Source organism: Equus asinus, chromosome 2, assembly GCF_041296235.1.
Source record: "Equus asinus isolate D_3611 breed Donkey chromosome 2, EquAss-T2T_v2, whole genome shotgun sequence".
Classification (NCBI taxonomy): Eukaryota; Metazoa; Chordata; class Mammalia; order Perissodactyla; family Equidae; genus Equus; species Equus asinus.
Window position 1 is genome coordinate 115,120,659 of NC_091791.1, and position 121,896 is coordinate 115,242,554.

Genomic DNA, 121,896 nt, shown 5'->3' on the forward strand with positions numbered 1-121,896 from the left:
CAGAAGGTGCAAGCTCTGGGCTCTAGCCCAGAGGTAATAGTGCTTCTTCTTTACTATTATTTTTTAACATTTTTTGGGGAAAAAACACAATATGTTTTTTAATTCTAATTTCTATAAGAATAAATGCTTGCCATAGTTCTGCCTCTAGATCTAAGATCACAGCATCCATAAGTACAGTGTATTCTTGCAGCTTCCTTTTACAGAGCAATGTCAGTGTCATCTCTAGGCAAAAATTCTTCACTTGGGCAGTCTAGACTCTGCTCCGGTGCTGATATTCATTGCATATAATATTTAATTATCTGAAACCATGGATTATTTTATGAAAGGGGCTTCCTAATGCATGCCTTTTAGACATTTTCGTTCTTTTCTCTCATTCTTTTACCCCCTTATTCTCTCATTGTGAACCAAACTAGGCAAATAGTCACCCAAGTAAACCAGTGCCTGGGATGTGAGTCTGTAACCAGACAAATCCCAGAACACCAGGCGAGCTGACTCTTACTCTCACCGTCATCTGCTTAGACTGAGCAAGTTTGGCTCCTTTGCTATTCACAACTCTACTCCCTCACAATTGGACAACTACCCTGAACTACTTTTTGGGAGTAGTGTATGCCATCTGTCTCATGTGAGCCATGATTGCTGCTTCTTGCTGTCCTCTGGGGGATGCCAGAGGTGGGGGATGCTAAAAGTCTGGAAAAAGTTCAGTAGGAAAGTCTATCTTCACTTTGTTGTGAATGTGCTCACTGGTCAAAAATGCTTGTAATATGGAAAGAATTCCCAGAAGATTTTGGTAAAATTCCAGATATATAGGAATTAAAGAGATTCAGTGTAGGAGTCAAATATAGTTAGGAAACAAATATAGTGGATGCTGTGTTAGTGCTTCTTATCTCTGGACATCATGCCTTCTTCCTTTTGTTCTCTGGCCCTCTCTTTCTCCAGTTTGCTCTTTCATCCTCTCAGCAGCTTAGTAACCAGTTCTCTGTATTAATTCCCTCTGTGTGAAATACCTAGAGTGGTTTCTGTTTTTCCGACTGGACCCAGACTGATTCAGTCAGGCTGTCCATGTTGGATCTCTGCGATTGGGTTGGTCACCTGTCTGAGCATGAATGCAGAGATGAGCTCACTGCCACTGGAAAATGAGATACCGGTGGTCCGCAATACAGAGTGGCACCACAATCTCTCAACCATCACCATGGTGGCTGGGAGGGAGCACTACGTAATGTAAGACTTTGGAAGAAGAAGTTGCCACTGCACTTGACCCTTACAGTAAAATTGATGTCTTTGGGAATGGCTTTGACTTCCCTGAAGAGACTACAAAAAGGAAGATGAAAGACAAAAAAGAAGAAATAGAGGAAGAGGAAGATAAGAAGGAGGGGAAGAGAGAAAGAAGAAAATTGATAAAGTGGACTACAGGCATACTACCTTTTGTTGCACTTTCCTTTATTGCTCTCCACAGATCTTGCATTTTTTACACATTGGAGGTTTGTGGAACCCTGAACCAAGCAAGTCTATCAGCACCATTATTCCAAAACATCATTTGCTCACTTTGCGTCTCTGTGTTACTTTTTGGTAATTCTCACAATATTTTAAACTTTTTCATTATTATGATATTTGCTATGTTGATGTGTATTCAACAATCTTTAATGTTACTGTTGGAATTGTTTTGGGGTGCCATAAACCCTGCCTGTATGAGATGGCAAAATTAATTCATAAATGTTGTGTGTGTTCTGACTGCCCCACCAACGGGCAGTTCCCCCATTTCTTTCCCTCCCTATCCCCTGAGACACAACAATAGTGAAATTAGGCCAATGAAATACCCTAAAATTGCCTCTAAGTGTTTAAGTGAACGGAAGAGTCACACGTCTCTCACTTTAAATCAAAAGCTCGAAATGATAGAATGAGGAAGGCAGGTTGAAGGCCAAGATAGGCCGAAAGCTAGACCTCTTGTGCCAAACAGGTAGCCAAGCTGTGGATGCAAAGAAAAAGTTCTTGAAGGAAATGAAAAGTGCTACTCCAGTGAACACACAAATGATAAGAAAGTGAAACAGCCTTATTGCTGATATGGAGGAAGTTTTAGTGGTCTGGATGGAAAATCAAACCAGCACAACAGTCCCTTAAGCCAAATACAGAGAAAGGCCCTAACTTTCTTCAATTCTATGAAGGCTGAGAGAGGGGAGGAAGGTGCAGAAGAAAAGTTTGAAGCTACCAGAGGTGGTTCATGAGGTTTAAGGAAAGAAGCCATCTCTGTAAAATAAAAGTGCCGGGTGAAGCAGGAAGTGCTGATGTAGAAGCTGCAGCAAGTTCTCCAGAAGATCCAGCTCAGACAATTCATGAAGGTGGCTACACTGAACAATAGAGTTTCAATATAGATGAAACAGCCTTACATTCAATGTAGATGAAACAACCACCTAGGACTTTCATAGCTAGAGAAGAGAAGTCAGTGCCTGGCTTCAAAGTTTCAAAGGACAGGCTGACTCTCTTGTTAGGGGCTAATGCAGCTGGTGACTTTAAGTTGAAGCCAGTCCTCATTTATCATTCTGAAAATCCTAGGGTCCTTAAGAATTATGGTAAATCTACTCTTCCTGTGCTCTATAAACGGAACAACAAAGCCTGGATGACAGCACATCTATTTAAACATGGTTTACTGAACATGTTAAGCCCACTGTTGAGACCTACTGCTCAAAAATAATTCCTTTCAAAATATTACTGCTCATTGACAATGCACTTCATCACCTAAGAGCTCTGATGGAGATGTACAATGAGATTAATGTTATTTTCATGCCTGCTAACACAACATCCACTCTGCAGCCCATGGATCAAGGAGTAATTTTGACTTTCAATTCTTGTTATTTAAGAAATACATTTCATAAGGCTATAGCTGCCATAGATAATAATTCCTCTGATGGATCTGGGTAAAGTAAATTTAAAGCCTTCTGGAAAGGATTCACATTCTAGATGCTATTAAGAACATTCCTGATTCATGGGAAGAGGTCAAAATATCAACATTAACAAGAGTTTGGAAGAAGTTGATCCCAATGCTCATGGATGACTTTGAGGGGTTCAAGACTTCAGTGGAGGAAGCAACTGCACATGTGGAAATAGCCAGGGAATTAGAAGTGGGGCCTGAAGATGTGACTGAATTGCTGCCATCACATGATAAAACTTTAACAGAGGAGGAGTTGCTTCTTATGGACGAGCAAAGAAAGTGGTTTCTTGAGATGGAATCTACTCCTGAAGATGCTGTGAAGACTGTTGAAATGACAACAGAGGATTTAGAATATTCCATAAACTTAGTTGATAAAGCAGAGGCAGGGTTTAAGAGGATTGACTCCAATTTCAAAAGAAGTTCTACTGTGTAAAAAATGCTAGCAAACAGCATCACATGCTACAGAGAAATCGTTCATGAAAGAAAGAGTCAACAGATGTGGTGAACCTCACTATCGTCTTATTTTAAGAAATTACCATAGCCACCCCAGCCTTCAGCAACCACCACCCTGATCAGTCAGCAGCCATAAATATCGGGGCAAGACCCTCCACCAGCAAGAAGATTATGACTCAGTGAAGGTTTAGATGATGGTTAGCAATTTTTAGCAATAAAGTATTTGTTAATTAAGGTATATACATTGTTTTCTTAGACATAATGCTATTGCACACTTAATGGACTACAGTACAGTATAAATGTAACTTTTATATGCACTGGGAAACCAAAAAATCTGTGTGACTTGCTTTATTGCAATATTCACTTTATTGTGGTGGTCTGGAACCAAACCCACTGTATCTCCAGGGTATGCATGCATATTAAAATGAAGAACTCACAATCAAAAGATTTCATCAAGAGAGTGAAAAGGCAAGCCACAGCTGTGAGAAGGTATTTGCAACACACATATTTGACAAAGACTCAGATCCAGAATATATAAAGAACTCCTATAAATCAATAAGAAGATGGCAGATAACCCATGGTTAAAGATTTGAGTGGGCACTTCACAAAAGACTATGTCCTAGTGGCCAAAAAGCATATGAGAAGATGCTCAACCTCATTGGTCATCAAGGAAACACTAATTAAAACTACAATGCCTAAAATCCACAATGAAATGTCACTTCACACACATTAAGATGGTTATATCAAAAAGACAAGTAATAACAAATGATGGTGAGAATGCAGAGAAATCAGAGGTCATATACATTGCTGGTAGGAAAGTTAAATGGTACAGACACTTTGGAAAACAATCTGGAAGTTCTTCAAAAGTTACATGTAAGGTTACCATTTGACCCAGCAATTCCATTTCTAGGTATATGCCCAAGAGAAATGAAAATATATGTCCACATAACAACTTGCAGGTGATTGTTCACAGAGTATTATCCATAATAGTCAAAAAGTGGGCACAGCTCAAATGTTCTTCAACTCAAGAATGGATAAACAAATGTGGTATATCTATACAATGGAATATTGTTTAGCCACAAAAAGGAATGAAGTACCAATACATGCTACAACATGGATGGACCCTGGAAACATTGTGCTAATTGAAAGAAGTCAGTCACAAAAGACCACATATGATATAATTCCATTTATATGAAATGTCCAGAATAGGAAAGTCTGTAGAGACAAAATAGATTAGTGATTGCCAGGGATGGGGTGCGGGGGTGGGGGGTGATAGCCAAAGGGTTTCTTTTGGAGGGTTATGAAAATGCCCTAAATTTGTGGTGATGATTGTACAACTGTATGAATATACTAAAACTTGTTGAATGGTACACTTTAAATGGACAAATTATGCCTCAATAAAGCTGTGAAAGAAAGAGAAAATCCCAATGCAATACCACCACCCACCCTCTGGGAAGATTAAAATGAAAAGACAGACTCTTGAGTGTTGTTGAGGGTGTGGCGAAAGCAGAACTCACACACTGCTGGGGTGAGTGCAACTTGGCGTCATCACTTCGGAAAACAGGTGTATTACTCAAGCTGAACATACGCACACCTATGGCCCAGCGGTTCCACTCCTAGGAATGTACCCAACAGAAGTGCAGATATGTGTTCACCAGAAGACACACAAGCAGCACTTGACCATAACCAAACACTGGAAACTTCCCAAATATCCATCAACAGTAGAATAGATAAATAAATGCCCATGTCTTCACAAAAGGAAACTTCACAGCAATGAGTGTGCACCATCCACAACTACACACGCCACAGATGAAGCTTACACACACAGAGTTGAGTGAAAGAAGCCAGCCCCTACATGAGAGCATAGACTGTGTGAGTCCAGGCAGCTAAAGTTCAACACAGGCAAATTACTGTATGGTGTTAGGATCAGAGAGATGGTTACTCTTGGGGGCACAAGGGAAATGTCTGGGGTGCTGGCCATGCTCTATTTCTTGCTCTGGGTTGAGCTTTGGCACAGATGTGTTTGCCTGTCTGCACCTGGCTGTATACTTATGATTTGTGTACTTTTCTGTAGTTATATTATAGTTCAATAAAATTTTACCAAAACAAAATAGGGAAAAGAGGAGGATAAACAGTTAATCTATACACACCGAACAAGAACGAGTATGTGCCATAGTGTCTCATTCTCATTTCTGTAACAAGTCTTGAGACATGTTGGCAACTAGAACTTCTCTGCTCAGCAGTCATTCCAGGCCTTGTTTGCCCTCCGTCTGTACCTAGGCAGGTTCTTTACCTGGCCAGGTCAGTGAAAGCTTTGTTTGGGAAAGGTCTGTCTCCTGCCTGTTATTGCTGGGCCTTTGCATTGACTCTCCGACTGGATGGGGGTACTAAGAGGCACTGCAGAGACTCCCTTGGCTTCTAGACTAGTCATCCCTGCCCTTCAGGTGTAGCAGCACCCAGCTTCCCCTTGGTAATCAAGATGGATTCCACCCGAGACAATAAAGGGCACCTTTCTTTGCCTGTTGGCTCAGGCACATGAGGATTTCAAGATGGCCAGATGTTGGTCTCAACTTCTGATTCAGTGGAACTCTGGTTGTGTGTGCTGGGAGAGTGTTCCCTCCATGAGGACTGAGACCTTCAAACCAATGGTGCTCCAAGTTACAGGGATGGGAAGCCAAGACTGGGGAGAGATTATCAGATGTTACAATGTGAAGAGCCCCTCTGATGCCCACCCCTTGATTCCTGGGAAAAGCAGCACGTACTCTGGCTGCAGGGTCAGAGCCTGGAGTGCGTCCTAAGGACAGCGCCAGCCCCACAGACATGCTCACCTGCCGGTGCCAAAACTACAACTACGGCAGGCCATTCACCATTCTTCTCAACCAGCTGCTTCTGGGGTTTTCTGTGTGTTTGCCTGGGACTTTCTCAGAGGTAGCACTGAAGTCCTGAGCCCCAGGAACCCTCTCCGTCCCAGGCAAACCAGATCGATGGGTCACCCTAGATGCCTTCCAAACCAGAGTCCCTCCCGGGGGCAGGGCCAGACCTTGGTGCCTTTGCCTAGGTGCCCTTGTGTGTGCCCTGCATCTGGCCCAGCACGGCCCCCTGGGCATGCAGGTGGAGCAGCATGTCAGCCCTGCTGCTGGATCTGTAGGGCCAGGAGGGCCCCTGGCTGGTGTGACCCTGAGGAGTGGCAGCCATGACATATGTCATTGCAGGACTCACAGAGTAGGGCAGTGTCCATGCTGTGGGTTTCATTGTCATATTCTGTGTCAATGCGTTTTTCTAACTTGGGCAGCTGCTCTAATAGTGCACAGTAGAAATGAACATTGAAAGTTGATTCACAGTCTTTTTAAGGCTTTTCCCTTGTATCACCTTGCTGGATGTCACCCTAACTCTGTGAGATGGGCATAGTTGAGGCCAAGAGAGACGACATGATTTTCCCAAGGACCTCAAGCCCTTTGGTGTTGGAACAGGCTCCACTCCATTCTCCATGCCTTAGTCCCAAGTGCCCTCCCCACCCTGTGTACCCAGATGCCCTGGACACAGAGGCTGGTGGCTCTGGCCAGCCTTCCTGTTTCAACCAAGGGACCCAGCCAAGCCACTCCACTCCACTGAGCCTCTTGCTCTTCATCTGTGGGCTGCAGATGAGTCTGAAGGTCTTGGTGAGATTTTTGCCAACTGTGAACAATCATGGAGTCAGGTGTAAAAGCATCCTGGTTAGACAGATGATCTATTCATAGGACATTGAGTCATCTATGTGCTCGCCCAGTATCACCTGGGAGCTTGGTAGACATGCGGAGCCTCAGCTGGCCCAGCCCGAACAAGGGGGGCCCACGGCAGTGTGAGAAGTGCTGGTGAGCACCCTTCCACGGGTGTGCTTGGTCGCCTTTGCTTATGCTTAGTGAATGAACCACTGCCTTCTCTTCCCTGTTGGAACCTTCTAAACACTTTTTTGGGTATAGTTTGTGTATTAATTTGCTAGAGCTGCCATAACTTTAGAATCTAGGCTTTAGAATCTTGGGGATCTGGTTTAAACTTCCTGCTTGGCCCTCTATCAGCTGTGTGACCTTGGGAACTTGACCTAGTCCAGGCCCTGGTTTATTCCTTGATAAAGAGGTGGTTGTTGTAGGGGATTAACAAAATGGTATAAGTGACCTGACACACGGCATGTTGTAGGATTAATAAGGTGGTGTAGTGACTGACACATGGCATGTTGTAGGATTAAGAAGATGGTGTAGTGACTGACACACGGCACGTTGTAGGATTAATAAGATGGTGTAGTGACTGACACACGGCATGTTGTAGGATTAATAAGATGGTGTAGTGACTGACACATGGCACGTTGTAGGATTAATAAGGTGATGCAGTGACTGACACATAGCAGAAGCACTGATACCATTTGCCTTTTTTCCCGTTTGCTTCTCTGCATGTTGTTTCCTCTGTAAAACTGCTGGGGTGCAAGAGGACCTGCATGGGCCTGTCACAGCAGGAACCCACGGGACCCCTGACTGGTCTGTGTAGCACAGGGAGGGGGTAAGCGCTGGGTTCCTTGGCCTGCAGACGTCCAGGCAGAGACAGGCTTCTGGAAGGGGCAGGGGTGGAGGAACTGTGCGCCAGCGCTGGGGGCCCATCCTTGACCCAGTTCATCACCCAGCCTCTCCATGCACGGCCCAAAGCTGAGATTTCTGGTTGCAGAGCTCCTGCTCCCGGCGCCCAAGGTCCTTGCACGCAGTGGGGAGGCCGGGGTGTGCCCTGGGACTTGGGAGATACGTGCTGTTGAGAAGGAGGTGGCAGCAACCTGAGTAGGAGGAAAAGCTCAGTTTCAGTGATGGGAAGATCTGTTCGTTTTTCAAACTGGCTCTGAAGGTTTGTTCCAGATTCACCGAGGGAAGGAGAAGGTGAGCACGGAGGACACTGAGCTCCTCAGAGACATCTGCCTCCCGTTTCCAGGGACACCTCTGGAATATTCAGAGTTTCAGGTAGGATTTTGTTTGAGGGGAAGAAACAGACCGGCGTCTACAGTGTGGCTTTGCCCCACAGCAGCCACATTGGATTGGTCCAGGGGTGGGGCTGACCCAGAGCCACTCCTCAGGAGTATGGAGCTGGCCCCAGGAGATCCCAGCTCATTTTGCACAGATGTAAACTTGGGGGAGTTCTGGGGGTGGTCACTTCAAACGTGTGGTCTGGGCAGCATGGCCACCCGACTGCAGAGAAAGGAGCTCCACGTCAATGCAGAGCAAACTGGGAGGAGGCAGAGAGAAGACTAGGTCCTGCCGTGCCCAAGGCTGTGATTCTGGGCCCTGGTTCCAGAGGCTGCCACGCCCTGCCCTTGGGCTCTTGGAAACTGCACTGTGGCTTTCTTGTCCTAAGTTCCTCTTTTTGCCTAGAGCCAGCTAGGATTGGTTGTTTTCAAAAGACCTAAATTATGCATGGACTTTTTTGCAGAATTTCTCTTACTCTAAAAAACCTAGCCTAAGCATGAAGACCCTGGAGACTCTGAAAATGTTTTATCCCACAAACACATTCTATGGTCTATCATCTATCATCTACCCAAAGATCATGAAAACCTGGTGCTGTTTCCACCTGTAAGGTGACTGTCCTTTTTAGGTTTTAACTACGTCCTGGATCTCTTGACTTGAGCTAGAAATTCCCTGCGCCGCTTGAGGAGACTCACTGTACTGACTCCACGACTCTGAAAGGTCTGTATCAATGCCCCCTTGAAGGCCATGGCAATGGTGACTTCGAATGCTGCCACCACCACTGGCACCATCTTCTGAACCTCTGGCCTTAGCTTGTCACTCCTCCTGGGCTGCCTCAGGACCTGAAAGGCTTTCTTTGTGTGTAATGCCTAAGATCAGACTCTCGCCCTACTCCAGCCTGTGTATCTGTTCTGCCTCCAGCCCCATGCTGCAGCCACGCCTGCCACGCTCTCTGCACTGTACCCGCCACAGCAGCAGCCCTTCACCAGCCTTGAGAATCTCACTCTGCCCTCGCCACCCAGCTGGCATGCTAGGGATTGGTCACCTTGTGTCTGGCCCCTGTTCCTCTTGGCGCCGTGCCAGGGCTAAGAGCTCATCCCGGCACAAAGCCAGGTTCCCCAAATGCTGGCTGAACCGAAACTCAACTGTGGTTGCAGGTTCCTGAGCTGGGCTCTTTTCTGGTTCCCACTCCCAGCTACCAGTCACAGGCCAGGGGTGGGGGGTGGGCCCGTGTCCAGGTTCCCTCAGTTGTGGCGCAGACAGTCTTCCCAGGAAAGCCATGCCCCAGCACCCATGGGCTCCATCTAAGCAGCTCCTAGTGCCCCCGTGGCCCATCTCTCAGCCCTCCTTTGATGGCTGCCTTCAGGAAACGTGTATTTAGCAGGCTGAGACTTAAATTTAGTTATGGGCTTACGATGCAGAGGAAGAAACCCCAGGAGTAGGACCTGGAACCTTTTGTCTTTGAGTAGGGAGAAGGTGGCTATGAGGTCCCAAGCTTGGAGCCACCTAGGGGAGGAGTGGTGACAGTTTTAGGGAGCCCTCAGGAAGGTCCCCAGCTTCCAGTGGAGTGCCCCATCCTAGACTGAGCATTGGGGTGGGGACCCCTGAGTGCTGCAAGGAGGAGAAGCCTGTGAGTGTCCCATGTGACCCTGGGGGAGGGAGGCTGTCAAAGGAGCAGGGAGAGAATGCACATTCAGGAAGTGCCCTTCACCCTGGCTGGTTACAGAGTAACTGGTCCTGAAGACTCCAGCTGAGCTACTGCTGGAGATTTTCACCTGGAGAGCCCTCAGTTTGTCCCCTACCTTCTCTCTTCCCCTTTGCAGACTCTGGGCCAGAGAGGATGACAGGGAGAAAGTGACAAAGGGGCTTCTGGAGGCCTGCACAGGCACGGAGGGCAAACACTACTCAGAGAGCGTGTAGTGGGCACAGCCCCCTCAGGGAGGGGAATTGCACTCTCCAGGCCATGGGTTTGAGAGAGCGGGGAGCCAGAGGACGCTGCCCCCAACTCTGTCCTCCAGGGCCCCGATGGCCTGTCCTACAGGACCCTCTGGGGCAGCAGTCAGGGTGCATCCAGCTGCAAGGGACAGACAACCATGAGAGAGGCTCAGGGGAGTGGCCTGTTTTTCTCACAAAATGAGAGGCCGGAGCAGACATCATTCTCCTGGCCTTCCTCTCCCTGTGAGAGCCCCAGACAGGGCCCAAGGGCAATCTATCAGGGAGTAAGAAAGAGGAAGGAGCTGGCCAGCTGTGTTATTCTGCTGGTATCAGGAAAGCAAAAGATTCCCCAGAGACTGTGGTTAGGGTCACAAAGCCGCCCGCACTGTAAGGGAGGCTGGGAAAGTGGAGAACAGGGCTGTCAGAATTGATGTACAGCACACACGGCCACCCCAAACAGCACCTGGGCGGTGGCTGGGATGTTGAGGAAAAATGCAGTGTGGCCCTGCGGGGGCTGCAGCCAGGCAGGTAGGGTCTGGCTGAGGAGCAGAAGGATCAGGGATCTGGAGACCCCTATGGGGTGGCCTATCGGGGTGCAAACTTCAGGGAGCCCATGTGAAGGCCCAGGCCCTGGGGTCAGGAACTTGCTTCCCAGGTTAAGAGGGGCAGCCCCCTGATGTGGAAGTCTCCCTGGGGCCAGCTCAGGGTACAGAAGTGTAGCACAGCCCTTTGATGGTGCAAGGAAAGAGCCACCAGTCCTGGGCTCTGGTCCCACTCCACAGTTTACTGTCATCCTACAGTGCCCTCCTGGGTCTCAGAAATAAGTCAACAGGTGGTGAACACCTGGCACCAGGAGGGACTCCCTGGTGGCCCTCAGAGGAGGCAACGGGGTCAGCTGGGGATACAGTGAGGGGGAGTGAGAGAAACAGGAAGAGGAATTGGGGCGGGGCTGACTTCCAGGAAGCTGGGACGTGGGGGTGCCAGCCCGGCCCAGCCCAGCCTGACCTTAGGAGAGGGGTCACTGGCCCAGAGCCAGGTGCCTTCTCTGGTGGAGACACCCATGCCCTGCAGTTGATGATAAACGTCTATCCCAGGAGCCGTGCCTACTGTGCCTGGCATTCACTGCCTCCTAATCTTTCTAGAACACTCCTTGGCAACCTCTCCCTCCACCCAGGTGCCTTGGGGGAACACTGGGGCTTCTCATTCCTTCAGTATTAACAGGCTCAGAAGGAGCCAGCGCCCCAAAGGCTCTTGCAGAGCCCCCTCCCAACACCCCCTCCCCCATCAGAATATGTTGACACTGCGGAGAGAGGCCCTCTCAGTCGGTCGTTGTGCCGAGAAATGAAACATTGCTTCACCCCAAGGAGAAACCACAAGGAGAGACAAACACGCGACACGAGTGCAGCTGGGCCGCGGGTGCAGCCTCCTGCCCACACAGCGCTATTGGTGTGAAAGGCGAGAAAGAGAAGGCCTGCCTGGGTGGGCCATTCTCAAGTCCCCAAAGACCCCTTGACACAGGGAGAGTGTCATTTGTTTAGAGACAATAGGGCTTGGGCTCTTGGTGCCTTGTCATTGGCTCTCCGGGCTAGCCACAGGCAGCCGGGCTGATGACACCTGCAGGAGGAGGTCCTGCCCCAGGCTGGGGAAGGAGCAGAGGAGCCCTGGGGCGTGGGACTCCCAGTTCACCACAGGGCCCTGGGCGCACTGGGACCTGAGTCTGCGGCTCTCTCGAGAGCAGAGCTAGGCCACCAAGGAGACAGAACACAAGGCAGGCAGTGGTGGGGAGGCAGCTGCAAAGGGGGCGTCCAGAAGTCAGAAGGTCTAGAAAGGAGCTGCTTTCATTTCAGCAGGGGAGTGTGTTTTGCATCTGCAGTTTGGGGTGGGGCCTGCCGTCTTTCATCCTGGGTTCTGTAGGTCTTCACTGTCCAGGTCCAAGGGCCAGGCTGCTGGACAAAAGGCCTAGCTCTGGTTCCCCTCCTCCCAGAAGGTGCTCTGGTCAGCCCCCCACCCTGTCCCACTCCCACCCCCGGCTTCAACCCGCTCTGTTCTCAGAAGGCAACATTTCAGGAACCTGGGACCACTGGTATGGTGGCTGACAGGGGTGTGCTTAGGGCCCAGCCTTCATCTCAGGGTCCTGAGGTTGACAGCAGGCTTCCCAGGGAGGAACCAGTTGCAACAGAAGGCCCCAGTGCCAAGGGCTCCTGATGTCCCCTCCTGACTTCTTAGGTGCTGCCCCCCAAGCTGTCCCCACTCTCATGGCTGCTGCCACCTGCACATCTCCTCTCTTGACCCTGCCCAGACTCCTGAGTCTCAGTGCCCACCTGCCGTGCAGAAGTGGCACCTCATGCACACACAGACACCCACACACACCCACACCAATACGAATACTCATCTACAAGCACGCATCCACCCCCACAACCCCACACACGTGTACCCTCCAACAAAGCACATACAGCCCCCCCAACATGTATACACACATGCATGCACACACACACCTGCCCACTCCGGGGGCTTTCCCTCCTCTGGAGCTCTGTCTGTGCCCCCTTCACATGAGCTCGGCCCAGTGGTGCTGGCATCCGTGTTACCATACGTACATCTCGTGTCCACAGTCATTCAAGCTCACAGTCTCTGTGTCCATGAGGGTGGTAGCCCCATGGTTCCCACCCAAGTGTGCTCTGATTGACTCTCTGCCGTCTGCCCTTGGGTCCCCTTCTCCGCTCAGCACCTTAAGGTTGAAGCCTCTGGTGCAGGGGAGCGGGGATCTGTCCACCACGCTTGTACTCAGGTTTGTCTTGAGTCTGACCGCCGTGCCTGTGAAGGCAGCCTGAATCCAACACAGGCCCCTCGTTACCAACGCCATTTAGACCAATTCAGAAGGACCATCTTACCGACGACCCGCTTCACAACAGATTCCGTCCTGGAGGGGTGGAGACTGGCTCTCTCTGCAGAAAAAGATGTCAAAAGGAAAATTGCCCCGTCTTCTTTTTTTAAAATTAATTAATTAATTAATTTTTCTTATTGCAGTAACATTGGAGAAAATTGCTTCCTAATCCTGGAGGGATTTTGCAAAAGCAAGAGCATCCTGCGGTCTGTGCCATGCTGCGCTTCCCTGGGCCGTGCTCAAGGAGGCCTCAGGAAAGTGCGCGTCCCTGAGCAGGCCCACCGCGACAGCTTCAGTTCTGTGACCACCTCCAAGGACAAACAGCGTTATTTTACGAGTCACTTATCCTTGGAGAGGCTCCTTGCAAATGGAGACGGGAGCATCCAAACACAGCCTGGATTGCCTGACCTCATGGGGCACAGGCAGGTAGCAATGAGGGTGAGGCTCAGTCATGGCCTCCTGCCTCTGGCAAAGATAAACAAAGACGGTCACTACTTAAAGGGCAGGATGGAGTTTATTCTGTAATAACTACTGCAATAGGCAGGAGGGCCCAGTGTGAACTAAACTCAACTTGGCCAAAACAGAAGGCTGGAGATTTTTTAAAGGCTGGAGTGTGCAGGGGAAGGGCCTGGGCCACATGGGTTTGTTAATTGGCACTTATCCAAGGAGAAAGGACCTTCTCATATCTTCATAGCAGGCAGTGGTCCAAGTTAGAGCAAGGCGCCTGCCTGCCCACTCACCCACCGAAGTTGAGCCCCCAACCTCTGAGGAGAGTGGGCGTTAGCTCCCTGGATGTTTCCATTTCAAAAGGCTCCCAGGTCCTTGAGAAGACAGCTCTGGGTGGTAGAAGATTTGCATCTCAAACAGCAGAGAAAGGACTTGCAACTACAAGCTTTCCCAAGTACCTGCTGTAAGATGGGGTTCAGGGCCCATCTCCCATCACCAAGTTTTGGCTCGAGCAAACAGTCAATTCTCCTGACAGTGTTGCGCTTTCTCAGGCAGGAAGCTGAGGGGACTGGACTTGTCATCCTCGGGATGCAGCTGTGAGCTGTTGGAAATTATGCTCGTGTTTGTTCAAGTCTCTTAGTGTGAGGGGAGAGGATGGGAGGGAGAATGGACAAAATCGTTTGTGCTGAGAGTCAGCAGTTTCTTTAGGTCAAGGTTGAGGCCCAGTCAAGAAGAGCCAGAGAAGCCTGGCTAGAGTTTGTTCAAGGCGAAAGTCTTTGTCACCTCCTGCTGCTGCCATACCTGTGGGCTTCTACCCTCTGGGGATGCTGTCCCTGCTTCCTGGTGGTCTTCTGGGCGCCGTGATTCCTGTCAAACCTTGTTACAACACAAAGGAGCCTATGGGGTGAAGGGAGAGCTCAGAGACTGCTCTCATGGGCACAGGCATTAGATGGGCCCCTGAGAGTGTAGCCTGGGCCCCGAGGCTGGGTCACGAGTTGAAGAAACAGCACTTTCACCCTTTATCTGCCCACCTCCTCAGCTTCCCAGGGCACACATATGCCTTTCCATACGACATAAGGAGTCTGACTGCCCTGAGGCTGCCATGCCGTGAGGAAGCCCAAGTGAAGCATGTAGACAGGCAATGTGGAAGACCACCAAGGTGCTAGATAGGTGAGGGAAGCCTTCTAGAACCTTCTGGCCCAGCCTGGCTGCCAACTGAATACGGTCAAAAAAGTGACCCCAGTCAGTGCTACATGATTACTGCAGCTCACAGAATTGTGAGAAATAACAGATCATTGTTTGGGGTCATGGATTGTGCAGCAATATGCAACAGAAGCATTTGGGATCTGGCAGGTAGTGTCCTTTGAGCCCCTGGGAATGTGGAAAAGGTGACACATCTCCATGTCACTTTCCAGAGAATGATGTGATCAATGAAGATGAAGTGGCACTTCTCAAGGCCACACTCTGATCTCGATACTTCATCAGCAACAAGCTATTGAGGGAGAAGGATGAGTGGGGGAAGAGGAGATCGAGCAGGGGAATGGATGAGGGTTCCCTAGAGACTAGGGCTTTGGTCCTAGGGAAAGGACTGGAAGAATAGCAGCGCATTCCGTGTTGAAGTCGAGAGAACTCCGAGATTCCCAGGAAGCTAGAGAGGTGTAAACACTGGAGCCTCAAGCCCAGAATGACTCAGGGAAGACTGTCCCAGAATGTCCCTGAGCATCATGTATTCCTCCCTACTGACCCAGGGATCCCCATGCTGGGTGAGTCTGTGCTTCTAGAGGGGCTAAGGGTGGGCCAAAGGAAAATGGTTCCAACTAGGGTGAGGAGAGATAGCTTGGCGTCCAGGTCCAGGAGGGAGAAATAGGAAAGTCACGACATGGTGACCACAGGGAGAGCCAGGAGAGAGCTAGTTTAATACCTAGACCGGGAAAAACCTAATTGGCAAACAGCTCTATTGGCAGTTAATTTCCAGCCAGGAAAACAGAAAGCATTTCAGCTGTTTTAAGCAGATGAGATTTAGTGCTAGGAACAGTTGATAAAGGTGTTGGAAAGGCCGGAGGAGCAAATAGGCAAAGAGAGCGTTACTCAGAAATCTGGAAGCTGCTCCTCCTCTGCACCTGTATTTGAGCTTCTGAAGGTGCCACCTCAGCCCCTGAGCAGCAGCCACCCTGCTGTCCATCACCTCTGTTGCTTATGCTGCTGGGACCTCTGTCATTATCACCGAAAGAGGTATCATCCACCCCCACCATCAGAGCAGCAAAGTGGCTTCTTCCCGTCTCCCACCTTGTCACTTCCTTCTGGGTCTTCCCACTGGCAGCACTTAACTAGAACCTGGCTGCAAGGGAGTCTGGGAAATGTAGTTCTCAGGCTCCTAGCCCCTTGAAATACCGAAAAGAGCACGAAGGGCAGGGATAAGCTGAGCACCAACAGACCACTTCTGACACTAAGGCCACCAGTTTAACTCAATGGCCCTGTTTTTACATTGAAATTCTCTCATCCAGTGGTATAGATGATTTGTACGCTTATATTCCCTGTGCACGGGGACTTCACATAGTCAAAATAGGACAGGGGCACCCTTGAACTCACTGTGTGCATCTGAGTGCTGGGACCTTGGCAGAAACTGCCCCCTCCATCTGGGTGCCCACATGACAGTACTGTAAAGCTCCCAGGGTAGATATTAATGGACTCCTCAAGGGGTAGGGGTCTCATGTTGGGACACGAACTTGATAGGGGTGCTTCACCCTCTGTGGCCACTTGGGGCTGAGAGTTAGGCATGCTCCTCCTGGTGATGATCTGTTCCATGGATATTCAAGTACCTACTGTGTGCCTGGCACAGCAAGAGGTGAAGGAGCCCTCTCTGGAATCCCTTGCCCTGCCTTCCTCCTGGTTCCCTTTGCCCTTTGCCATGTTGAGGCCACCAGCGCCGATACAGGGTGGAGGGCTGCAGCCTGCCCATCTCTGCTCCCCCAGCCCAGGGTCTGGCGGGGAGCCACAAAGGCGGGCATGCTGACTTCTGTCTGTGTCGTAAACCTGGGTCAGGAGGCCCAAACATGGCCTGGCTGGCCTGAGAGCAAGTGGCATGACAGGCCACTCACCTGCTCCAGGCCACCAGGAAGGTCCTGGGTTGCCCAGGTTTCAATCGCAGCTCCAGACTTACCAGCTCTTTGGCTTTGGCTTCAGAAACCCCAGCTGCAGAATGGAGCTAATAATAATGCCAAGCCCAGTTTGGAGGACGAGATGGTGTTCAAGTCCTGGCGGGGACTCCACAAGTGCCGGGCTTGGCTTGATAGGCTTGGGCTGTATCAGCCTTTTCTCTTTGAAGGAGCCTTGTATTTACTGAAGTTCTGGAACCACTGGGCCTGGAGGTGTGGAAGCAAGTGCACTTCCCGGTGCAGAGACCAGCCAGCACGAAGGGAAGGCGAGGGGAGGCAGAGGAGCTGCAGGGGCTCGGTTTCACAGAGCCAGGCAGGCCCAGGTGGTAAGGGACCTGGCTGCCAGGCCAAGGAGTTTGGACTTTGGCCTTGGAGATGTAAAGGTGGGCTTCAGGAAGCCTCTGCAGAAGGCTGCCCTGTTATTGGTGATTCAAAGAAAAAAATAAACCACACTGCTAGGGAAGGGCTGGCCTTTGGTAGAGTCTGGGCAGCAGCCAGGCACGAGGGCCGCCTGCCTGGGTGTGGCTGGGCACCAGGAGTCCCGTGCTTCCTGCCCAGAGGCCTCCTCCCTCCTTAGCCCTTGACACCCAGCTCACTCTGGTAGTTTCCAGAGAAGCCCCAAGGCCTCTCCTACCCCCATGGGCGGAGACGCTGGGAGCTGCATGCATAGGAGGAGCCCTGCCTTGGTCTAGGAGTCTGCGTCATGTAGAGGGGCCGCCATGCTCCTCCTGTCCCAAGGGAGGGAGACTGTTTTGGGTTCAGAACCAGGCTGGATGGATTCCGTTTCCAGAGGAGCTTCTGTCGGCCGCCCTGCGGCTCCTCTGCTCCGGGGAGGCCACGCGGGCCCTAACCTGCCTCCTCACCACAAGCTACAAGCCTCATCAGATGGTCCCTTCAAGGCCAAGTGCTCTGTTGCTCTGCGCAGGCCTGCCTGGGCCTGCACACTCTGACCACCGCCTCCAGCTGGGCTTGGAGACCCTGCCTCTTACGGGCTGGCAGCTCCACTGAAGCCAGCCTCTGGTGCAGCAGCTGGCTTTACCTTCATTCTCCTCCTTCCTCCTCACAAAACCCTTTGGGAGGTATGTGCAATTTTAATCCTGTTTTCTAAATCCGGAAGCTTCGGTTTACAGAAGTTACCCAACCTTCTCACGTGATGAGGCCAGCAAGCCAAGGAACAGAGATTTGAATCCAGGCCATCCCTCCACAGACCCCACTCAGTTGACTAGGCTGCCATCCTGAGTTTCCACAGGGCCAGAACTGCCTTCCAGGCCTGATTGGATCCAAAATACCTCAGAGAAGTGAGTGAGGTGGTCCCACAACCCCGAAAATATGCTCTCAGAGCGAGAAGAGGACCCTCCACTGACACCCCAATCACGGGGCTGAGGGGCCTGTGCAGGTCACCCCCCTCTACTGCGAGTCCTGCCCTACTCTCACAGCTATGGACGACAGTTCTGTCCTTTGTGCAGACTCTAGGGCCTTGCAACTCGCCCCAAAGACCCTGATTCTGTCCCCAGCGTCGCTGGGGCCAAGGGAGCTGCTCCCTCGAAAACCTTGGATGGGTGACTCTTCCTCCATCCCTCCAGCTGCTGGTTCCAGGGCTGCTCAGGCCTTGTGGTTCATCCACCCTGGGGATCTGGGATGTTCTCTCCAGGATACTGCCACTCTGAGCCTTAAGAGTCCAGGACACTGCTGGGAAAATACTCGGCATAGCTTCTTGAATCTTTTGGACAAATGAACTTTATACTAAGGTGTAAAAGCAAAAGCTGATATTAAGGAAACATGCCTCTATTCATTCTCTTAATCTTCACACAAAGTTTCAAAAGACGTCCTTCTAAAACAATAACCAACAGAAAGGTGTGCTGGATGAGGGCATGTTGAAGGCCTGGAGCCCTGCACTTACAGAGCAGCTAGCTGTTAAGGGTTTGCAGAACCGCCCTTGATCAGCCCCTGCCAGTCTCTCCAGGCCCCTCCAGTGCCTCCAGGGCCAGCTGTGCGAGGGCTGGATGCTTTCTGCCCCTGATACTCACTGCTCTTTACAAGGTGGGCCTCCAGCCAGAGGCCTGGCAGGAAGCAGGTGGGCATACTCGGGAGGGGTGCCTCAAGAGCGGGTGAGATGCAGGGGACCAAAGGACATGTCGCTCCAGGGGCTGCCACTGCTAGCAAGTGATGTGAGCAGGCTGCACCCTCCTCTTCCCTCGGCGCCTCCCGTCAGTGAAAGGCCCTTTGGGGAGGTCCCAGAGCTGGTGCAGAAGGGGCAGGTAGAGGAGCTCCTCCATAGTGGGCCTCATCACTCCCACTTAGAATCATGGGGCCTGGAGGATGGGGACTGGCCTGTTGATGCAGAGAGGGCAGGCTCCACACACGGCCGGCCACCTCACAGCACCACACCTTACTCCCACCTCCTGATCGGTTCCCAGAGGAACAGGGGGAAGCATTTGTTATCCTAATATCTGGCTCTGGAATTCCCCTTTGGAAGGTGTGATGGCTGGATGAGCCCAGGGATGCAAGGAGGGTCCCAAGGGCCTGGGTGGGGACAGACTGCTCTCTTCCCTGAGCCAGCTGCACAGTGGGAATAAAGGAGGGGCTGTTCCCCACCCCTGAGGACCACACTGCCTGTCTTGTGGGTGCAGGGAGGCCTGGGGTGGGAATGGGACAGGAGTGCTCAGCATGGGTATCTGTGGGTGTGTGAACCTCAGCCCATTTGTAAGGTCCACTCCATTTGGGGACATCATGGGAAGGTTTGTGGAGGAGAGGAGCTGCGGTCAACCACTGGACCTTTATAGGCAGCAGAGACAAAGCTGGGCTGACAGCAGAGGGGCCCATCAGAACACGAGCCCCAGGGCCTCAAAAACGTCTCAGGGTCAATTGCAGGCTCCAGGCCATGTGTTCTCGGGGAGCCTGGCATGGGCCCTAGGTGTCACTAGGCTGGTTGGGCTCTGGGGCCTACAGAGGCAGGGCCCCATGACTGACTGGCACAAAATTACCACGTGGTCTAGTGGGGCTCTGTCCAGGTATCACGTTCAACATGTCCTAACACAAATTTGTCCCTAAGACACTCTAGGGTTTGCCCATCTGATCTGCAAAGTGATCCCATCTCCACTAGGCCTGGGACAGTCCCTGCCCTGCTCCCATGCGAGGCCAAGGACGCTGCCCCCAACTGCTGGTGTCCCATCCTCAGACATGCATATGGCAACCCTCTCCAGCACCGCTTCCTCTCGCCCAGCCACAGAGCTGGTTTCCTGTAGCTGCTCCAGTGAGCAGAACCCCTGGACCCCTTTACCCCAGCTGCAGCCCCAGCACCTCTCTCCCCTCTGCCAGCTCCTACCATCACCTTGGCATGAGTAATTTTTATCCCATTTTTTTAGACTAACCAAAAACTGCTGTCTCCGTTTGTGGCAAGTCTGGAAGACAAGCCATTTGTAGGAGGAACTCAATGTACATGAATTGTCCATTCATCAAATGACCAGATGGCCCAATCCCCTTTGGATAAATGTGTACACTTGTCCGCTCACCACAAATGCAAACTGCTTCTGATCCTTCTTCTCCTGAGGATGGAAAAGACAACATTCCTGGATGGGTGGCCAATGCCACGCCCTGAACTGCGTTAATCTGCTCTTCCCAAGATACCGCATCTGACACAACCACTGCAATTGGGGCTCTACTTGATAAAGACTTCGTAAAGTCACTGTATGAGTCTGCTCGGGCTACCGTAACAGGATGGCACAGACCCCTCGACTTAAACAACAGGAATGTATTTTCTCACATTCTGAACACCGGAAGTCCAAGATCAAGGTGTAGTCAGGGTCGGTTCCTGGAGAGATCTCTTCGGGTTGCTGACAGCTGCCTTCTTGCTGCCCTCACATGGACTTTCCTCTGTGCATAAGCAGAGAGAGAGAAATCTCTGGAGTCTCTTCCTTTTCTAAGAAGGACACCAGTCCTATAGGACCAGAGCCTCCCCCTTATGACCTCATTTGACCTTAAATACCTCCTTAAAGATCCCATCTCCAAATTCAGTCACATTGAGGTTAGGGTTTCAATTTATGAAGTTGTGGGGGGTGCAATTCAGTCCATAACATCCATATAACCTGCCATCATATATCTAGTTTTCATGGGATCCAGACTTGTGAATTAAATGGAGATATGATAGGGACCACCACCCTTGAATTACTGGATTTTTGAGGGTGGCACTAATCTTTGCCATCCCCATTGGGATGGGGTACTATTTTTGATCTACTATTCTGGCCAGGGGAGGGGAGATTTTCAGAGGCTTCCACTTGGCTCTCCTCACTCTGATAGATGTTACCCCACAGGTTAAAGAACTCATGTGGGGGTTCTGCTGACTGCCAAGAAGCTCCATCCCGATGATCCATTCAAGAAGTGGAAAATGACCAAGGGGGCCACAGTGAGCCAGACCTGAGACCTGAGCCCATCTTCTCCTTCCCAACAGCGGGCTGTGGTGACCCCATGTTCTCCAGTATCAATTTAGACCCTGCGTCCAGTCCTAGAAAGTTATGAATTGTCACTCAAGTAAAAGGCTGAGATTTCCTTTGGGGAGGCCAAAAGGAGTCACTAGTGCATGCACCTGCCATGGGGTTGCGGGTCCTTCTACACAGAACTGACATTTCCCTCTGTCTGGGTTCTGGGTCTGATGACTGGCTCAGGGCAGGAAGCCAACCAAGGCCTCATGATTTGGCTGCTCTCAGCCTCCTGATCATCCATCCTCAGTATTATTTATCACACAAATGAAGAAGTGCCCTTCTTGACTGCCCATCCAGCCCACCTCTGTGGATGCTGTGTTCTAGGCAACCACCTCCTTGATGTCTGCATGCAGGGCCCCCAGCAGCAGCTCTGATCTTGTCACACACTGAGATAATTGCCTTCACCTTGCTTCTGATGATTGAACGTCACCATGTGTCCTTTATTCCATCAAGACCCTGTCGTCCCCCACTGTCAACCTCCACTGTCAGCCCAGAACCCAGAGGACAGCACCACTGAGCTTCTTAGCAATTTGCCACCCCAACCCAGCCCTTTCTTCGTCATGTTGGTCAATGGGGAGGTCCTTCAGCCCCTTCTGGGTTGTCTTGCCTCACTTTGAGCCTTTGGTCCCTTCCACACAGTTCTGGCATTTCTCTTCACACAGTGTGGGCCATCTTCCCTCCCAGCCTTCTGTGAGCCATCCTGCGGCACAGGAGCACCGTCTCCTGGGGTCCTTGCCAAGATGTGAAGCTCTGCATCACAGGGAGTGTGCCCACAGTGATGGACTCTCCCTTATCCTGTATTCTTCCCTCCTTGCTCAGCACCCTCAGGACCCAGTCCAGGCACACCCCACTGGCCTGCCGGGTCCAGCCTAGGCCTGCAGCTCCTTTGTAATAACACCCCTCCCCTCCCATTCTGACACACGCTACAACATGTATGAACCCTGAGGACATTATGCTGAAGGAAGTAAGCCAGACACAAAAAGACAAACATGGTATGACTCCACTTATATGAGATACCAGGAGTCATCAAATTCATAGAGACAGAAAGTAGAATGGTGCTTACTAGGGGCTGGGAGGAGGAGGGAATAGGGAGTTATTGTTTAATGGGTGCAGAGTTTCAGTTTTGTAAGGTGGAAAGGGTTCTGGAGATGACGGCAATGATGGTTGCACAACAAGGTGCATTTACTTAACGCTACTGAATGTAAAAACAGTTAAGATGGCAACTTTTATGTTGTGTGTATATCACCACAATAAAAAGCAAAAGCCCTCCCCTCCCTTAGCAGGTCCACATCTCCCTGTAGGCTGCACTGGGATCTGACCCTGTCAGTCAGGCTGCCAGAGGGCCGCCGAGGAAGGAGCGCGGAGGAGGGAGCGTGGAGGTAGGGCCTGAGGGAGCAAGCATTGTCTTGTTAGACACCTGCCATGCTTGAGGCCATTGTGTGACCTTCAAGAAGGACAGGGAGGGTGACCTTGCAGAGGACCTGACCCGGTGAGGCTGAGAGCTCCACCATTCCTAGGAGAAACTTCTGAGCCTTGTCCTCCTCTGCACTGTCGTTCCTCTCCTTTCTCTCTCAAATCCTGACAACTGCCAGAGATTAGGGTTGCCTGGAATGCTCCGGGGAGGCCCTCTGGCTTTCACATTTTGGGTTGAATTGGTCTGTCATCCTCTCTCCTCAACAACCAGTGGTGCTCCGAGCAGCCTGGCCCCCCTGTTCCCTTGTACCTCTCCCATGCCAGCTGGCAGGTCCTGCTCCCTGGAATGTCTCAGAGCTTGCCCTCCGTGAACGGGGTACGACCCCTCTGCGGCAGCATGCTCCACCTACTGGCTGTGCTGGGGCCTCGGTGCCAGCTGTTGGCAAGTGATCCCACTTAGAATCTTCCTCCTGGGAGACACACCAGGCAAGTGCAAGGAAGTGGGGAGGGCAGGACTGGGCAGATGGGGAGAAGGACCCAGGATGCCACTGTACCTGAGGCCTCAGCAGGTCCTGCAGGAGCGCTGGGGCCTCCAGAGCCATCTCAAGTGGAGAAAGGGGGCTGACCTCTGTATCGATGACATCAGCTGGTCATTGGCCCCTCGGTGGGCATCATCTTAGGTAAGGATGATCCCATGGAGGGACTCGGCTATAAACCATCAGCGGTCCTGTTCCCAGCAGGTGGGGTAGTCTCTGAAGAAGGAGTGTGGTCTGGGCGGAGCACTGCAGCATCCACTCTTGTTTCCAGGTCAGCCTGCTTTCCCTCTGCCTCTGAATCTGATTCTTTGCGCTGCTGTGGCTGCCTCAGGGTGAAGGCTTGACACAGACCCTCCTGTTCTGCAACAGCCCCTCAGGCAGGGCACCCTTCACTCCGTTTGTCTTAGAAAGGCAGGAGAAAGCCTTGGCAGATAGAGCCAGTTGGATGGGTGTACCACCCGCAAAGTTGCCAAAGTTGCACAAGGCCCAGCGCTCAGAAGGAGGCTGGGCTCGAAGTTCAATGCTCTGCAGTCACCATCTTGAAATTCTTAGTACTTTATCCTTGAATTTGTGTTTTGTAAGTGAAGTCAGTGGAGCAGTGGAGGGTGTGTGAGGGTCCCATCTCCACTGCTTCCACAGTAAGGGCGTTTGGCTGCCCACTCCCCTGCCCAGTGCTCAGTGACTTCAGCTGTTGGGTGGGGGCAGGGGGGCCGGGGCGTGGGCAGGTGGGTGCTGGAGGGTCAAGCACACACTCCCCACACACTGGTTTGCAGGACAGAGCCCTGGGCGCTTGGGAGGGTCTGTACTCTCCCCACAAGTATCCCTGAGCCCAAAGGAGAGCAATATTAAATAAAAAAGTTAAAGAATCATGACAGGTTGAGAGAGAGACGGTGAAAGAAAAGAAAACAATTTTTTTCACTGCTTTTTGAACAGAGGGCTCTGCACTTTCAGGTTGCCCTCGGCCCTCCAATCACGCAGCCTGCCCTGCTCTCAGATCTGCCCCATGGTCTGCATGCCCTTTCTCACCACCATAAACCCAAGGCCAGGGTCTGCAAATCTCACTCTGTTTCCAAAGTGAGAATTACCTTCATCAGAGAAAGATCCCACCCAAAAGAAAGGTCCTTTGTGCCCCAAGCTACAAATGACTCCAGGGCCCAGTCCTATTCACTTGAGGGGGCTGGGAGTTAACTTGAGCTGATCAGGGATTTCTGTGATTTTCCAAGATACTACACATGACTGATTTGGGAAGACTTGCAGGGAGCCCAGCCACATCCTGCCCCGCCACCCCTGTTCCTGCAGTTCCAACGGTGACCAGATTGGCACTGACATCCCATGCAGCTCCCACCGTGGCCTAGACATGCTGTCATGGCCTTGAGCGCCAGCTCAGAAGAGGTCTAATTGTTACCTGTTCTCCACTCATGGAGCTGTGTGTTTAAAGTTTATTTACTGTGTTTTTTCCCCCTCAGGGTGTGACAAATGTGTCCTGGCCCCTGAGCACCAGAAATCTAAACAGGGCTGGGCTCTCTCTCATGTGCCTGGAGCTCAGGGAGTCCCCAGGATGTCCCCCGACCCTTCCCCCTATAGTCCTCCCAACCAGCACATGGAGCTCGAAGGCCCCTGGGAACCCATCTGTCCTGTTTGTTTGGGTGAAGCCTCTGTATTTATAGCAGGCTCGCAGCAGCTTTCAGCAGAGAGAAGGCGATACCAAGAGGGTATCCAGCAACAGCTGGGCACACGCTCCAGATGACACACACCACAGTGGGGAGGGGCAGGAGGCAGCCCTCCCGCACCCTGGGGGAACCGCCTCCCCAGTAATCCCTCCCTCGGCTCCTGGGGGAGGGGTGGGAGAACACAGGACAATTGTCACTGATCATGTGCTGGGGAGAGAGCCACACAGACCTGAGGCCAGGGGAAAGGGGGCGATGAAAACAGCCCTTTGTCCAGGGCCTCGTTTGCTGCACACTGGGCTTGTGTTTCTTGCTTTATGACAATTGGGTGAAACATTAGACTGGGGCATCAATTATTCAGATTTCACTTGGAGGTCAGAACACAGCAGCCCCGTCCTGCCCCCACTCAGAGAGACAAGAATAGGAAAGCTGAAGCAGTCAGTTCCAGGAGGGAGGCAGTGGGAATTCAGACAGACTCGGACTGTGTGCCTGACCCCCCTGGACCCCCAGGTCTCAGCTGCCCAACTCCCATCAGATCTAACCTTCCTCTACCAGCACCAGCCAAACTGCTGTTCAGGCTTTTCTGGGCATTTGGGTGGCATTGAACAGAAAGCATTACTCCATTTTCAGGCAGAAAGTGCAGTCGAGAGAATTCTCTGGCACTCAAGGAGCTCAGACCCCCACCTCCCACCCTCCCACAAGGCACTGACTTATTTCTCTGGCTCTGTCTACTTGCTCAGGACCCCGTGCCGGACTCCTTGCTCTGGCACTCTGCCCCTCACAAGCTGTCCTCATGTCTCCCAAAGTGTGACTTGAACACTGCTATCACCCACCTTCCTCCTTTCTAATGTAAGTATTGAAAACCATAAGTTTCCCTCTAAACACTATTTAACTATATCCTGAAATTCTTGATAGGTTGTGTTTTCGCTATCATTCCATTCAAAAGACTTTCTAATTCTCCTTGTTATTTCTTCTTTGACCCATGGAATTTTGGGGAGTATTTTGTTTAACTTCCAAATATGTGGGGAATATCCAGACACATTTGCATCGTTGGTTTCTAGTTGAATTCCACCTATGGTCAGAGAACATTCCTTGTAGTATTTCCAGCCCTTTTAAATGTATTGAGATTTGTTTCATGATCCAGCATATGGTCTGTTTTGGTGAATGCCCCACATGTGCATGAATGTAATGTGCCTTCTGCAGTCGTGGGATTAAAGGTCAATTAGGTCAAGTTGGTTGATAGTGTTGTTCAAGTCTTCTGCATCCAAAATGATTTTCTGTGTATTCTGTGTTGAAATCTCCACTATGATAATGGATTTGTCTATTTCTCTTTTCAGTTCTATCAGTTTTTCCTCATGTATTCTGAAGCTCTGTTGTTATGTGCATATGCATGTAAGATGGTATCTTAGTCGGCTCAGGCTACCATAACAAATATTGGGTGGCTTAAACAACAGAAATTTATTCTGGAGGCTGGAAAGCCCAAGATCAAGGTCCAACAGGGTTTGGTTTCTGGAGAAGCCTCTCTCCTTGGCTTGCAGACGGCAGCCTTCTTACCGTGTTGTCTCAGTCTTCCCTTTGTGCACACGATGACAGAGACAAAGAGAGTTCTGCTGTCTCTTCCTCTTCTTGTAAGGTCCAATAGGATTAAGGTCCCACCTTTGTGACCTCATTTAAGCTTCATTGCCTCCTAAAGACCCTATCTCCAGATACAGCTACATTGGGGATTAGGGCTTCAACATATGTAGTTCAGGGGGAGACAATTCAGTCCATAGCAGATGATTATGTCTTTTTGATGAATGGATACTCTTAGTAATATGAAATGCTCCTCCTTATTTCTAGTAATATTCCTTTTCCTGAAGTATACTTTAGCAGATATTAATGAAGCAATTCATATCATCTATGATTAATGTTTGCATGATACATATTTTTCCATCCTTTTACTGTTTACCTTTCTGGGATTTATATTAAAAGTGTATCTCTTGTAGGTAACATACTATTTGGATGTTTTTAAAAATTCAGTACAATGTTCTCTGCCTTTAATTTAGTTCGTTTATTTTGTAAAAATTATTGATATGGTTGGCTTAAAACTTGCCATCTTGCTATTTATCTTCTTTTTGTCCATTTGTTCTTTTTTTCTTTTTTCCGATCTTTTTTTGCATTGCATTTTTTTTAAGATTGGCACCTGAGCTAACATCTACTGCCAATCTTCTTCTTTTTTTCTCTTTCTTCTTCTTCTCCCCAAAGCCCCCCAGTAGGTCCTTCTGGTTGTACCATATGGGATGCCACCTCAGCATGGCCTCATGAGCGATGCCATGTCTACACCCAGGATCTGAACCAGCAAAATCCTGGGCCACCAAAGCAGAGTGAGCAAACCTAACCACTTGGCCTCGGGGCTGTCCCAGAATTGCATATTTTCAAATATTCCACTTTTATCCCCTCTGTTGGCTTACTAGCTCTATCTATTATCTTTATCCTTTTACTAGTTGCTTTAGATTTACAGTACTCATCATTAACTCATCAAATAATAGTATACTTGCTCACATAGATGTAAACCTTAACATCGTGTACTTTCATTTCCCACTCTGTCTATTGTTACCTTTCCATCCAATTATTATCTGTTATATTTCTTCTATATAAGTTACAAATCCCATAAGACGTCGATATCACTGTTATTGTAAACAGTCAACTTTCTTCTGAAGAAATGTTTTGAATGCCAAGACATTAACAGCTCCCCCACACCTCCAGCACTTTAAAGACATCCTTTTGACCATCTTCTGCCCTGAACTGTTTCCGATGGTCATTGTTACCTTTGTTCTCCATATATAATATGTCTTTCATTGCTGACTGATTTTAAGATTTTTCTCAACACAGGTTTTTAGGCAGTTGAATAAAATAATCTTTGCTGTGATTTTCTTTGTGTGGATTCTTCTTAGGTTTCCTTGCAATCTTTAGATTTGGTTGTTTATATTTTTCATCAAATTGGGAATGTCTTCAGTCACTATTTCTTCATATCTTTTATCTGCCATCGCCTCTTTAAGGACTCCTGTTAGAGATATTTCACCCCTTGATGTTGTCCCACAGGTCAATGAGGCTGTGTTCATTTTCTTCAGTCATTTTCCTCTCTGTGCTCTTGCTTGGGTAGTTCTAGTACCTTATCTTCATGTTAACTGCCTTTTCTTCTGCTGTGACTCTTCTGTTAAGCACATCCAGTATTTGCTTTCCAAATTTATGTATGTATTTTAAATTAACATACAGTAAAACGGGCTTCTCTCTCTCTCTCTCTCTCTTTTTTGGTGTACAGTCCTATGAGTTTTAATACATGTATAGATTCACATAAATGCCACCTCAATCAGGATACAGAACAGTTCCATCTCCCCCAAAACTGCCTTGTGCCGCCTTTTGTAGTGAAACTCTTCACGCCACAGCTAACCTAGGGAAACCCCTGATCTGTTCTCTTTCCCCATAGTTTTGTCATTTCTAGGATGTCATATAAATAGAATCACACAGTATGTAACTTTTTGACACTGGCTTCTTTCACCCAGCATAATGCCTTTGAGCATTATATTCATCAGTGCTGCTGCATGTGTCAGTAATTCAACCTTTTCATTGCTGAGAAGTATTCCCTCGAATGGATGCTTACCCATTCATCCATTGAAGGACATTTGGTTGTTTATAATTTGGGGTGATTATGAAAAGAGCTGCTATAAGCATTCATGTGCAGATATAAACATAAGTTTTTACTTTTCTAGGGAAAATACCTAGGAGTGATATTGCTGTGTCATATAGTAAATGTAAATACTTAAATTTATATGAACCTGCTAGACTATTTTTCACAGACTCTGAGCCACTTTACATTCCCACCAACAATAAATGAAAGTTCCCATTGCTCTGCATCCTCACCAACACTTGGTATTGCCTATTTTTATTCATTTATTTATTTATTTAGCTACTTACCTACTTATTTATTTTTTTGAGGAATATTAGCCCTGAGCTAACGTCCACTGCCAATCTTCCTCTTTTTTGCTGGGGTAGTTTGGCCCTGAGCTAACATCTGTGCCCATTTTCCTCTACTTTGTATGTGTGATGCCTGTCACAGCATGGCTTGATAAGTGGTGCGTAGGTCCACGCCTAGGATCCAAACCGGTGAACCCCGGGCGGCTGAACAGAGCATGTGAACTTAACCACTACACAACCAAGCTGGCCCCAGTATTGCCCATTTAAAACAATCTAGTTGTTGGTCTCTTAATGTTGAGTTTTGAGTGTTCTTTGTATATTCTGAGTATATGTCATACATGTCATTTGCAACATTTTCTCTCAATCTGTAGCTTGTCTTTTCATTCTCTTAATAGTGCCTTACATAGAGTAAAAGTTTTAAATTTTGGTGAACTCCAGTTTACTTTTTTTTAAATAGATTATGCTTTTGATGTCAAATCTAAGAACTTTCTACCTAAACTGTGGATCATGAATATTTTCTCCTATGTTTACATCTAAAAAGCTTATAGTTTTACATTTAGATCTATGATCAATTTTGAATAAATTTTTTATGACATGTAAGAGTTACATTGAGGTTTGTTTTTGTGCATATGAATGTCCAATTGTCACATCACCATTTGTTGAAAAGGCTATTCTTTCTTCACTGAATTGCCTTTGCAAATTTGTCAAAAATCATTTAGAAAAAATTTGACAAATTCACAAATATATGGAAACAAAACAAAACACTCCTAAATAACCAAAGGATCAAAAAAAATCATATAGGACATCAGAAAATACTTTGAGATGAATCAAGTGAAAGTAAATTATACCAAAACTTATGGATGCAACAAAATCAGAGCTTAGAAGGAAATTTATAGCTATAAATACCTATATTTAAAAAGAAGAAGATCTCAAGTAGAAAACCTAGACTCCCACATTAAGAAACTAGAAAAAGTAGAGAAAACTAAAGACAAATCAAGCAGAGGAAGGAAATAATAAAGGTTAGAGCTAAAAATAAATGAAATAGAGAATAGAAAACCAATAGAGAAAACTGTAGGTTAAGTCTTTGAAAAGACCAACAAAATCAACACACTTTTAGATAGGCTGACCACAAAAAAAAAAAAAAAGGAAGAAAAAGAAAAAGAAAATAAAAGAAAAAAGAAAGAAAGAAAAGGAAAAGGACTCAAAGGACTAGATCAGGAATGAAAGAGGAGACATTACTACCAACCTTATGGGAATAGAAAAGAATATAAGGGAATACTGTGAACAATTGAGTGCCAACTCAATTAAATAATCTAGATGAAATAGCTAAGCTTCTAGAAAGACACAAACTATTGAAACTGATGCAGGAAGAAATAGAAAATCTGTATAGACTTACCTATAACAAGTGAAGAAATTGAGTTACTAATCAAAATACTTCCCACAAAGAAAAGACCAGACGACTTTACTGGTGAATTCTATCAAACATTTAAAGAGAATTAATATGGACTGGCCTGGTTGCATAGTGCTTAAGTTTGCATGCTCCACTTTAGCGGCCCAGGCTTCACGGGTTCAGATCCCAGGAGTGGACCTACATATCACTTGTAAATCTATGCTATGGCGGCATCCTGCATATAAAATGGAGGAAAACTGACACAGATGTTAACTCAGGGACAATCATCCTCAAGCAGAAGAGGAAGATTGGTACGAAATGTTAGCTTAGGGACAATCTTCCTCACCAAAAAAATAAATAAACAAATAAAGAGAATTCATAGCAATCCTTCACAAAGTTGTCTGAAAAATAGAAAGGACAGGAGCACTTCCCAACTCATTCTGTGAGGCCAGGATTACTCTGATTCCAATACCAAAGACATCACAAGAAAAGAAAAGTATAGACCAATACCCCTTATGAATATAGATGCAAAAATTCTTAACAATATACTAATAAACCAACTGTAACAACAAGTAAAAAGAATTTTGTACCATCACAAAGTGGGGTTTATCCCAGGAATGCAAGGTTGGTTCAAGATATGAAAATCAATTAATGTAATATACTATATTAATAGAATAAAGGACAAAAACACCTTAATAGAATAAAAAGAATTTGATGAAATCCAACACCCTTTCATGATTAAAAAAAAAAAGATCAACAAACTAAAAATGTAAGGAACTTCCTCAGCTGATGAAGAGCATCTAGGAAAAACTCATAGCTAACATCACACTTAATGGTAAAAGACTGCATTCTTTCCTTCTAAGATGAGGAACAAAACAACCACTTCTATTCAACATTATACTGGAGGTTCTAGCCATGGAAATTAAACAAGAAAAAGAAATAAAAGACCTCCAGATTGAACTGGAAGAAGTAAAAGTATCTCTATTTGTATATGGCATGACTTTGTATATAGAAAATTATAAGAAATTCATTTGAAAGACTATTACAACAAATAAATGAGCTCAGCAAGGTTGTAGGATACAAGATCGACATACAAGATCAATTGTATTAATATACATTATCAATGAGCAATCTGAAAAAGAAACTAATAAAACAATTCACTTTATGATTGCATCAAAAAGAATAAAATACTTAGGAATAAATTTAACAATGGAAGTCCAACACTTGTTCACTGAAAACTATAAAACATCCTTGAAAGAAATTAAAGAAGATCTAAATAAGTGAAAACACATTGCATGTTCATCCATTAGAAAATTTAATATTATTGAAATAGCAATACTTCCCCAGTAGGCCTGCAGATTCATCACAATCCCTATCAAAATCCCAGCTTGCTTTTCTGCAAAAATTGACAAACTGGTCCTAAAATTCATAGGGAAATACAAGATACCTAAAATAGGCAAAACAATCTTGATGAAGAAGAACAAAGTCAGGGGAATTCACAATTTCAAAACTTAACTATTAAGCTATAGTAACCAACACTATGTTGGGATGAAATAATGATAAATATATAAATCAATGTAATAGAACTGATAGTCCGGAAATAAACCCATACATTTATGGGCAATTCATTTTCAACAAAAATGCCAAGACAATTCAACAGAGAAATAATTTCTTTTTCAATAAATATGCTGAGACAATTGGATATTCACATGCATAAGAATGAATTTGCGCCCCTGTCTTATATCACTTAAAAAATTAACTAAAAATGTATCAAAGATCAAAATGTCAGAGCTAAAACTATAAAACTCTTAGAAGAAGACATAGAAGTAAATCTCAATCACCTTGAATTAGACAATGTTTTCTTAGATGTGACACCTACAGCACAAGTGACAAAAATAAAAATAGATAAATTGGACTTCATCAAAATTAAAAACTTTTGTGTTTCATTATAACACTATTACAAAGCGAAAAGACAGCCCACAGAATGTGAGAAAAATTTGCACATCATATATTTGGTGTGTCAAGTATCCAGAATATATATATATACACACACACATATGCACACTCTTACAATTCAACAATTAAAAAAATCTCATTTAATTAAATTGTGATCAAAGGATTTGAACAGACATTTCTCCAAATATACAAATATACAAAACATACACAACTGATCATGGGCTGGCCTGGTGGTGCAGCAGTTAAGTGTGCACGTTTGCTTTGGTGGCCCAGGGCTCACCAGCTCGGGTTCCAGGTGCAGACATGGCACCACTCGGCAAGCCATGCTGTGGTAGGCATCCCATATATAAAGTAGAGGAAGATGGGCATGGATGTTAGCTCAGGGCCAGTCTTCCTCAGCAAAAAAGAGGAGGATTGGCAGCAGATGTTAGCTCAGGGCTAATCTTCCTCAAAAAAAAAACAATAAAGAAAACATACACAACTGATCGACAAGAAGAAGGAAGAGTGCTCAACATCATTAGCCATCAGGGAAATGCAAATCAAGACCACAGTGAGATACCACTTCACATCCACTTGTGTGGCTGCAATAAAATATCTCAGACAAATAAGAATAAGTCATGGCAAGGATTTGGAGATATTAGAACATCCATACACCACTAGTGGGAGTGTTAAATGGTGCAAAAAACAGTTGGGCAGTTCCTGAAACAGTTAAATATGGGGTTACCGTATGACGCAGTAATTCCACTCCTAAGTATAGTCCCAAGCAAAATGAAAACATATGTCTACACAAAAACTTGTACACTAATGTTCATAGCAGCATTATTCATATAGCCAAAAGTGGAAAAAATGACATTTGATGAATGGATAAACAAAATGTGGTATATCTATACAATAAATTGTTATTCGACCATAAAAGGGAAAGAAGTACTGATTCATGCAACAAGGTGGGTGAACCTCAAAAAAATTTAGCTAAGTGAAAAAAACAGACACAAAAGGCCTTGTATTATATGTTTACATTTACATAAATGTCCAGAATAGGCAAATTTATAGAGACAGAAGTAAATTAGTGGTTTCCATGAGTGGTGGACAGGGAAATGAGGAGACACTTCTAATGGGTACAGGTTTTTGTAGGGATGATGAAAACGTTTGGGAACTAGATAGCAATGTTTGTACAAACTTGTTAATACACTAAAAACAACTGAATTGTACACTTTAAAATGTAGATTTTATGATATTTTGTGGTAAAAGGTGGATTTTATGGTATGTGAATTATATCTCAATTTTTTAAATGTTTTAGAAAATTAATTGGCCGTATTTATATGGGTGTATCTCTAGACTCCCCGATCTATTCCACTGATTTACGTGTCTATCCCTTCAGCAATACTATGCCATCTTGACTGCTGTCACTACATAGTAAGTCTTAAAACTGAGTAGTGTGAATCCATTTCTTTATCAAAATTCTTTTTGGTAGTCTATCTTCTTTTCATTTCCACATAAATTGTATAATTAGCTTGTCTATGTATACAAAAATGAAGTCTTTCTGGGGTTTTTATTGGAATGATATTGAATCTGGGGGTCAATCTGGAGAAACTTAACATGTCAACTAGACTGAGTCTTCCAATCCATGAGCATGGTGGATCACTATATTTATTTAGGTCTTGTTTTATCTCTTTCTTCAATGTTTTGTAGTTTTCAGTATATAGATCTTGAACATGTTTTATTACATTTATAGTTAATATTTCATTTTTTGAAAGATATAAATGGTATTTTTTTAATTTTGGTTTGTAATTTTTCATTCATAGCATATAGATACAATTGATTTTCACATGTTAATCTTTTATCCTGAAACCCTGAAAAGCTACTTTATTAATTCTAAGATCTCTATTGTAACTTCATGAGAATTTTCCACATAGACAAAAATGCTGCCTGTAAATAGCGACAGTTTTATTCCTTCTTATAAAATCTGTATGCTTTTATTTCCTTTTCTTGCCTAATTGCACTGGCCACTACTTCCAATAGAATGTTGAATAGGAGTGGGTGAGAGCAGACATCTTTGCCTTGTTGCTGATCTTAGGGGTGTGCATTCAGTCTTTTACCATTAAGTATGATGTTAGTGTAGGTTTTTTATAGATGCCTTTAGGCAAATTAAGGAAGTTCTCTTCTATTCCTAGTTTGTGGGAGCTTTTTTTTCCTGAGGAAGATTAGCCCTGAGCTAACATCTTTGCCAATCTTCCTCTATTTTGAATGTGTGTTGCCACCACAGCATAGCTGACAAGTGGTGTAGGTCTGCGCTTGGGATCCAAACCCATGAACCCCGGCTGCCAAAGTGGAGCATGCTGAACTCAACCACTACACCATGGGGCTGGTCCCCAGAAGTTTTTCCTTTTAATCATAAAGGGATGTTTGAAATTTTTAAATATTTTTTGCAACAATTGATGTGATCATATAGTTTTTCTTCTTTAGTATGTTAACATGATAAATTATATTGATTGATTTTCAAATATTGAATCAGTTTTGCACTCCTGGGATAAGCCCCTCTTAGGCATGATGTAATTTAAAAAATATATTACTGGATTCTATTTGTTAATATTTAGTTGAGATTATTTGTGTCTATATTTACGAGGAATATTGGTATATAGTTTTCTTTTCCTGTACTGTTGTCTGGTTTTAGTATCAGGGTAATACTGGCCTCATAAATTAAGTTGAGAAAATTTCCTCCTATTTTATTAATTTTTAAATAGGAGAGTGTGCAGAATTGGTGTTATTTCTTCAGTAAATGTTTAATAGAATTCACCAACAAAAGCTTCTGGATCTGAAGATTTATTTTCCAAAAATTATTTTAATGCAAATTCAATTTCTTCAAGTAACATAGAACTATTCAGGTTGTCTGTTTCCTCTTGGGTAGTTTTTGATAGTTTGTAGCTTTCAAAGAGTTGGTTCAATTCATTTTAAGTTATCAAATGTATGTGCATAGAGTTGTTCATAGAGTTCCATCATTATCCACTTAATGTCTGTGGGATATTAGTGATATCCCCTCTTAAATACTGATATAGGTATAGGTTATTTGTACTTTCTGTCTTTTTTTTTTGTCAGTCTGGCTAGAGGCTTATTAATTTTATCAACCTTTTCAAAGAACCATCTTCCCATTCATTGATTTTCTCTATAATTTTTCTGTTTTATTGATTTATCCTCTTATCTTTATTATTTCTTTTATTCTGCTCACTTTAGGTGTATTTTTCTCTCCTTCGTCTACTTTATTGAGCTTAGATTTTTGATGTGAATCTTTCTTCTTTTCTAATAAAAGCATTAAGTGCTAAAAGATTTCCTCTAATCAGTGCTTTAGCTGCATCCCCCAAATTTGGATATACTATATTTTCAATTTCATTTACAGTCATCATCACATAATGACATTTTAGTCAACAATGGACTACACATACAATAGTGGTCCTATAAGATTATAATGGAGCTGAAGAATTCCCATCCCCTAGTGATGCTGTAGCCAATTGTAACACCATAGTACAATTCATTACTTATGTGTTTGTGATGGTTGGTGTAAACAAACCTACTGTACTATCATTCATATAAAAGTATAGTACATACAATTATGTACAGTACATAATACTTGGTAACGATAATTAACAAGTATGTTACTTGTTTATGTATTTACTATACTATACTTTTTTTTTGGTGAGTAAGATTGTCCCTGAGCTAACATCTGTTGCCAATCTTCCTCTGTTTTGTATGTGGGACGCCACCCCAGCATGGCTTGATGAGTGGTATATAAGTCTGCATCTGGGATCTGAACCCATGAACCCCAGGCTGCCAAAGCTTTCATGTGCACTTAACCACTATGCCATTGGATTGGCCTCACTATGCTATACTTTTTATCATTCTTTCAACTATACCTTTTTACTTATTAAGAAAAGTTCACTGTAAAACAGTATGCCGTGTTACACTGTCAGTGGCCTCACACATCTCATATTTACTGCAGCCATTGATTGCATCATTTTCTCATGCTCTTGATTCAATCTTGTGTTATTTTTTTTCATCATGGCTGTTAAGTGTACAAAATCCACTGCTAATGTTGCCAGTCAGAGACCACATTCAGTGATTGACATGGAAATGAAATTAAAAGTGACTAAAGACTACAAAGATGGAAAATCAGTGATGGTTACTGCTCGCCAGTCAGGTATGTCCCATTCCACCATAGCTATGATCCTGAAGAACAACAAAGTGATGGAAGCTGTTAAAGGGTCTGCTTCATCGAAGGCAAGAAGACTAACAAAAATTTCAGAAGGGCCCATATTAGACACAGAGAAGCTTCTAATGACCTGGATTAAAGACCAGATATAGAAGTGTATCTCTCTCAATACCATGACATTCATGGCCAAAGCAGAAAGTTTGTTCGCAGTGTTGAAAGAAAAGGCTGGACCCAACTACAATGTTGAATTTGTTTCTAGCTCTGGTGGTTTAAAGATTCAGGAATCATTATTCACTACATAATGTAAAAGTGAGTGGCGAGTCTACAATGCTGATGTGAAGTCAGTTGAAGAATTTTTGGAAACTCTAGATAAGCTGACTGTGGAGGAAAATTACTTGCCAGAATAAATATTCATTATGAATGAAATCTCCCTATCCTGGAAACACATGCCTGAAAGGACTTTTATGCATAAGGAGGTCAGGTTTCAAGGCTTTTAAGGATAAGATAACAGTCTTGCTTGGGGACAATGTTGCAGGCTACAAATTGAAACTCTTTGTGATCTGGCGCAGTGGGAACCCCAGGGCCTTCAAGTATATCAGTAAGTACACACTGCCAATGTACTACGCAAGCAATAAAAAGTCATGGATGATCCAGCTCCTCTTCCAAGAGGCCCTCCTGAATTGCTATGCCAGCAAAATGGAGAAGCAGTGTTTGTAGAATAACATACATTTCAAGATTTTGCTTATTGTTGATAATGCTCCCAGACATCCCCCTTTTATTGGTGGTCTTTATTCCATTACCAAAGCAATGTTTCTCCCTCTAAATACCACCTCTTTGATCCAACCAGTGGATAAGGATTTATAGCAGCTTTTAAGGCATACTATATGGGGAGGACTTTTGTCCAAGCTATTGCTGCAACTGAGGAACACACTGATGCAATTCTGGAAGGATTACAACATCTGTAACTGCATCAAGAACCTTTCTCAGGCTTGGGGTGATTTCACCAAGGAGTGTATGAACAGCATCTGAAAGAAGACACTTAAGTTCCTCCGTGACTTCAAAGGATTTGCCAAGGATGAGAAACTGGCAAAAATCAACAGGGCTGTGGTTGAGGTGGCAAACAATTTTAACCTGAGTGTGGATGAAGCTGATGTTGAGAAGCTCCTAGAGGTTATTCCTGAGGAATTGACTAATGAAGAATTGTTGGATGTGGAGCAGGAACACATAATTGAAGAAGAGGCAAGAGAAAAGGAAATTGCAGGAGAAGAAAAAAAAGAAGAACCCCCCCAAAAAATTCACAGTGAAGAGTCTAGCAGAAGCTTTTGCAGACCCCAGCAAGCTCCTTAAAAAGTCTGAAAACATTGATCCCAACACTGAAATGTTTTCATTAATAGAGAAGATGTTCATGGTGCATTATCTGCTTGCAAGCAAATCTGTGATGAAGAAAAGAAACAAACCAAGCAAATCACCACTGAAAAAAGTGACATCTCTCCAGGAAAAGCCTCAGGCAGTCCTTCAGGAGTTATTTCAGAAGAAGGCATTGTTATCATAGGAGATGACAGCTCCATGCATGTTGTTGCCTGAAGACCTTCCAGTTGGACAAGATGTAAAGGTAGAAGAGAGCAGGGGCTGGCCCAGTGGCACAGGGGTTAAGTTCACATGTTCCACTTCTCAGCGGCCCAGGGTTCGCCAGTTCGAATCCCGGCTGCGGACATGGTACCACTTGGCACGCCATGCTGTGGTAGGTGTCCCACATATAAAGTAGAGGAAGATGGGCATGGATGTTAGCTCAGGGCCAGGCTTCCTCAGCAAAAAGAGGAGGACTGGCAGTAGTTAGCTCAGGGCTAGTCTTCCTCAAAAAAAAAGAAAACAAAAAAACCAGTAATATTGATGATCCTGATCTTGTGTGGGCCTAGACTAATGTGTGTGTTTGTGTCTTAGTTTTTAAAAAAAAGCTTAAAAAGTCAAAAAAAAGATTTTAATAGAAAAAAAGCTTATAGAGTAAGGATATAAAGAAAATAGTTTTGAACAGCTGTACAATATGTTTGTGTTTTAAGCTAAGTATTATACAAAAGTTAACGAAAAGTTTGTTTATAAGGTAAAAAAGTTACAGCAAGCTAAGGTTAATTTATTACTGAAGAAAGAAAAATATCTTTTTGTAAACTAATGTAGCCTAAATGTACAGTATTCGTAAAGCCTACGGTAGTTCAGTAACGTCCTAGGCTTCACGTTCACTCACCACTCACTCACTGAGTCACCCAGAGCAACCACCAGTCCTGCAAGCCCCATTCATGGTAAGTGTCCTATACAAGTGCACCATTTTTAAAATCTTTTATGCCGTATTTTTATTGCGCCTTCTCTGTGTCTAGGTATATTTAGATACACAAATATTTACTATTGTGTTACAATTGCCTACAGTATTCAGTACAATAACATGCTGTACAGGTTTGTAGCCTAGGAGCAATAGGCTGTCCCATATAACCTAGTTGTGTGGTAGACTGTTCTATCTAGATTTGTGTAAGTGCACTCTATGATGCGCACACAATGACGAAATTGCCTAACAACGCATTTCTCAGAATACATCCTCATCGTTAAGAGATGCATGACTGAAGTTAAAAGTATTTTCTAATTTCCCTTGAGGCTTCTTCTTGTCCATGGATTATTTAGAACTGTTACAAGTGTTTGTTGATTTTCCAGATACTTTTAAGTTAATGATTTTTAGTTTAACTTCATTATACTCAGAGCACATGCTTTGAATTATTTAAATTATTTTAAATTTGCTAAGGTTGTCTTGTGACACAGAAGATGGTCTATCTTAGTGAATGTTCCACATGCACTCGAAAAAAAAGAATTTGTGTTCTGATATTGTTGGATGGAGTATTCTATAAATGTCATTTATATCCCTTTGGTAGATGATGGTGTTCATTTCTTGTAAATCCTTACCAATTTTCTGTCTACTTGTTCTATTGATTACTGAGAGAAGAGTGTTGAATTCTCAAGTTATAATTGTGCGTGTCCATTTCTTCTTTCAGTTTTAATCAACTTTTGCTTTGTTTATTTAAAGCTCTCTTGTTAGATGCATACACAGTCAGGACTCATGTCTTCTTGGTGAATTGACCTTTCATTGTTGCTATGAAGTCTACTTTTTCTGATATCTATATATCCACTCCAATTAATTTTATTAGTGTTTGCTTGGTATATCACTTTGCACCCTTGTGCTCTTATCCTATCTATATCATCATATTTAAAGTGGGTTTCATACCTACAGCATATACTTGGTTGCTTTTTTAATTCCATTATGATAGTCCCCCTCTTTTAATTTGTGTGTTTAGATCACTTACATTTAATGGAACTTTTGAAAAGTTTAGATTGAGGTCTACTATTTCATTATTTATTTTCTGTTTGCTCCCTTTGTTTTTGTTCTGGTATTTCTCCTTTTCTCTTTCATTTGGAGTATTTGAATATATTTTAGTATTTCATTTTAACTTAACTCAAATTTTTTACTCTATCTTTTTGGACTTTTTTTAAAGTGGTTGTACTATGTATTACAATACATACTCAACTTTTCAAAATCTACATAGAATTAATATTTTACCACTTTGAATGGAATTTAAAAATCTTACCATTGTGTGGGTCTCTTTAATCTCCTCTCTGTATGCTGTAATTGTCATACATGTTACATCTACATGCATTGAAAATCTCATCAAATAGTGTTACACTTTGTACATTTAGTGGTCATACCTATTTTAAAGAATTAAAGGAGATAAAAGTGCTCTGTTATATTTACTCAGATACTTGCCACTTCTGTTGTTCTGCCTTAATTCCTGATCTTCTATGTTTCCCCTGGCATCATTTCCCTCCCAGCTACAAAACTTCCTTTAGAATTTTTTTTAGGGCAAGTCTACTGGCAACCAACTTTCTTATTTTCCCTTATCTTACAATGTCTTTATTTCACCTTCATTCTTGAAGAATATTTTCACTGGGTGTAGAATTCTGGGTGAACAGTGTTTTGCTTTTTCCTTTTATTATTGTAAAAATATTGTGCCATGTCCTTCTATCCTTGCTGGTTTCTAATGAGAAATCCACTGTCGTTCAAATTCTTGCCCCTATTTAAGGTGTCATTTTTCTCTGGCTGCTTTCAACATTTTTTCTTTGTCTATATTTAGTAGTTTGATTATGATGTTTTGGTCATGGATTTGTTTGAGTTTATCTGCTTGGAGTTCACTGAGTTTCTTGAATCTGTATGTTTATATCTCATACCAAATTTGGGAAGTTTTCAGGCAGTATTTCTTCAAATATTATTTTGGCACCACAGTCTTTCTCTTCTCCTTCTGGGACTCCAATGGTACAAATGTTAGATCTTTTGGTATTATCCCACAGACTCTTGGTGCTCTGTTCATTAATTTTTCTCCCTGTTGTTCAGATCAGATTATTTGTATTGCTCTATCTTCTTGCTCACTGACTCATTCCTCTGTTCTACATTCTGATATTGAGCCCACCCAGTGAATTTTTGATTTCACTTATTGTAGCTTTCAGTTCTAAAATTTTCATTTGGTTCTTGTTTATATTTTCTATTTCTTTGCTAAAATTTTCTGTCTTCCCTTTCATCTCAAGGGAGTTTCCCCTTGCTTATTAAAGCATGGTTATAACAGCTGCTTTAAGTCTTTGGTCATTCCAACATCTGTTTCTTTTCAGGATTGGTGTCTTTTGATTGTCTTTTTCCTTTCAGGTTGACAATTTTTTGGTTCTTCAAATACAAGGCATTTTGTATTATATCTTAGATAGTTTGAATATTATGTTATGAGACTCTGTGTTTTGTTTACATTCTAAAGAGAATGTTGATATTTTTGTCTTAGCAGACCATTGACCTGGTTAGGTTCAGCAAGTTCTGAACCACCTTCTGTGAGCTGCGGTTCCAAAGTCAATTCAGAGTTCAAAGGCTTTGCAGTGCTATTTAGATTTGCTCTGCCTATGCATCCTCCACGAGTCTAGGATCTGGATAGTAGTCTTTTAGCTCAATTCTCAAGCCTGCAGTGTGCTATTTAAGGACAGATCCATGCATGTGAAGCCCAGAGGTGAACCCAGAAATTCATACATAGCTCTTTGGGATTACTCTCTTGAGCTCCTACCTCTCCATTATTTCCAGCCCCCTAGAGCCTCTCTTCCTCCTCCAGTGGCCAGAAAGCCAGGGCTTTGGTTTCCCCCTCTGCTGCCCACTTCCCGTAACCGCAATAGCATCTAGGACCCATCTACAGGATGGCACAGGGAGAGAAAAGGCAGTTAGACTTTGTCTCACACTCTTGGTGCCACAGCTGTTTTGGTCAGAGAGAAAGTTTCCTCTGTGTTAGAGCTTTAGGCACCCTCCTAACAGCCACTTCCATTGTTGTCACCACTGTCACCATCACTCCTGTGGGATTGTTTGGGGTTGAGGAGACAGAGACCAGGAAAATGACCAGGGTATCCTCCTCACCTCTCTGACCCTTAGGAGTCTCCTTTCCTGCTCCTCAGACCAGGAGGAGAGGGCTTTTCTTGGAACTCTCTTTTATTGCAAGGAAGAATTTGCCCTGCGCTAACATCTATTGCCAACATTACTCTTTTTTTTTCCTTCTTCTCCCCAAAGTCCCAGAGCATGGCTGTATATCCTAGTTGTAAGTTATTCTAGTTCTTCTATGTGAGCCACCACCACACCATGGCAACCCAAAGATGGGTGGTGTGGTTTCATGACTGGGAAGTGAACCCCAGGCTGCCAAAGCAGTGATAGCACCAAAACTTAACCACTAAACCATCAGGGATGGCTCTTTTGGAGCTCTTTTTGTTTATACCCATGATGCCCCTCCAGGTTTTGAGGTGCCTTTGAGTCCAGGCTGGGCAATAAAGGAGGAAAAGTAAATGGGCAACCTACCACCAATACGATGGCACTTCAAATTCTGGCCTCACTCCCCATCTGCCTACCATTCCCTTTTCAGGGTCCCCAGATAGCCTCTCCACATATTCTGTCCAGGAAGCATGTCAGTGGAGAGACAATGTGACACGTGCTTACTCCATCTGGCTCAGATCAGGAACCTCTATCCAGTGTATTCTCCATTTCAGATATTGTATTTTTACAGCTCTTGAGTTTCCATTTGTTTCTGTATTTTTGTGGTTTCAATTTCTCCACTCATTATGTTTTTGTTTTTCTTTAAGTATTTGAATATATTTATAACAGCTGTTTTAAAATCTCTGAAGTCTAATTCTATCATCTCTGTTATTTCTTACTATGTCACTATTGATTCATTTTTCTTTTGATTATGGGTTACATTTTCCCACCTTTTTGCATGTCTATAAATTTTTATTGAATGCTGGACTTGAGAATATTATGTTGTTGAATGTCTGGATTTTGCTGTCTTCCTTTACAGAATGTTGCATTTTGTTCTGACAGGCACCTACTTATTTTGTGCATCAACTTGAACCTCTCAAGACTTGTTTTTAAACTTTGTTGAGCCTTTATCTAGTGTCAGTGCAGCCCTATGCTTAAGATGTGGACTCTCTGGAGTCTCTATGGAATGAATTTGGTGTTCAATGGGGACTCCCCACTCTGACTGGTCAGAATTAGAGTGCCTCCCATCCCTGTATGAGTGCTGGGAACTGCAATACTTACAGCAACCTGTACTTGTTCTTTGTCTAGCCCCACCTCACCTTATGCGAGTAGACAGTAGTGTTCATCTAAAGACTCAAAGGAACCCTATGCAGATCTCTGAACCCCTTTTCTGGCTGGAAAGCTCTCCTATTCAGTTCTCTACCTCACAAATTCCAGCTTCCTCAGCCTTCTCAAACTCCAGGCTTTGTCTCCTTAGCTCAACGAGATGGCTGTTATCTGCTGGGGTCCCCTCTCTGCGCTAGGGTCCAGTAAATGTCTGCAGTCAAGAGGCCAGGTAAATTATAGGGCTTATGTTATGTGTTTAGTTCCTCCGAGGGATCACTCTCCTGTACTGCCTATTGTCGAGTGTCTGCAAATAGTCACTTCATGGTTTTTTTCCAGATTTTGACTTGTTTGCAGCCGGAGGGCTAGTCTGCTGCCAGTTGCTCTGTCATATCTAGAAATGAAAGTCTGCCAATTTCCATTGGAATTATTGAATTATCTGACTGTTTTGACGTCATGTATCAAAGCTCTAAACAGCTCTTTTAAACATTACCTGACAGAGGAGACAGCCTCAGAAAGTTACCTGCAGTAATTTTTGCACAATTGGATTGTATTTTAAGATACATTTCTGACACATCCACTTGGAAGTGTCTTATGAAGATCCAGTGAAGCTTTTGATTAGAAAAAGGCTGCCATGCCCTAAGAACCTGCTCTGTAATAGTATTTGCCAAAGGATTAAAAACAAACTTGTATTCCTCATTGTTATTACAAAAGTGATAATTACTCATCATTGAAAAATTAAATATAATGACATATCAGGAAAAAAAATAAAAGAATCACTCCAATCCCCACCATTTAGCAATTGTCACCCTTATTAAAGTGGTGCATAAGCATGTGTGCTCTATCATCTGTATATTCACACATGTGATTTTATATGAAAATTGACTCCTAATGTACGACTTGTGCAAACATTATTTTCGAGGCTCCCTAGCAGGTTTCTTCTGATGGTAGAGTTAGGGAGAAGCTTGTCAACAGTGCACACCTGCAAGCAAGCAATGTGCGGCCCTGACCTGAGAGGGCTGTCCGTGCATCTGGGTGGTGACTAGAAGTATGTCAAGAGTGGATGAATTGACTGAGAAGCCGGCGAGGCAGGCGGGTCGCCAAGAATGGCAGGGGAGTGTCTCTGGTTTCCCCTGGGTGTGTGTGAGGCACAGGGAGAATCAATCCATAATCCTGTCAGCCCTACCCCCAACCCTACACCCCAGGAGGCAGGATGGCAGACAGGGACACTTTGGGGCCATCTGTCCCAATAGTCCACAGAATCCTCTGAATTCACTCATTTGCAATGTTTATGGTCATTTTGCTTAAAAAATAATAATGTAAAGCAGGTTAAAATAAAAGACAAATTCAAGAAAGCTGTATTGCACAGGTAATTTTTAAAAGGCAAGTTACAAAACACAGGATAATTGTACTAAGAAACTTTAGACAAAGGCTAGTTGCTGTAAGATTAATTATTTTAATTTGAACTTCTTGGCAGCCAGGGCAAAAAAAGAAAAATAAAGCAATTTCAAAGCTCTTGCTATCCAACACAGTCCCACCACTTCTTATCAGAAATCCTTGGGGGAGGATGTTTTTCTGAATTCACATTTGCATTTTAGACCAGTAATAATGTGCATATACTGCATATTAAGTAACACTCTAACAGGATCTGGGGCAGCAACCCATATTAAGTGCATTCATATTTCCTCAGTGAAATATGTAAATATTCACCCTGGGGCTTTGTCTTTTTTTTTTTTTGAAGATTGGCACCTGAGCTAACATCTGTTGCCAATCTTTTTTTTTTCCTTCTTCTTCTTCCCAAAGCCCCACTGTACATAGTGGTGTATTCTAGTTACAGGTCCTTCTGGTTCTGCTATGTGGGAGGCCGCCTCAGCATGGCTTGATCAGCGGTGCCATGTCTGCACCCAGGATCCGAGCTGGCGATACCCCTGGCTGCCGAAGCGGAGCGCGTGCGTGAGCTCAACCACTCGGCCATGGGGCGGGCCCCTTTTAACCATCCTTTTATCAGGTTTTGCCACCTATCAAGTTTACTGCTAACTTATGAGAAAAGTCTTGGTTTTCAGAAATATTTAGATTTCGGAACTGTGCATAAGAGACTGTGGGCCTGTAAGAGAAGCTGTTAATTAATCTCGAGAGAGACAGAAATGTTTTCCCAGTTCAGAAATCTAATACCACGTGGACCTTAAGGATATTGCACAACAAAGCAGGCAGGTTCACCCGTGGACGTTTCTCAAGAAATGCATTGTTTCAGCAAACTCTGTTGAACGCCAGTGGATGCATCTGGCCTGCAGCTGGAACGTGAGGTCGGGAGGGCAGGGCATGGCAATGGGCAAGAGATGACCTCCACCCTTCAGGGATGCATCGTGGGGGGCTGAGTGCGACATGGGGAAGTGATCCTGGGAAGGCCCAGGAGGCTTTGCATGGGGCAGGGCTGGGTGCAGGATGTGTTTGGCTACAGGCGACAAAGACCCAGGCTCAAGCTGGATGGAGCAGCTGGAAGCGGGCCATCTCATGGCAAGAAGTGGAGAGAGAGTCAAGGGCAGCATATGCCAGGCTCGGCCCTCCTCAGGGTGTGGCTTCCCTCTCAGCTGGTAAATGACATGACATCCTGACACAGCAAAGTTCCGAGGAACATACTAGACTGTTTCTTCCTGTAAGTCTACTTTATCAGAGAGGAAACCTTTCCCAGGGTCTCCTGGCAGACTTTTGCTCACCTCTCATCAGCAGGACAGGTCACCTACAGCCCCCCTGCAAGGGGGTGAGGGTAGAATGGCTGACCATGACGCATCAGGACTGATCCTCAGGTCACAGGTGGGAGAGGGGGACCTGAATCACAGCAGGTCTCAAACAGCAAGGAAGCGGGGAATGGCCAGTGGGCTCGCAACCTACTGTGCTCTCTGGGGAGGGGACCGGGGGGGAGGTTTTGGGGGGATAATGGAGTGGTGGGGACAAAGAGGGAGGGGTGTGCAAGGCAGAGGGTGATGACAACCAAGAGAAGGTAAAAGCCTTGAGAACATGGGGAAGGGGCGAGGGGGGGTGCAGGGGCGAGGTCCAGGCCTGAGGTTCTGCACTGGAGCTGTCACTTCAGCATGCTGAGCCTCTGGGAAGGAGCATGGTCTGACCTCTGTGTTAGCAGAAGGGGAAGAAGTGGGTGAGGCGCGCTGCCCCCAGCTCAGGCAGGATGCTGACGGAGGGGACAGATCTGAAACCTACTAGCCAAAGCATTCTTCAGGCCTGCAGGGAAGAGCACCAGGGAAAGCTGACCTGGTCTACATCCTAATGTGGGAAAGTGACAGGTCAAGCCAGATACACCATTGATGATAAACCTTCTCTTTACTCACCTTGACACACTACTACCTAGAAGGCCAGGTGCAGATGCAGCATCCTGGACTTGTTGATGGCAGCCCAGGGAAGCAGCAGTGGCCCCGGCTCCACCTGCCCCCTGTGCTCCCATGCCCTTCTCAGCGCATAGGTGTGCACACCTATGGGGAAGACACCCTGGAGGGGTCCATGAAGGCCCAGGAAGCAGGTGGGGGTGTTTGGCGGGGAAATTCCGGGCCCCTGGTACCTGCTGCATGGCCTAGGAGGGGTATAGGCTCTGAGTGGACACGTCCCCTGGGCCGGCAGACCCCTCGCCCATGGGGAGGAGGCACAACTGGAGGAAGGCTCTGCAACAGAGCTCCTTTTGAGGGCTCTGAGGGTGGCACTGGCCTCCATACAGTGTGTGACAGAGGGATGCAGGGAATGAGGGGAAGGAGGACTCTAGGGGGACATGACAGAGGGATGCAGGGAACGAGGGGAAGGAGGACTCTAGGGGGACACCTTGGGGTCTGGTCAGGGCTGAGAGGAAGATGGTGGCACCCTCACCAAGATGAGGCCTTCCAGGAAAACGGCTGGGGGTGCATTCTTTTTGTATTCATCTGGGGTCTCCATAAATATTTTTATTTATTTACTTTTTTTTTGCTGAGGAAGATTATCACTGAGCTAACATCTGTGCCAATCTTCCTCGTTTTGTTTTTTTGGTGAGGAAGATTGGTCCTAAGCTGATATCTGTTGCCAATCTTTCTCTTTTTGTTTGAGGAACATTGGCCCTGAGCTAACATCTGTTGCCAGTCTTCCTCTTTTTGCTTAAAGAGGATTGTCCCTGGGCTAAATCTGTGCCAGTCTTCCTCTATTTTGTATGTGGGAAACTGCCACAGCATGGCTTGATCAGCAGTGTGTAGGTCAGCACCTGGGATTGGAACCTGTGAACCCTAGGCCACGGAAGCAGAGTGCACCAAACTTAACCGCTAGGCCACTGGGCCGGCCTCTTGTATTTTTCAGATGGCAGGATATTGCATTGTGTAGAAGATGCCTTGTAATACGGTCATGCATCACTTAACAATGAGGATATGTGCTGAGAAATGTGTCGTTAGGTGATTTCCTTGTAGAGTGCACTGAAGAGGAACAAAATTTGTCACCCCAAAATGTGTCTCTTTAACACGAGGATTATTTTAGGCTGATTGTTTTTAAGAAACAAAAGACTCTTTTCCTTGTTACCTCCCCCTTAACGGCCTAAAAGAATTCGGATTAAAAAAATGTGTCTCAGGAAGGGAGCTATCACCTTAGCATCACATGAACTAGCTGCTGACAGTTCCTGAACCTAAAAAAGCCTGTTTGTTGGCCCCCCTCAGTGTTCTTCTGTTTTTGTGCGGCCAAACACCTGTTTTCCAGACCTTTGCTCCTTTCCACCTACCTGTGCATTGCCTGCCTTCCCTTTGAAGTCCCTGACTCTCCTTACCCTGCAGCATCTTCCATTGTCTTTAGCTAAGGATGGTATTTAAAGTGAGGGCTTCAGTCATTTTGGCGAGTTACTCAGTTTTCCTGGGATTCCTCCACATATACATGTTAATAAACTTTTGTTTGTTCTTCTGTTAATCTGTCTCACATCAATTTAATTCTAGCCAGAAGAACCTAGAAGGGTAGAAGAAAATTTCTTCCTCCCCTACAGTACTTACACAACCCTAGATGGTATAGCCCACCACACACCTACGTCTTTTGGGACCATTGTCATATATGTGGTCTGTCGTTGACTGAAATGTCATTATGTGGCACGTGACTGTACACCAACCATTCCTCCATCATTCCCGCGTCTGGGAAGGAGAGGAATACAATGGTGGATGTGCACATACCAGGTCTGGGGAAGACCTTCGGCTATTTTTTTTTTTTAAAGATTGGCACCTGAGCTAACGACTGCTGCCAATCTTCTTTTTTTATTTTTCTGCTTTTTCTCCCTAGTTGTGGCATGTGGCATGTGGGATGCTGCCTCAGTGTGGCCTGATGAGTGGTGCCATGTCCGTGCCCAGGATCTGAACCCGTGAAACCTTGGGCCGCCGAAGCCAGGGGCGTGAACTTAACCACTCGGCCAAGGGGCCAGCCTCCCTCTGCTTTTTTGTTGGGTATTTTTTTTTTTCAGTTTGTGAGAGCCTTGAGCAGGTCTGTGGGCTCACAGAGGAGTCAGTGGACATGGGCAGAGTGTTCTTGCTATTTTCTTTTATGTGTGAAACCTGTGCTCCTGGGGATCAAACCTCTGGGCAGCTGGAGCCCTGTGTTCAGGGCTCCCTTTTGCTCCTTGCAGCTGAGTGTAGCCCAGGCTGAAGGCCCTGCGTCAGAACCACCCATGGACTCGGAGGGGAAAGGGAGCCCTGAGCTCAGCAGGTACTGCCTGGCTCTTCCCCACAGCATGCCCTTGGCCTGGGCAACCCCACAGCCCCGCTCTGTGCCTCCGGGCCAAGGCTCTGAGAACACTGGACTCAGAGGCCCTCTCATGGAGAAGGGCCAGTAACAGAGACAGAAGGACGAGGCTCAGGTGAAGTCAGGGTGCTGGGCCAACCCAGAGGGGCCCAGTTCGAGCACCCTAGACAGGAGGCCTCCCCCAGGGTATTACACCTCTGTGTTTTCTTCTGCCCCCTGGTCCCCTTAAATCCCATCCAGGCTGGCTCCTGCTGCATGGGGTCAGATGCAAGGATGCAGAGTCCCGACCAGGAGGAAGGCAGTGGGGCACACCCGTCCGGCCAGCCGCCCACCCTCTGCTGTCACGTGCTTGCCTGCCAGGCGCAGGCCGACAATGCAGCTTTGTGCAGCAGCTGGCTCAGGCGGAGCACAGCCGCGTGTCTGGGACAGCCCTGGCCAGCCGGTGGTGCCAGCCTGGGAGGCCAGAGATGCCAGGCTGAGGAGGGAGGATGCACCCTGCCCAACCCTCCAGGGCCCTGGGCCATGTGCTCTCCAGGAAATACCTAGGGGCTGCGTCTGGGGAGCGGGCAACCTTCAGCAGAGGCCTGGCCATCAGTCTCCCAACTAGCAGGACCTAGAGGGAGCCCTGGCACCACCAGGCCACTCATCTGGGCCAACTCAGCCTCCCTCCAGGGTTCCCCACAGAGCCCCCTGGTCTCAGGTAGAATGAGAAAACAAGGGCAGCCTGGTCAATTTTTATAAAGCTGAATGTATATACAGTTTTTAAATACAAGATTTTTTTAGACATTAAAACATCGTTTTATAATGAAATGATTATGGTAAATAGAGATTGTTTTTGTGACAACACCCTTAATTGGCAAAATTAAAACTTGGCAACTTATTTTCATCCCCTTTTAAAACAAAGTTAGTTCATGAAGGCCCCCAAATGCTGGCACCCCCACTTTGGCTGGGTCCTCAGTGGGCTGAGCAGTGGGACAGCGGGAGGCCTGTCCAGAGGCCCCTGGGTGTGAGAGGCTCCAGAGTTTCCAGAAGCGGGCACTCGGGGAGGGGAAGGGGGCTCTCCTCGGCCGGGAGCCTTCTCCCCTCTGGACCAGGGAGAGCACTGGTTATTGGAGTTCCTTGCTTAGCCTGAATCTCCGAGCCCCAGAAGTGTGTGCCTCCTGCCCCTGCCCTTGTCAGCCTTCAGAACACACACCCTCTGCACAGCCTGCTCCCCTCCAGCCGTGTGAGGCAGGGTCTGGGAGTGGGGCCAGAGTCAGGGGCCTGGTATCCAGCCAGGCTCTCAGGAACACCCTCTGCGACTGTGGTGGGAAGACCCTTCCTCAGTTCTTCCCTTGGAGGATGAGGGTGGTACTGGTGGACTCTCCAGGCTGCCTGAGCATCCTCTTTAAGTAGAGCACCTGGGAGGAAGGGAGATGCTTCTTTCCTGAGGAACTTAGCCTGGATTTGAGAAAAACCACCATCACTTAGCCAGCAGGCACCAATCGTCCCTTGCCTGGTGGAAGTGGCTGCTCTTCTTGGGCAGAAAGGGACAGTCCATCTGCCACTGCCACCCAGCTGTGGGATCCCTCTGGGGCCCTGCAGCCATGTGGGTCCACAGGGCCTTAACTGACCTCCAATCCTGCCTGGAGATCTTACCAGGCTTGACGCTGGTCCCCACAGGATTGGGCCGTCTGGAGGGAGGCTCCAGAGTTAGGGGTGCTCCCTAAAAAGGCCTGGCAGGGAAAATTGCTTTTCATTCACTGCAATGTTTAGGAACCAAATGAAGGGTCTGTTTTGGTTCTTCCTTTTGAATGACATAGTAATGGGTCAAACTTCAGCAGCGATACCCTCAGATACATTTATTTCCCTTTTGCGTTGGATTTGCATTAAGCTTTTAAGAAAATGCAAAAAGGCCTTTCTACCTGGGCCTGGTCTCCCAGGGTTTTTAACCTATTTTGGTTCTGTGGATAATTAGGTGGGATTGTTTGCTGAGACAGACATTCTCAGACCAGGGGAGGAAGGCCCCCAACACTGAGAGGCTCTGTATATTCAGTGCCTCGCTGCTCCAAAGGAAAATCACAGTGGTGATTTTCACCAATCAGGGAGATGTAAGTGAAGAGATGCTTCTGGGCCTGGAAAATCCACTCCCAACCCCATACCCGACTCCGGGCCTTTCTGCGTGTGTGGTGGGGGGTGCCCTGTGGGGCAGAGGGAATTGGCACACCCTCTCCAGATGCTGTGAGCCCCGTGCCAGGACCCTCTTGCCCAGCTTGGCCCCCAAGAAGTTCAAAACCTAGTTAGCAAGCCCAGTGGGCAAATGAACAGAGTCAGCGGTAAATGACGGCCCAGTGCACAGGCTGGGAGAGTGGGTGGGCAGAGAAGGCACCCAGAGCAGGAAAAGGATGCCCAGGGAGTGTTGTCTGGCTGGGACAGGGAACAGCATGTGCGAGGACCTGGAGGAACGGCACATTCTGCAAAGTACAACATGCTGACTTGCTGGAGGTTCCCTTAGCACTCTCCACCCCAGCCTGGAGGCCAGCTCACCAGGGATGAGCTCCTGAAGAGAATGATTCCTGGCTCTTCCCTAGACAGGGGAAGTCATGACCCCTGGTGTGGGGAAGCAAGTGAGGGCAGTAGGTGGGAGGTGGCCAGGGGAGGCATATGTCACTTCTCTGAGCCAGTGTTGTCATCTGTGCAGTGGAGACCACAGGGCAGGAAGACAAAGGCATGCCTGAAGCACTTAAAGTGCAGATGTCCCTGCGGAAACAGTTCCTGGGATCTCCCCTGGGAGAGTGAGGCAGCCAGGCCACTGGGGGTGGGGAGGGCCCAGGGAGCAGAGCGGGGCAGTGTGCTGGGCACTGAGTGGGCAGGGGTAAGCTGGAGGAGGCTCTGAACCAGCCTCCTGGTGGCTGGGCCATGTGCCTGGGTGGCCTCGGCCTCTTCAGCTGCTTTGGTTGGGGGCACCTCCCTGCTTGGTCCCCAGCCCAGGGTCAGGCCAGGGACTGTACTGCTGTGGGTCCCAGGGCCCTGCCTGTCAGACATGAGTGGGGAAACTCCGGCACTCCGCTCCCTTCACAGGGCCATGTGTCAGGGCAAAGTCAGAAGGCACTGGGCGTTTCCTGCCCTCAGGACCTGGCCGGGGAGATGGGGACTGGGGAGAGCAGGAAAGAGACCGTGGAGAAATGGAGGAAACTCTCCTAGACTGCTGGACGTGCTGAGCTGTGAGCATCTAGCTGAGCAAGGCTGTGTGCCCCGACCCTGGAATGTCAGCCAGGGGCACCGAGGCCTGAGAGGTCCAACACTTGTCCCCAAAGCCACAAAGTGCCCCAGGAATGTGCTGCGAGGTGGTGTTTAGGATGAAAGAAACATAATCTCTAAACAGGTTCAACCTAAAATAGAGTCTAATATCTAAATGGCAGATGCTTAATTTCTCACAATATTTCTGTCATTAGGCTGGGGCAGATGCTCTTGGTTTGTTCAAGACCGTGGGGGATTTTTTTGGAGTTGTTGTGCAGCATAAAGAGACTACCCCCAACGCACAACCACGACTTGCAGCTCAAGACCACGCCACCCACCCTGAAGTCCCTCCGCAGTAGACAGAACTGTTACTGTAGTGACGGGCGGTCACTCGCTAGCACTGGTGTCTGTGAAAGGCATAGGGACACCAGGTCAGACCATAAGGGAGTCTCAGACTTTTCTCCAAACCCGCCCCCAACAACCGAGAGTGAATAAGACACAAGAGAGCATTCTACAAAGCCGCCTGAACTACACGTGGTTTTACCTAGCACCTCACGTTGATTCCCTGCTGTTCATAATACTACTGTTTGTTATTTTTTTTTAAAGATTTTTTTTAAAATTTTTTTTCCTTTTTCTCCCCAAAGCCCCCCAGTACATAGTTGTATATTCTTCGTTGTGAGTCCTTCTAGTTGTGGCATGTGGGACGCTGCCTCAGCATGGTTTGATGAGCAGTGCCATGTCCACACCCAGGATTCAAACCAACGAAATACTGGGCCACCTGCAGCGGAGCACGCGAACTTGACCACTCAGCCACGGGGCCAGCCCCTACTACTGTTTGTTCTTAAAAGGTGCTTGAGAGTGGTCACTCTTGCCCGCTGAGTGTGGCTCACCCTCCCTGTCCGCCCCAGACTGTGGTTTGAGAACTAAGCTATTGAGAACTAAGACAACCCCCAAGGTCAACCCCTCCTAATTCCAGCGAGGTGGGGAGGGTGGGGCCCTGAAGAGATGGGGGACAAGTGCAGAGGCCCTGACAAGGCTGATGAGCGGGCTGTGGGGTGTCGGTGAGACAGCAGTGGGGAAGGGGGAACAGGGAGGCTGCTGCCTGGAGCCAGCCTGGCCAGCGCCCCAACCAGGCCCTGGCGGAGGGGGTGGCCACCACCTAAAAAACCTGGGGGAAGAGAGAAGCGCAGTCCGTGGCCCTTCCAGGCTCCTCGCCTCCATGAGGCCCCCTATATCCTTCCCTACTCTTATCCTCTGTGTTGATCTACAAGGTCAGTCTCAAGAGGGGACATGAGGCCTTGTGCGTCCCAGGCCCATGTGGACAGAGGAGGGGCTGCGTGCTGGGCTGGGGTTGCCACATCCAGAGGTCAGAGATCATCTGCTCCCTTTCGCAGCAGGGTCAGGCCTGGGAGGTGCTGAGCACCACCATCATAGCCCAACCCCCATAGCTATCCATGTTCCACGGGAGTTTGGCTTCATGCCACGGGGCAAGGCCAGTGGTCTGGGTGGTGTTTCCTAGGGAGATGGGAATAGTAGAATTACTTTTCAAAGCTGAAAGGGCTGGGGGTGGTGTTGCCGGGGGGGGGGGGGGGGGCAGGGGGCAAGCTTCTTGGAAAGCGGGTGGATAGCACCAGGCAGGGACTCACACCTGGGTTCATACAGATGGCCCCTGTGGGCAGCATGGCTGGGTAGCCACCTCCCAAAAGGAAATGCAATCTGCCTTCTTCCTCTTCTCTAGTCAATATTTATTTATCCAGAAGAAGCTTTGGTGACAGAAGTTCAGAGCTGCGCGTAGCCGTCTCTAATGAGGGCAATAGGGAATAGAAGTGGGACGAAGCCATCCCTCTGGGCCTGCCTTGGGAGGCTAACAGCCTTTGCGTCTGCAGAGCCCCATGCCTGTTCTAAAGTATGCTCTCGTCTTTTCTCTCAGTCTCTCCTTCCGGTGCCATGGTGGAGAGGTGTCCCCAGTCAGATCCTCATTTTACAGATGGGGAGACTGAGGCCCAGGACACTGCTGTGCCACACGCACACCCAGGGTTACAGAGGTGCTGCCTGGAGGCAGCCCTGCCGGGAGCCTGCAGCCTCTTCCTGTGTTCTGGGCACTGCCCACTTTCTGAAAATTACAACTGCCAGTTGTTGCCATGGTGACTGATTGTATTATTCCATCACTGCGGAGCTGTGTGTGCCACCTCGTCCCAAGACAGTCTGTCTCTGCAGGAGACAATCTCTACCTCCAGGTGTGTATATGTAACAGCTGCAACCCTGGCCCTGCACACCACTCTTCCTGGCACACCCTCCCTCTTCCCTGGGTCCAGTGTATCCTAGGCCCCTGTGATGCTCGGCCCCATTCTTTTCATAGGGCACTGACTTCGCTGTGCAGGGGGCTGGTTTACCCTTCCAGCTCCTGTGCAGTCAGTTCCTCTATATGGGTACACAAGACAACCTTCCTTCTTGTTTTGGCAGAAGAGTACTAAATGAGTGGACAACCATAATCCATTTAACCAACCCCTATAGATGGACAGTTGGGCCATTTCCAATCTCCAGCTGCTACAAAGAAATCTGTGAAGAACAACCTTGAACATATGTCATTTTGTACATGCAAGAATATTTGTAGGAAAAATTCCTAGAGTTAGCATTATTGGGAAATGAGTGGATACTTCCAAGTTTGGTAAATATTGCCAAATTGCTGTCCATTATCATCAGACATTGCATGCCTGTTATGTGCCAGGCGCTGAACTCAATATTTTATCTGGAGTATCTCATTTCATCTCACCACGACCCTATGATAGAGGCTATTCCTATCCATGTTTTACAGATGAAGAAACCAAGGCTCAGAGAAATTTGGAAATTTGCCAAATCACCATCCAGGCTGGTGTGCCGTGGATTGGAAGGGCACCTGAGTGTGTTGGTCTGGGGCTCAGGCCCTTCCCTTTGGCCATGCAGGCCCAGGAGACCATGGATGGGCCCTCCTCCCACCAGCCAGTCTTGCCCTGGAACTGGCTGTCCCACCCTGGGGCCTCGGCACTCGCAGTTCCTCTGCCTACTAGGCTGTCTACCCCATACGCTGTTCCCAGCCAGCTCAGCCTGAGCCTGCTCAGAGGGGCCTCTCCTAGCTGCCTGGTCTAGTTCTTCCCTGCTGGTTGCACAATTTGAGGTGATGTCCTCCTGCCTCTGCTTCTTTTCTCTGGGCCTGTCACCTCCTGCTGAACAGAGGAGTCCTCGAGAGCCAGGTCCTGAGGCCAGCATGGTGCCCAGAGGTGCTCACTAAGCCTGGCTGGGGAGGATCTTGGGGGTGAGCAGAGCAAGCTCCAGGCCTAGTGCAGAGGCCTTACTGGATCTGCATCACAAAATAGCTAGTGTGCTGAGGGGAGAGTGAGCTGGGAACCGCCCCCTATATTTGCATGACAAAAGCATTGCCCAAAGCCTTGCAGCAACTGCTCTCCCCTGCTTTGTTGAGAGCTCACGGCAACGCTCTGGAAAGCCTAGGGAATTGTTCCCCAGCACAGGTCATTCTGGGCTGGACAGCCAACCCAGCTGACAAAAGCCACATTGTAGGGCCAGCAGCAGCTGCCAGCATCTGCTCCCTGTGCCACCACCCAGGGACCTCAAGGGTCCATGGTGAGAATACTGCCTTTGCTAGGGACATGGCCATGGTAAGACCCAGAGGCCCAGGACCCCACCTAGAACAGGGCCAGTGGAGGGGACCTGACCTTGCCTGATGAAACGGGGTCTCCAGGTCACTTGGTGACTAATGGTGACACTAGACTTGAAGGAGAGAAGAAAACTGCTGTGGTACACGCACCTGCCACATACTGGGCACCATACCCATGCCTCCGAGCATTACGTTATTTGATGCTTCTCTCACAAGGGTGTTTTCCACAGTTTTCAGATGGGGAAGCAGGCTCAGAGAGGTTCTCTAGTCAGCCCAGCGTGAAACAGCAGAGCCAAGGTTTGAAGGACCCAGCCCTTCAGGGTATGTTCCTCTCAGCCATCCCTGAGGCTCCCCGGCCCCTCCTTCCCTTTCCCTTTCTGAACTTCTCAACCTTCTCTCTGCCTTCCTATGGCATCCAGCCACCTGGGCCAGGATGTCAACTCTCCTGGGATCCCCAACTCAGGCTCCTACCTATGTCAGGGACCCCCCCAGCACATGACCCTCTGCCCTTGCCAAGCTTCTTGGGGCCCCTGTACCAGCAGGTGTCACCTGCCTCCTAGAGCACTGTCCTCCAGCCAGGCGGAACTTCCTGGCCCCTGAACACACTTCTCTGGTCCTGGGTTACTTCTGCCATCACACCTGAATAACTTCCTGTCTCACAGACTTCCATTACCCGACCCAGCCCCTACACACACCTCACCTTCCCGGAAGTCCCTCCTGGCTCTGGCCAGCTCTGTTCCCTTCTCTCTGCAGAGGGTCCCGTGTCCTGGCTGTGAGCTTCTTCTGCATTTTGGCACCCTTAGTACTTAGCCCAGAAGCCATACCTCAATGCCTATACCCAGCCAACATTCATGGAACTAAATTAACTTTATGATAATATTCCAAATAAGAATGTTGTGGCTACTCTGGCTTTCGGGAGAAACGTTGAACTCTGTGTGTGTCGCCAGCTAACCTGAAGGAGCAAGGGTCCTGCTGGCCACAGTTGCAAATGAACCCACATGCCCCGGGGAGTGGCTCTTGAGGCCTTGAGAACAGTGAGCAGTGTAGGGAAACCACAGGGCAGGGGATCCCCTCAGGATGGTGAGAGCAGATGAAAGGCAGGTTACCACTGGGTGTCCCCATGGGGCGGGTGGGCAGTGCCTCGAACCAGGAAACAGCTGTGTGGAAAGGGCTTCCCTCAAAGCTGTGGTCTGCATTAGGGTGACCCTGTGCAGCACCATTCATCTTAGTGGAAGAAGACAGAGGCACACTGCATAGCTGGAGGAAGAAAGACTGGAGGACGCATTCCCTTTAGATCCAGGGGACCCCCCCCATCCCACCTGGGAGGAGGCTCCGTGGGGTCACAGCCACTTCGACCATGCTCACCATGACCCTGAAAATCCCATGCCCATGCTAGCCCTCCAACAAACCAGCCAGCAACCCTCATCAGAAAACCCTGGAATATCTCAGAGGCAGGTCAGAGGTATGGAATTAGGAACACTTCATCTCCTGTTCCACCCCCCTAGGAAAATAATACTTACACATCAGAGCATGCTCATTTGCTAAGTATCCACCTAAAACTTACAGGGCAGTGAGAATTTGAATGAGTCCCCTGAACTGTCCCTGGTTAGCAAACACCCTGAATCAGAAAGCAGGATCTGTAAGGAGAGGCTGGGGGTGGCCGACACGGGATGTGCCCAGCCCCTGTCCCATGCTGCCTCCCACAAGGGCTGGGAAGTCAGGGACTCGCTTCCTCAGTCTCTTGTCACTGCTGTGGCTGGGCCAGGTGAAGCTGAAGTCTTCTGGGAAAGGTGCTGCTTTCTCACAGCGGGTGGAGGTCATGTGCGTCCACCATCCCCTGAATCCGTTTCTAACCCTAACTGCGGACCTGGAGCTGTGGCGAGTGTCTCTAGCGCAGAACATCAACACTTTAAAGATAGTGGAGGGGCAGGGAGAAGGAGATGAGTCCCTGTGGGCACACTTGAGCCACTTCTTCAGTCCTGAGAAGGCCCACCTCCTGACATCTTATTAAGGGAGACCTCTATTTATTTAAATGACTGTTAACTGGGTTCTGTTACTTGCAGCCCAAAGCATTTCTAACTGACAAACTGGGCTTGGAATCTGAACAGGGGTCCAACCCAAGCCCTGGGTGTGGCCTTAGTGCCGCCTGCTGTGCCTCAGAGGTGGTTTCCCCCTGTGCAAGGGGATAATGATTCCTGTATCAGGGTGTCTCAGTCAGCTCAGGCTGCTATAACAAAATACCACAGGCTGGATGGCTCAACAACAGACATTTACTGCTCACAGTTCTGGAGGCTGGAAGCCCAAGATCAAGGTGTCGGCAGATTCAGCATCTGGTGAGAATTCTCTTCCTGGTTTGAAGATGGCCACCTTCTTGCTGTGTTCTCATATGGTGCAAAGAGAGAGAGAGAGCTCTCTTGTGTCTCTTCCACATCTCATAAGGATGTTAATCCCATCATGGGGCCCCTACTCTCATGACCTCTTCTAAACCTGATTTCTTCCCAAAGGCCCCTCCTCCTAATTCCATCACTTGGGGTTTAGGGCTCCAACATACAGATTTGGGGGGACACACACATCAGTCTGTATCATGGGCCATTGTGGGGGCCAGATAAGAGCCTGAGCAGCCTGGGTGCTGCTGTCATCAGCGGGTGGGTAAAAGCAGGTTGTGTGCTGGTGACCCCCGACTCTTCTCGACGTGATCCCCTTCCTTCTTGAGGGTAGTTCTAGGGAGAAGAAGGGTGCACTTTTCTGTCTTTATAAGAAGGAATGAGATGGTGACAAGGCGGGGACAGGCTATCGATGGCCTGTGGTTTGAGGCAGCTGAGGGTGAGGCTCGAGGGCTGTGGTCTTGGGACCAAACCTCTTAAAGGCAAGAAAATCCCTGGTGCCTTTGTCAGGGCTCAGCTCAGTCCCTTTAGGTCCAGACAAGGATGGCAGGGGGACAGTGAGATATTCTGGGCCCTGGTGACCCCCTCATTGTCCCCCCACCCATAATACTCATAAATTAATGATAAAGTTCTTAAGCACAATAATGGCTTTGTGGCTTCTCAGGGAGCAAGTCCTTATTTTTGGAAGTATGTAGATGGGTGAAATGTCATGGTGTTAGCAAAGTAGTTTCAAATGGTTCAGGAAAAAAACAGATATAGATATCTGAGAGAGAAATAAAATTAAATAAGATATAATACACAAAATACAATGCGGCAAACACTCACCAACTGGTGAATTTGCGTAAAGGTGTTCTTTGTACTCCTCTTTCAGTTTTTCAATATGGTTGAAAACTTTCAAAATAAAATGTTGGGGAGAAAAGTAGGAGCTGTTTGGCCCTCTGCTGCGCCCCATGAGTTTGAGGACGTCCTGGCATTCTGAGCACTGCCCTGCCCACAGTACCCTTTTGCCCCTTCTGCTACCACTGGTGGGCATCTCCCTCAGACCGAGCACTGCGAAGCCTTTTGTCGCACCGAGGTGTTCAACAGTGCGTTGGCCCAGCATGAGAGGGAGGAGGATGCTTTTGATTTTAGGATGAGGACTCCAGGTTGTAGAAGTGGTCCAGCTGGGACTCCAACTCAGACACACCTCCCCCTCCTCTGCACGGCCCTTCTAGGAAGCTCCCTGGCTCCAGCGCCATGCAGCAGAGCGGATCTGAGAGCTTCACCAGGGCAGTCTCTCCACTGTCCCGGGCCCACACGGAGGTCAGCTGAGAGAACCACTTACCACAGGACTGTCCATCCGTCGACCAGATTTCCTCCTAGGGGTCTGTCCCTGGAGACTCAGAGGGTCAGCAGAGGGTGCAGAAACTGAGCCACATGGGAACCACTGTGCAAGGAAGCCTCGAGGTGGGGAGAGCCCAAGTGCAAAGCAAGTAGAGAGGAGTAGCGGCAGCATCTGCAGAAGAAAGGAGAGGTGGCTGCTGTGCTGTTTCCGCCAGGGCACCCAGAGGACAGCCAGCCAGTTCTCCCGTCCAAACATCAGACTGTCCTCCTTCTCCAGGCCTTCTCCCTCCACGCCCTCCCACAGGGAGCCCTCAAGGCCCTAAGGGCTCTGCGTGTTGCATTTTTTGCAGAGGGACATGCCGGCTCCAGGCATCCCACTGGAGAGAGGCTGTGTGCTCCAGAAAACCCAGCACAGCCTGCTTCAGGAAGAGAGGAGCTCCTTCTTTTCTCTCATGAAAGCACACCAAAGGTCGCAGCAGGCTAAGGATAGCAGCTCCTCAGCCCTCAGGGCAGCTCCTGGAGCTCCAGCAAGGCTCTGGGTCCTGGGCTGTGGGGGCAGGGAGAGCGGAAGGCATCAAGGGTTCCCCTCTCCCTGTACGGGGGTTCCTGGAAATCATGTCTCCATGGGCCGTCTTAGATCCTGTTGGTCCAAATGGAGTCACGAGGCACGCCCAGCTCCAAGGGAGGCAGGGGAAGTCAGGGATTTCAGGGTTTTTTTCCTTGTCTCTGCTGCAGAGGTCCTTCTGAGACATATGTGGGGTACACAAGGCTCTGAGGGGGTCACTCTCAGTGCTTACATCTCGCTAACCTCCACTTGCTTCTGCTTTCCTTTTCCTTGGGGGAAAACATTTCTGTTTTCCTGGAATATCAACAGTCCTGGTTGTGTAGCTCTCTGCTTTACATATGAAAGAAGTTTCATACCAAATACCAAATCCCAAGTCAAATACTCCAGTTCAAAGAGGCTCGAGTAGACAGAACCAACCCACACTACATTTTGAAAATATTTTAAGTCAACTAGTTTAACTATAAAATCAGGTTTAATGGCTATTGACTCTCTCAATATACTGTCCTACATAAGGAGCCCAAACCCTAGGAAAACAGCTGACCATGTGGAGGATGTGAATGATGGTTAGATGTCCCCCAAAGGTGACAACAGACCCGTGTGCCCATACTGAAGAGCTTACCTGCCCAGGAGAGGTGTGACCCAGCACATCATTTCCAGCCCCACTCTGTGACTTTATGATGCCCACATAATACCATCTGGTACTCCCTTCAGCACTAACAAAAAAAAAACACTGCTTCATTTGTATCTTATCAGCTAACCCTCGCCATCCTTCAGTTCTTCACTAAGTCCTACACGCAAACAGCCAAGAATTAGAGTCTTATCCTACATCGTTCACGGCAAATCCTCCCAATCCCATCAATGGGAATACTTATTAAACAGGGCTTCCCATGAGAGCCCAGAATGGACCAACTTGCTCTTATTTAATTGACTTGATAAATCCCCACATTATTTAGCTAGCTTCCCGTAGGCTAGGGGTGGAGACAGCGCTGTGAGGTGAAGGACCTCGGAGCTGAGACTCCAGGCTCTGCATCTTGCTATGCATAGCCTCAGTCTCTCAGCCTGACTGAGGCTCAGCTTTCTCACCTGTAAAAAGGAAAGGAATGGCACCTTCCCTGTAGCATTCCCATGTGTGTCAATGTGTCAGGGGAGCTCTGAAGTGTTCCTGAAGGTTGGGGCTTATTGTTATTGACCGGGGCTTGGCAGGAATCTGAGTCAAGTCAAAAGGATGAAATGCAGCATTTGACCCTGAGCACCCACCCAGGGAGAGGATTACAAGCTATGAATGGCAGACGACCAAGGAGTGAGAGTGGGGGGATGAACAGAAGAATGGACAATTATCATCGAGACCATAGACCCTCCTGGATCATTGTGAAGGAGGGCGGGATCCCATGTCAGTTGTCGTATTTATGAGTGGTAGCCATCTGCTCCAGCAAGTCTGGAAGGGACCATCCATCATTTTAATGTGCTTTCCTCCTACATTTGTACAGACACTGTAAATGTCTCTCCAGTCTTTTGATGGCTTAGCCTCAGAAGCATTTCTGGTTTTAATCTTTCCTCATGTAGAAGTGCACCAGATGTGAAGTTGGCTTTCATCATTTACAACCTGGTGAATTATTTTGCACTCCAGGACCACTGGGAAACAGGACAGGAAAAGAGTGTTCTACCCCATCCCCATGTCACACAACAGAGAATGGCTTGTTTTCCTCCTTTTCACGTGTCAAGACATCAATGACTGTGATAAGGGCTTCGATCAGAAGTTCCTCATCCAACCACCCACTTCTGAAATGGTCAGACTTGAGGGTTGCAAAAGCTCTGGGGTCAAAGTCCTCTGTGGAGTGAAAGATTCTTCAGGATATTGTGAGAGTAAGTGAAGAGACAGGTAGAAACAGGTGAGCGAGTGTGTGGGAGGCTCTCTCGCACAGTGACCCGTGGGCTGGGTGAAGAGGACACTGCTTGCCCTCTGTAAGTGGGAGGCACTGAGCATCAGGACATCACAGGATGGTCTTGGATAAACCCCAGCCACCCTCAGCCCAGCTCCAGGCCATGGCTTGTGAGCAGATGCAGGACTAACAGGCAGCAGTTGCCCTGGGAAGGAGGGAGGAAGATGCCTAGAGCTGGTACCCCACAGCCTGGCTGCCAGAAGCCAACCCCAGAGAAGAACACTATAGAACAAGGCATAGCTCTCACTCTGCCTGGCACCAAGCCCTCTCTTCGTATACCTTCTTCCATTGTTCTTCTCTAGTTATTTCTGTCTCCTTTCACCTTTATATTAGGGTAGGCTAAGCTCCAGTAACAGGTAGGCTCTGAATTATTATGGCTCAAACACAGTGACCATCTGGGAGAGTGTTCTTGACCAGATTTCTGGGTCCCAGGCTCTTCTATTTGGTGGCTCCATCATCCCCTAGGGCTTTGTTGTCATAAGCATCAGGCTGGCAGAAAGGGAAAGAGAACATGCAGGAAGGAGACCCACTCTCTTAAAAGCCCCAGTGCAGAAGCAGCCCATAGGCCCTCCACTCAGATTCCACATTGGGAACGTAGTCACCTGGTCACGCCTAACTGCACAGGAGTGTGGGAAGTGTGGTCAGTCACTGCTACGGAAAGAGAGGATGGATTTAGTTGGTGTCTTAGTCCATCTGTGCTGCTATAACAGAATACCATAGACTGGGCAGCTTATAAAAGACAGATGTTTATTTCTCACAGTTCTGGAGGCTGGAAGTCCAAGATCAAGGTGCTGGCAGATTTGGTGTCTGGTGAGGACCTACTTTCTGGTTCATAGACAGCCGTCTTCTTGCTGTGTCCTCATATGGTGCAGGGGGCAAGGGAGCTCTGTGGGGGTCTCCTTTTATAAGGGCACTAATCCCATTCATGAGGCCTCCACCCTCATGATGTAATCACCTCCCAAAGGCCCCATCTCCTAATACCATCACATTCGTTAAGCTTCAGCATACAAATTTTGGGGGACACATTCAGTCTATAGCAGTTGGGTGGCTGATAGTCTCTGACACAATCTTTTAATTTTAATTTTTCTTTACATCAAAGTTATACATGCAGATCACTTAGAGCTACAAGGTTATGAATCACCGGAGTCCTTCACCCCACCCACTCCCCAGACACAATCCCTCTTGCCTCTTTTACCTGATTATTTCCATGACTCAAACAGCATGTGCATTGGTTTTCTATTGCTGTGTAACAAATCACTACAAGCTTAGCAGCTTAAAACGATACCCGTTAGTGATCTTGAGGTTCTGTAGGTCAGAAGTCTGGGCTTGGTGCAGCTGGGTTTTCTGCTCAGGGTCTCACAGGGCTAAAATCAAGGTATTGCCTGGGTCATGGTCTCTTCTGGAGCCCGGGGCCCTCTTCCAAGCTCATGTGGTTGTGGCAGGATTCTGTTCTTTGTGATTGTAGGGCTGAGGTCCCCAGTTCCAGTTGGCTGTCAGCTGGGGGTTACTCTCAGCTAGCAGAGGCCGCCAGGGTTCCTTGCTATGTGGCCTTCTCCATTTTGAAAGCCAGCAACAAAGAATCTCCCCTACCTCAATTCCCACTGATGCCTCCAATCTCTCTGACTGCCCTATCTCTGACCACTAGACTCACTCAGATAATCTCCCCATTTTAAGGTCAACTGATTTGGGACCTTAATCACATCTGCAAAATCTCTTCACAGAAACACCTAGATTAGTGTTTGACTGACTAGGAGAACGTGGGTGGACCAGGCGCTGGAATGTTGGGGTCATCTTAGAATCCTGCCTACCACAGCATGGCCACATTGCTCCCTCTTGGGTCTTCAGTTTGAGGAGCTGTCAGCTGATCTCTGGGTATGTAGATGTGGACTTAGCTCCCCTTCCTCCCACCTCCTCTGCCCACGCACACACCTCAGATGGCCCCATTCCTTCATGAGAGCAACACGGCACAGTTAATTATGCCAATGCTCCACATTTGTTATTATCATTATGAAAACACTCTGTGCAACTGAGCCAAATGGTCAACTATTATGGACCGTCCTTTTGTTTTCTTTGGAGATCTTTCTTGATTGTCTTCTTCTCTGTTCACATAGTTAGCTGTCTTACCATTAATTCAACCCCAAACTCTTTGCCAGTTTTCTTGATATCATCTCAAGTCACACCAGGTTTTGTGGAAACCATTAACACCTCACTGAACAGCTCAGCTCCTTGCTCCCTGGGGATATCATGGGTCTGCATCCGTAGGTTGGTCCATGTGACCAGCTGTGAGAAGAAGTGATGTGTGGCACTTCTGGGCCAAGCATTTAGTTGCCAGTGCAAGACAGTCCAGAAAGTATTTTTTCCCTCTGCCATGGTGACTGTCAGTGTTCCAGAGTGGCTGCCTCATTGATCTGGGTGCTAGTGTGAGGGTGATCATGCCACAGAGCAGTCCCTAGCCAACCCTCAATGTACTAAACTTTTGGTATTTGAAGCCACTGAACTTTTGGAACTATTTCTTACTGTAGCATAACTTAGCTGCTCATGACTGATACAGAGAATGGTAACCAGGAGTAGGGCGTTGCTGCAAGAGAAAGCAAGATAATGTGGTATAGTTTTAAAGCTGACCAATCAGGCAGTGAGAAAACTGATTGTAGGGGCTAGAAGGATGGCCATCATGTATCCAGAGGTAGAACATTTGGTAAACTGTCACCTGGGATAACTTAGAAGTTTCAGAGAAAAGAGACTTAGGGGTGTTACTCTACCATCAAAGACCAAGAGGCTCAAAGAACCTGCAATTAAGTTGAGAGAAGAATGTCTTGAAAAGCACTGTGAGTGGCTATTGACAATGAAGATAACTGGAATCAAACAAATTAGATAAGAAATTAACTAAATTTTTGAGAAACCAATAGTGCCAAAGAAACCTTGTACAAGGACTAATAGGGTTTGTGGCTGGAATTTAAGATAATGCTTGGTTTTCAACTGTCTACAGGCAGGATGTGGGCCGAGAAAACTGCTCAGCCCCCAAGGAGGGCATCTTCCCAGTGCTCCCTGCCACTCCCGCCCCAGTGCAGCCAAGGAGGATGATGGCAAAGGAAGAACCCCCCACCAAGGGTTGGAGCAGGGCCCCATAGAACAGTGGACTAGCCAGAGCTTCCCAGGGAGCAGGACTGGGACTATTCAAGAAACATTTTCACTCCAGGATGGGGCAATATCTGCACAGCAGGATATCAGGATTGCTATGGACACTGTTTGCTGGGTATCTCCCACCCCTCCCCTTTCTGAATTGAGATGTTGTGTTCTTCTGTCCCTTTCCACCATTGGGCATCGGGATTGTGTATTGGGGCTGGGGGTGGGATGGGGCTGCAGATAACTTATCTTCAGGTCATAGGTCTCTAGACTGCAGGTCTCTAGGCTGCAATTTATCTTTAGGTCATAGGTCTCTAGACCAAGAAGAACCACATGAGCCAGCCACAGGCATCACAAGAAGAAACCGCTGAGCCTCTTAGAGAGGTCCTGGACCTGGAGCTGGACGCTGCAGAATCTCCCTCACCTTGAATTCCTGTCATCCTTCTAATCTCTTAGTTCCCTGTCTCTGGCCTCTAGATCCAGATTTACAAGGTTCATGAGAGTGAATCAGACCCACTCGGGAAGGGGGAAAGTGTACTTTGTGTGTGGGAAAGAAGGCATGAGTGACACCTCTGGGTCGATGCTCTCCCTGTCCCTCTGTCATGGCGACCAGCATGTTCTAGATAGAGGCGCTCCAGTAACCCAGGTGTCCTCTGGAGCCACGATGAACACAGAGCATGGCCAGAAATAACCCATTGAGATTTGCAGGTTGCTTGTACTGCAGCATGGTCCAGCCTCTCCTGACTGAGAGAGGGATTCTATCTATTTCACCTCCTGGAGAAGTGTCCCAGAGCTTCTGACCTGCTCCAGCCTGGCCTGGAGGCCCTCTGTCTCTCCCCACTCACTCCTATGTTGAATGACTGCTTTCTGGATCAGATGCTTCTCTCTTGGTTAACACTAAAACTAACATTTTAGTGAAGCATTATTTCTAGTAGCTTCCTACCATGAGAATGGATGCACAGAAGGTCAATTTTCTGAGACCTTGTGCATCTAAAAATACTTGGTTTATACTTTGGCTGGGTAAAGACTAGAAAATAATTTTCCTTAAATTTTCCAAGGCTTTGCCCCTCGCCTTCTAACTTCTACTTGTTGCTGTGGAGAAGTTCACAGCCACTGTGACTCCTGACTGTCTATGTGAACTGCTTCTAATGTCAGGACACTTTTGGTCCCCATTATTCTGAACTTCAACAGTGGCACGCCTTGGGGAGGGCTATTTTTTCCCATTGTGCTAGCCTCCCTGTGAGCCTTTTCAACACATGGCCTTCAGTTGTGGAGACTTTTCTTGCATTAATTCATTGATGATTCCCCGCTGCGTTTTCTCTGACCACTTTTTTTGGGTTCCTATTATTTGATCAATGGACTTTTGGATAGTCCTTTTTTATTTTTTCTCTCTTCTTTCCCATTTTTGGGTTCTTTTTTTCCTGCTTTCATAGAGATTTCCTCAACTTTATCTTCCAATCCCTCTCTTGAAGGTTTTTCCATTTCTGTTACCTTATTCTAAATTTCCAAGAACTCTCTTTGTCTGTTCTCTAAACATATGAAGATATTTAATCTCTTCATATGTGTTGCAATGTTTTCTTTAATTTCTCTGATGACGTTGTTGGTAGTGATGTTGACTTGTACTTCTCTCTGCATAGTCTCTGTTTCCTCTAAATTGCTTTAAAAAAATCTACTGGGGATTTAGATTTCATGACATGGGTTTTCCTGAGATGCCAGCTCAGCTTCGGCTCCCTGTGAAAGACTGATGAGAAGCTCTGTACACGTGCATGGGGTTCGTTAACTGTGTCAGGGTGATCTGGCTGTTTAGTTGGGCAATGGCAGATGTCAGAAAGTTCAGGTGTTCTCCTTGGCCTGGGATGATGCCCCTGGGAAGACCCTTCTAGTCTCCTGGCTGCTGCATTCTGAAATCCCCAAAAGGGAGCTGGGAGGTGGTCTCAGCATCCTATATCTGTACGTTCATTTCATCCCCCTTTTCCCGTAATGGCACCTCTGCCCTTAATTGTGCTTGGTGTTTCCCAGCCCAAGATGCGCCCTTTTACCTTCTTCAGATAATAAACATCCAGTCTTTTGTCAGGATGGGGAAGGCTCTACAGAATTGAGGGTGGTGGGTGGGGGAGCTAGGGATCTCAGTGCTTCTTAAGCAGACTTTTAGCCAATTATTTTTATTTTAGCCCCCCATTCACAAGAACATCCAGAGGTACCTCGTGCCATCCATTTGTGAACCTTCTGGAGACTCTGCAGAGTTTGTTCTTGGCTTTCCTTCCTAGCTATATATCAGGGTTTCATTTCCTCAGGTCTGCAAAGGATCTTAGCTTCAAAAATTGTGTTGCTGTTACTTTGTGCCTTGCTTGCCCCATCCTTGCCAATTTCTGCCTGACAACAAACAAACTTTCTGTTGTTTCAGGAGGCTCCAGAAGTTAGAGTCAACACATGCTATCAACCCACTACCTTTTCCAGAGACAGCCACCCCTTCAGTCTTTGCCTCTTTACTCCACATCTCCACCCACTTGCTCTGGTCTGATCTTCCCTACTCTGCTTTTCTTTATTCTGTTCCTTCCATCTGACACTTGATCCCCATCCACCCTCTTACATACATAAGCCACCTGTGTCAAAATCTTATTTAGCAAGGAAAACATGGACCCACTAGGGGGAGATTTTCTCCGGGGGAGAGAACTGTGTCTATCTGGAAGATACTTCTGCATGGGGCTGGGATAAAAGATGCTAGGCCTGAGATTTCCTCCAGTGAACAGTCATCAAATGCTTGAGAAACCAGGCAAGGGACTGAGTTTTGTATTCAGAATGCCACCAAGCACAGCTGAAACCCGTGGGGAGGCCACACTCATGGGGAGGCCTGTGGACTGTATTGTACTGTGGATGGGGTAGGGTGCGTGTCAGAGCAGAGGACCCTTGACCAGGCTCACCTGCTCTCATCCAGGGCAGGTGTCTTGTCCATAGGCATCACCCAATGCCTAGAACAGTGCACACTGGTACGAGGCCCACCATGTGTGTGCAGGCTGGGGTGTCCCAGCAGGGGCCGTGAAAAAAGAAAGCGGAAAGATGTATTACCTTGAAGACTGGGCAGAATCCTGCTGGCTGGAGATGGACAGGGAGGGCATGTACGGCTGGTAAGTTAGTGTACACCCAGCTCCATTCTTAACAAAGTGAGTGATTGTGACATGTGGTGGGCCTGGAGGAACATTCTGAATCATTATTTGGTCAGAACACAAATCTCTTAAATGTCATCAACACAATCTGCCTGGGAGAATGGTAACTTCCTGCCAAGAAGAGACCCTCTTAGAGGAACCTGACCCAGCTGGACATACAGAGCCCATCCCAGCACAGTGCGCTGTGTAGTCTTCCGGAGGGTACAGCTCCACCAGTGAGGGAACTTGAGGGTTTGAGTTAAGACACCCGGGGTACTCGAACGTCCACACTACTTCACAGTTCACCATAACTAGTGACCCAGAATACCTGGTTCCTTTTCTCTTAGTTTTCTGGAAAGAGAAGTTTTTTCTACCCAGGCTCCAAATTAATTCGGTGAGAAATGACTGCTCTTAACGGCCTGCGGAGCACAACTTTGCCCCATCGACCTCTCTTCAGTTCACAGAGGCCCAGGCTGCCTTCACTCTCTAGGCTCCCCGGGAGGGCAGCTGACACGTTCGAACCTCCACTGAGGCAAATGAACCAGTGGCTGCAGACTCGGGCGTCAGTCTCCCCAGGTCAGGGGATGCTGGCGAAGGCCCAGAGAGGGGCTTGCTGCGCTCGATTCCGAGGCAGTAGGAAATCACGCACCGGCCTCTCTGGCGATGGCCTAGGCCTGGAGAAGAATGGCGGGGGCCGTGGGGTGAGCGAGGGTGGGGGCACCAGTGAGAGTCAAGAGCAAGCTGGCAGGCCGGGGCGGGGAGACCGCGCCGGGCGCGGCCGGGAATTTCCTTCAAGAAGCTCAGACAGTGCGGTGGGTGGGGCGCGGTGGGCGGGGTCCTCGCTGCTGGAGGCGTTTGAAGCCTCCCCGACCGCGGTGGGAGAGGGGCAGCCTGGAAGTTGGCAGCAGGCCTGGAGCGGGGAAGGGGAGGAAGGGGCCCACGTTCCCCGGGCGCGGGGCCGGCCGCCCGCAGCACGTAGTTCGCTCCTGCAAACTCAGGACGTGGTGGGCACGTCACCCATGCTGCCAGGTTAACCACTGGTCTGGCGCCAGTCCAGCTCTGGCTGACCCGGGCTCAAGGGCAGCGCGGCCCGCCTCGGGTTCCCGGCCGCCCGGACCAGCCGGGGGAGGTCCCGATCCCTCTTGCGGGAGCAGCCCCGCCCCACCCGTCACCCCGTTCCCTGCCGGGCCGCGCCGAAGGCCTGGAGCTCAGCAGGGGAAGAGCGTGGAGGGGGCGAGCGGCCTGAGCCTCGGGCACAGCCACCCAGGAGCCCGGCCACGGTGGAGTGCGCAGGAGTCGCTCCGCCCGCAGGCGAAGCCGGCAGCCCCGCGCCTGGCCAGAGGGGACACGCCTCCTCGCCGCGCAAACCTCGCTCTGGAGGAGAGAAGCGGCGGCGAGCCCCGGGGAGGCGCACCCACCCACGCGCCCCTCACGGGCGGGGACTGGCGGGACAAAGGGGCGCCCTCCCAAGCGCTCGCCCCAACGCTGGGGTTCAAGGCTGTCACAGTGCAAAAGCTCTGGCAGGAAAATACCCGGCGAAGACCCAGCTGCGAGGGGGGGCGGGGGAGGAAGAGCCCGCGCAGCCACGCCCCGGCCCACCGCCCTCGGACGTCGTACGTCAGCGTGCCGGCTCCCTGCTCCATTCCGCCCCTCCTCCCGCCGGCCAAGGGGGCACGCCTATTGGGGCGCGCAAGCCCTGAGGCCGGGTAGGCCCCACTTGGCGTCCCGGATTGGCCTTGCAGCATATCCACGGGCCAATGGTGCCCGCCCCTGTCCTCGGCCACGCCCCCTGGCCAGGCGCGGGCGCGCGACCGCTCTATCCCGCCGGTGCGCGCTCCGGGATCCCCGCCCCCTCCGCGCGCGCAGCTCCCAGCGGCCGCCGCCGCCTGTAACCTGCGCCGCCAGGATGTGGCTGGGGGCTGACGTCGGGTCCAGATGTGGCCCCGGCCCCGCCTACCCCCGGGGCCGGGCCGCCCACATCGAGCCGCGGCGCGCACGGCGGCTGTCTCGCCTGCCACAATGAGTGGTGAAGCTGCGGCCGCGACTTGGCGCGGTTGTCCCTAACGTCGCCGCTCGGCATCCTTAGGATAGGCCGCCCCTGACGCCGCGCGGGTCCCCACTCTCCCGCGCCCCCCATGCACTCACTCTTTCGTGCTCGGCTGGGCGGGCGACTAGCAGACGCGGAGCCGCGCTGGTGACGGCAGAGGCGGCTGCGCGCCCAGCCCAGCCCGCGGAGAGGGCGCGCCGCGCCCCCGCCCCCAGCCCGCTCTCCGGAGGCCGTGGGTGCGGATGCGCCGCTGACGACTCGCAGCTACAAGCAGTGCCGCCGGTCCGCCGGCTGGAGCCCGCAGCATGGCAGCCGCCGCCTATGTGGACCACTTCGCCGCCGAGTGCCTCGTTTCCATGTCGAGTCGCGCGGTCGTGCACGGGCCGCGGGAGGGGCCTGAGCCCGGACCCGAGGGCGCGGCCGCCGCTGTCGCCGCCACGCTGCCCCGCGTCGAGGAGCGCCGCGACGGCAAGGACAGTGCCTCGCTCTTCGTGGTGGCGCGGATCCTGGCGGACCTCAACCAGCAGGCGCCGGCGCCCGCCCCGGCGGAGCGCAGAGAAGGCGCCGCGGCCCGGAAGGCGAGGACCCCCTGCCGCCTGCCGCCCGCACCGCCACCCGCCCCCGAGCCTGCCTCCCCTGGCGGCGAAGGCGCAGCGACCGCGCCCCTCAGCCCGGCGTGGAGCGAGCCCGAGCCCGAGGCGGGGCTGGAGGCCGAGCGGGAGCCGGGGCCCGCGGGGAGCAGCGAGCCCGGCCTCAGACAAAGGGGCCGGCGGGGCCGAAGTCGCGCCGACCTGGAGTCCCCGCAGAGAAAGCACAAGTGCCACTACGCTGGCTGCGAGAAAGTTTACGGGAAATCCTCGCACCTCAAGGCGCACCTGAGAACTCACACAGGTCAGTGGGGCGCCCCGAGCGCGCGGACCCCGGCCAACGCGAGCCGCCCGGACACGCCCCCGGAGCCGCCGGCCAGGCTCAGGGGGCGGTCAGGCTAGGAACCGCTAGGACCTTGCCCCTTACCCCGCGGCTGGGTCCTGCGATCGGCCCAGCGCGCCGCGTGAGGCGGGTGCGGGCGCTCGGAGCCGGCGCCCGCCCGGCGACCGCGCCCCCGCCGGGCACGCCCCCTCTCCCGGCGCGCTCGGGTGGGGCCGCGGGGGCGGATGTCGTCATCTGGGCTGGGGGCGGGGACCCCGCCCAAACCGGGGGGCGGCGGGCAGGTGCGGGCGAGCTGGGTGGGGGCGGCGGTGCCGCTCAGGGAGATGGGTGGCCGGCGCCTCCGGGAGCCGCAGGGTAGGGGGTGCCCTCGTCCGCCCCTCCCCCGTGGGCCGGGCGCGCGCTCGGGAGGGGAGGGGCCGGCTCGGCCCAGGCGCGCGGCGGGCGAGGTTCACGCGGGGACAGGGTTCCCTCCAGCCACTCGGCACATTCTTCGCTCTCCTTTTCCTGTAATTTTTCCAGCGCCCTAAGGTTTAATTTGTCGAAACCAGAGCCAGCGACGGCCGACGAGGGGGGCGGTCCCGGCTCCCTGTCCGCAGCCCTTTGTGGGAGCCCCGCCCATCCGGCCGGCGGGGGCGCGCCCGACCCCAGGGGCTCCTCGGCCTGGCGGCGCTTTCTCCCGAAAGGAGTGCCCTGCCCACTGACAGTCGGTCTGCGCCGCCCTGTTCCCGGCCCCGCTCTCACCTGCCGGGGCCGGATGCATGCGGGCGGCACCTGTACGGGGCGGATGGCAGGAGGCCGCAGCCTGGGGGCCGCGGACCGCCGCCCGCCCTCTACTCCAGGGCAGCACTTTCCATCGCGCAGGCTCAGGATCTTGTAGTTGATTCATTGTGGTTGTTTTTTGTTTTTAAAACACCAAGGTGGAAACGTGTTAATAGATGGCAACCTTCTTCTCCCAGTTTGGTTTAAAGAACTGTATATTTCCTCTGGGCTCACGCGAACTCTTCTGTGACACACTTAAGTTTTCCACATTTGGGGCAGGTTCAAAACCCGTATATGTACTTATGTACCTGTACTGTTTCCTTGTAACCTAAGGTTGAGCCTTCTCCATTGTAAGATAGTTCACAAACTGACTTAAAACCGCAGCTTTCACGACCCTAGAGCTGAAAGGCCCCTTTTTCTCGGTAAATTTGGAATTGAGCGGCCCGAGGAATGCCGGTGTCAAAAACAACGGATATCGGAGGAACAGTCCCTTCGGAGGCTGCCCTTGCGTTTCTGGTCCCCTGGTGTGGCTGGCCCCAGCCACGTGGCAGGTGGTGGGGTCAGGGTTGAAGGCGAGGCCATTTCCAGGCATTGCGAGTAGAATTAAGGGTGTGTGAACTCAGATCGGGTGTGGGGTTAGGGCAGGAGTGTTGGTTCAGCTTGGCAACGTACCTGCAAGGGTGGGTGTGACTGTGGGGGAGGGGCCAACCTTGGTTCGGAACCAGGTGCGTCCTGAGTACTAGGGCGGGGTGAGCGCTTGGGGCGTGGCTGGGGTTGAGGGCCGCGGTCCGGGGCAAGGCCGGTAGTTGGCGGCAACCGTAATGTTGGAAAATGTTTCTGCAGCCAGTTTCACTTTGGTCTCCCACCCGGCAGCACCCACTAGCTGAGTTCGCGAGTCGCGGAGGGGCTGGCCGAGAGGCGGGGCTCCCTGTCCTGGGCGGGGCCGTCTCTGTCCCGGGATGGCTTCCGGATTGGCTTGCCCGCTGGTTCACGCGCTATGGGCCCTAAGCGGGCCCCTTGGCTAGAGGATTGAGGCAGGGGCTCTGGGAACCCGCATCTCCCGCAGTGGGGTGAAAGCCAGTCTCTGTGGGGTGCCTGGAAACCCTAGGCGGGCAGAAGAGGATGGAAACACTCCGCTTGCAGTGTGCTGTGTCTGTTGTTAGAGCATGGAGCCGGCCCTCCAGGTGTGCAGAAACTGGAAGCCTACCTCCAGAGCGGATGCCGACCTCCAAGTCAGAAGAGCACAGATTCCTCTTGGGCCCTTGGAAATGCAGATTTCCAGGTCCCGGATGCTGACCTGCAGCTGAGCCCTGCGGTTTAAGTTGTCCCCTAGGTGAATCTGATTATGAACCAAGAACCTGCCTCTGGCCAAGAGCAGCTCTAGGAAGCGCATTTCCAGCCCAAGCCCAGGTGTGCAAAGTATAAGTAACTGGTGCTCACAGAAGAGCCAGAGGCAGCCCACAGAAGGGAGAGGCTGCAGAGGGTGACAGAAAGGCCAAGGCACCCTGAGAAGACCCGCAGCAGACCCTGGCCCTGAGGTGTATGCGGTTTGGTTTGTAGGCTCCCAGCAGTGTATTCAGGTTGTCTGCAGGCGGTGGCTCAGGTCATGCCAGGCCTTCTACTCCACTAGGGATCCCCTCCCCTCATAGCGATTTCATGGCAAGGGGTGAATATCTAATCTACTTTAGCGAGAAGGCAGTTGGCAGCTTGCTCTGGCTAGCTCTGTGACCAGGGACGGGTCCCCAGACCTCCCTGCAACTTGGTGATGTCTCCCCTGACCTGGAAGGCTGTGTTTGTGAAAACCTTTGGGAAGTGCAAGGGTCAGCTTTGACTCTGGGGGAACTTGGCCTTCCCTGGCGCTGCTCTGATCTCCCACCCCCACCCTGACCAACTGCACGCCAGGAGCTTCCTGTCCTGGTTAACTGTATGGCAGCGTGGTCCCCCACTTCCGTTCCCCAGTAGTAATCCTGGGGGCTGATTACCCCCTGTCACAGTTAGGTAATTGTTGATGTTATAGCAAATGCGTGATAAAGCAAAACAAAGACACAAATGTCTTTACGACAACTCAAGCCACGTATTATTTGTTGGATCAGAACTTCGCAGCCCAGACCTGGGAAGTTTACTAAGACTCTCTTTGGGGAGTAGCAAGACTAGGAGCAGATTTTTTTGGAGTTTGAAGGGCTTTAATGTGAAAATTGGAGGACTTGCCTAAGGAAAGGTCTGGGGCCCTCTGAGGGCAGACCTCTCTCCCCCCGCCGCTCCCCCCCACCCCAGGTGGCCCGGTCCTGCCTCTGGAGATTGCTGTTTGTTGTCCAGAGTGGTGGGGCTTGGCAGGCCCCCAGCAGAATGGTCGCTCAGTCTTTCTTGGCTGAGATGCCCTAAATACGTTCCTACTTATTTGTTCCCACAAAGAATTGTTTTCAGAATGCCTCTGTGCTCTGTTTTCCCTCCATCGCCAGGAGCCAGAACATCTCCTTGCACACTGCTGGGGCTCGGCCCATTTCAGCAGCTCTAGGGGCCTGGCCAGAAAAGTGGGCACTGTGCAGTGCATGGCCCCTCCCTCCTGAGAGCCTGTGAGATGTTCCTGGTCACCTGGCCCTGTTTGGGGTTGGGGGCGGGAAGTAGAGTAAGATTGCATTCTCTCAACCATTTCCTGTGATAATTTGGGCAAGGTTGGTCTGAAATTTATCTTTACCCACTGCACAGGGGATTGGATCATGAGTGAGATTATTGGGGCAGGGTTTTTAGGTCCCCTCCCCGAACACAAACTCTGGATTGTTTCCAAGCCCGCTGCTTGTGGGGACCCCTCGCAGGTGCTTCCTGGTGCAGCTGCCCTGGGAAGGCAGCCTGTCAGAGTGCGGGGTGAGTGGCTAGGAACCCTTCCTCCCAGGGCAGAGCCAGGCTGGCAGAGGACCAGCACTTTGGCTGCTGCCCCTGAGTCCCAGGCAGCCAGTGGGCCTAGTTATGAAACTCTTCACACAATGCAGAAGTGTGTGGACAGAATATGCAAGCCTTCCCCTCCCCCAGCTAACCGCTGTTGCCCTGTGTTGGTGTGTCTTTTTCCAGACCCTTTCAATGATTTGCATGTATGCGTACGTGTGTGCATCCACATAGACATTTACAAAATACAAATATAGGATCCTACGAAACACATTGTACCTCAGGCTTTTGTTCTGTGTGTTTGCTTAACAAGGCGTCTTCATTCTTTTTCCTGGCTGCATGGTATTCCAAGGTGTGGCTGTTCCTTTCAGCTGCTGAAAGGTCAGCTATGGCACCTTTCTTTTAGCAGCTGTGCAGCAGTGGACTCTGGTGTATGTCTTGGTGCAGAGGAGCTGGCATTTCTGTAGGATTGGGACCTGGTGGTGTTATTGATGGCAGTGTAGGCAGCCTTTAAATTTGTTGTGGAGTTATTATGTTGCTTAAAAGACATATTATGTTTTTAAAGGAAATAGATGGATGTTCATTCTTGGTCTCCCCAGTACTGAGGTTCCTGCTGTCTGAGGTTCCTGCTATGTTGCTGTCCTGCCCTTTTTTACTTCTCCCAGTTCTCCTTTTGCATGTGTGAGAGCTTCATTCTGAGAACTTTTAAAACACCACCAGCAGAACCACTGTTACTCTCTCAGGATTCACGCCCACTCTCCTGCCATCTTTACTTGCTTACCCTGCGGCTCAGCCCCTGCAGCAGTTGGGCGAGGGCTGGCACTGGGTGGGGGCCCTGATGTGAGGCCATTTGCACCCCTCCCTCCCTCCCTAGCTGAAAGAGGGCTGGAGGCCCTCCTGTGAGCAAGCTGATAGGACCACACTTCACTAAGCAGCAGCCCTGTGTGTGGTGCTCAACTCTCTGGAGCTTTCAGAGGCGGGGCCCTGCCCCTTCAGAGCAGGTGCTGCGCAGTCCACTCACACTCTTGGGCCTGCTTGCTCTGATTTTACACGGATCCAGGTGGTTGTCGGATTGCCAGACATAGCAAATCTAAAGGGAACGATGAGGTACCTTGGTGGCCGGCTAAAAGGGAGGAAACAAAGAAACAAGCTAGTGACCTGTACCCAATGTATGTGCATGTGTATTTAGATATATAACTCAAGACACCCTGCAGAGCCAAACAGCTCCAAGACAAACATGGGGACATTTGTGGAGGGGAATATTGTCCTCCCAGTGGTCTCTGAGGCCTGCACGCTCTAACAATTGACATTGGTAACAGTGATCTTGAGGAATCAGGGCACCGTCAAAGGGTTTCTGGTTTGTGCTTTCAGAAGGCAGTTATAGTAGGTTTTAAAATAAAAACTCCTGGAATGATGCACTCAGCTCTCACAGTTGTATCTAATCCTTCTGCACTGCTGCTAGGGGCCAGGCATTGTTCTGTTTGCATTAGTTTATAGGAAGCTATTCAGTCTTCACAAGGACCCCATGAAATAGGCACTATTATTATTACTAGTTTTCAAGTAAGGGCACTAAGGCTCAGAGGGGTTAAGAAATATGCCCAAGGCCATACAGCAGATGAGGGGGAGCTGGGTGTGTGCTCGGGCAGCCACGCTTCTGAGTTTGGGTACACTCGTGTGTGGACCTGCATTCCAGGTGATGACCGGGGAGGGCAGCAGGGCCTCATGGTATTCGAAGCCTGGGTGTCCCCAGCACACTGCTTCCCCCACAAATCTTTATTACATCTCAAATGTTAAGGGAATAACACAGTGAACACTCGTATGCTCTTCTCCTAGATTAGTCAGTTAATATTGTCACTTTTTTGTCTTTTCCTCCTTCCTTCCTTCTCTCTCTAAATACTATATTTTCTCCCTTCCTTTCCTCTCTTCTCCATTTCAGTATTACATATTATCTAATACACAGTCCGTTTTTAGTTTCCCTGATGATCCCTAAAGTGTCCTGTATAAGATCCAGGATCCAGTTGATCACACATTGCATTTGATTGTCCTGTCTCTTTTGTTTCCTTTAATCTGGAAGAGTCCCCCATCTTTTGGCCTTTTGTTGCATGGGCATTTTAGGGATCTAGGCCGGTTGTCTTATAGAACATCCCACAGTCTGGGTTGTTTCCTCATGATTAGGTCCAGCTTCAACTGTTTCTGGTCAGAAATATGGCACGGGTGATGCTGACACTTTCATGCACCACACTGGGGACACGTGGTGTCAGGTTGTCTTGTTGCTGGGGCACGTGGTTAGGGTGGTGTCTGCCAGATTTCTCCACTATAGAGGGACATTCTCCCCTTGATAATTAATAAGTAACCTGTGAGGTGACCCTGTGAGGTAACACTGTGAGACTGTGGCTTTTTGGAGGGCCAGGGTGCTCCTTGTCCTTCACATGGCCAGATGTCCATGGGGGCAGTATCTGTTCTTTAGATATTCAACCGCCTTGTGTCCAGTCCACCTGGTAGTATCTGCTTCATCTTCCAACCGCACTGACTGACAGTGCCAGATTTTCTGGGTTCTGCTGTTGGCAGTCTTTTTAAAGTCAAAGGGCAACTCAGCTGAGTTTTAGGTGTTCCCTTCCCCAAATAAACAAGACCCCTAATTTTACATGGAATGAAAATGTTTCTGGGTGGTATTTATAGCCAGCTCAGAAGGTGGTTGTGGGCGTGACCTTGGCTAGCCCACCTGCACCCTGGCTCTATGGCCACAGGTGACCTGTCTCCCAGGCTTGGGTGGGACCTGCAGCTGGCGGCATTCTTAAGTCCTGGTGGGTCTCTGCATGCTTTCCAGAAAAAAAACAAATATTGATCTAAGTTCACACACCTGAGCCTGTTTTTCTTCCCTTTCACATCCCTAAGAGGGATTACTTTCTTGAGAAGTCAACTTCTCATCAAGATGGGACTGAAATTCAGTGTTCTCTCCAGCTTGGCAGTTCAGAAGCAGCTGCTGGGGTGGGACTGGGATGGGGTGGTGGGGAGGGCCGCCAAGTCCTGGGTGGGAGCGCTGAGCTCAGAAGGCCTCAGCTATCGCTCTGGGTCAATATAATGGAGATGCAAATGCTAACTTTTTACTCTGTTGGCAGTAATTTGACACTCGTCACTTAATGTAAGACAGAGAAATTCTCACCCAACCAAAAGCTCTGCCGTTTGGCTGTGCATGCGCACAGGCTCACGCACATAAACGTGATATCCTGTTTGTTGTTGTGGCTGAACTGAGCATCTAAGCCTGAAACATGTTTATGTGGAACCTGTGATTTCTGGTTCATTTGTTCAGTTTTAGGTCTTAGGGTCCACCCTCATGCCCCCCCACCGCCCCGCCCTGCCCCAGCAGCTGTGGATCAGCTGTGTGCAAGCCAGGCTTCTCAGGGGAGGCATGGAGTTCCCTCACTGAAACTAGGCCATGGTAAAGAGCCGATCATGTGCCCCGCCAGCCCCCTGCCCTTGCAGTGCCCTGGCTGTGGTGTGCTTTCCACCCTGCTCCTGTTCCCTCCGGACCCAGGGCTGGGCTGTATCACCATTTGCTGTTGGGCATTGTGTGCCTGGTGGGGGGCAGCTCTGACAGGTCCATCGTTTTAACTGACATCATTCTGTACAAACAGAACAGAGGGCATGCTTCCATGGGTTTTTGTTTTGGGGTGTGTGTGGAGGGGGGATCTGTTTATTGTTCTCCTTTTTTGAAGTTCATCACACAAAAACACACGCTAACCAGGAACTTGGCTGCGCTCCGTGGCCGTTGGCCAGTCTGTCCCAAGGTGACCTGTTTGGAAAAGCGCTGAGGCTTGATGCCTCAGATCAAATGTCCCTGTGCTGCTGCCACAGGGGCGTGGCCTGCCCTGCATGGGTCAGTGACCCGTGATCCCTGAGCACTGGGCACAGGCTTGTCTCCTTGGAGCAAGAGCCCAGGGTGTATCATGGGAGAGCTTTGCAAGAAATGGGGCCCAAATTAAAAACCACTCCCCAGAGAGCACATGGCTGAGTGCCTCCACTGGGCTACCATCTCAGAAGGAGCTTCTAAAGGTGGAGTTCTGGTGTGTGCCTGTCTGCTGCAAACACGGGTCAGCTGGAAGGAAGCTTGGGCATGGGAGAGGGCCAAGAGTGCTCAGAGGAGCTCAGGGGGCTTCCTGCCCCCCACCCAGGCCCACCGCACAGACATGGAGCGGGTCAGTAAGGTGATGGCTGGCCAGCCTGGCAGGTGGTCTAGGGCCTGGGATGGGGCCTCTCTCATGCCCTCAGGTTAAGTAGACCTGAGGTCATTCTCCTCCAGTATGTGCAGGACCTGTGATATAGCCAGGAATTTCCACCACTTGTAAATTCCTTCTCTGAGCCTTTTTGCTTGTCTTTACCTCTCTCCTGTTGTATAAACGCTTACTTAAAAAAGAAGGATAAAGAATTTGGTTTGGACCTAGAGGTAGAAGCTAAAGTTAATGGCAGATCAAGAATAGAAGTTTTTGCCAGGAAGTGTTGGGAAAGAGAGGAAACAGAAAAGGCATGCGTGCACCTCAAAACTCAGCCCTTTCAGAGGGGAGGAGCGGAGACCAGGGCCCAGGCTTGGCCTTGGCACTGAGTGATGATTTGCTTGGCCGGGCGAGTTGCTCAAAACCATGTCTGGGATCAGGGAGAGGGTCTGGGAGCTAGGATTTGGTATCACTGGGGTACCCTAGGCATCTTACCAGTAAAAAACCTCAACATATTTTCGTTGAAGGAGGGATGATCAATGGGAATGAATTACAAAGTTGCCGCTGATACTGATCTAAGCTGCATAATGAGTGATGAACAGGCTGGCTCTCCATTGTCTGAGTTGACACTCTGGCTCATCTGCTTCCCTGACTTACTGCCCGTTGTCCTCATTGCCCCTACCAGTCACATCTGCTTTGCCCATTGGTCATTGGTGGCTACCCTGTCTCCACTCAAGGTCCTTTCCCACAGCGTGTGCTAAGTGACTGGTGGTGGGGTGGCTAGGGACCCAGGCCACGTAGATGCCATCCACAGGTCCCCTCCATCCGTCACTGAGGCCTTGCCCACTTTCTTGGCGGCCTCACACTCTGGATTGCCCTATGCTTGTTCATCAGTTGCCATTTTGTCTCCAGCACACATGGCATGGTGGGAGGACGAGGCCCCTGTGCGAGGACCCATAGGGACCCTGGCTCCCTGCAGCCCTGCATGCTACAGCTTCCATCTTTTCCAGAGTGTCCTTTTGTGTCTGCTTGCATGGCAAATCCTGTTTTCTAAAATTATTTTGTCACTTGGCTATAAGCACTAGGGGATTCTCTGGGAGGGTCTGAAGGGCTTTGCAGGGTGCTGTATTTTATGATGATGAAATGTAGTTTTAGCATTTTATACCATGCCCTCTTGGTGGCAGGGTCCAACTGACAAGTGTCTGCTGTCATAGGTGTTGTGCTGCTGTGTTGGTGAGCATATATGTGATTCTCCTGAGTTAGTATCAGGCCTTACGGTCTTGCAGGAAATTCAGCCTTGGCTTCTTATAGGTTCTGATTTGAAGCTGCCCTTCCCTAATAGTGGGCTGGGTATTACGTGTTAGCATTTTGCTTGGGACAAGTTGCATCATTCTTAAGTTCACTCACTTTAGGCTTTGAAAAACTTCAACCTTTCCCTGATCTTTCTCATCTCCCTGAATTATGAGCCGAGCATTTAAAACTCTTTCCCATATTCAGCCCTTCCTTTCGCACATTCAGTACTGTTCATGGCCTCGGAAGGCAGATATTGATGTGTGTGCCCGTATATGTGTGTGCATGTGCACGTGGTCAGCCCCCTGCCAAAGCTCAGGATGATTGTTCCTTTGGAAGGAAGCCAGTCACCAGGCATCTGCCCAGGTGGCGCAGGCTTTGGCAGGGATGTTTGTTTCTGTACGACCCCTGGTGGGGCTGTATCACATTGAGGCTAATGAAGGAAGGAGCAGTGTGTGCCCAGCTGTGGCTGCTCAGGCAGGGCTGGCCTTCAGGTTAGAGCTGGGAGCCTGGAGCTGAGCTGGAGTGTGTGAGTTCCTGGTCCCCACTGGGGGCACTCCTTCTCAGGCCATTCTGTCCTGGACTGGGGCCAGCAGCCTGGTGTGGGGGTCTGGCCATGGCTGGGTGAACCCTCCAGCTGAGGGTTCAGCCTGGTGTGCCCTCACTTCTCCTCCCCCTCTCCCCCTCCCTCTTCTCCTCCTTCTCCTCCTCTACCTTCTCCCTCCCTTCTTCCTTCTCTTACCCCTCCCCCTCTCCCTCCCCTCCCCCTCCTCCCTCACTCTCTCCCCTCCCTTCCCCTTCCCTCCCCTCCTCCTCCTCTTCCTCCTTATCCCCTCCTCCAGTCCCTCCTCCCTGACCCCTCCTCCTCTCTGTCCTCCCCATTCCCTCTTCCTCTCCCTCCTCCCCTCTCTTCTCCTCTCCTCTTCTTCCTTTCTTCCTCCTCTTTGAACTGAACCCTGGGATCCAAGCATGTTTTCTAACCTGGCTTCAGGAGTTTACAGCCCTCAGGACTAGCAGAGGGTGGATGTGCCAGAGAGCAGGGCCCCAGGGGCCTGAGGAGGGCAGGTGAAGACACCTCTCCTTTGTGCTGTAGCCCTGGCTCAGACTAGGAGACCCGGTGGGGAGGCTGCAGCTTCCTCCTCCCACCCTCTGGGGATGCTCTGGCAGCCTTTCTCCTGGGGTGTTGGAGGAGGCAGCCTGGTGGCTGTTCCTGGTCAGTCAGCATCCTCCTACAGAGCAGAAGGAGAGGTAAACACTGTATCGCCTTGGCAACCGGCTGATCTAGGGCTCAAAGTGCTTGTGGCAAGAGAAGTTCTCATTGTCTCAAGTTTTTAGGATGGGCTTCTATTTTGATTTTTTCCCTTTAGTTAGCAGGAGTGACTAAGACAGCAAAATCCCTGACCTGGTTCCTATAATTTCTTTTCTTTACTTTTTTTTGCTGAGGAAGATTCACCCTAAGCTAACATCTGCTGCAAATCTTCTTTTTGTATGTGAGCCACCACCACAGCATGGCCACTGACAGACAAGTGGAGTAGGTCCATGCTTGGGAACCAAGCCTGGTCTACCCAAGGGGAGGGCGCCAAACTCCAAACACTAGACCATCAAGGCTGGCCCTCTAATTTCTTCTTCTTCTTTTTTTTTTTTTAAAGATTGGCACCTGGGCTAACAACTGATGCCAATCTTTTCTTTTTTTTTTTCTGCTTTATCTCCCCAAATCCCCCCTGTACACGGTTGTATATCTTAGTTGCAGGTCCTTCTAGTTGTGGGATGTGGGACGCCGCCTCCACGTAGCCTGACGAGCGGTGCCATGTCCACGCCCAGGATCCAAACCCTGGGCCGCCACAGCGGAGCGCACGAACTGAACCACTCGGCCACGGAGTCGGCCCCTCTAATTTCTTAATAAACATTTATATTCCCTTTATAGGAGGAACATTTCTTCTGGTGATTCATTGACTTTTTCTTTTAAACTGTGCAAAGCAGGGTGAGAGCAGCACAAAAAGCCCCTACTGCCCACAGCTGCAGGCCAGCTGCAGGCGGGGTGCACTGCAAGGGCCCATGCACCGGGAGCTCTTAAACACCACGCCAGGACTGTAGTGGCATTGAGGTTGATAAGTTGCATGGGAAATTTGGGGGAGATGCCTCTCAAATCTCAGGGTGTTCAGATCCCCATAACTTGAGTTTCTGGAAGTCGTCTGATAGACCAGTAAGTCTTTCTGAGCTCAAGCAGTGCTCTCCCCACCCTTGAGGTCACATTCTCTGGGAAGGCCAAAGTGTGAACTAGTTTTATACCTCGGTACAAGGTGACACTGTGGTGTTAAACCATAACTGCTCATGTAGGTAGCTTGGGCTGCATGTGCCCATTGGGTGTCTTCCTGTCCACCGTCTCAGTGGGAGCACCCTGAGAGAAGTCCGGGCCAGGTGGGGACCTGGGGGGCTTTGCCCGTTACCTGGGCATCCCTGGGCGTCCCTGCTTCATCTACCTGCAAATTACCTTGAACAGAGTCACCTGCCACCAGGTAGGAAGAACCAGGTGAGTATACAAGAAAGCTGACTTCATTCATGCTATCATCAGTAGGGCTGACCCTGGTCTCTGGACAGGTGGTGTGTCCTCGAAGCCTCTGTGGAGTTATAGCTAGGCCTTTATCCAGGGTCCTGTCTTTGTTGTGGGCATGCAGGGCCATGTGGGTCCCTTCCCTCGACACAGGCTGAAGGTGTGCAGGTTGGGAAGGCCTACCTCGTGGGCCCTCCTTCCTCTGGCCTCACTGCCAGCCCCACAGGTGTACCTGTTTGGAAAGCGTCTCCCTGCAGCAGGGGCTGTTGTGAGTGCTGTGGGGGCTGGACCCACCAACCCAAGCCTGAAGGAAATGCCCAGATCTGCTGCATTTATTTTGGAGCGAGTCCCTGGTGTTACTTGGTCACATGCTGAACCTCCCAGGTTTTCCCATCAAGCACTGGGCACCCTCCTTACCTGGGCACCAAGCAGCCTTCTTGTCATCCTTTCTCCCTTCGTAAGGAACCCCTTTCAAGGATGGATGCAGAATTTGACTTTTTTGTGAAGAATTTACTTTTTATGGTGTTTGAGAGAAAACTCCAATTAAAAGTATTGAAATGATATTGAAAAGTATTGAAGTCCAAAGCACTAACACATTGGAGAGTTTCGTCCAATACCCAGCACCTCTGTGCCCTTCATCAGACCTAACAATTTGGACTTTGAGCCGCACGTCATTGCTGCGTCTCTCGTCCTGGCTACATGGAAGTTTAACTCCATCTGTGTTGTGTTTTAGTAACCTTCTTCAGAAAGGAGCCTCTCAATGTTTTGTTTTTGTCAGAGAAAGGCCTTTTTGTCTGATTATGCACTGTCATTTAAACAGAGAGACCAAGTGGAATGTTGATGGGGATGCTGGCTTTGGAGTGAGAACAGGTTGAGCCTGGCTCCAGGTTCTCGTCTGTAAAGCAGGTCAGGGTGTGCTGACCTCTGAGGACAGAAGGAGAGTGTGTGTGAAGCACCCAGTAGGAGGGGTGTGTGTGTATTATATGTAGTGTGTATGTGCATGTGTTGTATGCGTGTGTGTGGCACATGAGCATGTGTGTTCGTGTGTGTGGTGTGTGTGTGTTTAACCTGTAGGAGCAGAATTTCACCCACTGCTCTGAATGAACAGATGTATTTGCTGCCTTCTCTTTTGAAAAGAAATAGACAATTTAGAACTACTTTTTTGAAGCAAGTGCCAGCTCATGCCCCAGGGCCCTCCCAGAGCTGCCCTGTGTCACCACGTGTGTGTTGAGCTTCACAAGCAGTGTGGCCCCAGCTGTGTCTCAGCCTCAGCTCCTGAGTCTGTAAAATGCTCCTCTTGGGCTGTGGGAGGATGAACTAGGAGCCGCCAGCAGAAAGGCAGAGCAGACGGCGAGGTGCCATGAGCATCTTGTTGCTATGGAGACTTTCTGCCTGGGCCGCTGTGCTCACATTAGGGAGTGGCAGCCCCATCTCAGGTGAGCCTCATTTGTTACCAGGTAACCGAGCCCTCCCAGGTACCAGCCGGTTGTACCTGGCTAGGCTAAAGAGCAGAAGCAGCTGAACTAGAAGTTTGAGGTGAAAGACACGGTCACTGGTCATCAGAGCAGTTCTGGAGGTGCCTGCCTGCCTGAGATGGGCACAGGGTTGGGCCTTACCCTCTCCCTCCTCTGGATGTCAGTACCCTTGGACAATCTCATAGTGACAGGTGGCTGTGCCAGTCCTGCCAGGTGACTCCACCCAAATGGAAGGACTTTCTGAGTCCAGGTGTGCTCTGGGCAAGACTTCCAGAAGCATGCAGTCTCTGGGGGAGGGTGCGCACCCCTCAGGGAGGCCCGGGCCATGACGGGTTTCATAACTGGCAGCCTCTTCAGTCTAAGAACAACAGAATCCTGTTTGCCGTGAGACTCGCTTCCCCAGACCACTCGTAGTGGCTCCTTCAAGTGGAGAGTGCTTGTCTCTGCTGTCAGAGCATCTTAGACAGACACAGCCAGGGAATCCCACTGAGGACCTACGTTTGCTATTTTTATAACTTTCCTGGGCTTCTCTGGTTTCAGCACACATTCCACTTCTTGTTTATAGGAGTAATTGCTTTCTTGAGCTTTGGGCCATCTGCGGATATTTTTTTTCCTTTCTTTTCTCTTTCTTGGGGGGCAACAATTCTATGTTTGCAGATATGAGAATTGTTTCCCAAATGGAAGTATGAAAGTGTTCTTGGGGCTGGCTTTTCAGTCATCCAACCATGATTTTGTCCCCTTTTCTGCCTGTTTTTCGTCTTTCTATAAGTGTGTTTGGCATCAGGATGCTTCCTGTGTGGTCTGAGGTGACCATTTTGAATGAATATAAGAGCTGAGGGCATCTGTTCTGAGTTAACACCTGGGTGCTGGCATAGCCTTCCTTTCTCTCTCCTGGCATCTGACTGTTCCAGAGGATATTTGTGAATGTCTGGGTTGGGGCAGGGGCTGTTCTAGGGGTGTGAGATCTCTGAGTCCTCCCGTGGACCAGCTCCTTTGCTCAGATGGAGGACCCTGAGGACCTGTGCTGTTGCCATGCCCTGCTCATGGGGTCTTGAGCATGTCTTCTCCCTTTTCTGTTTCAAATGACTTGGGTTTGGAGAGGCCCGTGAGCTGGGTGCACCCTGCAGGTTTGCACAGGACCCACGAGTTCAGATGTGGCTGCTACAGCTCTCCTCCCAACACTACCCTGAGAGAAACAGCGGCCAGACCTGTGGTGGCTGCATTTGGATGTCCTTCATAGTAAAGAGGCTGGGGGTGGAAAGGCCAGAGCTGTCTGTGCAGACAGGCTGGACAGGTGCGTCCTCCAGAAGAGCCTCCTGCAGAACCGGCCTCTGCACTTGCACTGTCCCAGTCGTTGCCCTGGGCAATGAGGGGAGACCTCCTTCAGGATGCTCACCTACATGGAGAAGTCAAGGACCCGAGGGATGTCCAGCCTTCTTTGGGAACCAGAGTGGGAAGGTGCTTTAGCCAGCGGGTGGCCTGGGTGCTCCTGGGTCTTGGCAGGGCCGTGTGCCCACCTGTGCCAGCAGCACCCTGGGCCATAGTAACGCAAACTGGGTTTCATGTATTAGGGGATGATTTCCAACCACAGGAAATGGCCCGGGAAAGTTTCTACTTAAATTGCCCATTGTTGTCGAGAGCCTGCTAGCCTGGATTGTGGGCACGCTCGGTGGGATATGGATGTTCTGACTGTGGGCCACCATGACTCCATGGAATTGGCATCTCTTGGTCCAGGTTCCTGAATCGGCTTGGGAAGGTACAAGGTATCTGCCTTCTCAGTCTTCCTGGAGGGCTGCGGCTCACCCCTCTGGGATCCCCCACCTGGTCATCCTGCTTTCATGTCTCTCCCTGGGAGAAATGTCTTGCCCCCACCCACTCTGCCCTCACTTTTCCTCTGGGTGCATTTTTGTGTGATAGTTTGTTTGGTGTCTCTCCTCCCAGTGAGACAGGATGCACTGAGCAGAGGGTGAGGCTCATGCCTGCTCGGTGAATACTTGTGGCACAAATGGCCAGTTCTCTAGGATGACTTTGGCCTGGGGCATGCTCCCTGCTGTAATCTGAATGTTTGTGTCTCCCAAAGTCCATGTGTTGAAATCCTAATGCCCGATCTGATGGTATTTGGAGTTGGAGCCTTTGGAAGGTGATTAGGTCATGAGCCCTCAGGAATGAGATTAGTGCCTTTATAAAAGAGACCCGGATTGCTCCCTTGCCCCTTCACCACATGAGGACACAGTGAGAAGGTGCCGGCTGTAAACCAGAAAGAGGGCCCTCACTGGAACTCGACCATTCTGGCACCTTGACCTTGGACTTCCCAAGCTCCAGAACTGTTGGTAGTAAGTTTTTGCTGTTTGTCAGCCACCCAGTTGGTGGATTTTGTTACAGCCAGAACAGACTAAGACGCTCCCAGCCCCTTGGGTAAACACCCACCAACACCTTCTCAGCTACCTGGGGTTAGCACCTGGTGCCTGCATAGTCTAGAGTCTGTCACTCAGCTCCAGAGGCAGGACTTGCTACCCCCCTCACCCCCCCCAGGCCAACAGGGGCGCCCCCAGGTCTATCCTGACAGCAGCCTGCACCTGGAGGGTGGCTGGCACCTGGCCTTACCCCCTCACTCGAGCAGGGCTGGGGGTGTGGGCAGAGTGGTCTCCTGATGTCTTCCTCACAGCCTTCACCTGCATTTTTAGGCCAGGACCAACTGACAGTGGGCTATGGCTCAGACCTCTCCGTGCATCCAGCTGACGGGGTTCTGGGGAGGGTGCTGGGGGTGCTGGGACCAAGGATGGGAACTGACAGCAGCCTGGGTACTTGGCAAACTTGGCTCCTTGGTGCCTTGGCTAATGGCCTTTGCCTTTTGGGGGTGGCCTGCTCTTGCCCCCTGCCTGGCCCATGGCAGGGTAGGGGGCGCCCTCTTAGGAGCCCGCACTGAAGGACCTGTTTCCACTGTTTTGTCTGTCATCCTACACCTCTCCCCAGGGCCAAACATGGCTGACCCAGGATGTATCCTAAGAATGTGGGCAATGAGTCCTGGTCCTTGGATTTGTAGATTTTTTTCCTAAAAGCAGTAGAACCTTTCAACAAAATCTCATAGATTCCAGTGCAGGAAAGAGCTGGGGAGGATTGCTGGCAGGGGCAGGAGTAAGGCTGGGCGGGGTTTGGGCTGTGACCCTTTCATCTCTCAGCAGTCCTGGGCACTCTCCCTGTTCTCTGAGGACAGGCCCCACTGAGACTGGCTGTATTGTCTGGAGGCTAGCACAGGGTCCTGCCTCCGCACCTTGGTGATGTGGAGGGGAAGGAAGTCAGATGAGTGAGGTTCAGCCGCCAAGGCTGCAGGCTATGTGCAGGCTGACGCTTGGAGCTGGGCCTGGGAGTGTGGGCCCTCGAGGTCTGGGGTAGGTGCTTCTGGGGCTGTGGGTTGGTGTCCTCTCTGGCCTTTCAGTGGGGTGCCACCCTGACTGCCCAGGCTTTGAGAATGGTGATTGGGTCGGGGCTCTGTGGGGTCCAGCAGGAGGAGGCAGTGATGAGAGCTTGGCCAGAACAAAGGGCAGAGTGGAGCAGAGAGGAGGCATGTAAGGTCACAAGCCAGCAGGCAGTAGGTTCCCAACCCATCCTGCAGCCTGGCTAAGAAGCACTGGGCTCTCAAGAGGGGACAGAAGGTGGCCAGGGATCAAGGCAACAGGGTTACATGTGGAGGCTGAGGCCAGGCCCAGGGCAGTGTAAAGCTGCATTTGTGGGGTGTCAGCAGATGGTGCCAGGGGCAGGGGGACATGGGGTTTCTTCACTAGCTCCCTGAGTGCCGTGAGGGCGCCGGCTCTGGATGGTGCTTCTGTCCCTTGAGGACATGGTATCTGTGAGGCCAGTACCATGTGGCCCTGTCTGCGTATGCTGCTCTGGGCCTGGGGAGACTGTGTCCCTCACCCCAACCCCCCAGCTTCACCCTGCTTAAGGCATGGCAGGTGCTCCTACCCGACTCCACCTGACTACGGCAGGGAAGGTACACTCGGATAGCAAAAGGAAGCACTTCAGTGAGTGTGAGGAGTGGGGGGAGTCCTGAAAGCCAGAGAGGTGAGCTAGTCTTCAAGTGATTTCAGCCACATGAAATTGTATTCACACCACCCATTTACAATGGGCAGGCCTCCTGGGGGGGCTCCGGCTGCCCCCCAGCTCCCATTAGCTCCTTGCCTTTGCTGTCCCACAAGTAAAGTTTTTGGCCACTGACAAGGAATAAATGTGCTCTGACCTCGGCTCTAGAGGAAGAATATCACAGGGCAGATTTTTCTTGTGATGTCCTCAGAGCTCAGATGGGGCCTGTGTGCAGAGGGAGCATGACACCCGAGTGCCCGTCTCTGCCCGGCATGAGCCCCAATGCCCCACTTCCCAGTGCCCCTCATGAGCCTCCAGCCTGTCCTAGCGGAAGTCCAGGCCTGCTCTGCACAGAACACCAGGTCGATGCTCTTGACTCTGTTGTTTCTGGGAAGATCACTCATCTGTGGTTCCAGGATGCACCATCTTCCTTTTTCTGAAACCCACAGCCTTCTCTGTCCCTCCCTGGTCTGGAAGTCAGGAGTGGGGCTGTCCCCAGCGGCCGTCTCACGGAGCCCAGCCCTGAGCTCTCCACAGCAGCCCACTGCCTTCCCTCCTGGTTTGGTTCCCTCTAACGTTGACCCGTCCTGTTGGTGAGAAGTAAGATGGATGTGCTCAGGATCCCTCCTCGTGTTACCTCATCAGTGTTGGGTCATCCTCAGAGGCTCAGGCTTGGGCCATCCCACATGGCTGTGGGAAGCCCACGCACCTAGCCCTGCTCCTGGTCTTCCTCTTGGCCACAGTGTGGCTCTGTTTTCTCATCTCCATCAGGCCCTGGTGCCCCCACACCCCAGGCCTACTGCTGCTGCCACTGCCACCTCCTCTCTCTCCTCACATCCTACCTGGACTCAGGGACTTGGGGGTTCCAGACCAGGGGCCCAAAGCCTCCTGCTTTTGCCCCTATGACCTCAGCCTCTGCTCTGGGGTGGCCCTCCCATAAGGTCATGACCTACTTTGTCACAGTGGTTCACTTCTGTACATTGTTTTCTCTTTCAAAAGCATCACCTTCAGCTGGAAGAAGAAATGAAAACACCAGCTGTGCCTCAAAGCCTTTCAGTTTCTACATAGGGACTAGCGTGTCTCAGGCACTCAGTAGTTAGGCCTGGACTCCTGCTGACCCTGTATGGGTCAGTACCTGGGTGGGCTGGTGGCCCTGCAGGGCTGGCTCACCCCTCGCCCACCACTCTGTAACCCCCATACCATCAGGGTTAAGGGTCAGCAGCCAGGCTGCTGAGATCAGGGAGGTGTAGACCGGAATGGCAGATTGGGTGGGCTGGCAAGGGAGAGGTGCAGCCTCAGTGCTGGGCAGCACAGCAGGCGCTCTGGGTGGCAATCTAAGGTTCCCCTGCCCACTGGCCTTCAGCCGGAGCTGTGGTGGGCTTCGGTCTGTGACAGGGCGCCAAGCTCAGTAGGTAGGAGTATTGAGGGCTCAAGAAACTAAGTTAGTTAGGCAAGGAATTGGGGTTTGGATGCCCTCCCGGCATCAACAGGTGTCCCCCCGGAGCTTGGTTGGCAGCACCAAGCCTTCCAAGGAGAAGGCTTCTGCAGCTGAGCTTGGGAACAGCCTGGGAGACCAGGGCCATCAGAGCAACCGGCTTCTTTCCCGAGACTGTGCTGGACTGAACAGTGGTTTGGGAAGTGCCGTTCTTGGTGTTTGTGGGTGGCGAGAGGGGATGGGGGTCTTTCCAAAACTGTGAGCAATGTTCATGTAAGGGAGGGGGTGGCTTGGAGGTAGACTGCGGAGTGCGTGGGAGCAGAGAGGAGCAGCCCCAGTCATTGAGGGGGAGGATGTGACAGGCTGGATAGCAAAGGAGGCAGGGCTGGGGCTGGAGGGGGTGTCACCCTGGTGATGAGAGACCGGGCACTAGGGTGTAGAGATCCACGGGGTGGTTGTGCTGGTCCTCGGAGGTGGTGGGAAGAAACGTCCTCTGGCAGCCTTTCACCAGCCGGATCTGGATGGGGGGACCCAAGGGAGGGGAGAGAGAGAGAGGGAGGCAGCATGACTTGGGAAACCAAGGGAAGAAGAAAGGAGAAGTGGGTGTCATGGTGGCTGGGCCTAAAGGAAGCCATCGTGCCCTTCCGTGTCCCTGGCCTTGGGGCCCCAAGGCTGTGTGCATGCCCCCTCCTTGGGCATCTTTGGTAGAACACTCAGGCATTTTGTTGGCTTCTCACAGATAGCATACCCCTCTGGGCAGCACATACCCACCTCCCATGAGGATGGTGCCAGGCCATATGTGAGGAGGGAAGTTGTGTTTCCAAAAGTCGGGTCTGTGTCTCATACTTGAGTGTTTCCAGCCTGGCCTTCTTGAACACTGCTTGAGGATCTGCTTCAATCTCAGTGGCTTCTTCCTGCTCTTTTGGGGCACCTCTTGTCTATTTCTGGAGACAAGATCCAAACCTCAGGTTTTCCTGCTGGTGGAGGAAAGTGGAAGACACACAGGACTTGGTGGGATGGGAGCATACCATCCCTCTGCCCAGGGATCCAGCCTGGTGCGTGGGACATGCTGCTCATCCCTGGTCAGGAAGACCACAGGAGGGGTCAAGTCTAGAAAAGAGAAGAGTATGCAGCAGAAGCAAATGGTGGTAGCAGGTGGCTCCTGCGCTTCTCTTTCATTTGGTCTTGCACTAAAGTGACAGTGGAAGCCAAGGGTATGGCTGTGTCAGCCCAGCTTTAGTGCTTTCTGGGAGGAAGACCGCCACGCGTGGCACACGCAAGTACACATGCACACACGTTTTTATTGAAAATGATACATTAACTGCAAACAATTTGGAAAATATGGAAAAGCTCACAGAAGAGATTAAGTGGCACATGCAGTTTTACCTCCCGGAGAGCACTGTTGCTTGGCCCTGTTCTCACCTCAGTGAACTTTCATTTACCAACTTACAGCCCCAGGAAGAAGCCCTCCTGGTGCCCCTGGCATGGCCAGTCATGACTGCAGATGTGCAACTGCCTACACAGGCACTGACAGCATTGTTTTTGTGAGCCCGGGGCTCGGCCTGCACGCCAGGCCTCTGTGTCTTGGGCTTTGGTGTGCAGCCTCAGCTGCTGCCATTGACTTTAGCATCATTCAGGGCCGTTTGTGGAGGCCTGGCATCCTCTCCAGCACCGCAGGGTGCAGATGTCGAGTGGGTGGGGTGGTGTATCCGCTGCAGACCTACTCCCCCAACTCGCAGGGGCTTTTTGTCATCTGACTTTGCAGGGTCATGGTCTGTGACTGTCATTTCATCTGGTGGATTCCCAGGACCTATGGAAATGCTGCTGCCCAGTTCCTTCCAGCGACCCACTTGTGTGGGTCCTGAATTGGGTACTAATTTCCCAGACCCGGGGATGGACCAACAGCTACTGTCCCACCCTCTGGCCTGGCCCACGTGGGAAGAGTGTGCCCTGTCGGGCTGCAGTGGGAGTAGCAGCCCTCTCATGGGTTGAATGGCAGCCAGCCAGGGGACCGGGGTTTGAGAGTGTGCTTGCCTCCTGCTGTGCCTCATCCTGGACCTGAGTCTCTGGGCCCCGGCTGGGTGTCAGCACTGCCGGCCTCTAGTCAGCCACCTCATCTCTGACACTCCATGGGCCTCATGCTCTGTGAGTGTGTGGCTGATGCCATCTTCTTAGCACCTGGCAGGTGGTGGGGAGGAAATGGGTGCAGCCAGGCCCCTGGGGGTCGGGTATGGGAGGACTGGAGTCAGGAGCAGAGGGCTTCAGGTCCTCAAGGCTGCTTTGGACCCCTCTCTCTTGGGCCTCAAGGGCTCCCTGGGGGTCACAGCTTCCAGTGCCCCCCCACCAGTGGGGAGTTGGACGTGAATTAACGAAAAGGAGATGAGTTGAAATGTCTCTGGAATTCCACATAAAGCGAGACAGTAGAACAAGTGATTAGCCATGTGTCCTGGGCTGAACCAGGAGTGCTCAGAGAGTTGCTGAAACTGCCAAGTCCTCAGAGAAGCCCTGTAGTATTTGTGAATGTTTCTTGGGATGCTGTGGTTCTTCTCCACCAAGCGAAGCCCTGTGGAGAATTCCCCTGACCTCCCAGAACTTGAAGAGTGGTGCGACATGCGGTCTCTGTTTTTAAGCCAGTGTGCAAATTCCAGGCTAGGAAGGGGAAGGGTCTGCCTGGGTCAGAGTGGGGATCCTGGCTGGGAAGGGGGGGGGAGGGTAGAATCTGTCCCTAGACACCCATCTGCTCATCCCACAGGTCACGCAGGTCCGTTGTTCAGAACCGTCCTGGGCTCCTCCGCTTGGGTCACACGTGGACGACTGGCCGGCCAGGTGGACGTCTGTGAACTTTATCTCGTTGTAGATCTCAAGGGGAAGTGTGTGAGGCTCCAGGCGAGGATGCTCCCTTAGGTTCTGTCGACATTGGATGCTCGTGCTCAGGGTGTAGGGAACTGTGTCCCCAGGGTGTGGGGTAGAGGAAACGAGGCCCAGGGCTTGGTATTTGCACCTGTTTCGCCTACCCAGTGTTTACAGAAAGTGGTTTGGTGTGTAAAGCAGTCTCTGGTCTGACTTCAAAGGATCACACTATGGCTCTGGTCGGGGCACAGCCATCTAGGGGGCTTTAGAGGAGGCCCAGGCCAGTGGAGGAGGCAAGGCCCATGGAACTCTGAGATGCCCCATGGCCAGGCCAGAACCCAGGCTGGCACCCCCTGCCCAGGGGGCTTTTGGGGCTACAGCAGTTTTGAAGAGGTGAGGAGCCTAGATTTTACTGGCCTTTCTGTATGAACATGATAGTGATGGCGAGAATAGGGATGCTCGGCAGGAACGTTGGAGGACATCCAAGTAGAGAATCCATGGCATCTTCAGGAATGACTTGCCTTTTCAGATGACCCAAATCCGCCATCCCTGGACCTAGTGGCAGCTTCTGAGTTGGGTCCAGTCAATGGTCAGAAAATGTTTGCTCACCTGTATTTTGGACTAGCTCTTGGTGCTCTGGGATGGGGCTAGATGTGCATGTGTTCCTGTTTCTTGGGAGAAGTTGCCTTGCCCAGGGACTGTGATTTGAGTGTATTGCATTTGTTTTTATTTCTGATTGTCAAGGTTATGCATGTTCGTGAAAGAGGATTTGGGAAACAGAAAAGTATTGAGAGAAATTAACAAGGGTGAAAATCAATACCTTTAATCCTGCCACCCACAGGTCACCACTGTCAGCATTTTTGCCTTAGTGTATTTTAATATAAAACTTGAGATTGTCTCACACATTTTATGTTCTGCCCTTTCCCACTTTGACATTCTGTCCTGCTCATGTCCCCAAGGTGCTGACTGGCTTTCCGACCTGGCCTTTCGTGGTTGCCCAGTGCATCCTCATCTCTTGGTCTCCGGTGTCCTAAATGGGCCTTGGGGTGGTAGCTGTGCTACTTCCAGTGACTTGCTCTTCTGGAACAGCATGTGACCGACAGCCTGTCCATGGTGGGCTCGTCCTCGTTATTTTCACAGCACGAATGCCTGGGAGCCAGCAAGGGAACGTGCATTTAGGGGCAAATTGCCTTCTAGAAAGGGAGAATGAGTCTAACATCCACCAGCAATGCATGAGAGCGTCCAGTCTGGCACCTGTCAGGGAGCGTGTTATTAAATGTCCAGAAGGGTTTGCAGTGAATGAGATAAACAGAGGTCTTTACCCCACAAGCCTCAGAATCTCCTGTTGTGCGCCCCACCTCTGGACCCTCAGGGTCGGAGGCTGTGTGGTCTGGCCTCGGACATCCAGGGTGCCGAAATCTCCTGGTCCAGGGAAAGGTGAGTTTTTCTTGCAGCAGCGCCCGGCCTTGGAAGGCAGCCATGGGAGCTTTTCTTACCTTTGGGGCTCAGGCCACACCTAGGGGTTTTCATCCCTCTTGTCAGCCCCAGGGTCCACAGGGCACACCCTCTGAGGGACGAGGACAGGAAACAGCAGCCCTGGACTCACTGATTCTGTCAGCCCCTGCAGTAGAATGTCATTCTGATCCTGCCAGCAAGGAAGGCCTGGGCAGACCCAAGCTGGGTGACTTCTGCCTGGCCTGGCTGTGGCAGCTTCAGCAACTGCTGAGGTTAGCACATGTGTGTGGTGGTGTCACTTGGTATGGTTCCAGCTCCTCTGGGCACTTGCTCTGTCCTGGGGACAGGAGCCCTGTCCTTGGGTCTGGGGCCTTTTTAAAGGGCCTGTACTTCCAGGCTCCTCTGTGCTTTAGAAAGAGGCTGTATTAAGTCCTGCGTGTCATCACGTCGAGCTGAGTGCCCTGAGCAGTGAAGGGAGGACATTGTTTCCAGGTTCAAAGTTATGGGTATCAAGAAAGAACCCGCAGACCACTGGGCAGTGGGACCTCCAGGGTGGCTACTTGGAGTTCTTCAGGGATGGCAACTGCCTGACCGTGGAGCAGTGATGAGGCCAGGCCATCCTCCCCTTGTCTTGTCTGTAGCCATTGTGCAGCCAGCCCACCTTGTGGCAGTCAGGAGCCAGAACTCCTGCCTCCCTCAGGCCTGGGGCCGTGGCCCTTGCCTCCCAGCCATGCCTTGCTGTGGTTGAGCCCTGTGGCCCGGGCTGCAGGCTCTGCTGGCACCTCCTCTGAGTGTGCGGTGGGCCTTCAGGAGTAGGGGAGGCTGCATAGGGTGGTGGCAGGGGCCCTGGGCAGGGAGCCAGGCTCAGGCAGCCAGGCTCAGGGTGGCTCCACCGTTTGCTGGCTGTGTGACCCCACCTGCCGCAGACCCTTATTGGGCCTCATTTCCTGGTCTGTGACTTAGGCAGTTTTACTGGGTCGTGTTAAAAGGCGAGTACCTGTGGAATCAGAGAGGGGCTGGTAGTCCTGGTTTTACAGCACAGTTACTGGGGGTTTTACAGCCACTGATGCTGGCCCTCCCAGGAAGGGAAGTCAGAACCAGGCTGGTGCCTGGACAACCCCTCTGAGCCCTCTGTAACCTGGAGCTGTAGGTGTTCTTCCCGCTGTAGAAAGCCAGCTCCAAGGGAAACAGCAGGAGGCCCCCTTGGGAGGAGGGGAGCCCTGGGAGGGTCTTGGGCTGGGCAAAGTACCTACCATCTGGCCTGGCTGTCCCAGTGTCTGGCCTGGTCCTGGCAGGGTCTTGGCTGCTTCCAGATTTGTTTTCATTTTCAATTCCCTTTATTGCTCAAACCACCTCAGGGCCGCAGAAAACAAACCGTTATCCTCAGCTGACCTCGGATTCCTGGCCTCAATTGTTTGCCGTTTGCTAATTTTAGCTTCTGATCATTTCCACCCTTATCCTCCCCCCCAAAGGGAGACACAGACCAAGAATAGCTGCCGGGAAGGGGGGCTGTGGCGTTTGTGGCCAGAGTTCCCACAGTGATCTGGCAGGGTACGTGGGGCAGCTCCCTACAACCGGCCTTCCCCACGCTGGGTGGGGTGGGTGGGCCTGGGCGGTGGGGATGTCCCCCAGCAGGCGGGCACCCAACAATCCCTCTCTTACCGAGAACTCTGCACCCACAGGGCACTGATGTGCAGAAGAGAAGAGGGACTCCTTGTCGAGTCTCTGTTTCTCCTTTTAAACGGGAAGCAGGCTGCTTCTGGGAAAAAGCACCCCCGTGACTCTGCCTAGCTCACAGGCTGCTGGGAGTCAGGAACTCTCTGGAGTACCAAGACACCAGGACCAAACAGACATGCGTAGTCTCGGGTCAGACGTGGCGCTTGGCCACAGCGAGACTTAGGAGACAGCCTCCGGCTGGATGGCCGGGGCCAGGCCCAGTCCCCGTCCAGCGCACTCTGCTCTCCCAACCATGGGAGTGAGTGCAGGGCCTGCATGGACCAACTGTGATGGCGAGTCCAGGGCACTGGCCCAGGCCTGCAGGACCTCACCCTGCCCATGGGAGGGCGGGCAGAGGAGCAGCCGACCAAACCCAACCTCGGGTGCCGTGAGTGGGCCTTGGGAGAGCCAGAGGAGGGATGAAATACAGGGAGCAGTGTGGCCTCCAGGCTGGGCCTGAGGCATGCGCTTATACCCCACATCTGTAGAGTCATTAGCTTCTGTCAGGGAAAACATCAGACAGACACCTCGGCTGAGAGGAGCATGTAACTAATGCCCACACCCCAGCCTCCCCTTCACACTGCCCTCAGTTGTTTTCTAGGAAATCCTGGACACTGTATCATTTTATCCATTAATATTTCAGTGCTGCACATTTTTAAATGAAAGCCCAGTGTGTCTAATGCTAGAATAACACTAATTAAACGTTGAATAAAGAAAGCCAAAGCCTGAAGTCACCCCAGGTGACTCATTAGAGTTGGGAAGTGATGTGGCTCCCATCTCACCATCCCTTCCCCTCACATCAGAGCTTCATTGCAGGTAAGAAGGCACCCAGGAAACAACCGTTCTGTCAGTGTTGAGCTGTCTGCACACAGAAGTTTATGAAGTCAAAAGCAATGACAACAAAGACAATAGAAGTGCTACTGGGGTGACATGAGGAGGCAGGGAGGGGGCCCAGCTGCCCAACAAGGGCTTTCCTCTGGCTAGGAGGACAGGGAGGAGCAAGACAGGTGCTCCATTCACACCTTGGTGCAGGCAGGGCCCACACTTCGCACAGCTTCCAAAGAGGGGTGACAAGGATGGCAAGGTGATTCTCTAAGGAACGCCTTGGCTGCTGAAGATGTTTTGTAGAAAACATCCCATTTTGTAAATTTTTACCAGAGTATACATGTAACCTAAGGCCCCAATCGTCCTGCGCGTTTTGTTATGATAAACAGGTACCTGGCTGTGTCCCTTCCCTCCTCATCCCTCCCCGAGAGGCAGCCTGTGCTGGCTTCTTCAGCTGCCTCTTGGTAGTTACCATCCTAGCTCTCCATGGCGTGCTCACAGGGCCTCTTCTCCATATCTGTTGACTTTCCACCATGGCAGAGGAGACAGGCTCCCTGTCACCCTCCCCCTGCCCCCCATTATGACAGCAGGATATTTTGGATGAGGTCAGCATTCAGGATTTAGTAACGATCGGGACTAAGTGAATGCTGGTTGCCGGTGACCCAGGTATTACACACATTTCTTTTCCTTGGAATTAATAGTTACCTTTTTTGCTTGATTTACCCAGTGCTGTTGTCACTGACTTGGCCCCTGCCCCCTGGCCATGTGGCCCTTACAGCATTGTCCTCTGGGGGTCTTCCTTCAGACCTCTGACAACCCCTGGCTTGGTCATCTTCATCGTCCTGAGACATCCCTGCTGTGTGGGTTCCATTTCCTTGAGCCCACACCTCTGATTTTTGGTGGAGCCTGGAAAGGGGGCATGGGAGGCTGTTTTTTGGAGACTTGAGTGTCTGGAAAAGTCTTGTTCCTGATCTGACACTGGATTCATGATGGGCCGGGTGTCCAGTCATGGCTCCTGGTTTGCTCTCAGGTTTGGAAGGCCTCACTGTGCCGTGTTGACCTCAGATGCTGCTGTTGAGAAGGCTGAAGCCATTCTGATTCCTGAACCTCTCTTTCCTTCTCTGGAACTTCTGGCTTTGGGTCTTTATCCCAGGTTCCTAGGTGCAGCCGATGCCTCGCCCCAGCTCTGTTTCCTGCTGCATGCCCTTTGGTGTGGCTGCCGGTACCCACGGCTGCTGGAACTCATCCTTGCACGTGCTCTGGTTGATAGCCCATCTTCCTTGTTCTCAGGGCTCTCTGGGTTCCTTTTATCTGAGTTGGAACTGTTGGGCTGACCCTTCCATTTTCTTACCTTTTTCTTCCTATCATCCATGTAGCTGTCTTTTGCTCTGTTTTCTTTGAGACTTTCTCAATGTTCTCTTCCAACTCTGAAATTGAGATTTTATTCTCTGCAGTATTCTCCTCCTGTGCCTTTACTTTCAGACTGAGGTTTTGGGATCTCCTTTTTTGTTTTTAATTACACTTTTTAATTTTTATTTATTTATTTTGCTGAGGAAGATTCACCCTGAGCTAACATCTGGTGCCAATCTTCTTTTTTTTGCTTGAGGAAGATTTGCTGTGAGCTAACATCTGTGCTAATCTTCCTCTGCTTTGCACGTGGGATCCCTCCACACCATGGCTGATGAATGGAGTAGGTCTTCATCCAGGATCTGAACCTGTAAAGCCACCGAAGTGGAGAGTGGAACTTTAACCACTAAGCCATGGGACCAGCCCCCTCAGGATCTCATTTTTTTAAGGAGCATCCTGTTCTTGCTTCCCAGATGCCATATCTCACCACTGAGGATGAGTGGCAGCTCTGGAAGTTTTCTTCTCTCCAGATTGCGTGGCCTATGCATTATCTGGGGTTGCCTTGTTCTGCTTGGCAGGTGGGATCTCTTGCCCACCTTCTGTGTCGGAGGCTCTTCTCAGATATCTGGCAATCTTTGGTGTCTGGGGATGCTGCCCAGAGGCCAGGACCTGGTTGGGGGTCCGGGTGCACAAGTGGGTTCAGTGACTCCCTGTCCCTGCCCAGGGATATAGTCCTGACTGCAGCTCTTGGAAGTCGGGTGGGGAGAGGACTGGGAGTGGCAACATGGAGTAGGTGAGCTGTTCCTCAAGCTCCCGTCCAGGAGACTGGCCTGCCCTGAGCCATGTCTAGGGTCCCCAGCCCAGAGCCCCTACCTCCACTGACCTGCTCAGACAGTAAACTGGTCTTTGGCAGGTACTAGAAAGGTAGGCAGCCGTCTGTGAGGCAGGGGGAGGACTGTGGTGCGTCCATTGCTTCTTTAACTAACATTCAGGGGTCCCCTCTTTCAGCCCCACTGCACACCCACTGCCAGGGGCTCCTGAGCCTTTGGGGGACATGGTGTACAGGGTTATGTGGGTCGCTTCTTTGTTTTCTCTGCCATCGTTCTAATTTCCAGCTTCCAAATTATTGTTATCTCCTTTTCCTTTCCCTTTGTTCTTTAAATAAAATCTCTCTTTTTTTTCATTTTAGAGGCACTGGGGATGAGAAGGTGGTGATCTGCCATCTTTATCCAGAGTCCCTGTTTGGCTTTAGGTTCAGTGCAGGGAGGTCTGGGAGAGATGAGAGGATACTGTGGGGACCTGCCCTGATCAGCAGGAGAACTCCTTCCCATCGCAGACTCCCACCACCCACTGTCATGGGCTGCACCTTGCAGCCCCAGTTTGCCTGTGTCCTCTTTTTGTTCTTGTCCAACCGTGTTTGCTAGGAATTACACCCAGAGCTGCAGCAAACAGTATTCTCAAAGGCAGCGCACAAGAAGACAGTTGTATGCAGAAAGGAGATGGTCTAAACCTAAGGTTGGCAGGTTTAGGTTTCTTTTTCTCTGATTACATGTCCTGACATGGATAGTCCAGGGCTAGTGTAGCAGCTCCAGGATGCCACCAGAGAGGGGGGCTCCTTCTTTCTTTCTCTTCAGTCATTGTTGGCATGTGGATTTAGTCATACTTGCCACCCCATGATCATGCAACAGCTGAGCTCCTACAGTGTTAGAACATCCTACAGGCAGGAAGAAGGGCAAAGGTAAAGGCTGAGGGAATATGGCTCTCTTTATCATGAAAACACATCAGTGGCTTATCCCCAACTCATTGGCCAGAATCAGTTCACAAAGCCAGTTCTAGCTGCAAGGGAGTCAGGAAGGAGGCATTTTTACCTGGTACATTGCTATTGCAAACTAAAGTTGTGTTCTCTGGGGAAAGAAGACAGAGAGAATGGCTGCTGGACCAGTAGGTGCTTAGCTGTCGCTGCCATAGTCATCAGGCAGCTCCCATGCGTTAGTCCTCAAGGTGGGTAATCACTGATCAGGGAAGTGTCCACTTGGCAAAGGTGACCACTGCTTGAGCCAGAGCTCCCAAAGCATTTGAGGAGCCAGTACTTTTGGGCAGTACTGGCCAAATATTTTGTAGAACGTCCCTCAATTTGCGTTTGTCTGATGTTTTTCTCCTGGTTAGATTGGGTTTATGGCTTTTTGGGGAAAATACCACAGAAGTGAAGTGCCCTTCTCAACACATCACATAGCTGGGAGAATGATATCCACATGACTTACCACTGTCACTTATTTTGTTGCTCAAATATTCCAGCCTTGGCTAGGACCTCTGTCAGGTTGGTTCCTTTGTCCCTCTGACACACCCCCATCAATTTGGATTTTTGTGCATTTCCTAATTTTTGGCATTATGAGATGTTTCAGGCTCATCTTGTATTTTTCCTGCTGTAGTTCTAGAATCAGCCATTTCTCCAAGCATCCTTCTTTCCTTTTATTGGAAAACGGTATTTAGAAACCAAGATCTGGGTGCTTGACATACTCCTTGCTCCTGGGGTGTCACTGTTCCTGGCCCCTCTCAGTGGACAGAGCCCAGAAACCTGTATGTGTCCTAGCCTGTTTATACACACATACCTTTAGTCATTTATCTCTCATAACCTCTCTCTCCAGCCATGAGACACTGGCTCCACCATCAGAGAATCTTGTATCTACCACCTGAGTACCAGACACAACAGTTTCATCACCCTAAGAACTCCTTTTTGTGGTCAGCCACCTGATTCCCCAACCCCTACAGCCTCTGATGCATTTTCCATTCTTGTAGTTTTGCCTCTGGCAGAGTGTCATATGAATAGAGTCATATAGTATATAGACTTTTGGGTCTAGATTCTTTGACTTAGCAAAATGCATTTAGGATTCATCCTTTTTGTGTATGTGAATCAATAGCTCCTTCCTTTTTTATCATTGAATAGTATTCCATTGCATGGATATATCACAATTTGTTTATCCATTCACCTGTAGAAAGAGCTTACTTCCAGTTTTTGCTGGTTATGAATAAAGCTTCTATAAACATTTGTGGATGGGTTTTCAGTTTACCTGATGAATGCATAGTGAGTCCATGTTTAACTTTATAAGAAACTGCCAAACTATCTTGTAAAATGACTATTGCTCCCTCACCTGCAATGAACAAGAGTTCCAGTTGCTCCACTGACATTTAGTATTGTCAGGTTTTTTTGATTTTAGCCATTCTCCTAAGTGTATAGTGCCATCTCCTTGCTTTACTTTGCATTTCCTTAATGAGAAATGATATTGAGCACCTTTTCACATAGTTGTTTGCCATCTGTATATTGTCTTTGGTTGAGTTTAGATCTTTTGTTTATTTTTAAAATCAAGTGTTTGCTTATTATTGAGATTTAAGAGTTCTTTATGTATTCTGGACATGAGTTGCCTTTACTTTTGATCAGCCTCAAATGGAGAACATTTTTATCAAGTGAATAAACCTGGGTCTTTAAGTGTGAATTCCATACTCATGTCCTTGCCTTTCCTTGTTTGAGAAATCCCTGAAAAGACTGACTGCAATGTCATTCCTGGGCTGTCAGCAGCTGTCAGTGCTGGGTGTGCAGTAGATCGCAGGTTCCCAGAAGTGGCTGTTGACAGCACGCTGGCTCCTGAAGCCAAGGATGCTCCCTTCGAGACTGCAAAGGAGAGGGGAGTTGGGGGCTTGGTGTAAGTCGCTCTGCTCAGTTCAGGGAAGATGCTCCTGGCTTCCCTTTGGAGGCAGTTAGTCATGTGACCATCAGAATAGAGAGGAAAGAAATGGAAACATCTATATCTGTTCTTTGGGTGCAGCTCACATGAGTGCCCTCACAGCATTCGATCACCTGAAGAAGGACCCTTGCATGAAGCAGTCTAGGATTGGGAAGCTTTTGAGGGTGGGAGCCAATGTCCCTCTCCCTGCATGTCCCTTTAGGAGAAATAAGGAGTGTGTGTGAGAGAGGGAGAGACTCCAGATCCCTTGCCTGGGGTGGCTTCTGGCTACTTGCTGGCAGAAACCACTAGTATTTTATTATTGCTGTTTAGAAGAGACCTTGGGAATGGAAATTTTCAAATGTGTTTTGTAACCCTTAGCAAAAAGGGGAGAAAACACCTTCTTGAAATTCCTGGCATGTGGTCCTTTTGACCTTTCCAGACACGTGCACCAGGGCATGTAAATTAGTGCTACTCTCTCATCAGAGGTTAGAGGTCCTGGGTTCTGTGGAAGCAGGCCAGTTATGAGCTGGAGTTGGGATGAGACCATTATTATTTTGTAATAGAAATTTGTAATATATATACATATATGAATGTATATATAAATATCTTTACATACAACTCTGTGAAATAATGCATTGCATTCTTTCTGACTGCTAAAAGCAGTTCAGTTGAAAAGTATAGGAATGCAGAGAGAACAAACGTGCATGAATCCTGTCTTCCCAAAATAAACGGCTGTGTTTTCTTCCTGCAGACATAGCTCCACAGCATGTGCATTTCCTGTAGGCATTGGGACAGTGGGGCTCAGCTACTCTGGGGTCTGTTTTCTTGGCTGGCCCACATGAATGGGACTGCTTATAAGTGGGCCTGTCTGTGGCTTATGAGGACATTAGAGAGAGACAGCCGGGCGAACTCCATATTCACCTTCCCCTTGTCCACCCACCCCATTCAACACATGAAGCCTTGGGGGTGACACCAAGGAGCACCAGGTCCCCCACATCCCACCTTGAGATCCTGGGGAAGGAGGCAGGGTACAGGACTGGATTCCTGCCCTGGCAGCCTGTCCCAGGTTTCCCCAGTCCTCACTTGGCTCAGGCAGACCCAGGTAGCATCCGGTCATAGAATCTCCTGCAAAGCTTTTGAGGAAGGGGACACTCCAGCCGTGGGGCTTCTAGGGGGCTGTGGATGGGCGGTGCAGAGCGGCACCTGCTTTTCTTCCTGGCCAGTGTCCCCAGGGTCAGCTCCCTTTGAGACCTGTTCCAGGCTAAGTCAGAGAAGGGCACAGGAACAGGGTGGAGGGCTAGGCAGGATGTGAGGAGGAAGGGACGGGCTTGGAGAAGCGGTGGACAGGCCCTGGCCAGGCCTGTGACTGGGAAGGGGCTGGCCTTTGTCCCCTGAGCCTTGAAGCCCCCCTGGGAGTGCTCTTCTGCCCCATATCAGAATGGCACCCATGCTTCTACACAGCAGCATGCATTTCTTCAGCAGGGGAAGGTGGTGGCGGCCTCCTCCTCTCTGGCACGTGCGTAGGCTGGGATGCACCTGAACAGAACTCAGGTTTGCTGAGGGGTGAGGCCTCTGGCTTACTGCTCCAGTAGCCTGTTCTCTGCAGATGGTTTTTTGAACCCAGAACACACTGGGTACAAATTGCTCCAAGTGGCTGAGGCTAGCCAGCAACTGGGGGGGTTCTAGTGACTTGGGCTGCTGTAGGAGAGGCCCTGGGAGCTTTCTCGGGCTCCTCCCTGGGTGTCTGGAGCAGTTGCCCAGCACTCTTCCACTGTTCTAGAAAAGGTTGGTCAGTGACTGAGTTTTCTTTTGTATCAGCTCCCTCAAATCCAAAGGCATTTTTGGAGTATAGTAAAACAACTTACTCATTTTTACTCTGATTTATTTGCTTTACGAAGCCAACCCTGAAAAGTAGGTTGTCTTGCTATGTTCTCTTTGAAAGCTTGTGACTTTTTTCCTGAGGGAAACGAGGTCTGCTTCTTGCGCCTGGCGCAGGCCAGGTGTGGGTGCTGGGCTACTTCTTAGCCCCACTGTTTGGAGTATGCTGCCAGGGGGGCGCTCAGCCCTCCTCAAACAGGCAGGGCCTCCTGGAAAAGAGCTGCCCGTCTCTTTCCACTCTTAGGTGCAGCCATATGCTACAGAGGGACTGGGGACTGCTGGCCTTTCCCTGGGAAACTGGAGCCCCCAGGGTGCCAACAGTGGGACCTTATGGGGTATGTGTCAGGAGGGTTGCCTCAGCCTGGAGTGTGCTGGGCCTCAGTGCCCTGTCTGTGAGATGGGGCATCAGCCTCCATGGTTCCTCTTCTGGTTTCATCTCCTGGGACATTAATGGCCAAGGTCAGCTTGGGCAGCTTGCACAGCAGATTCTATTCCACGGTGGGGAGGGGCTGTAAGGATGTCTTCCTTCTAGGTGAAATCTAGACTCTGAGGCCTGGCCATTCTGGGTGTGTGACCTTGGTGAGGTCATTTTGATGTCCTTTTGCTTCAGTTCCCATCTCTGAGATGGGTTTCATCTCGACACCCTCCTGTCTCTCAGGGTTGGTAGAGTCACATGAGCTTGCTCATGTCAAAAGTAAAAGCTGCGCACCTGCGAAGCTGTGTGCTTGCAGATGTCTGTGCTGTGGATTGGATTAGCCAGCTGGAGCAGGCGGGTCCCTCTGCAAGACCCATCAGGAGGCATAGGGGAGAAGACAGGAGTAAAGACATGAAGACTGGGGGAAGGGGAAACACAGGAAGAGGAAGTGGGACAGAATGTTGCCAAAGGTTCTGCAGAGAGGGGCCCCTCCCTTGGTTGCCCAGAGTCCGGGGTGTGGGCATGGGGCCCTGGGGTGCAGAGCAGGGTGGCTGGCTGTGCACCCTGGCAGATGGCAGCAGGAAGGGGATCCATTTGCTCTGTGCTAGGCCCTCCTCTCCGAGGGGGCCTGGCTGACCTTGAAGAGTTTTGTTTCTTTGGGGAGGGGTAGTGTGGGCAGCCTGGGTCGCCTGAAGGCTTGTCCCATCAAGGAGCAGTTTGGCTCCTCTGTGAGTCTCTGCAGACCTCCCCAGGTGGCCACCAGTGACTGGGGCCACCCCAGACGTCACAGCTTAGCACAGCTCGCCAGAGGCCTTTCAGTACTGTGCCCGCTTCCCCCACCCACACACACTCTGCCCTCTCTCTTCCCTCCCATCCTCCCTCCCTTTTCCTTTTTTTGGTCTCAAGAGAAAACCTTCTCCCAGAAGCCTGCACAGGTTCCTGCCCCCTCACCAGTCCTTGGCAGAGGGGACCAAGTCTCCTGCGTTGAACTTGGGGTCTGTGTCCGGACAGCTGGACGAACTTGCCTGGGCTGTGAAGGGACGAAGGGCAGGCAGCCAACGCCTGCTCCATCCACCCTGGCTGGTTCTCAACGGTCAGTCCAGTGAGGAAGGATAAAATGATTTTTATGACAGGAACATGGTATTCAGGAGCCTGGAGGGGCCTCTGGAACATAATTAAAACCCTAGGTCTGCTGCCGTTCAAATTCTTCACTGTCGTCTTTAAGTCAGGCTGTGTCTGCCAGACCATTTATCAGGGAACGTCCTCCACCAAAACAATTTGAGGTGTGACCCAGGGGCTCTTGAACCCTGGATTCCTGCCATGGGAACACCTTCTAGAAAGATAGATTGGACTTTATTACCATATTTTAGTTTCTCATACTAAAATAATATATGGGAGCTCCCCCCACCCCACCCCTGCCATGTTCTGAGGAGAACCTATCTGAAGGGGAGCTCTGGGGGCCCTGTTCTGAATGTGCTGAGGAAAATGTGAGGCCGCACGCGGCCTGAATGGGCCTGGCCCGGAATGTGCGAAGTGTTGTTTCTTTAACACTTGTTTTTAAATTTGCATTATTTGTGGCTAGCATTTCCTAGTTTGTTAATGAATTTTTGTTTTTAATTTTTTGAATAGATAAATACATTTGTGTGTTTCAAAATCCAAGGAGTTTAATTAGTTTTCCAAGGAAAATTCTCCCAACGCCCCTTGTCCTCCTCTACCCAGCTGTCTGTCCCCAGGTCATCTCTGCTCTTACTCTCTCAGGCGTCCTCCCAGAGGACCTTTCTGCATAGACACACACAAGCACACAGGTGTACTCACAGTTTACCCTCCTGTCTCGCACACTGAGCTCTAACTTCGCTTTTGTCACTCAGTAGTATCCCTTAGAGATCTTTCCATGTCATTTTGGGAAGAACTCATTCTGCTTCTTTTTCATAGTATTCCATCATATGAGTGTTCCATAATCTATTTAACGGGCCCCAGTCGAAGGACACAAGTTGTTTTGAGGCTTTTGCTGCACTGAATAATCTGGCACATATCCCATTTTTGTAGGTGTGCAGGTATATTTGTAGAATAGTTTCCTAAAAGTTGAGCTGTGGGGTCAAAGGGTGCCCACATTTGTAATTTTCATAGGTCTGCCCGCCAGGTCACCCTGGAAAGAAACTGTGGTAATTTGTACTTCCATCGGCAAAGAGCGAGAGGGCCTGTTCCCACAGCCTCACCCTTCTGAGAGGTAAAAAGGAGATTTTCAGTGGTGTCGTTCGCATTTGTCTCCTGATGGGTGAGGTTGAGCATCTTTTCAGATGTTTGAGGGTCATTTGTGGTTCCTTTTTATGAACTGTCAGTTATAGCCTTTGCCCATTCTTCGATTGGGTATTTATTTTTCCTTTTAATTTCTGTGAGCTTTTTCTATATTGGAGATTAGCCCTTTGTGATATGAACATCAAGTATTTTTTTCTCAGTTTGTCATTTATCTTTTTTGCCTTTGCTTATGGTGACTTTGTCCATAGAGAAGTATTTTATACTTTTGTAGTCAAATTTATCAATCTTTTCATTTATGGCCTCTGGACTTTGATTCATAGAAAGAATTTCTATCCTAGCATTAGAAAGGAATGTTCTTATGTTTTCTCCTAGAACATCTGTAGTTTCATTTTTCACATTTAAATCTTTGGCCCATTGAGAATTTATCCTGGTGTAGGGTGTGAAGCGTGAACCTTACTTTCTTTCCATATGCTACCTAGTTGTCCTAACACATTTTTTAGACCTTCTCTCCCACCCCATCTGAGATGTTACGTTATGCTAAGCAGAGTTCCCCCTGTCTTAGGGTCTAGTTCTGGCATCCCACTCAGCTACACTGGCCAGTTATCAGCCTATGGGAGAGTATGTTGAATATCTGATAGTCCAGTACCCGCACACATCATTCTTCTTTTTCAGAGTTTTTCTGGCTATTTCTTTCGGTTTATTTTTCTGGATGACTTTTAGGATCAAGTTATCCTGTTCCAAAACAAAGCAAAGCAACAACAAAAATGCCTACTTTATGACTACACTTGCATCCATTGTAGAAATGTTGAGACACACACATCTGTGGAAGGCAGATTTTCCTGTTTAAACTGCGCTCCTGAGGCTGTGTGTAGCAGTCTCCAGCCAGGCACTGCCTCCCTTTATGTCCTGCCAGCTCTAGCATGTGCAGGAGTGTAAAGGAGCATGTGATCGGCAACGCTGGAGCACCGCAGCAGCAGCAGCGCTAGACCAGAGCGCCCTGGGGCAGGGCCAGGGCCCAGGTCACACTGCCTGGCGTGGGGCTTAAACATGCAGCCAACAGTTTGCTATGGGCTCACTGAGGCACACGCTGCCCAGGAGACCCACCGGTGATAACAGCATATCTCGTATGTACAAGCATGTGTGCGCTCCCACTTAACCCTCACAGTAACTGTGAGATGAGGCCATCAACAAATGAGTAGGAGTGTTGTGGTGGGGGTGGGGCCGGTGCTGACCACTGCGAGGGTTGCTTCCATGCAGAAAGCTCCTCGCCTGCTTCAGGCCGAGCCCTAGGTGAGAAGGGTGTCAGCTGAGTGGCAGCTCTCTCTCCAGGGCCTCACCTCCCTCATCTCTCCCATGGTGGGGAACAACTTCCCATCTGGACTTCCCAGGAGACGGAGACGGGGCATCTGTGTATCAGCTCTATGTGGGTCTATAAACCACCAGCATTTTAAGTGACCGGTAGAACAGCCAAATGGCCTCCTAAACAAAGTAGGAAAGTCCACTCCCCACCACAGAGGACAGGCCTTTCTGCTGACCCTGGGGCTGCTGTGGGCCTGGGTTTCCTTGGAGGCTGGGAGTTGATCAGCCCCAGTGGTTGGCCATCTGCCAAGCTGACCCAGAGGAGGAGAATGAGCAGGACTCCCTGGCGTGAAGAACACCGGCAATCTTGAGGTTGGGAGCTGGAAGTGGCCCCATGCCAGCAGCCACAGATCAGACCTGTTGATGAATGACAGCCCACTCACTGGTGGTGAATAGCTGGAGACTGGGGCCTGGGGCCTGGGAGCCCGGGAAAAGCTTTTTCTCTGTGGAGCCTTCTCCCTGAGTCTCTCTCTGACCCTCTGACTCTGCCCCTGCCTCTCACCATCACCCCCCAGACACACACCCACGTGAATTCCTTGTGCTTACTGCGATCTGCTCTTGTGATCCTGGGCACCCCTGTTAAGCTGATGGACTCATGTGCCTGTCTCTCTCGGTGTGCCTGGTAGAGATGCATCTCTTCCCTTCTCCCTTCCACAGAGCGGAGCTCAGCCAGGCTTTCCAGAGCCCTGGCTGGTACAGCCAGCCTGAACTGAAAAGACCCAGCAGGAGGCCAGGGGTCGGGACAGGCACTCACTGCCCACAGGCACAAAAGGCCCTGGTCTGCAGATGCTGCTCTGGTCCCGGCTCAGCGCGAGGCACTGTGGAGACAGCAAAAAAAATGCCCTCTCAGAGGGCCCACAAGAGGCTTACAGACAGAAAAGAACTAAGGTGGTGGTTTGTGCAGGTGCTGTTGGGGCCAGGAGGAGCCCACTCACCTTGTGGGGGCTGGCAGTTTGGCCAACGCTGGATTGAGCTAGCGAGATAATTGGGAGCACGCCCTTTGGACAGGAGGGCGGAGCGGGAGGGAGTCTCACCTCCGCCCCAGTCTGAGCTCAAGGTTTGAGCTGGAAGATGGGCGTGAGCCCGGCTGCACTTGCAGGGGCGCGGCAGAGGGGGACAAGGGGGCAGGGCCCCGGGGTGGGCGCTGAGTCGGGGGCTAGGTGGAAGGAGTGCCCCTGCACTCCCCACGCGGCCACTCATGGCTTCTCGGAGGGAACACGCTGCCCCGCCCCGGCCTGGAGATTGGGCAAGAGCAGCGTGTGGGACGCCCTGTTCCTTGATAAGATGAGGCAATCGCTCTCGGCCGCCTCGCTGCGGCGCCAGGGAACATTTATGTAACCTGCGCCCCGCGCGCCCTAGCCCTGGCGCCCCCGCTGCCTGGCTACCCCATCACGGCGCGCCAGCGCCCCCAGCCACCTCCCCTCGTTGCGCACCCGTGCCCCGTACCCCCAGCCCCCCACTCGCGCGCCTGCGCCCCGTACCCCCAGCCGTCCCCTCACGCGCCTGCGCCCCATACCCCCAGCCACCTCCCCTCGCTGCGCGCCCCACGTCCCGTACCCCCAGGCCCCGACTCGCGCACCCCCGCCCCGTACCCTCAGCCACTTCCCCTTGCTGCGCGCCGGTGCCCCGTACCCCTAGCCCCCGCCTCGCTGTGCGCCCCCGCCCCCGTACTCCCAGCCACCAACCTGCAGCCCTCACCCCTTCGGCCCAACACCGGCAGCCCCCATGCCAGCCCTCCCCGCGCAAGGGCTAGCCCCTCCCCAGCTCCCCACTGTGACCCTGGCCCTCCCTCAGCCTCCCCCTTCCCCCGCCCCCTACGCCCAGCACCCTGCAAGACTTGACCTCAACCCTTTTCCTCTCACCCTGCCTCCCCGTCTCAAGGCCCTTTCACCATCCTGTCCCACACCCCCTCCTGCACACACCCAGCCACAGCCCCCTGCAGCCCTCCCTCCTCCTGAAAGTGGGGCAGCCCAACCAGAGTGGGCCCATCCCAGGCTTAGGCTTCAGAATGCTGCAGGAGAGCTGAGCTCCCTTCAGGGTTCTGGAATCTGGAATCAGGTTTCCCCTCCTGAGAGGGCCAGTGTCACTGCTGAGCTGGACTGAGCACACTCTCCTTGTGGCTGCCCTGTGGTACTATTGCAGTATCCTTGCCACATGCCCAGGAGGAGGCAGATGCAGAATTTGAGCCCAGCAAGAAGGAAACTCAGATTTGTTTAGTCCAGTGGGCTGACTCTCTGTAGGGTCCAGACCTGCTAGCCTCCCCACCCCACTGTGGGTGCATGCCCCATGTACTCCCTCAGCGCCACACCACCCTGGGGTCAGTCCCTAGAAGAGCAGTTTTCAAAGTGAGGCCCAGGGACACCTGTAGGTACCTTCCATGGGGCCAAGAGGTTAAAACTATTTCATAATAATAACATTATTTGTCCCTCATTCTCTCAAAAGAGTACAATGGAGCATTCCAGAGGCTACATGATGTGTGTTGACATGACACCCTCTGACAGCTATTGTGATGTGTGCTTGAGTTTCAATTGTTTTCACTTTTAATTTCTAATATGACAAATATCAATGGACATGACACATATAAACAAATGGTTTTTGGGTTCCTCACTACAAGCGTGAGAGGTGCTGTCCCTGAGGACTCTTTCCCTCACCTGTTCTCCATTCTTTTTTTGGAGGAAAACTAGCCCTGAGCTAACTACTGCCAATCCTCCTCTTTTTGCTGAGGAAACCTGGCCCTGAGCTAACATCCGTGCCCATCTCCTTCTACTTTATATGTGGGACTCCTGCCACAGCATGGCGTGCCAAGCAGTGCCATGTCCGCAGCTGGGATCTGAACTGGCGAACCCTGGGCAGCCGAGAAGCCGAACGTGTGAACTTAACCCCTGCACCACCAGGCCGGCCTCTGTTCTCCATTCTTCTGGCTGCTCCTGGTCAGCTTCCTGGGTGTGCTTGAATGTCACCACCCAGAGGCCAGCCCAGCCAGACCACGGTTCTGCTCTTTGCCAGCATGAATTATAACTTTTAAATATTTTATCTATTGTGGGCCACGGCTGTCTCCTCTCCTGGAAAAGGCTGACAGAGATATAGAGAATGAAGCAGGGAGGACCCTATCTGTCTGCGTCACAACTGCGTCCCCAGGCCCAGGCACTGGGTTTGTGCTCAATGAAAGCGTCGAGCTTATGATGCCCAGACAGGCCAAGAGCTGTGTGCTAACTGAGTCATGATGCTAGACTTTACCCCCTTTGGTCACTCCAGGCTGCTGAGTACCAGTGTTCCATCCCATTCATGTTGCAGTTCTCTGTGGTCCCACATCACATAGCCCATCTATAATTACACCCACTTCACGTGCCTCTCAGAATTGCAAGTCCCCACCAAGGGCCCAGGGCTTATTAAAAAGCAAGGGTGAGGGGCTGGCCCTGTGGCCGTGTGGTTAAGTTCGCACACTCCGCTGCAGGCAGCCCAGTGTTTCGTTGGTTCGGATCCTGGGCTCGGACGTGGCACTGCTCATCAAGCCACGCTGAGGCGGGATCCCGTGTGCCACAACTAGAGGGACCCACAACGAAGAATGTACAGCTATGTGCTGGGGGGCTTTGGGGAGAAAAATGAAAATAAAATTAAATTAAAAAAAATTTAAATAAAGCAAGGGTGAATCTGAATTTAGGTTTGTTTTTTTTCCCCCCTCACAGACCCAGATCTGAGAAGACCTGGTTCATAAGAATAATGGATCAGCACAACAATAATAGCTAACATTTCAGGAGTAAGCATTTGGCATGTGCCAGGCACAATGCGAATGGTTGTGTGTGACCCCATGGAATCAGCATGTGGACCCCACTATGAGAATAGGACAGTGTGTTCGTTTCCAGTGGCTTTTGTAACAAATTCCCACAAACTGAGTGGCTTAAAACAACATAAATGTACTCTCTCACTGTTTTGGAGGGCACAAGGCAGAAATCAAGGTGTTGGCAGCTTTAGTTCCTTCTAGAGCCTCGGGGAGAATCCATTTCATGCTTCTCTCTAAGCTTCTGGTGTCTGCCTGCAAGCCTTAGAGTTCCTTGGCTTGTAGACATACCACTCCAGTGTCTTCCTTGGTTGTCACATGACCTTCTCTTATCTGTGACGTTTCTCCTTTTCTTCTCAAGATCCTTACCTTAATTACAACTGAAAAGACCCTTTTTTCAAATAAGGTCACATTCACAGGTTCCAGGGATCAGGACTGAGACATATCTTTTCTTTCTTTCTTTCTTTTCTTTTTTTTGGTGAGGAAAGTTCGCCCTGAGCTAAAATCTGTTGCCAGTATTCCTCTTTTTCTTGAAGAAGATGTCCTGAGCTAACATCTGTGCCAGTCTTCCTCTATTTTATATGTCGGACACTGTCACGGCATGGCTTGATAAGCGGTGTAGGTCTGTGCCCAGGATCCAAACCTGCGAACCCTGGGCCGCTGAAGCGGGGAGTGCAAACTTAACCAGTGTGCCACGGGGCTGGCCGCATGGACATATCTTCTGAGGGGCCACTGTTTACGATATTACGGACAATGAGTCTTTTCTTCTTTGAGGCCACACCATCAGTACACCAAGGAGACTGGATCTGAGCCTCATCCATCAGCCTTGATGCACCAAGTTCTTGAGCTCAGCAACCAGTCACACAAAATAATACCATTCTCTTTAATGCTGGACCTTTCTAGGTATTTAATGACAAATGTGGGTGTGAATCTCCTAGTGTGGAATTAGCATGCTGTGTTTCTCAAACTTTTTTGTTGACAAGATTTTTTTCCCTGGAACTGATTATCAATTTATTCAGTTATAACATTGCTTTGAATATGGTTTGGGAAATGTTGGACTAGATATTTAAAGAATTATACTTAAACATTTCCTTTTATCATTGTCAAATAAATAAATGCATATTATTTTTTAAAAAGACACATAACACAGAAGAGCTTATCACAAAAAAAATTCTCTTCCCAAGCCAGCCTCACTCCCCAGAGACCAGCACTCCTCTGATTTTAGTTATGTTGGTGGTTGCTACCATAAACAATATGATTTTATTGCTCTTTCTTGATTTATCAAATTTAGATACTATCTGTTAAATCCCTGCCATGAAATTTAAGGATTTACCTATTTCCATCCCTCTCCTAACCTCCACCTGAATTGATGGATATATTCATAATTATTTAAAATTATCCTTATAACTTTAATCTCATTTAGAGATTTCGTTTGCATGTATGTGTTCCTTTCTCTTAAATCCACATTCTCTACTGGGGCCGTGAGTCACTTGTATGGGCTCTGTCTATAAGATTGATTCTAAATGCTGACAGCTAGTGCTAGGGTTCACACGATCATGATTGTGTTAAGATTGCTTCCCTGTGTGAGGGCCTGTGCTGGGATTTCATTCCCTTTTGCTGCCTGATGGGGTTGTTGTGAAGGATAAATAATATACCACAGAAAAAGCCTCTACAACAGTGCTTGGCTCAGAGCTCTTCCCTGATTGCTCATAATCATGTGGCATTTTAGTTTGGTTCTAATTTAGATCACAGTTTTCTTGCATGTCTACTATTTTCCTGGAGTTTCTAATTGCCTCGCCTTTTTTTTTTTTTTTTTTTTCTTAACCAAAGAATAGTATGTGCCTTCACCGTGTCCTGAAGTTTATTCACCCTCTTGATCATACTCTCTGACGCATAGAACTCTTTTTCTTCTTGGAAGTATCCCCTGTGAGTCCTGGCCCACTGCTCCCATGGCCCCCCACGTCTCTGCCTCACTTTTGTCTTGAAACGCCCCTTCGTTGTCCACTCACTTCCCTGACTTCTCAGTTTTTTCTTGTTCTTGCTGGTGTGTGAGAGGTAAACTTGGAAGGCCCTGTTCCTCTGTTGTCTAGCATCCACTGTGACTTAGGAGAAATCTGGTGTCTGTCCCAGCCTTGTTCCCTCATGGATGGCCTGGTGTTTGTTTCTCCTCTCTCTCTCTCTCTCTCTCTCTCTCTCTCCCTCGATTAAGTTTTGTGATCTCCTCTTTTTACCCAGTGTTCTGACATTGCAGAAATTCTCGCAGCAGGAGCCTTTACTCACTACCCTGCCCCGCTCTGTGCCACTCCTTTCCATGTTAGTCTCCTGTTTCCTCCTTCTTCCTTTTTAACTCTGTCAGATACTATTCTATTGTTTCTTTGGTAATTTCCTCTCCTCTATTTTTTCTGTTCTTTTACTCATTGCCTTCTGTTAGTTAGATGTTGCACCCCCAGAATTGATTCCCTGAGACTCTGAACTTTTAGCTCCTACTGTTTGTAACTGTCAGATAGGTTTGGGAAATGATAGTTTGCTGTCCTGTTTGATTTCAAATACCCACGCACACACCCGCTTCTCCCCAAAACATGAAATCAATAAGGAGAGCAAATACAGCCACACACAGCCCTCAGCTGCAGCATTACTAGGAGACCGAGAACGCTGTGACATTCACATATTTTCTAGAGCTGTTTTTTTGTTCTATTTTTCTGGGTTATTTCCTTGAGGATATTTCCAGCTTGTCTATGGAATTTTTATTTGAGCAATACTACTCTCGATTTTTAAGCACTATTTTTTGTTTTCTGAACTTTCTTTTTGTGGTATCCTGTTTATGCATAAAATTTTGTCTAAAATATCTCTGAGAATACTAATGAGAATTTTTAGGTTAGCATTCTCTTCTGTTTCCTGGCTTTGCTCTTTTTCCTCTGGGGTCGGTGGTTTCGTTGCTCTTGGCCTTTCCCTTTCATGCCACTTGTTTCCTGGGCCATCTGGCCTTCCTTGGGTGTCTGTTTATATTTAAAGTTGATGGGCTCATTTGGGGTGGGTAGTGTGGATGTCCTCTGCTAGGCACTGGTGGGCCAGCTTCAAGGACTGGCTCTCTGTTTTAGGGCCCAAGTAGGGGAGGGAAAGGGAGACACAGGGCAAGAGGAGCAGCTGTGTGGCCACCCCCCAGTGCCAGAAGGGCTGCATTCTGGGGTGCTAGAACCCTCTGCTGTTTCTTCTTGAGCAGTGGACGTCATTTTCTGTGGTTCAGTTTGTCTGGGTAAATGCTGGCCTGCCCCTTGCTCTGAGCAAGAGATGGAAGAGATGGAGCAGGGTCTGGACTGTAGCTGACCTTCATTACCTCCCTCTCACAGGGTGTTCTGGGCAGGCACCCTTGTCTGTCACCATGCTTGGGTCTTCAGGAGCCTGTTGCTGTCTGACAGCTGCTGGCTGTCACCGGTTTGCCACATTGGAACTTCTCTGTGAGAAGGAGCAGCAGACTCTAGATGGAGCCTGCCGAGGTGAACCAGACATCTCAGTCATAGACTCTGAGGGCCTGGAAATTGCCCGGTCTGACCCCCTCATGTTATAGATGAGGAGACCGAGGAGGGTCAGAATGGTGGCAGGGCGCTCTGTTTGGGGAATTGTCTCAGGGCCCTGCAGGGGTGCAGGGCTCTGGAGTGTGGCTCCATTGGGGTTCGCATGAGGCGGCTGGACTCCCTCCACCCCTTCTTCCTGGCTTCCCATCTTAGAGCCTGAGCACAGGCCTATGCTCCTCAGAGCCCTGGGGAAGGTGGCCCTGCACAGGCTGTTGGGTGGCACGCTCTGCTGTGTATTTAGGGGAGCCACTGTCAGGGGCCCCGGGCCCTGCTGCCACAGCACCTGAGATGCTGCCATTTCATCCTGGGATATGCCAGCTTACCTCCCAGGGTGTGGGCGGGAGGGCACTGGCACGCGCACCTTTGCCCTCATGGATTTGTGGAAGAGGCTGGTGAAGGCAGGGCACAGAGGGAGGGGATGCACCCAGGGGTGGGAATGGTGAGGCTGCGGAGGAGCAGGTCTGGGGACACAGGAGAGGCTGTGGGCTGCCCTGAGACTGACGCTCCATCCATGTCGCCCGCAGGTGAGAGGCCATTCGCCTGCAGCTGGCAGGACTGCAACAAGAAGTTCGCGCGTTCCGACGAGCTGGCGCGGCACTACCGCACGCACACGGGCGAGAAGAAGTTCAGCTGCCCCATCTGCGAGAAGCGCTTCATGCGCAGCGACCACCTGACGAAGCACGCGCGCCGCCACGCCAACTTCCACCCGGGCATGCTGCAGCGGCGCGGCGGGGGCTCGCGGACCGGCTCGCTCAGCGACTACAGCCGCTCCGACGCCAGCAGCCCCACCATCAGCCCGGCCAGCTCGCCCTGAGCGGGGCCGCCGCCGGGCCTGCGCAGCAGCCCAGCCCGCCCGGCCCGCGAGCCGGCCCGCGAGCCGGCCCGGCCCACGACAGCCATGAGCAGATGCTCTCACTCCCTCTGTGATTCCGTGTCTTTTCCTTTTGTAATAAGAAAGAAGAGAGAACTTTATGAAGTCAACAAAAAACAAAATTTTCTTCACCTCAGGTGTTAAAGTTAATTTGTAAAAAAACAACAAAAAAAATTTCAAAAAACACCATCCACAGATTGCACAATAGACATGCCCACGAAGGTGAGATTCGCGGTGTTGAACCCCCTTTCTCAGGGATGGACATGTTCCACGAGGTCAGTGAGGACACCCCTTTCTTCCTGCCGCCTTACTCTGTACATAGATTTGCACTCTGGAGGTTTCTGGTAGGTTCTAGAACACACTGGGACAAAGCAGGCAGAGCAGCGCAGGCGGAGCGCAGCACTTGGCAGGCCTGTGGGGCCGCCCCTCATCACTTGGGAGCAGGCATGTCACTGACATTTGCTTCCAGGGCCTGTTCCTAAGCAGGGGCCCCCCGTCACCCTCATCCTGCCCACCCAGCCTGCAGCCCCTGCCCCGCAGCCCAGCCAGGCCGAGGACACCAGTGTTCAGGGGGTTGCCTTAAGCCATGTGGGGCAAAGGGGCATTCCACCCCAGGGCTGTCCGCTGTCTCCCTGCCTCCAGGAGCCTCTCCCTGGGCGTCACAGAGCACTGGGAGCAGAGGGGCAGGCCCTGGTGGGCAGAATACTGCACAGCCCACAGGGCCCGGCCACACCCGCCGGCCTGGGACCTGCCCGAGGTCTGTGCCCTGTACAGGGATGCCTCTACCCTGGGTCCCTGCAGAAGGCACATGGGACCTTTCACTATTTCACCATGTTCTCTGACTGGAAAACGAGCCTGAGAAGTCTGATCTTCTGCAAAAAAGTCTGCAAGTGTCGCTGGTGCGTTCAGTTCCTGAGTTCTCCTGGCGGCCCTGCCCTGAGACTCCTCTGTTTGAAGTGGTGGGGGAGGTTGTGGGCCGCCTTGCTAGAGCTCTGTGTATGGGGCCCTGCATGTGGCCGCAGTCGGTACTTCGCAGAGACTGTTCTGTAGCGAGAGGGCAGAGCATTGTGACTTGGAACTTTTGGGAGTGGTGAGGCAGATGGTATGGGAAATGCCGTTGGAGAACGTGCATTCTGCTTTCTCCCCAGGGAACACCAGACGGAGAGTTTTGGGAAATGCTGTTCTCAGACCCATCGTGTGCCCAGCTCAGAATTAGCGAACCTCCAGCTTCTCTGCAAGCTTTGCATCCCTGACTCCTCCCTTTCCCTCCTGTTTCTCCCCACCTGCCCACCCCGGAAGGCCCCAGCCCACACCCTGCCTGTGCAGTGCTGGGGCTGCGGGGCCCCACCACCAGCCTGCTTCTGCTAGGAGAGAAGTAGCACAGGGCTGGGCATCTTCTCCCAGAGCAGTTTCTCCTGGAGCCCCAACCTGAGCTGGGTTGGGGTTCGAGCCCTGGTGGGTCCATCAGGCTGGGCTCCAATGCTCTCCTCCTCTGCATCCAGCTGGAGCATCCATCCCAGCACTGTTGCCCAAGCACTGCCCTTCCCTTCCTCCCGAGAATTAGGGCCTGTAAATACAGCCCAGGACAGTGTGTGTGTGTGTGTGTGTGTGTGTGTGTGTGTGTGTGTGTGTGTGTGTTGGGGCGGGGGTGTGAGTTTGGGGCAAATGTGGGATATCTTTCAGAGACCTCTGCTCATTTTGACGAGGAGGAACGACCCTTGGGACCTCAGAGGGCTGTAGATGAGCTTCCTGGGCCCAGAGTGCCTTGGTGGTGGCCATTCTGCTTCCACCCCCGCCTTTCCATGGTGTGGGGTGCAGCACAGAGAAACCCAGAGACCTAGGCCTGGCTGGTGCCCCCAGCCCCTGGCTGCTGCTTTGGGCTGACTCCAGAGTGGACAGGAGCCCTCTGTCCACAGTGACCACAAGGGTGGCAGTCTCCCGTCTGCAACACTCTGGGTGCCCACTTCTAACTCTACTACATGTCAGCTGGAATTGGCCAATGGTGTGCTGGTAGCTTCTGAGCAGCATGCTAGGTACCAAGTTGGGCAGTAGTCTTGTTCTTGCTGTGGGTGGGAGCTGGGTGGGGACCAGTGGGGAGGGCGGCCTTTCTCTGTTCAGGTGCAGGGCTGGCTGCCCCTGCCACCATGCTCCATTTGGGCTGCATGACAGCCCTGCTTGCATTGGTTCAGGAGAAAGAGCAGAATACGCTGTGGAGCCTTGGGATGAAGAGCACCCTGAGTGCCTGGGGTGAGAGACCTTCATGCCCAGTTCCAGAGCGAGGCCCAGTGGGCCTCAGAGCTCCCTCCCAAAGCCGTGTCTGTGTGAGGTGGAGAAAGCCACACTCTGAATACATTTCATGTCTCAGGAACTCACATTCCAGGTTCGGGAATTTTATTCCAAAGTCCTTTGGTGTGCTCACCGTCCACAGGTCCCCGAAGGCAGGGAGAGGGAGCTGCATGTCTCTCGGAGGCCACACAGTGCTATCCCTGGAGGAGGGAGGGTCTCCTTGTGATCTGCCCACGGCATCTCGGAAGGAGGGTTTGCAGCCCCACATCTATCTGCACATAGGAAGGGGAAAAGGACTCTAAACCCAGTTGTCTTGGAATAAAAGAAGAGCCGGTTTGTTTTAGAGGTGGGATGGGGGGGTGGGGGAGGGAAAGCGGGCGTTTGCTGTTTCCAAAGAGAGCACTTAATTTAATTTTTCCTCTAAATGACCCAGGGCTGTTCCATCTGATAGATGGAAGGGTAACATTGCCTTAAAACAGAAATATGCAGGCATTGGCTATTTTTGGCAAACGAGTGTGTCTTCATTCCCAAAGTAGTTCTTGTCTAATGGTAGGGTGTGGCCCTTCTGCCATGGGCCTGGCCTGTGAGGTGGGACACTGCTTTTCTGACTTAGGGCACCCGGAGGGAATTCCTGCTCCGACTTCTGGACACTCAGCCTGGGGCTCCAGGCAGCAGACTGTCCAGACCCATCTGGGGCTAAAATTCATCTCACCTGAAGGGCAGGAAAGATCTCTGACTCTCAGGCTGGGTTCAAATGGGCTCTCACTAGCACCTCATCATCATGAAATGTGGAATGCACGTGGAAGAGGGTGGTGGGCCTCGGAAAGACGCCCTCACTCAGGCCCCCATGGAAAGCAGTTACACGGGAGGACCCTCCTGAAACAGCCTGCATTTTCTTCTAAGATATAGAATGTCTTCCCAGCCTGGGTCTATTTCAGGGTCTTTCATTTTTCTGGTTTAAGGCCATGCTTGCTGGCTTCAGTGTGACTGAGGAACCAACCCATAGGACTCCTAGAAATCATAGTGAAAACTCAAACCTTTATTTTGTAGCAGACTTCAGTTCTCACAGGCTAAGGGGGCAGAGGTCTTAAAGCAAAGGTTGCCTGAGTGAAGGGAGAGTTCCCCTCCAATAAAGCCTAAAAGTATCCCTGGACTCAACCATCAGGAGGCTGGTGTTCGGCTCACATCCCAACCAAGAAATCCCCTCTTTGTGTCAGCCATATTAGGGGAACAGTTCTCAGCTCCCCAAATGCCTACTGAATCTTACAGCCATCCAGAAAGACACATGGACACAGTCCCTTACACAAAGGGTCCCGGGGTCCTTTCCTGTCAGGTGCTATGTAGGAACGGGCAGTGATGCCCTTGATGGGAACATGGTCCTGGAGGTAGCCTACCTGTATCCGGCACCCCCACCCAAGGCACTCAAGGTTTGGGACACACACCCTCTTTATTCTGAGGCTATGCATCCGGGCCGGTGCAGGATTCGCCACGGTGCAGCCTCCAGGTGCAAACATCAGTGGCACTGGCGTCCCTAGACCTCACCATGCCCTGGGTCACAGTTCAGATCAGTGAAGGGTGATTCAGAGGTAGGGCAGATAGCCAGGCCATAGGCAGCCCCCAGCCCACTTGTTGAGATGTGCAGAGAGGGCTCATGGCCTTCTGTGGTCCCAAGTGAAATGTGGCAGAACTGAGGTCTCCATTCAAGTCTTCTGCCACCCAGCCCAGAGCCTCCAGGAGACCCAGCCTCCTTTCTTGACAGAAGTAGGTGCTAAGGTGGACTGCACAGGGTCATGGCACTCTCCGGGGACTTCATCCTTGATCTCAGCGAGCAGGAGTGCCACCTAACAGGAAAACATGATCTGAGCAATAGCATCCCCTCATTCTTGACTCCTGGTTTTGGCTGTGTTTACGAGGCTACATGATTATTTTGACTTCTGACAGGTATCACTGATTGTTTTTTCTTTTTTAGCCCATTTTTAAAAGGTCATTCAGTCAAAGGCACAGTGCTAGAAGGTAAGGGTCTGATATATTAGTCACATCACAAGCAGTAAAAAATGCTTTTTGGGTCACCCACATCATTTGCCATCCAAAGATTCCATATGCAATTCTGGTGACCATATTTTCCAAAGCTAAAACTGAGGGTGTGGGCCAATGCTTTTTAAATTCAGGATCACCCTGGGAAGAGCCAGTTCCTATGACTGGTTTTCCTGATTCTGAAGCGAGGTTTCAAAGATTCATCCTAGACACATTCCACAGAATTTTGTACCAGAATTTGGATGCCCAATCCAGCTTACTACTGATAAATACCTGAACATCATTTAGGGAGAAGGCCTTCCTCCACCGGCGGTTCCATCCCTCGTTGGTTAGGAGAGTTGAATTTGGTGGGAGGTGTGAGCTCAGGGTTCACAAGGGCAGAGGGGCCACGCTTGGTTTCTGCTGACCCCTCCCGCGATGTCATACTTGCAGTGCAGCCCCCTGGCCCTGCCCATCTTCTCCCCTTCTCATGCAGCTTTAAAACCGTACTACTTTTATTTAAAGATGAACAGGATGGAAGAGAAGTAGCGTCCCCTACGCCGTGCATCATACATTGCCTATGGGGGACACAGAAAGCATGGGGTGGACCGCACGATCGGCTTTCTCCCAGGGCTCAGGGATGTCATCCTATGACCAGTGGACAGGCTGCTACACACTTTCATTTGGAAAGCAAGTATATGAACTGAATGCCTGCAAGGTGACCACAGGTCTGGTTGAAGGCTGTTCCTCTCACTCAGAGCCCAGGGTGGCTCCCTCCCCAGCCCACCCTCCATGTGGAGGGAGTCGGCCACCTCCCAGTATGGCTCAGACACTGCTGGGGTCAGGGGCATCCATTTCCGGGTCAGGGTGCCTGTTCTCTGGGTGTGTGGGTGAGAGATGTCACTCCCCTGGCTTCACCTTGTAGGGTCCCAGTGTGGTGAGGACCCCAGGGCTTGAAGGCCATGGCAGGAGGTTCTCCTGAGCAGCTATACATTGTCAGATGTGGGGCTTGCTGTGGCTCCCACGTGATTGGGAATTGCTTGTGTGGGTGTGTTGGGTGCATGCATTGGGGTCTCAGTCACCCCCAGACCCTCACAAATGACCCCTTCCCCATCCAAAGCCTTTGATGGAGCTTCTCTGGAATCATTTGCCAAAATCCCAAGGCAGAATCCAAGGGTCCAAGACCATTTCCATCAAGCACACATTTTTCCTTTTCTGTAGGAACTTTTTTTTTAAACCAGCACCACACCATGCTTCTGAAAGCCACATTTCATCTTTCCTGGATCACTACAGTGAAGTATTACAGTTGTACAGTTCCCAATCTGGCCTTGGCTTGCTCGGATAAAACTTTGTATGTATTTTGTATGGCATAGATTCTATATTGTAATGATGTCCTATGCAAAAAGAAAAAAATTAACTAAATTGTAAATTTTATTGTTTTAACGTGTATGCATGTTTAGTGACGTTTACATTTTGAAATAAAATTTATGATTCATTATTTTATTTGCCGAGCTGGTTCCTGTGAAGGGCATGCTTTGGGGAGGATCTGGGAACCAAAAGGGACAAACTCAAGCAGTTGTATGAAACTGGCTGATGGGCAGAAACCAACCTGGAACTTTGCAGGCCCCACAGAGGGAAAGGAGGCTTTGCAGAAGAGCCGTTTGCAGAGAGTGAAGGCTCTTTGGGCTGTCCCCTCCCGCCTAGCCCCGCCCATTTCAGCTTATCACATTCCCACTTCTGGGCCCAAACCTTCTGGCCCTTGCAAAAAG

At 50.1% G+C, this 121,896-nt stretch overlaps 1 protein-coding gene and 2 long non-coding RNA genes across 7 annotated transcripts; 1 reads left to right on the top strand and 2 right to left on the bottom strand.

Annotated features, from left to right (window-relative positions):
• Positions 1-12,921: 12,921 nt before the first annotated feature.
• Positions 12,922-70,412, bottom strand: LOC139041910 (uncharacterized). 2 transcript variants are annotated; one of them, XR_011497960.1, is made up of 4 exons: positions 70,272-70,412; positions 59,357-59,527; positions 57,930-58,029; positions 12,922-20,643 (listed from the first exon to the last, which is right to left on the bottom strand). It is a non-coding gene; the product is annotated as an uncharacterized lncRNA (long non-coding RNA). The 2 variants fall into 2 exon arrangements; XR_011497954.1 differs by lacking the exon at positions 12,922-20,643 and having other exon boundaries at positions 54,244-58,029.
• KLF13 (KLF transcription factor 13) lies at positions 70,092-121,630 on the top strand. The gene is made up of 2 exons (XM_044763175.2): positions 70,092-71,064; positions 115,482-121,630. Exons 1-2 carry the CDS (start codon positions 70,479-70,481, stop codon positions 115,769-115,771), a joined length of 876 nt encoding a protein of 291 aa, XP_044619110.1. The 5' UTR covers positions 70,092-70,478; the 3' UTR covers positions 115,772-121,630.
• Positions 86,609-109,185, bottom strand: LOC139041926 (uncharacterized). Of its 4 annotated transcripts, none has more exons than XR_011497982.1 (4): positions 108,543-109,185; positions 95,752-108,425; positions 95,343-95,442; positions 86,609-93,783 (listed from the first exon to the last, which is right to left on the bottom strand). It is a non-coding gene; the product is annotated as an uncharacterized lncRNA (long non-coding RNA). The 4 variants fall into 4 exon arrangements; XR_011497980.1 differs by having other exon boundaries at positions 95,752-107,964; positions 108,154-109,185; XR_011497977.1 differs by having other exon boundaries at positions 86,609-95,086; positions 95,752-109,185.
• Positions 121,631-121,896: the final 266 nt, after the last annotated feature.

Coding starts and splice junctions, on each gene's coding strand:
- KLF13 (XM_044763175.2), top strand. CDS start 70,479: ATGGCAGCCGCCGCCTATGTGGACCACTTCGCCGCCGAGTGCCTCGTT. Junction 71,065..115,481: donor GCACCTGAGAACTCACACAG/GTCAGTGGGGCG, acceptor TGTCGCCCGCAG/GTGAGAGGCCATTCGCCTGC.